Below are 135884 nucleotides of genomic sequence, written 5' to 3'. Positions count from 1 at the left end.
CTTCTCTGATGTAATCAGAGTTAGATTTGATTCAGTGATTTTATAAAAAACAGCTAGGAAGCACAATTTAGCAGTGGGTTGCAGAGAAAAAAAATATGCTGGCAGAAAAATCCAATTGAGTGATTAAACAGCTCTTCATTTTCTGGAATTTATTTTTATGCTAACAAATTTGTTCTCTGAAAAGTGTCCACAAAGCCAAGTCTCTGATTAACACCTTTGTAAGGATGGTTTTTCACCTATTACTAAATTAAACTTGCTTCATTGGAAAGGCAGCAAGATGCATCCTCATTTCAATGTCTACTGAAATAATACAGGTTGACACCAGGAAACATTAACGCCACTGCATCTTTGCTGCTTTCTCACATGGAAGTCTGTTTAATGTGAAAACAAGGTGATATCTAATTAGCACACAGGTAAGGAATTACGAAAATCTTTATTTAAGGGTGAAGATGTTTCTCACAAAATTGTTGCCCCAATGCATCATTGAAATTCAAGCTGGAAAGATGATTTTAATATATCACTTGTACATTTTGTATTGCTCTTCTGGTGACAATGTAGTTTTTTTGTCAATTACCATTTTAATAACAGGGTAAAGAAAATTAAGTGGATTTTTGAAAGAAAACTATACTGTCAATATACTATTAAAACAAATTAAAATGGTAAAAGTTATTGTACTTTAAGTAAAAATAAAAGAGCAAAAATATCAATCCCAGTTTTGATTACTTAAATTAACAAAAAAAATGCATATAGCAAAGGATAGTTTCAATCTGCCTACCTCTGGGTTATGGGTCCAGCATGCTTCCATTGCAGTACTCTGCTGCCCATGTAAGTGCAAGAGATCCTGAAGCACTCACTCATCATGGGAAAGTACCAATGTGTTTATTCGTTGGTTGATGGAAGAAACATCTTACAAAAACTCTCCAGATTATTGATTTTTTAATGTTTTTCTAGGAAACGTTCTAGATGTATGCTTATTAGCCTTTGTCAGTATGTACTTTTTGCAAAGTGTCTCTGTGGCGCAATCGGTTAGTGTGTTTGGCTGTTAACCAAAAGGTTGGTGGTTCAATCCCACCCAGGGATGTAATTAACCTTGTGATCAGATTTTGGTGATATTTAAGTAGACAAGTCAAAATTTCAAACCTCCTCTTATGGTGTAGGGTACATGGCCTTCTCTGATGTAATCAGAGTTAGATTTGATTCAGTGATTTTATAAAAAACAGCTAGGAAGCACAATTTAGCAGTGGGTTGCAGAGAAAAAAAATTTGCTGGCAGAAAAATCCAATCGAGTGATTAAACAGCTCTTCATTTTCTGGCTTTATTTTTATGCTAACAAATTTGTTCTCTGAAAAGTGTCCACAAAGCCAAGTCTCTGATTAACACCTTTGTAAGGATGGTTTTTCGCCTATTACTAAATTAAACTTGCTTCATTGGAAAGGCAGCAAGATGCATCCTCATTTCAATGTCTACTGAAATAATACAAGTTGACACCAGGAAACATTAACTCCACTGCATCCTTGCTACTTTCTCATGTGGAAGTCTGTTTAATGTGAAAACAAGGTGATATCTAATTAGCACACAGGTAAGGAATTAAGAAAATCTTTATTTAAGGGTGAAGATGTTTCTCACAAAATTGTTGACCCAATGCATCATTGAAATTCAAGCTGGAAAGATGATTTTAATATATCACTTGTACATTTTGTATTGCTCTTCTGGTGACAATGTAGTTTGTTTTTGTCAATTACCATTTTAATAATAGGGTAAAGAAAATGAAGTGGATTTTTGAAAGAAAACAATACTGTCAATATACTATTAAAACAAATTAAAATGGTAAAAGTTATTGTACTTTAAGTAAAAATAAAAGAGACAAAATATCAATCCGAGTTTTGGATTACTTTAATTAACAAAAAAAAATGCATATAGCAGAGGATAGTTTCAATCTGCCTACCTCTGGGTTATGGGCCCAGCATGCTTCCATTGCAGTACTCTGCTGCACATGTAAGTGCAAGAGATCCTGAAGCACTCACTCATCATGGGAAAGTACCAATGTGTTTCTTCGTTGGTTGATGGAAGAAACATCTTACAAAAACTCTCCAGATAATTGACATTTTAAAGTTTTTCTAGGAAACGTTTTAGATGAATGCTTATTAGCCTTTGTCAGTATGAACTTTTGCAAAGTGTCTCTGTGGCGCAATCAGTTAGTATGTACGGCTATTAACCAAAAGGTTGGTGGTTCAATCCCACCAATTGACCTTGTTATCAGATTTTGGTGATATTTAAGTAGACAAGTCAAATTTCATACCCCCTGTTATGGTGTAGGGTACCTGGCCTTCTCTGATGTAATCAGAGTTAGATTTGATTCAGTGATTTTATAAAAACATCTAGGAAGCACAATTTAGCAGTGGGTTGCAGAGAAAAAGAAATATGCTGGCAAAAAAATCAAATTGCGTGATTAAACAGCTCTTCATTTTCTGGCTTTATTTTTATGCTAACAAATTTGTTCTCTGAAAAGTGTCCACAAAGCCAAGTCTCTGATTAACACCTTTGTAGGGATGGTTTTTCACCTATTACTAAATTAAACTTGCTTCATTGGAAAGGCAGCAAGATGCATCCTCATTTCAATGTCTACTGAAATAATACAAGTTGACACCAGGAAACATTAACGCCACTGCATCCTTGCTGCTTTCTCATGTGGAAGTCTGTTTAATGTGAAAACAAGGTGATATCTAATTAGCACACAGGTAAGAAATTCCGAAAATCTTTATTTAAGGGTGAAGATGTTTCTCACAAAATTGTTGCCCCAATGCATCTTTGAAATTCAAGCTGGAAAGATGATTTTAATATATCACTTGTACATTTTGTATTGCTCTTCTGGTGACAATGTAGTTTTTTTTGTCAATTACCATTTTAATAATAGGGTAAAGAAAATTAAGCGGATTTTTGAAAGAAAACTATACTGTCAATATACTATTAAAACAAATTAAAATGGTAAAAGTTATTGTACTTTAAGTAAAAATAAAAGAGCAAAAATATCAATCCCAGTTTTGATTACTTAAATTAACAAAAAAAAATGCATATAACAAAGGATAGTTTCAATCTGCCTACCTCTGGGTTATGGGTCCAGCATGCTTCCATTGCAGTACTCTGCTGCACATGTAAGTGCAAGAGATCCTGAAGCACTCACTCATCATGGGAAAGTACCAATGTGTTTATTCATTGGTTGATGGAAGAAACATCTTACAAAAACTCTCCAGATTATTGATTTTTTAATGTTTTTCTAGGAAACGTTCTAGATGTATGCTTATTAGCCTTTGTCAGTATGTACTGTTTGCAAAGTGTCTCTGTGGCGCAATCGGTTAGTGTGTTCGGCTATTAACCAAAAGGTTGGTGGTTCAATCCCACCCGGGGACGTAATTAACCTTGTGATCAGATTTTGGTGATATTTAAGTAGACAAGTCAAAATTTCAAACCTCCTCTTATGGTGTAGGGTACATGGCCTTCTCTGATGTAATCAGAGTTAGATTTGATTCAGTGATTTTATAAAAAACAGCTAGGAAGCACAATTTAGCAGTGGGTTGCAGAGAAAAAAAATATGCTGGCAGAAAAATCCAATCGAGTGATTAAACAGCTCTTCATTTTCTGGCTTTATTTTTATGCTAACAAATTTGTTCTCTGAAAAGTGTCCACAAAGCCAAGTCTCTGATTAACACCTTTGTAAGGATGGTTTTTCACCTATTACTAAATTAAACTTGCTTCATTGGAAAGGCAGCAAGATGCATCCTCATTTCAATGTCTACTGAAATAATACAAGTTGACACCAGGAAACATTAACGCCACTGCATCCTTGCTGCTTTCTCATGTGGAAGTCTGTTTAATGTGAAAACAAGGTGATATCTAATTAGCACACAGGTAAGGAATTAAGAAAATCTTTATTTAAGGGTGAAGATGTTTCTCACAAAATTGTTGACCCAATGCATCATTGAAATTCAAGCTGGAAAGATGATTTTAATATATCACTTGTACATTTTGTATTGCTCTTCTGGTGACAATGTAGTTTGTTTTTGTCAATTACCATTTTAATAATAGGGTAAAGAAAATTAAGTGGATTTTTGAAAGAAAACAATACTGTCAATATACTATTAAAACAAATTAAAATGGTAAAAGTTATTGTACTTTAAGTAAAAATAAAAGAGACAAAATATCAATCCCAGTTTTGGATTACTTTAATTAACAAAAAAAAAATGCATATAGCAGAGGATAGTTTCAATCTGCCTACCTCTGGGTTATGGGCCCAGCATGCTTCCATTGCAGTACTCTGCTGCACATGTAAGTTCAAGAGATCCTGAAGCACTCACTCATCATGGGAAAGTACCAATGTGTTTCTTCGTTGGTTGATGGAAGAAACATCTTACAAAAACTCTCCAGATTATTGACTTTTTAAAGTTTTTCTAGGAAACGTTTTAGATGAATGCTTATTAGCCTTTGTCAGTATGGACTTTTGCAAAGTGTCTCTGTGGCGCAATCAGTTAGTGTGTACGGCTATTAACCAAAAGGTTGGTGGTTCAATTCCACCCAGGGACCTAATTGACCTTGTTATCAGATTTTGGTTATCTTTAAGTAGACAAGTCAAATTTCATACCCCCTGTTATGGTGTGGGGTACCTGGCCTTCTCTGATGTAATCAGAGTTAGATTTGATTCAGTGATTTTATAAAAACATCTAGGAAGCACAATTTAGCAGTGGGTTGCAGAGAAAAAGAAATATGCTGGCAAAAAAATCAAATTGCGTGATTAAACAGCTCTTCATTTTCTGGCTTTATTTTTATGCTAACAAATTTGTTCTCTGAAAAGTGTCCACAAAGCCAAGTCTCTGATTAACACCTTTGTAGGGATGGTTTTTCACCTATTACTAAATTAAACTTGCTTCATTGGAAAGGCAGCAAGATGCATCCTCATTTCAATGTCTACTGAAATAATACAGGTTGACACCAGGAAACATTAACGCCACTGCATCCTTGCTGCTTTCTCATGTGGAAGTCTGTTTAATGTGAAAACAAGGTGATATCTAATTAGCACACAGGTAATGAATTAAGAAAATCTTTATTTAAGGGTGAAGATGTTTCTCACAAAATCGTTGCCCCAATGCATCATTGAAATTCAAGCTGGAAAGATGATTTTAATATATCACTTGTACATTTTGTATTGCTCTTCTGGTGACAATGTAGTTTGTTTTTGTCAATTACCATTTTAATAATAGGGTAAAGAAAATGAAGTGGATTTTTGAAAGAAAACAATACTGTCAATATACTATTAAAACAAATTAAAATGGTAAAAGTTATTGTACTTTAAGTAAAAATAAAAGAGCCAAAATATCAATCCCAGTTTTGGATTACTTTAATTAACAAAAAAAAAAGCATACAGCAGAGGATAGTTTCAATCTGCCTACCTCTGGGTTATGGGTCCAGCATGCTTCCATTGCAGTACTCTGCTGCACATGTAAGTGCAAGAGATCCTGAAGCACTCACTCATCATGGGAAAGTACCAATGTGTTTCTTCGTTGGTTGATGGAAGAAACATCTTACAAAAACTCTCCAGATTATTGACTTTTTAAAGTTTTGCTAGGAAACGTTTTAGATGAATGCTTATTAGCCTTTGTCAGTATGGAAATTTGCAAAGTGTCTCTGTGGCGCAATCAGTTAGTATGTACGGCTTTTAACCAAAAGGTTGGTGGTTTAATCCCACCTAGGGACCTAATTGACCTTGTTATCAGATTTTGGTGATCTTTAAGTAGACAAGTCAAAATTTCAAACCCCCTGTTATGGTGTAGGGTACTTGGCCTTCTCTGATGTAATCAGAGTTAGATTTGATTCAGTGATTTTATAAAAACAGCTAGGAAGCACAATTTAGCAGTGGGTTGCAGAGAAAAAAAATATGCTGGCAGAAAAATCCAATTGAGTGATTAAACAGCTCTTTATTTTCTGGCTTTATTTTTATGCTAACAAATTTGTTCTCTGAAAAGTGTCCACAAAGCCAAGTCTCTGATTAACACCTTTGTAGGGATGGTTTTTCACCTATTACTAAATTAAACTTGCTTCATTGGAAAGGCAGCAAGATGCATCCTCATTTCAATGTCTACTGAAATAATACAGGTTGACACCAGGAAACATTAACGCCACTGCATCCTTGCTGCTTTCTCATGTAAAAGTCTGTTTAATATGAAAACAAGGTGATATCTAATTAGCACACAGGTAAGGAATTAAGAAAATCTTTATTTAAGGGTGAAGATGTTTCTCACAAAATCGTTGCACCAATGCATCATTGAAATTCAAGCTGGAAAGATGATTTTAATATATCACTTGTACATTTTGTATTGCTCTTCTGGTGACAATGTAGTTTGTTTTTGTCAATTACCATTTTAATAATAGGGTAAAGAAAATGAAGTGGATTTTTGAAAGAAAACAATACTGTCAATATACTATTAAAACAAATTAAAATGGTAAAAGTTATTGTACTTTAAGTAAAAATAAAAGAGCCAAAATATCAATCCCAGTTTTGGATTACTTTAATTAACAAAAAAAAATGCATATAGCAGAGGATAGTTTCAATCTGCCTACCTCTGGGTTATGGGCCCAGCATGCTTCCATTGCAGTACTCTGCTGCACATGTAAGTGCAAGAGATCCTGAAGCACTCACTCATCATGGGAAAGTACCAATGTGTTTCTTCGTTGGTTGATGGAAGAAACATCTTACAAAAACTCTCCAGATTATTGACTTTTTAAAGTTTTTCTAGGAAACGTTTTAGATGAATGCTTATTAGCCTTTGTCAGTATGAACTTTTGCAAAGTGTCTCTGTGGCGCAATCAGTTAGTATGTACGGCTATTAACCAAAAGGTTGGTGGTTCAATCCCACCCAGGGACCTAATTGACCTTGTTATCAGATTTTGGTGATCTTTAAGTAGACAAGTCAAATTTCATACCCCCTGTTATGGTGTAGGGTACCTGGCCTTCTCTGATGTAATCAGAGTTAGATTTGATTCAGTGATTTTATAAAAACATCTAGGAAGCACAATTTAGCAGTGGGTTGCAGAGAAAAAGAAATATGCTGGCAAAAAAATCAAATTGCGTGATTAAACAGCTCTTCATTTTCTGGCTTTATTTTTATGCTAACAAATTTGTTCTCTGAAAAGTGTCCACAAAGCCAAGTCTCTGATTAACACCTTTGTAGGGATGGTTTTTCACCTATTACTAAATTAAACTTGCTTCATTGGAAAGGCAGCAAGATGCATCCTCATTTCAATGTCTACTGAAATAATACAGGTTGACACCAGGAAACATTAACGCCACTGCATCCTTGCTGCTTTCTCATGTGGAAGTCTGTTTAATGTGAAAACAAGGTGATATCTAATTAGCACACAGGTAAGAAATTACGAAAATCTTTATTTAAGGGTGAATATGTTTCTCACAAAATTGTTGCCCCAATGCATCATTGAAATTCAAGCTGGAAAGATGATTTTAATATATCACTTGTACATTTTGTATTGCTCTTCTGGTGACAATGTAGTTTTTTTTGTCAATTACCATTTTAATAATAGGGTAAAGAAAATTAAGTGGATTTTTGAAAGAAAACTATACTGTCAATATACTATTAAAACAAATTAAAATGGTAAAAGTTATTGTACTTTAAGTAAAAATAAAAGAGCAAAAATATCAATCCCAGTTTTGATTACTTAAATTAACAAAAAAAAATGCATATAGCAAAGGATAGTTTCAATCTGCCTACCTCTGGGTTATGGGTCCAGCATGCTTCCATTGCAGTACTCTGCTGCACATGTAAGTGCAAGAGATCCTGAAGCACTCCCTCATCATGGGAAAGTACCAATGTGTTTATTCATTGGTTGATGGAAGAAACATCTTACAAAAACTCTCCAGATTATTGATTTTTTAATATTTTTCTAGGAAACGTTCTAGATGTATGCTTATTAGCCTTTGTTAGTATGTACTGTTTGCAAAGTGTCTTGGTGGCGCAATCGGTTAGTGTGTTCGGCTATTAACCAAAAGGTCGGTGGTTCAATCCCACCCAGGGACGTAATTGACCTTGTGATCAGATTTTGGTGATATTTAAGTAGACAAGTCAAAATTTCAAACCCCCTCTTATTGTGTAGGGTACCTGGCCTTCTCTGATGTAATCAGAGTTAGATTTGATTCAGTGATTTTATAAAAAACAGCTAGGAAGCACAATTTAGCAGTGGGTTGCAGAGAAAAAAAATATGCTGGCAGAAAAATCCAATTGAGTGATTAAACAGCTCTTCATTTTCTGGAATTTATTTTTATGCTAACAAATTTGTTCTCTGAAAAGTGTCCACAAAGCCAAGTCTCTGATTAACACCTTTGTAAGGATGGTTTTTCACCTATTACTAAATTAAACTTGCTTCATTGGAAAGGCAGCAAGATGCATCCTCATTTCAATGTCTACTGAAATAATACAGGTTGACACCAGGAAACATTAACGCCACTGCATCTTTGCTGCTTTCTCACATGGAGGTCTGTTTAATGTGAAAACAAGGTGATATCTAATTAGCACACAGGTAAGGAATTACGAAAATCTTTATTTAAGGGTGAAGATGTTTCTCACAAAATTGTTGCCCCAATGCATCATTGAAATTCAAGCTGGAAAGATGATTTTAATATATCACTTGTACATTTTGTATTGCTCTTCTGGTGACAATGTAGTTTTTTTGTCAATTACCATTTTAATAACAGGGTAAAGAAAATTAAGTGGATTTTTGAAAGAAAACTATACTGTCAATATACTATTAAAACAAATTAAAATGGTAAAAGTTATTGTACTTTAAGTAAAAATAAAAGAGCAAAAATTTCAATCCCAGTTTTGATTACTTAAATTAACAAAAAAAATGCATATAGCAAAGGATAGTTTCAATCTGCCTACCTCTGGGTTATGGGTCCAGCATGCTTCCATTGCAGTACTCTGCTGCCCATGTAAGTGCAAGAGATCCTGAAGCACTCACTCATCATGGGAAAGTACCAATGTGTTTATTCGTTGGTTGATGGAAGAAACATCTTACAAAAACTCTCCAGATTATTGATTTTTTAATGTTTTTCTAGGAAACGTTCTAGATGTATGCTTATTAGCCTTTGTCAGTATGTACTTTTTGCAAAGTGTCTCTGTGGCGCAATCGGTTAGTGTGTTTGGCTGTTAACCAAAAGGTTGGTGGTTCAATCCCACCCAGGGACGTAATTAACCTTGTGATCAGATTTTGGTGATATTTAAGTAGACAAGTCAAAATTTCAAACCTCCTCTTATGGTGTAGGGTATATGGCCTTCTCTGATGTAATCAGAGTTAGATTTGATTCAGTGATTTTATAAAAAACAGCTAGGAAGCACAATTTAGCAGTGGGTTGCAGAGAAAAAAAATATGCTGGCAGAAAAATCCAATCGAGTGATTAAACAGCTCTTCATTTTCTGGCTTTATTTTTATGCTAACAAATTTGTTCTCTGAAAAGTGTCCACAAAGCCAAGTCTCTGATTAACACCTTTGTAAGGATGGTTTTTCACCTATTACTAAATTAAACTTGCTTCATTGGAAAGGCAGCAAGATGCATCCTCATTTCAATGTCTACTGAAATAATACAAGTTGACACCAGGAAACATTAACGCCACTGCATCCTTGCTGCTTTCTCATGTGGAAGTCTGTTTAATGTGAAAACAAGGTGATATCTAATTAGCACACAGGTAAGGAATTAAGAAAATCTTTATTTAAGGGTGAAGATGTTTCTCACAAAATTGTTGACCCAATGCATCATTGAAATTCAAGCTGGAAAGATGATTTTAATATATCACTTGTACATTTTGTATTGCTCTTCTGGTGACAATGTAGTTTGTTTTTGTCAATTACCATTTTAATAATAGGGTAAAGAAAATGAAGTGGATTTTTGAAAGAAAACAATACTGTCAATATACTATTAAAACAAATTAAAATGGTAAAAGTTATTGTACTTTAAGTAAAAATAAAAGAGACAAAATATCAATCCCAGTTTTGGATTACTTTAATTAACAAAAAAAAATGCATATAGCAGAGGATAGTTTCAATCTGCCTACCTCTGGGTTATGGGCCCAGCATGCTTCCATTGCAGTACTCTGCTGCACATGTAAGTGCAAGAGATCCTGAAGCACTCACTCATCATGGGAAAGTACCAATGTGTTTCTTCGTTGGTTGATGGAAGAAACATCTTACAAAAACTCTCCAGATTATTGACATTTTAAAGTTTTTCTAGGAAACGTTTTAGATGAATGCTTATTAGCCTTTGTCAGTATGGAAATTTGCAAAGTGTCTCTGTGGCGCAATCAGTTAGTATGTACGGCTTTTAACCAAAAGGTTGGTGGTTTAATCCCACCCAGGGACCTAATTGACCTTGTTATCAGATTTTGGTGATCTTTAAGTAGACAAGTCAAAATTTCAAACCCCCTGTTATGGTGTAGGGTACTTGGCCTTCTCTGATGTAATCAGAGTTAGATTTGATTCAGTGATTTTATAAAAACAGCTAGGAAGCACAATTTAGCAGTGGGTTGCAGAGAAAAAAAATATGCTGGCAGAAAAATCCAATTGAGTGATTAAACAGCTCTTTATTTTCTGGCTTTATTTTTATGCTAACAAATTTGTTCTCTGAAAAGTGTCCACAAAGCCAAGTCTCTGATTAACACCTTTGTAAGGATGGTTTTTCACCTATTACTAAATTAAACTTGCTTCATTGGAAAGGCAGCAAGATGCATCCTCATTTCAATGTCTACTGAAATAATACAGGTTGACACCAGGAAACATTAACGCCACTGCATCCTTGCTGCTTTCTCATGTAAAAGTCTGTTTAATATGAAAACAAGGTGATATCTAATTAGCACACAGGTAAGGAATTAAGAAAATCTTTATTTAAGGGTGAAGATGTTTCTCACAAAATCGTTGCCCCAATGCATCATTGAAATTCAAGCTGGAAAGATGATTTTAATATATCACTTGTACATTTTGTATTGCTCTTCTGGTGACAATGTAGTTTTTTTTGTCAATTACCATTTTAATAATCGGGTAAAGAAAATTAAGTGGATTTTTGAAAGAAAACTATACTGTCAATATACTATTAAAACAAATTAAAATGGTAAAAGTTATTGTACTTTAAGTAAAAATAAAAGAGCAAAAATATCAATCCCAGTTTTGATTACTTAAATTAACAAAAAAAATGCATATAGCAAAGGATAGTTTCAATCTGCCTACCTCTGGGTTATGGGTCCAGCATGCTTCCATTGCAGTACTCTGCTGCACATGTAAGTGCAAGAGATCCTGAAGCACTCACTCATCATGGGAAAGTACCAATGTGTTTATTCATTGGTTGATGGAAGAAACATCTTACAAAAACTCTCCAGATTATTGATTTTTTAATATTTTTCTAGGAAACGTTCTAGATGTATGCTTATTAGCCTTTGTCAGTATGTACTGTTTACAAAGTGTCTCGGTGGCGCAATCGGTTAGTGTGTTCGGCTATTAACCAAAAGGTTGGTGGTTCAATCCCACCCAGGGACGTAATTGACCTTGTGATCAGATTTTGGTGATATTTAAGTAGACAAGTCAAAATTTCAAACCCCCTCTTATTGTGTAGGGTACCTGGCCTTCTCTGATGTAATCAGAGTTAGATTTGATTCAGTGATTTTATAAAAAACAGCTAGGAAGCACAATTTAGCAGTGGGTTGCAGAGAAAAAAAATATGCTGGCAGAAAAATCCAATCGAGTGATTAAACAGCTCTTCATTTTCTGGCTTTATTTTTATGCTAACAAATTTGTTCTCTGAAAAGTGTCCACAAAGCCAAGTCTCTGATTAACACCTTTGTAAGGATGGTTTTTCACCTATTACTAAATTAAACTTGCTTCATTGGAAAGGCAGCAAGATGCATCCTCATTTCAATGTCTACTGAAATAATACAAGTTGACACCAGGAAACATTAACGCCACTGCATCCTTGCTGCTTTCTCATGTGGAAGTCTGTTTAATGTGAAAACAAGGTGATATCTAATTAGCACACAGGTAAGGAATTAAGAAAATCTTTATTTAAGGGTGAAGATGTTTCTCACAAAATTGTTGACCCAATGCAACATTGAAATTCAAGCTGGAAAGATGATTTTAATATATCACTTGTACATTTTGTATTGCTCTTCTGGTGACAATGTAGTTTGTTTTTGTCAATTACCATTTTAATAATAGGGTAAAGAAAATGAAGTGGATTTTTGAAAGAAAACAATACTGTCAATATACTATTAAAACAAATTAAAATGGTAAAAGTTATTGTACTTTAAGTAAAAATAAAAGAGACAAAATATCAATCCCAGTTTTGGATTACTTTAATTAACAAAAAAAAAATGCATATAGCAGAGGATAGTTTCAATCTGCCTACCTCTGGGTTATGGGCCCAGCATGCTTCCATTGCAGTACTCTGCTGCACATGTAAGTTCAAGAGATCCTGAAGCACTCACTCATCATGGGAAAGTACCAATGTGTTTCTTCGTTGGTTGATGGAAGAAACATCTTACAAAAACTCTCCAGATTATTGACTTTTTAAAGTTTTTCTAGGAAACGTTTTAGATGAATGCTTATTAGCCTTTGTCAGTATGGACTTTTGCAAAGTGTCTCTGTGGCGCAATCAGTTAGTATGTACGGCTATTAACCAAACGGTTGGTGGTTCAATCCCACCCAGGGACCTAATTGACCTTGTTATCAGATTTTGGTGATCTTTAAGTAGACAAGTCAAAATTTCAAACCCCCTGTTATGGTGTAGGGTACCTGGCCTTCTCTGATGTAATCAGAGTTAGATTTGATTCAGTGATTTTATAAAAACAGCTAGGAAGCACAATTTAGCAGTGGGTTGCAGAGAAAAAAAATATGCTGGCAGAAAAATCCAATTGAGTGATTAAAGAGCTCTTTATTTTCTGGCTTTATTTTTATGCTAACAAATTTGTTCTCTGAAAAGTGTCCACAAAGCCAAGTCTCTGATTAACACCTTTGTAGGGATGGTTTTTCACCTATTACTAAATTAAACTTGCTTCATTGGAAAGGCAGCAAGATGTATCCTCATTTCAATGTCTACTGAAATAATACAGGTTGACACCAGGAAACATTAACGCCACTGCATCCTTGCTGCTTTCTCATGTGGAAGTCTGTTTAATGTGAAAACAAGGTGGTATCTAATTAGCACACAGGTAAGGAATTACGAAAATCTTTATTTAAGGGTGAAGATGTTTCTCACAAAATTGTTGCCCCAATGCATCATTGAAATTCAAGCTGGAAAGATGATTTTAATATATCACTTGTACATTTTGTATTGCTCTTCTGGTGACAATGTAGTTTTTTTGTCAATTACCATTTTAATAACAGGGTAAAGAAAATTAAGTGGATTTTTGATAGAAAACTATACTGTCAATATACTATTAAAACAAATTAAAATGGTAAAAGTTATTGTACTTTAAGTAAAAATAAAAGAGCCAAAATATCAATCCCAGTTTTGGATTACTTTAATTAACAAACAAAAAAATGCATATAGCAGAGGATAGTTTCAATCTGCCTACCTCTGGGTTATGGGCCCAGCATGCTTCCATTGCAGTACTCTGCTGCACATGTAAGTGCAAGAGATCCTGAAGCACTCACTCATCATGGGAAAGTACCAATGTGTTTCTTCGTTGGTTGATGGAAGAAACATCTTACAAAAACTCTCCAGATTATTGACTTTTTAAAGTTTTTCTAGGAAACGTTTTAGATGAATGCTTATTAGCCTTTGTCAGTATGGACTTTTGCAAAGTGTCTCTGTGGTGCAATCGGTTAGTGTGTTTGGCTATTAACCAAAAGGTTGGTGGTTCAATCCCACCCAGGGACATAATTAACCTTGTGATCAGATTTTGGTGATATTTAAGTAGACAAGTCAAAATTTCAAACCTCATCTTATGGTGTAGGGTACATGGCCTTCTCTGATGTAATCAGAGTTAGATTTGATTCAGTGATTTTATAAAAAACAGCTAGGAAGCACAATTTAGCAGTGGGTTGCAGAGAAAAAAAATATGCTGGCAGAAAAATCCAATCGAGTGATTAAACAGCTCTTCATTTTCTGGCTTTATTTTTATGCTAACAAATTTGTTCTCTGAAAAGTGTCCACAAAGCCAAGTCTCTGATTAACACCTTTGTAAGGATGGTTTTTCACCTATTACTAAATTAAACTTGCTTCATTGGAAAGGCAGCAAGATGCATCCTCATTTCAATGTCTACTGAAATAATACAAGTTGACACCAGGAAACATTAACGCCACTGCATCCTTGCTGCTTTCTCATGTGGAAGTCTGTTTAATGTGAAAACAAGGTGATATCTAATTAGCACACAGGTAAGGAATTAAGAAAATCTTTATTTAAGGGTGAAGATGTTTCTCACAAAATTGTTGACCCAATGCAACATTGAAATTCAAGCTGGAAAGATGATTTTAATATATCACTTGTACATTTTGTATTGCTCTTCTGGTGACAATGTAGTTTGTTTTTGTCAATTACCATTTTAATAATAGGGTAAAGAAAATGAAGTGGATTTTTGAAAGAAAACAATACTGTCAATATACTATTAAAACAAATTAAAATGGTAAAAGTTATTGTACTTTAAGTAAAAATAAAAGAGACAAAATATCAATCCCAGTTTTGGATTACTTTAATTAACAAAAAAAAAAATGCATATAGCAGAGGATAGTTTCAATCTGCCTACCTCTGGGTTATGGGCCCAGCATGCTTCCATTGCAGTACTCTGCTGCACATGTAAGTTCAAGAGATCCTGAAGCACTCACTCATCATGGGAAAGTACCAATGTGTTTCTTCGTTGGTTGATGGAAGAAACATCTTACAAAAACTCTCCAGATTATTGACTTTTTAAAGTTTTTCTAGGAAACGTTTTAGATGAATGCTTATTAGCCTTTGTCAGTATGGACTTTTGCAAAGTGTCTCTGTGGCGCAATCAGTTAGTATGTACAGCTATTAACCAAAAGGTTGGTGGTTCAATCCCACCCAGGGACCTAATTGACCTTGTTATCAGATTTTGGTGATCTTTAAGTAGACAAGTCAAAATTTCAAACCCCCTGTTTTGGTGTAGGGTACCTGGCCTTCTCTGATGTAATCAGAGTTAGATTTGATTCAGTGATTTTATAAAAACAGCTAGGAAGCACAATTTAGCAGTGGGTTGCAGAGAAAAAAAATATGCTGGCAGAAAAATCCAATTGAGTGATTAAACAGCTCTTTATTTTCTGGCTTTATTTTTATGCTAACAAATTTGTTCTCTGAAAAGTGTCCACAAAGCCAAGTCTCTGATTAACACCTTTGTAGGGATGGTTTTTCACCTATTACTAAATTAAACTTGCTTCATTGGAAAGGCAGCAAGATGTATCCTCATTTCAATGTCTACTGAAATAATACAGGTTGACACCAGGAAACATTAACGCCACTGCATCCTTGCTGCTTTCTCATGTGGAAGTCTGTTTAATGTGAAAACAAGGTGATATCTAATTAGCACACAGGTAAGGAATTAAGAAAATCTTTATTTAAGGGTGAAGATGTTTCTCACAAAATTGTTGACCCAATGCATCATTGAAATTCAAGCTGGAAAGATGATTTTAATATATCACTTGTACATTTTGTATTGCTCTTCTGGTGACAATGTAGTTTGTTTTTGTCAATTACCATTTTAATAATAGGGTAAAGAAAATGAAGTGGATTTTTGAAAGAAAACAATACTGTCAATATACTATTAAAACAAATTAAAATGGTAAAAGTTATTGTACTTTAAGTAAAAATAAAAGAGACAAAATATCAATCCCAGTTTTTGATTACTTTAATTAACAAAAAAAAAATGCATATAGCAGAGGATAGTTTCAATCTGCCTACCTCTGGGTTATGGGCCCAGCATGCTTCCATTGCAGTACTCTGCTGCACATGTAAGTTCAAGAGATCCTGAAGCACTCACTCATCATGGGAAAGTACCAATGTGTTTCTTCGTTGGTTGATGGAAGAAACATCTTACAAAAACTCTCCAGATTAATCAGGCAGAGGCGCTCACTGGGCAGAGATGCTGATCGCATCTCTGGCATGTGCCGGTGCACTGCGGCACCAGCACACACGCACTTCAGACCTGATCTCCTGTTGTGTGAATATGCACAGCAGGGATCAGGTCTGAATTAGGCCCTATATACAGCTGTCAGTAAGGCAGGGATGTGCTGCTGCCAGTGAGGCAGGGATGTGCTGCTGGTAGTGAAGCAGTGATGTGCTGCTGTCAGCGAAGCAGTGCTGTGCTGCTGTCAGCGAGACAGGGATGTGCTGCTGTCAGCGAGGCAGGGATGTGCTGCTGTCAGCGAAGCAGGGATGTGCTGCTGTCAGCGAAGCAGGGATGTGCTGCTGTCAGTGAAGCAGGGATGTGCTGCTGTCAGCGAGGCAGGGATGTGCTGCTGTCAGCGAGGCAGGGATGTGCTGCTGTCAGCGAGGCAGGGATGTGCTGCTATAAGTGAGGTAGGGATGTGCTGCTGTCATTGAAGCAGGAATGTGCTGCTGCAGTGAGGCAGAGATATGCAGCCCACTATCTCCCTATCACCCCTGCCTGAGTCACACACTTTCCCTGTCACCCCTGCCTCAGTTACCCACTATCTCCCAGTCACCGCTGCCTCAGTCAACCACTATATCTGCGATCCCTGCCTCAGTCACCCACTATACCAGTCACCCCTGCTTTAGTCACCCACTGTCACCCTATCACCCCTGCTTCAGTCACCCACTATCCCTGTCAACCCTGCCTCAGTCACCCACTATCTCCCAGTCACCCCTGCCTCAGTCAGCCACTATCCCTGTCACCCATGCCTCAGTCTCTTACTGTCCCTGTCACCCCTGCCACAGTCATCCACTATCTCCCTATCACCCCTGCCTTAGTCATTTATTATACCTGTCACCCACTTTCTTCCCATACTTACCCAACCCCTTCCTATCACCCCTCCCTCAGTAACCCACTATCTCCCTGTCACCCACTATCTCCCAGTCACCCCGGCCTCAGTCACCCACTATCTCCCACTCATACATGCTTCAGTCACCCACTATCTCCAAGTCATCCCTGCCTCAGTCACCTACTGACACCAGTGCAGACATTTCTGCTGCGGCCTCTCCACTCTCCAGCGTGAACGTCCTGACGACTGAGGAAATCCGCTTCCTAGTTGAGGACTCCGGGAATGAACACTGCCGATATTGCTGTCAGATGACTTTCTACCCAACGGAGGATTTTTGATACTTCCAGCTTTGCCATGCAGTTTCGAGTGCCGCCTTGATGATTTGTGTACACTACCATGGTGGCGTTGTCAGATTGTACTTGAACAGGCCTGTTTTGTACTAGAGGCAGGGCCAGTGTCAATTAATTGAACACTGCCTGCAATTCCAGAATGTATATCAGGAGGAGAGATTCCTCCCTGGTCCACCGACCCTGGAGAAAGTGTTGCTCCAACACCATGGCCCAGCCCAAAAGACTGGCATCCATTGTCAGGAGGACACAGTTGGAGATCCAGAAGGGATGGCCCCTGCTCAACTGTTGGTCCTGTAGCCACCAGCTCAGTGTCAGACGAACCTCCGGAGTCAAGGAGATCATTTGAGACATCATCCGATGAGGCAGGCCGTCCCACTTGGAGAGGATTAACCTCTGCAGAGGGCGGTAATGAAATTGAGCGTACTCTACCATATCGAAAGCCGACACCATGAGGTCTAGTACTTGCATCGCTGTGTGTATCAACACTCTTGGGCGAGAGAGGACGATACTGTCCTGAATTTTCAGGACTTTCTCTGGAGACAGAAACAATTGTTGGCTGTGTGTGTCCAGCAGTGCCCCTAGGTGCACAATGTTCCGAGCAGGGACCAGCGAGGACTTTTTTCAGTTGATGAGCCACCCGTGGACTTTTAGGAATTGGACCGCCAGTTCCAGATAACTGTGGAGAACCTCTTGGGAGTTCACCAGGATCAGCAAGTCGTCCAGATTTGGCAGGATCCTGATTCTCTGATGGTGAAGGGTCGTCATCACGGCCATGACCTTGGTGAATATCCGAGGTGCCGTGGCCAAACCAGAAGGCAGGACTTGAAATCCAAAAACAAACCTGATCCAAAAATCCAAAAACAAACAAATCTGACTATCAGGAACTGGACTGCGGGTGCTCCTTCCAGCACTTGCAGGGGGCGTGCAAATGGTGGAAGGCGCATGCTCTTCACGTCCAGTGTTGGGAAGGTCAGGCATCGCAACCGACACAATTGGACTCTCCTTGTGGATTTGGGATTTCAAAGAACGCACAGTTCTTTGCTGTGCTTTTGCCAGCTTGAGTCTTTTCATTTTTCTAGCGAGAGGCTGAGTGCTTCCATCCTCATGTGAAGCTGAACCACTAGCCATGAACATAGGCCAGGGCCTCAGCCGTTCCTTGCCACTCCGTGTGGTAAATGGCATATTGGCAAGTTTACGCTTCTCCTCCGACAATTTTATTTTAGATTTTTGAGTCCTTTTTTTACTGATATTTGGTGTTTTGGATTTTACATGCTCTGTACTATGACATTGGGCATCGGCCTTGGCAGACAACGTTGCTGGCATTTCATCGTCTCGGCCATGACTAGTGGCAGCAGCTTCAGCACGAGGTGGAAGTCGATCTTGATCTTTCCCTATTTTTGGAACCTCAACATTTTTGTTCTCCATATTTTAATAGGCACAACTAAAAGGCACCTCAGGTAAACAATGGAGATGGATGGATACTAGTATACTTATGGATGACGAGCGACTGCCGACACAGAGGTAGCTACAGCCGTGGACTACCGTACTGTGTCTGCTGCTAATATAGACTGGATGATAATGAGATAAAATTAAAATATATATATATATATCACACTAGTACTGCAGCCGGACAGGTATATATTATGTAATGACGGACCTTCTGGACACTGTCTGTCAGCACTGCAGACTCCTAAAGTAAGCTACTAGTATCAAGAAGATAGAAAAAAAAAAACCACGGGTAGGTGGTATACAATTATGGATGGACGAGCGACTGCCGACACAGAGGTAACTACAGCCGTGGACTACCGTACTGTGTCTGCTGCTAATATAGACTGGATGATAATGAGATAAAATTAAAATATATATATATATATATATCACACTAGTACTGCAGCCGGACAGGTATATATTATGTAATGACGGACCTGCTGGACACTGTCTGTCAGCACTGCAGACTCCTAAAGTAAGCTACTAGTATCAAGAAGATAGAAAAAAAAAAAACACGGGTAGGTGGTATACAATTATGGATGGACGAGCGACTGCCGACACAGAGGTAGCTACAGCCGTGGACTACCGTACTGTGTCTGCTGCTAATATAGACTGGATGATAATGAGATAAAATTAAAATATATATATATATCACACTAGTACTGCAGCCGGACAGGTATATATTATGTAATGACGGACCTGCTGGACACTGTCTGTCAGCACTGCAGACTCCTAAAGTAAGCTACTAGTATCAAGAAGATAGAAAAAAAAAAAAACACGGGTAGGTGGTATACAATTATGGATGGACGAGCGACTGCCGACACAGAGGTAGCTACTACAGCCGTGGACTACCGTACTGTGTCTGCTGCTAATATAGACTGGATGATAATGAGATAAAATTAAAATATATATATATATATATATATCACACTAGTACTGGCGCCGGACAGGTATATATTATGTAATGACGGACCTGCTGGACACTGTCTGTCAGCACTGCAGACTCCTAAAGTAAGCTACTAGTATCAAGAAGATAGAAGAAAAGAAAAAACACGGGTAGGTGGTATACAATTATGGATGGACGAGCGACTGCCGACACAGAGGTAGCTACAGCCGTGGACTACCGTACTGTGTCTGCTGCTAATATAGACTGGATGATAATGAGATAAAATTAAAATATATATATATTATATATCACACTAGTACTGCAGCCGGACAGGTATATATTATGTAATGACGGACCTGCTGGACACTGTCTGTCAGACTCAGCACTGCAGACTCCTAAAGTAAGCTACTAGTATCAAGAAGATAGAAAAAAAAAACCACGGGTAGGTGGTATACAATTATGGATGGACGAGCGACTGCCGACACAGAGGTAGCTACAGCCGTGGACTACCGTACTGTGTCTGCTGCTAATATAGACTGGATGATAGTGAGATAAAATTAAAATATATATATATATCACACTAGTACTGCAGCCGGACAGGTATATATTATGTAATGACGGACCTGCTGGACACTGTCTGCAGAATGCGTTTATAAAAACACCACACGACGAGTGTTTAACTTTTTCAGGCAGACAATCACAATATACTGGTGGTCAGCAGACAATCACAATACTGGTGGTCAGTGGTCACTGGTCAGTCACACTGGCAGTGGCACTCTGGCAGCAAAAGTGTGCACTGTACTTAAAATATGTACTCCTGCTATAACTGCTCCCCAGTCTCCCCCACAATTAAGCTGTGTGAGCAGTGAGCACTCAGCACAGTCAGATAATGATATACAGTATTACATATAATGCAGCACACTGGGCTGAGCACAGATATGGTATGTGACTGTGTCACACTGTGTATCGTTTTTTTTCAGGCAGAGAACGGATTAATTAAACTGGTGGTCACTGGTCACACTATCAGCAGCAAGTAGTACTCCTCCTAATAATATGCTCCCCAAAATTTGTGTCTCTCTCTAGTACTCTAGTCTAAACGGAGAGGACGCCAGCCACGTCCTCTCCCTATCAATCTCAATGCACGTGTGAAAATGGCGGCGACGCGCGGCTCCTTATATAGAATCCGAGTCTCGCGATAGAATACGAGCCTCGCGAGAATCCGACAGCGGGATGATGACGTTCGGGCGCGCTCGGGTTAACCGAGCAAGGCGGGAAGATCCGAGTCGCTCGGCCCCGTGTAAAAAAACCTGAAGTTCGGGCGGGTTCGGATTCCGAGGAACCGAACCCGCTCATCTCTACCCTCTATACAGTACACTGACCTCTATATACCTGCTAGTACATCCCTGATGCCTATATTTCCTAAGCTAAATCCCTGACGCCTCTATTCCCTACGCTACATCCCTGACGCCTCTATTCCCTATGCTACATCCCTGACGCCTCTATACCCTACGCTACATCCCTGATGCCTCTATTCCCTACGCTACATTCCTGATGCCTCTATAACCTACGCTACATCCCTGACGCCTCTATACCCTACGCTACATCCCTGACGCCTCTATACAGTACAATGCATTACTGATCCCTCTAGACCATACATCCTCATTACATCAGAGAGATAGTGAAACACTGGAAAAAATAAGGATAAAGTGGACTACAGAAACTGATGCTCTAAACAAAGGAGAGAGAGAGAGAGAGAAAAGCACAAGGGAAAGTGGGCAATCGGAACACCATAGAGAGAGGAGAGATAGAAATGCCTGAAAAAGTAAAGGGGGTTGGGTATGGCATCCGGCGCTCGGGATTCCAGCAGTCATATGATACCTAATCCTAACCCTCTGGGGGGGTGGCGGATAGGGCTAACCCTCAGGGGGTGGCAGCTAGGACTAACCCCCCCCCCCTAGTGCCTTCCCTAACACCCCCTCCCCCGGTCCTAACCCTCCCTCCAATACTCGCCTTCGGGATGTTGGCTGTCAGCAAGATGCATCCTCATTTCAATGTCTACTGAAATAATTCAGGTTGACACCAGGAAACATTAACGCCACTGCATCCTTGCTGCTTTCTCATGTGGAAGTCTGTTTAATGTGAAAACAAGGTGATATCTAATTATCTAATTAGCACACAGGTAAGGAATTAAGAAAATCTTTATTTAAGGGTGAAGATGTTTCTCACAAAATCGTTGCCCCAATGCATCATTGAAATTCAAGCTGGAAAGATGATTTTAATATATCACTTGTACATTTTGTATTGCTCTTCTGGTGACAATGTAGTTTGTTTTTGTCAATTACCATTTTAATAATAGGGTAAATAAAATTAAGTGGATTTTTGAAAGAAAACAATACTGTCAATATACTATTAAAACAAATTAAAATGGTAAAAGTTATTGTACTTTAAGTAAAAATAAAAGAGCCAAAATATCAATCCCAGTTTTGGATTACTTTAATTAACAAAAAAAAAAGCATACAGCAGAGGATAGTTTCAATCTGCCTACCTCTGGGTTATGGGTCCAGCATGCTTCCATTGCAGTACTCTGCTGCACATGTAAGTGCAAGAGATCCTGAAGCACTCACTCATCATGGGAAAGTACCAATGTGTTTCTTCGTTGGTTGATGGAAGAAACATCTTACAAAAACTCTCCAGATTATTGACTTTTTAAAGTTTTGCTAGGAAACGTTTTAGATGAATGCTTATTAGCCTTTGTCAGTATGGACTTTTGCAAAGTGTCTCTGTGGCGCAATCAGTTAGTATGTACGGCTATTAACCAAAAGGTTGGTGGTTCAATCCCACCCAGGGACCTAATTGACCTTGTTATCAGATTTTGGTGATCTTTAAGTAGACTAGTCAAAATTTCAAACCCCCTGTTATGGTGTAGGGTACTTGGCCTTCTCTGATGTAATCAGAGTTAGATTTGATTCAGTGATTTTATAAAAACAGCTAGGAAGCACAATTTAGCAGTGGGTTGCAGAGAAAAAAAATATGCTGGCAGAAAAATCCAATTGAGTGATTAAACAGTTTTTTATTTTCTGGCTTTATTTTTATGCTAACAAATTTGTTCTCTGAAAAGTGTCCACAAAGCCAAGTCTCTGATTAACACCTTTGTAAGGATGGTTTTTCACCTATTACTAAATTAAACTTGCTTCATTGGAAAGGCAGCAAGATGCATCCTCATTTCAATGTCTACTGAAATAATACAGGTTGACACCAGGAAACATTAACGCCACTGCATCCTTGCTGCTTTCTCATGTGGAAGTCTGTTTAATGTGAAAACAAGGTGATATCTAATTAGCACACAGGTAAGGAATTAAGAAAATCTTTATTTAAGGGTGAAGATGTTTCTCACAAAATCGTTGCCCCAATGCATCATTGAAATTATAGCTGGAAAGATGATTTTAATATATCACTTGTACATTTTGTATTGCTCTTCTGGTGACAATGTAGTTTGTTTTTGTCAATTACCATTTTAATAATAGGGTAAAGAAAATGAAGTGGATTTTTGAAAGAAAACAATACTGTCAATATACTATTAAAACAAATTAAAATGGTAAAAGTTATTGTACTTTAAGTAAAAATAAAAGAGACAAAATATCAATCCCAGTTTTGGATTACTTTAATTAACAAACAAAAAAATGCATATAGCAGAGGATAGTTTCAATCTGCCTACCTCTGGGTTATGGGCCCAGCATGCTTCCATTGCAGTACTCTGCTGCACATGTAAGTGCAAGAGATCCTGAAGCACTCACTCATCATGGGAAAGTACCAATGTGTTTCTTCGTTGGTTGATGGAAGAAACATCTTACAAAAACTCTCCTGATTATTGACTTTTTAAAGTTTTTCTAGGAAACGTTTTAGATGAATGCTTATTAGCCTTTGTCAGTATGAACTTTTGCAAAGTGTCTCTGTGGCGCAATCAGTTAGTATGTACGGCTATTAACCAAAAGGTTGGTGGTTCAATCCCACCCAGGGACCTAATTGACCTTGTTATCAGATTTTGGTGATCTTTAAGTAGACAAGTCAAATTTCATACCCCCTGTTATGGTGTAGGGTACCTGGCCTTCTCTGATGTAATCAGAGTTAGATTTGATTCAGTGATTTTATAAAAACATCTAGGAAGCACAATTTAGCAGTGGGTTGCAGAGAAAAAGAAATATGCTGGCAAAAAAATCAAATTGCGTGATTAAACAGCTCTTCATTTTCTGGCTTTATTTTTATGCTAACAAATTTGTTCTCTGAAAAGTGTCCACAAAGCCAAGTCTCTGATTAACACCTTTGTAAGGATGGTTTTTCACCTATTACTAAATTAAACTTGCTTCATTGGAAAGGCAGCAAGATGCATCCTCATTTCAATGTCTACTGAAATAATACAGGTTGACACCAGGAAACATTAACGCCACTGCATCCTTGCTGCTTTCTCATGTGGAAGTCTGTTTAATGTGAAAACAAGGTGATATCTAATTAGCACACAGGTAAGAAATTACGAAAATCTTTATTTAAGGGTGAAGATGTTTCTCACAAAATTGTTGCCCCAATGCATCATTGAAATTCAAGCTGGAAAGATGATTTTAATATATCACTTGTACATTTTGTATTGCTCTTCTGGTGACAATGTAGTTTTTTTTGTCAATTACCATTTTAATAATAGGGTAAAGAAAATGAAGTGGATTTTTGAAAGAAAACAATACTGTCAATATACTATTAAAACAAATTAAAATGGTAAAAGTTATTGTACTTTAAGTAAAAATAAAAGAGACAAAATATCAATCCCAGTTTTGGATTACTTTAATTAACAAAAAAAAAAAGCATACAGCAGAGGATAGTTTCAATCTGCCTACCTCTGGGTTATGGGTCCAGCATGCTTCCATTGCAGTACTCTGCTGCACATGTAAGTGCAAGAGATCCTGAAGCACTCACTCATCATGGGAAAGTACCAATGTGTTTCTTCGTTGGTTGATGGAAGAAACATCTTACAAAAACTCTCCAGATTATTGACTTTTTAAAGTTTTGCTAGGAAACGTTTTAGATGAATGCTTATTAGCCTTTGTCAGTATGGACTTTTGCAAAGTGTCTCTGTGGCGCAATCAGTTAGTATGTACGGCTATTAACCAAAAGGTTGGTGGTTCAATCCCACCCAGGGACCTAATTGACCTTGTTATCAGATTTTGGTGATCTTTAAGTAGACAAGTCAAAATTTCAAACCCCCTGTTATGGTGTAGGGTACTTGGCCTTCTCTGATGTAATCAGAGTTAGATTTGATTCAGTGATTTTATAAAAACAGCTTGGAAGCACAATTTAGCAGTGGGTTGCAGAGAAAAAAAATATGCTGGCAGAAAAATCCAATTGAGTGATTAAACAGTTTTTTATTTTCTGGCTTTATTTTTATGCTAACAAATTTGTTCTCTGAAAAGTGTCCACAAAGCCAAGTCTCTGATTAACACCTTTGTAAGGATGGTTTTTCACCTATTACTAAATTAAACTTGCTTCATTGGAAAGGCAGCAAGATGCATCCTCATTTCAATGTCTACTGAAATAATACAGGTTGACACCAGGAAACATTAACGCCACTGCATCCTTGCTGCTTTCTCATGTGGAAGTCTGTTTAATGTGAAAACAAGGTGATATCTAATTAGCACACAGGTAAGGAATTAAGAAAATCTTTATTTAAGGGTGAAGATGTTTCTCACAAAATCGTTGCCCCAATGCATCATTGAAATTATAGCTGGAAAGATGATTTTAATATATCACTTGTACATTTTGTATTGCTCTTCTGGTGACAATGTAGTTTGTTTTTGTCAATTACCATTTTAATAATAGGGTAAAGAAAATGAAGTGGATTTTTGAAAGAAAACAATACTGTCAATATACTATTAAAACAAATTAAAATGGTAAAAGTTATTGTACTTTAAGTAAAAATAAAAGAGACAAAATATCAATCCCAGTTTTGGATTACTTTAATTAACAAACAAAAAAATGCATATAGCAGAGGATAGTTTCAATCTGCCTACCTCTGGGTTATGGGCCCAGCATGCTTCCATTGCAGTACTCTGCTGCACATGTAAGTGCAAGAGATCCTGAAGCACTCACTCATCATGGGAAAGTACCAATGTGTTTCTTCGTTGGTTGATGGAAGAAACATCTTACAAAAACTCTCCAGATTATTGACTTTTTAAAGTTTTTCTAGGAAACGTTTTAGATGAATGCTTATTAGCCTTTGTCAGTATGAACTTTTGCAAAGTGTCTCTGTGGCGCAATCAGTTAGTATGTACGGCTATTAACCAAAAGGTTGTTGGTTCAATCCCACCCAGGGACCTAATTGACCTTGTTATCAGATTTTGGTGATCTTTAAGTAGACAAGTCAAATTTCATACCCCCTGTTATGGTGTAGGGTACCTGGCCTTCTCTGATGTAATCAGAGTTAGATTTGATTCAGTGATTTTATAAAAACATCTAGGAAGCACAATTTAGCAGTGGGTTGCAGAGAAAAAGAAATATGCTGGCAAAAAAATCAAATTGCGTGATTAAACAGCTCTTCATTTTCTGGCTTTATTTTTATGCTAACAAATTTGTTCTCTGAAAAGTGTCCACAAAGCCAAGTCTCTGATTAACACCTTTGTAGGGATGGTTTTTCACCTATTACTAAATTAAACTTGCTTCATTGGAAAGGCAGCAAGATGCATCCTCATTTCAATGTCTACTGAAATAATACAGGTTGACACCAGGAAACATTAACGCCACTGCATCCTTGCTGCTTTCTCATGTGGAAGTCTGTTTAATGTGAAAACAAGGTGATATCTAATTAGCACACAGGTAAGAAATTACGAAAATCTTTATTTAAGGGTGAAGATGTTTCTCACAAAATTGTTGCCCCAATGCATCATTGAAATTCAAGCTGGAAAGATGATTTTAATATATCACTTGTACATTTTGTATTGCTCTTCTGGTGACAATGTAGTTTTTTTTGTCAATTACCATTTTAATAATAGGGTAAAGAAAATTAAGTGGATTTTTGAAAGAAAACTATACTGTCAATATACTATTAAAACAAATTAAAATGGTAAAAGTTATTGTACTTTAAGTAAAAATAAAAGAGCAAAAATATCAATCCCAGTTTTGATTACTTAAATTAACCAAAAAAAATGCATATAGCAAAGGATAGTTTCAATCTGCCTACCTCTGGGTTATGGGTCCAGCATGCTTCCATTGCAGTACTCTGCTGCACATGTAAGTGCAAGAGATCCTGAAGCACTCCCTCATCATGGGAAAGTACCAATGTGTTTATTCATTGGTTGATGGAAGAAACATCTTACAAAAACTCTCCAGATTATTGATTTTTTAATATTTTTCTAGGAAACGTTCTAGATGTATGCTTATTAGCCTTTGTCAGTATGTACTGTTTGCAAAGTGTCTCGGTGGCGCAATCGGTTAGTGTGTTCGGCTATTAACCAAAAGGTTGGTGGTTCAATCCCACCCAGGGACGTAATTGACCTTGTGATCAGATTTTGGTGATATTTAAGTAGACAAGTCAAAATTTCAAACCCCCTCTTATTGTGTAGGGTACCTGGCCTTCTCTGATGTAATCAGAGTTAGATTTGATTCAGTGATTTTATAAAAAACAGCTAGGAAGCACAATTTAGCAGTGGGTTGCAGAGAAAAAAAATATGCTGGCAGAAAAATCCAATTGAGTGATTAAACAGCTCTTCATTTTCTGGAATTTATTTTTATGCTAACAAATTTGTTCTCTGAAAAGTGTCCACAAAGCCAAGTCTCTGATTAACACCTTTGTAAGGATGGTTTTTCACCTATTACTAAATTAAACTTGCTTCATTGGAAAGGCAGCAAGATGCATCCTCATTTCAATGTCTACTGAAATAATACAGGTTGACACCAGGAAACATTAACGCCACTGCATCTTTGCTGCTTTCTCACATGGAAGTCTGTTTAATGTGAAAACAAGGTGATATCTAATTAGCACACAGGTAAGGAATTACGAAAATCTTTATTTAAGGGTGAAGATGTTTCTCACAAAATTGTTGCCCCAATGCATCATTGAAATTCAAGCTGGAAAGATGATTTTAATATATCACTTGTACATTTTGTATTGCTCTTCTGGTGACAATGTAGTTTTTTTGTCAATTACCATTTTAATAACAGGGTAAAGAAAATTAAGTGGATTTTTGAAAGAAAACTATACTGTCAATATACTATTAAAACAAATTAAAATGGTAAAAGTTATTGTACTTTAAGTAAAAATAAAAGAGCAAAAATATCAATCCCAGTTTTGATTACTTAAATTAACAAAAAAAATGCATATAGCAAAGGATAGTTTCAATCTGCCTACCTCTGGGTTATGGGTCCAGCATGCTTCCATTGCAGTACTCTGCTGCCCATGTAAGTGCAAGAGATCCTGAACCACTCACTCATCATGGGAAAGTACCAATGTGTTTATTCGTTGGTTGATGGAAGAAACATCTTACAAAAACTCTCCAGATTATTGATTTTTTAATGTTTTTCTAGGAAACGTTCTAGATGTATGCTTATTAGCCTTTGTCAGTATGTACTTTTTGCAAAGTGTCTCTGTGGCGCAATCGGTTAGTGTGTTTGGCTGTTAACCAAAAGGTTGGTGGTTCAATCCCACCCAGGGATGTAATTAACCTTGTGATCAGATTTTGGTGATATTTAAGTAGACAAGTCAAAATTTCAAACCTCCTCTTATGGTGTAGGGTACATGGCCTTCTCTGATGTAATCAGAGTTAGATTTGATTCAGTGATTTTATAAAAAACAGCTAGGAAGCACAATTTAGCAGTGGGTTGCAGAGAAAAAAAATTTGCTGGCAGAAAAATCCAATCGAGTGATTAAACAGCTCTTCATTTTCTGGCTTTATTTTTATGCTAACAAATTTGTTCTCTGAAAAGTGTCCACAAAGCCAAGTCTCTGATTAACACCTTTGTAAGGATGGTTTTTCACCTATTACTAAATTAAACTTGCTTCATTGGAAAGGCAGCAAGATGCATCCTCATTTCAATGTCTACTGAAATAATACAAGTTGACACCAGGAAACATTAACGCCACTGCATCCTTGCTGCTTTCTCATGTGGAAGTCTGTTTAATGTGAAAACAAGGTGATATCTAATTAGCACACAGGTAAGGAATTAAGAAAATCTTTATTTAAGGGTGAAGATGTTTCTCACAAAATTGTTGACCCAATGCATCATTGAAATTCAAGCTGGAAAGATGATTTTAATATATCACTTGTACATTTTGTATTGCTCTTCTGGTGACAATGTAGTTTGTTTTTGTCAATTACCATTTTAATAATAGGGTAAAGAAAATGAAGTGGATTTTTGAAAGAAAACAATACTGTCAATATACTATTAAAACAAATTAAAATGGTAAAAGTTATTGTACTTTAAGTAAAAATAAAAGAGACAAAATATCAATCCGAGTTTTGGATTACTTTAATTAACAAAAAAAAATGCATATAGCAGAGGATAGTTTCAATCTGCCTACCTCTGGGTTATGGGCCCAGCATGCTTCCATTGCAGTACTCTGCTGCACATGTAAGTGCAAGAGATCCTGAAGCACTCACTCATCATGGGAAAGTACCAATGTGTTTCTTCGTTGGTTGATGGAAGAAACATCTTACAAAAACTCTCCAGATAATTGACATTTTAAAGTTTTTCTAGGAAACGTTTTAGATGAATGCTTATTAGCCTTTGTCAGTATGAACTTTTGCAAAGTGTCTCTGTGGCGCAATCAGTTAGTATGTACGGCTATTAACCAAAAGGTTGGTGGTTCAATCCCACCAATTGACCTTGTTATCAGATTTTGGTGATATTTAAGTAGACAAGTCAAATTTCATACCCCCTGTTATGGTGTAGGGTACCTGGCCTTCTCTGATGTAATCAGAGTTAGATTTGATTCAGTGATTTTATAAAAACATCTAGGAAGCACAATTTAGCAGTGGGTTGCAGAGAAAAAGAAATATGCTGGCAAAAAAATCAAATTGCGTGATTAAACAGCTCTTCATTTTCTGGCTTTATTTTTATGCTAACAAATTTGTTCTCTGAAAAGTGTCCACAAAGCCAAGTCTCTGATTAACACCTTTGTAGGGATGGTTTTTCACCTATTACTAAATTAAACTTGCTTCATTGGAAAGGCAGCAAGATGCATCCTCATTTCAATGTCTACTGAAATAATACAAGTTGACACCAGGAAACATTAACGCCACTGCATCCTTGCTGCTTTCTCATGTGGAAGTCTGTTTAATGTGAAAACAAGGTGATATCTAATTAGCACACAGGTAAGAAATTCCGAAAATCTTTATTTAAGGGTGAAGATGTTTCTCACAAAATTGTTGCCCCAATGCATCTTTGAAATTCAAGCTGGAAAGATGATTTTAATATATCACTTGTACATTTTGTATTGCTCTTCTGGTGACAATGTAGTTTTTTTTGTCAATTACCATTTTAATAATAGGGTAAAGAAAATTAAGCGGATTTTTGAAAGAAAACTATACTGTCAATATACTATTAAAACAAATTAAAATGGTAAAAGTTATTGTACTTTAAGTAAAAATAAAAGAGCAAAAATATCAATCCCAGTTTTGATTACTTAAATTAACAAAAAAAAATGCATATAACAAAGGATAGTTTCAATCTGCCTACCTCTGGGTTATGGGTCCAGCATGCTTCCATTGCAGTTCTCTGCTGCACATGTAAGTGCAAGAGATCCTGAAGCACTCACTCATCATGGGAAAGTACCAATGTGTTTATTCATTGGTTGATGGAAGAAACATCTTACAAAAACTCTCCAGATTATTGATTTTTTAATGTTTTTCTAGGAAACGTTCTAGATGTATGCTTATTAGCCTTTGTCAGTATGTACTGTTTGCAAAGTGTCTCTGTGGCGCAATCGGTTAGTGTGTTCGGCTATTAACCAAAAGGTTGGTGGTTCAATCCCACCCAGGGACGTAATTAACCTTGTGATCAGATTTTGGTGATATTTAAGTAGACAAGTCAAAATTTCAAACCTCCTCTTATGGTGTAGGGTACATGGCCTTCTCTGATGTAATCAGAGTTAGATTTGATTCAGTGATTTTATAAAAAACAGCTAGGAAGCACAATTTAGCAGTGGGTTGCAGAGAAAAAAAATATGCTGGCAGAAAAATCCAATCGAGTGATTAAACAGCTCTTCATTTTCTGGCTTTATTTTTATGCTAACAAATTTGTTCTCTGAAAAGTGTCCACAAAGCCAAGTCTCTGATTAACACCTTTGTAAGGATGGTTTTTCACCTATTACTAAATTAAACTTGCTTCATTGGAAAGGCAGCAAGATGCATCCTCATTTCAATGTCTACTGAAATAATACAAGTTGACACCAGGAAACATTAACGCCACTGCATCCTTGCTGCTTTCTCATGTGGAAGTCTGTTTAATGTGAAAACAAGGTGATATCTAATTAGCACACAGGTAAGGAATTAAGAAAATCTTTATTTAAGGGTGAAGATGTTTCTCACAAAATTGTTGACCCAATGCATCATTGAAATTCAAGCTGGAAAGATGATTTTAATATATCACTTGTACATTTTGTATTGCTCTTCTGGTGACAATGTAGTTTGTTTTTGTCAATTACCATTTTAATAATAGGGTAAAGAAAATTAAGTGGATTTTTGAAAGAAAACAATACTGTCAATATACTATTAAAACAAATTAAAATGGTAAAAGTTATTGTACTTTAAGTAAAAATAAAAGAGACAAAATATCAATCCCAGTTTTGGATTACTTTAATTAACAAAAAAAAATGCATATAGCAGAGGATAGTTTCAATCTGCCTACCTCTGGGTTATGGGCCCAGCATGCTTCCATTGCAGTACTCTGCTGCACATGTAAGTTCAAGAGATCCTGAAGCACTCACTCATCATGGGAAAGTACCAATGTGTTTCTTCGTTGGTTGATGGAAGAAACATCTTACAAAAACTCTCCAGATTATTGACTTTTTAAAGTTTTGCTAGGAAACGTTTTAGATGAATGCTTATTAGCCTTTGTCAGTATGGAAATTTGCAAAGTGTCTCTGTGGCGCAATCAGTTAGTATGTACGGCTTTTAACCAAAAGGTTGGTGGTTTAATCCCACCTAGGGACCTAATTGACCTTGTTATCAGATTTTGGTGATCTTTAAGTAGACAAGTCAAAATTTCAAACCCCCTGTTAAGGTGTAGGGTACTTGGCCTTCTCTGATGTAATCAGAGTTAGATTTGATTCAGTGATTTTATAAAAACAGCTAGGAAGCACAATTTAGCAGTGGGTTGCAGAGAAAAAAAATATGCTGGCAGAAAAATCCAATTGAGTGATTAAACAGCTCTTTATTTTCTGGCTTTATTTTTATGCTAACAAATTTGTTCTCTGAAAAGTGTCCACAAAGCCAAGTCTCTGATTAACACCTTTGTAAGGATGGTTTTTCACCTATTACTAAATTAAACTTGCTTCATTGGAAAGGCAGCAAGATGCATCCTCATTTCAATGTCTACTGAAATAATACAGGTTGACACCAGGAAACATTAACGCCACTGCATCCTTGCTGCTTTCTCATGTAAAAGTCTGTTTAATATGAAAACAAGGTGATATCTAATTAGCACACAGGTAAGGAATTAAGAAAATCTTTATTTAAGGGTGAAGATGTTTCTCACAAAATCGTTGCCCCAATGCATCATTGAAATTCAAGCTGGAAAGATGATTTTAATATATCACTTGTACATTTTGTATTGCTCTTCTGGTGACAATGTAGTTTGTTTTTGTCAATTACCATTTTAATAATAGGGTAAAGAAAATGAAGTGGATTTTTGAAAGAAAACAATACTGTCAATATACTATTAAAACAAATTAAAATGGTAAAAGTTATTGTACTTTAAGTAAAAATAAAAGAGCCAAAATATCAATCCCAGTTTTGGATTACTTTAATTAACAAAAAAAAATGCATATAGCAGAGGATAGTTTCAATCTGCCTACCTCTGGGTTATGGGCCCAGCATGCTTCCATTGCAGTACTCTGCTGCACATGTAAGTGCAAGAGATCCTGAAGCACTCACTCATCATGGGAAAGTACCAATGTGTTTCTTCGTTGGTTGATGGAAGAAACATCTTACAAAAACTCTCCAGATTATTGACTTTTTAAAGTTTTTCTAGGAAACGTTTTAGATGAATGCTTATTAGCCTTTGTCAGTATGAACTTTTGCAAAGTGTCTCTGTGGCGCAATCAGTTAGTATGTACGGCTATTAACCAAAAGGTTGGTGGTTCAATCCCACCCAGGGACCTAATTGACCTTGTTATCAGATTTTGGTGATCTTTAAGTAGACAAGTCAAATTTCATACCCCCTGTTATGGTGTAGGGTACCTGGCCTTCTCTGATGTAATCAGAGTTAGATTTGATTCAGTGATTTTATAAAAACATCTAGGAAGCACAATTTAGCAGTGGGTTGCAGAGAAAAAGAAATATGCTGGCAAAAAAATCTAATTGCGTGATTAAACAGCTCTTCATTTTCTGGCTTTATTTTTATGCTAACAAATTTGTTCTCTGAAAAGTGTCCACAAAGCCAAGTCTCTGATTAACACCTTTGTAGGGATGGTTTTTCACCTATTACTAAATTAAACTTGCTTCATTGGAAAGGCAGCAAGATGCATCCTCATTTCAATGTCTACTGAAATAATACAGGTTGACACCAGGAAACATTAACGCCACTGCATCCTTGCTGCTTTCTCATGTGGAAGTCTGTTTAATGTGAAAACAAGGTGATATCTAATTAGCACACAGGTAAGAAATTACGAAAATCTTTATTTAAGGGTGAATATGTTTCTCACAAAATTGTTGCCCCAATGCATCATTGAAATTCAAGCTGGAAAGATGATTTTAATATATCACTTGTACATTTTGTATTGCTCTTCTGGTGACAATGTAGTTTTTTTTGTCAATTACCATTTTAATAATAGGGTAAAGAAAATTAAGTGGATTTTTGAAAGAAAACTATACTGTCAATATACTATTAAAACAAATTAAAATGGTAAAAGTTATTGTACTTTAAGTAAAAATAAAAGAGCAAAAATATCAATCCCAGTTTTGATTACTTAAATTAACAAAAAAAAATGCATATAGCAAAGGATAGTTTCAATCTGCCTACCTCTGGGTTATGGGTCCAGCATGCTTCCATTGCAGTACTCTGCTGCACATGTAAGTGCAAGAGATCCTGAAGCACTCCCTCATCATGGGAAAGTACCAATGTGTTTATTCATTGGTTGATGGAAGAAACATCTTACAAAAACTCTCCAGATTATTGATTTTTTAATATTTTTCTAGGAAACGTTCTAGATGTATGCTTATTAGCCTTTGTTAGTATGTACTGTTTGCAAAGTGTCTTGGTGGCGCAATCGGTTAGTGTGTTCGGCTATTAACCAAAAGGTCGGTGGTTCAATCCCACCCAGGGACGTAATTGACCTTGTGATCAGATTTTGGTGATATTTAAGTAGACAAGTCAAAATTTCAAACCCCCTCTTATTGTGTAGGGTACCTGGCCTTCTCTGATGTAATCAGAGTTAGATTTGATTCAGTGATTTTATAAAAAACAGCTAGGAAGCACAATTTAGCAGTGGGTTGCAGAGAAAAAAAATATGCTGGCAGAAAAATCCAATTGAGTGATTAAACAGCTCTTCATTTTCTGGAATTTATTTTTATGCTAACAAATTTGTTCTCTGAAAAGTGTCCACAAAGCCAAGTCTCTGATTAACACCTTTGTAAGGATGGTTTTTCACCTATTACTAAATTAAACTTGCTTCATTGGAAAGGCAGCAAGATGCATCCTCATTTCAATGTCTACTGAAATAATACAGGTTGACACCAGGAAACATTAACGCCACTGCATCTTTGCTGCTTTCTCACATGGAAGTCTGTTTAATGTGAAAACAAGGTGATATCTAATTAGCACACAGGTAAGGAATTACGAAAATCTTTATTTAAGGGTGAAGATGTTTCTCACAAAATTGTTGCCCCAATGCATCATTGAAATTCAAGCTGGAAAGATGATTTTAATATATCACTTGTACATTTTGTATTGCTCTTCTGGTGACAATGTAGTTTTTTTGTCAATTACCATTTTAATAACAGGGTAAAGAAAATTAAGTGGATTTTTGAAAGAAAACTATACTGTCAATATACTATTAAAACAAATTAAAATGGTAAAAGTTATTGTACTTTAAGTAAAAATAAAAGAGCAAAAATATCAATCCCAGTTTTGATTACTTAAATTAACAAAAAAAATGCATATAGCAAAGGATAGTTTCAATCTGCCTACCTCTGGGTTATGGGTCCAGCATGCTTCCATTGCAGTACTCTGCTGCCCATGTAAGTGCAAGAGATCCTGAAGCACTCACTCATCATGGGAAAGTACCAATGTGTTTATTCGTTGGTTGATGGAAGAAACATCTTACAAAAACTCTCCAGATTATTGATTTTTTAATGTTTTTCTAGGAAACGTTCTAGATGTATGCTTATTAGCCTTTGTCAGTATGTACTTTTTGCAAAGTGTCTCTGTGGCGCAATCGGTTAGTGTGTTTGGCTGTTAACCAAAAGGTTGGTGGTTCAATCCCACCCAGGGACGTAATTAACCTTGTGATCAGATTTTGGTGATATTTAAGTAGACAAGTCAAAATTTCAAACCTCCTCTTATGGTGTAGGGTACATGGCCTTCTCTGATGTAATCAGAGTTAGATTTGATTCAGTGATTTTATAAAAAACAGCTAGGAAGCACAATTTAGCAGTGGGTTGCAGAGAAAAAAAATATGCTGGCAGAAAAATCCAATCGAGTGATTAAACAGCTCTTCATTTTCTGGCTTTATTTTTATGCTAACAAATTTGTTCTCTGAAAAGTGTCCACAAAGCCAAGTCTCTGATTAACACCTTTGTAAGGATGGTTTTTCACCTATTACTAAATTAAACTTGCTTCATTGGAAAGGCAGCAAGATGCATCCTCATTTCAATGTCTACTGAAATAATACAAGTTGACACCAGGAAACATTAACGCCACTGCATCCTTGCTGCTTTCTCATGTGGAAGTCTGTTTAATGTGAAAACAAGGTGATATCTAATTAGCACACAGGTAAGGAATTAAGAAAATCTTTATTTAAGGGTGAAGATGTTTCTCACAAAATTGTTGACCCAATGCATCATTGAAATTCAAGCTGGAAAGATGATTTTAATATATCACTTGTACATTTTGTATTGCTCTTCTGGTGACAATGTAGTTTGTTTTTGTCAATTACCATTTTAATAATAGGGTAAAGAAAATGAAGTGGATTTTTGAAAGAAAACAATACTGTCAATATACTATTAAAACAAATTAAAATGGTAAAAGTTATTGTACTTTAAGTAAAAATAAAAGAGACAAAATATCAATCCCAGTTTTGGATTACTTTAATTAACAAAAAAAAATGCATATAGCAGAGGATAGTTTCAATCTGCCTACCTCTGGGTTATGGGCCCAGCATGCTTCCATTGCAGTACTCTGCTGCACATGTAAGTGCAAGAGATCCTGAAGCACTCACTCATCATGGGAAAGTACCAATGTGTTTCTTCGTTGGTTGATGGAAGAAACATCTTACAAAAACTCTCCAGATTATTGACTTTTTAAAGTTTTTCTAGGAAACGTTTTAGATGAATGCTTATTAGCCTTTGTCAGTATGAACTTTTGCAAAGTGTCTCTGTGGCGCAATCAGTTAGTATGTACGGCTATTAACCAAAAGGTTGTTGGTTCAATCCCACCCAGGGACCTAATTGACCTTGTTATCAGATTTTGGTGATCTTTAAGTAGACAAGTCAAATTTCATACCCCCTGTTATGGTGTAGGGTACCTGGCCTTCTCTGATGTAATCAGAGTTAGATTTGATTCAGTGATTTTATAAAAACATCTAGGAAGCACAATTTAGCAGTGGGTTGCAGAGAAAAAGAAATATGCTGGCAAAAAAATCAAATTGCGTGATTAAACAGCTCTTCATTTTCTGGCTTTATTTTTATGCTAACAAATTTGTTCTCTGAAAAGTGTCCACAAAGCCAAGTCTCTGATTAACACCTTTGTAGGGATGGTTTTTCACCTATTACTAAATTAAACTTGCTTCATTGGAAAGGCAGCAAGATGCATCCTCATTTCAATGTCTACTGAAATAATACAGGTTGACACCAGGAAACATTAACGCCACTGCATCCTTGCTGCTTTCTCATGTGGAAGTCTGTTTAATGTGAAAACAAGGTGATATCTAATTAGCACACAGGTAAGAAATTACGAAAATCTTTATTTAAGGGTGAAGATGTTTCTCACAAAATTGTTGCCCCAATGCATCATTGAAATTCAAGCTGGAAAGATGATTTTAATATATCACTTGTACATTTTGTATTGCTCTTCTGGTGACAATGTAGTTTTTTTTGTCAATTACCATTTTAATAATAGGGTAAAGAAAATTAAGTGGATTTTTGAAAGAAAACTATACTGTCAATATACTATTAAAACAAATTAAAATGGTAAAAGTTATTGTACTTTAAGTAAAAATAAAAGAGCAAAAATATCAATCCCAGTTTTGATTACTTAAATTAACCAAAAAAAATGCATATAGCAAAGGATAGTTTCAATCTGCCTACCTCTGGGTTATGGGTCCAGCATGCTTCCATTGCAGTACTCTGCTGCACATGTAAGTGCAAGAGATCCTGAAGCACTCCCTCATCATGGGAAAGTACCAATGTGTTTATTCATTGGTTGATGGAAGAAACATCTTACAAAAACTCTCCAGATTATTGATTTTTTAATATTTTTCTAGGAAACGTTCTAGATGTATGCTTATTAGCCTTTGTCAGTATGTACTGTTTGCAAAGTGTCTCGGTGGCGCAATCGGTTAGTGTGTTCGGCTATTAACCAAAAGGTTGGTGGTTCAATCCCACCCAGGGACGTAATTGACCTTGTGATCAGATTTTGGTGATATTTAAGTAGACAAGTCAAAATTTCAAACCCCCTCTTATTGTGTAGGGTACCTGGCCTTCTCTGATGTAATCAGAGTTAGATTTGATTCAGTGATTTTATAAAAAACAGCTAGGAAGCACAATTTAGCAGTGGGTTGCAGAGAAAAAAAATATGCTGGCAGAAAAATCCAATTGAGTGATTAAACAGCTCTTCATTTTCTGGAATTTATTTTTATGCTAACAAATTTGTTCTCTGAAAAGTGTCCACAAAGCCAAGTCTCTGATTAACACCTTTGTAAGGATGGTTTTTCACCTATTACTAAATTAAACTTGCTTCATTGGAAAGGCAGCAAGATGCATCCTCATTTCAATGTCTACTGAAATAATACAGGTTGACACCAGGAAACATTAACGCCACTGCATCTTTGCTGCTTTCTCACATGGAAGTCTGTTTAATGTGAAAACAAGGTGATATCTAATTAGCACACAGGTAAGGAATTACGAAAATCTTTATTTAAGGGTGAAGATGTTTCTCACAAAATTGTTGCCCCAATGCATCATTGAAATTCAAGCTGGAAAGATGATTTTAATATATCACTTGTACATTTTGTATTGCTCTTCTGGTGACAATGTAGTTTTTTTGTCAATTACCATTTTAATAACAGGGTAAAGAAAATTAAGTGGATTTTTGAAAGAAAACTATACTGTCAATATACTATTAAAACAAATTAAAATGGTAAAAGTTATTGTACTTTAAGTAAAAATAAAAGAGCAAAAATATCAATCCCAGTTTTGATTACTTAAATTAACAAAAAAAATGCATATAGCAAAGGATAGTTTCAATCTGCCTACCTCTGGGTTATGGGTCCAGCATGCTTCCATTGCAGTACTCTGCTGCCCATGTAAGTGCAAGAGATCCTGAAGCACTCACTCATCATGGGAAAGTACCAATGTGTTTATTCGTTGGTTGATGGAAGAAACATCTTACAAAAACTCTCCAGATTATTGATTTTTTAATGTTTTTCTAGGAAACGTTCTAGATGTATGCTTATTAGCCTTTGTCAGTATGTACTTTTTGCAAAGTGTCTCTGTGGCGCAATCGGTTAGTGTGTTTGGCTGTTAACCAAAAGGTTGGTGGTTCAATCCCACCCAGGGATGTAATTAACCTTGTGATCAGATTTTGGTGATATTTAAGTAGACAAGTCAAAATTTCAAACCTCCTCTTATGGTGTAGGGTACATGGCCTTCTCTGATGTAATCAGAGTTAGATTTGATTCAGTGATTTTATAAAAAACAGCTAGGAAGCACAATTTAGCAGTGGGTTGCAGAGAAAAAAAATTTGCTGGCAGAAAAATCCAATCGAGTGATTAAACAGCTCTTCATTTTCTGGCTTTATTTTTATGCTAACAAATTTGTTCTCTGAAAAGTGTCCACAAAGCCAAGTCTCTGATTAACACCTTTGTAAGGATGGTTTTTCACCTATTACTAAATTAAACTTGCTTCATTGGAAAGGCAGCAAGATGCATCCTCATTTCAATGTCTACTGAAATAATACAAGTTGACACCAGGAAACATTAACGCCACTGCATCCTTGCTGCTTTCTCATGTGGAAGTCTGTTTAATGTGAAAACAAGGTGATATCTAATTAGCACACAGGTAAGGAATTAAGAAAATCTTTATTTAAGGGTGAAGATGTTTCTCACAAAATTGTTGACCCAATGCATCATTGAAATTCAAGCTGGAAAGATGATTTTAATATATCACTTGTACATTTTGTATTGCTCTTCTGGTGACAATGTAGTTTGTTTTTGTCAATTACCATTTTAATAATAGGGTAAAGAAAATGAAGTGGATTTTTGAAAGAAAACAATACTGTCAATATACTATTAAAACAAATTAAAATGGTAAAAGTTATTGTACTTTAAGTAAAAATAAAAGAGACAAAATATCAATCCGAGTTTTGGATTACTTTAATTAACAAAAAAAAATGCATATAGCAGAGGATAGTTTCAATCTGCCTACCTCTGGGTTATGGGCCCAGCATGCTTCCATTGCAGTACTCTGCTGCACATGTAAGTGCAAGAGATCCTGAAGCACTCACTCATCATGGGAAAGTACCAATGTGTTTCTTCGTTGGTTGATGGAAGAAACATCTTACAAAAACTCTCCAGATAATTGACATTTTAAAGTTTTTCTAGGAAACGTTTTAGATGAATGCTTATTAGCCTTTGTCAGTATGAACTTTTGCAAAGTGTCTCTGTGGCGCAATCAGTTAGTATGTACGGCTATTAACCAAAAGGTTGGTGGTTCAATCCCACCAATTGTCCTTGTTATCAGATTTTGGTGATATTTAAGTAGACAAGTCAAATTTCATACCCCCTGTTATGGTGTAGGGTACCTGGCCTTCTCTGATGTAATCAGAGTTAGATTTGATTCAGTGATTTTATAAAAACATCTAGGAAGCACAATTTAGCAGTGGGTTGCAGAGAAAAAGAAATATGCTGGCAAAAAAATCAAATTGCGTGATTAAACAGCTCTTCATTTTCTGGCTTTATTTTTATGCTAACAAATTTGTTCTCTGAAAAGTGTCCACAAAGCCAAGTCTCTGATTAACACCTTTGTAGGGATGGTTTTTCACCTATTACTAAATTAAACTTGCTTCATTGGAAAGGCAGCAAGATGCATCCTCATTTCAATGTCTACTGAAATAATACAAGTTGACACCAGGAAACATTAACGCCACTGCATCCTTGCTGCTTTCTCATGTGGAAGTCTGTTTAATGTGAAAACAAGGTGATATCTAATTAGCACACAGGTAAGAAATTCCGAAAATCTTTATTTAAGGGTGAAGATGTTTCTCACAAAATTGTTGCCCCAATGCATCTTTGAAATTCAAGCTGGAAAGATGATTTTAATATATCACTTGTACATTTTGTATTGCTCTTCTGGTGACAATGTAGTTTTTTTTGTCAATTACCATTTTAATAATAGGGTAAAGAAAATTAAGCGGATTTTTGAAAGAAAACTATACTGTCAATATACTATTAAAACAAATTAAAATGGTAAAAGTTATTGTACTTTAAGTAAAAATAAAAGAGCAAAAATATCAATCCCAGTTTTGATTACTTAAATTAACAAAAAAAAATGCATATAACAAAGGATAGTTTCAATCTGCCTACCTCTGGGTTATGGGTCCAGCATGCTTCCATTGCAGTACTCTGCTGCACATGTAAGTGCAAGAGATCCTGAAGCACTCACTCATCATGGGAAAGTACCAATGTGTTTATTCATTGGTTGATGGAAGAAACATCTTACAAAAACTCTCCAGATTATTGATTTTTTAATGTTTTTCTAGGAAACGTTCTAGATGTATGCTTATTAGCCTTTGTCAGTATGTACTGTTTGCAAAGTGTCTCTGTGGCGCAATCGGTTAGTGTGTTCGGCTATTAACCAAAAGGTTGGTGGTTCAATCCCACCCAGGGACGTAATTAACCTTGTGATCAGATTTTGGTGATATTTAAGTAGACAAGTCAAAATTTCAAACCTCCTCTTATGGTGTAGGGTACATGGCCTTCTCTGATGTAATCAGAGTTAGATTTGATTCAGTGATTTTATAAAAAACAGCTAGGAAGCACAATTTAGCAGTGGGTTGCAGAGAAAAAAAATATGCTGGCAGAAAAATCCAATCGAGTGATTAAACAGCTCTTCATTTTCTGGCTTTATTTTTATGCTAACAAATTTGTTCTCTGAAAAGTGTCCACAAAGCCAAGTCTCTGATTAACACCTTTGTAAGGATGGTTTTTCACCTATTACTAAATTAAACTTGCTTCATTGGAAAGGCAGCAAGATGCATCCTCATTTCAATGTCTACTGAAATAATACAAGTTGACACCAGGAAACATTAACGCCACTGCATCCTTGCTGCTTTCTCATGTGGAAGTCTGTTTAATGTGAAAACAAGGTGATATCTAATTAGCACACAGGTAAGGAATTAAGAAAATCTTTATTTAAGGGTGAAGATGTTTCTCACAAAATTGTTGACCCAATGCATCATTGAAATTCAAGCTGGAAAGATGATTTTAATATATCACTTGTACATTTTGTATTGCTCTTCTGGTGACAATGTAGTTTGTTTTTGTCAATTACCATTTTAATAATAGGGTAAAGAAAATTAAGTGGATTTTTGAAAGAAAACAATACTGTCAATATACTATTAAAACAAATTAAAATGGTAAAAGTTATTGTACTTTAAGTAAAAATAAAAGAGACAAAATATCAATCCCAGTTTTGGATTACTTTAATTAACAAAAAAAAAATGCATATAGCAGAGGATAGTTTCAATCTGCCTACCTCTGGGTTATGGGCCCAGCATGCTTCCATTGCAGTACTCTGCTGCACATGTAAGTTCAAGAGATCCTGAAGCACTCACTCATCATGGGAAAGTACCAATGTGTTTCTTCGTTGGTTGATGGAAGAAACATCTTACAAAAACTCTCCAGATTATTGACTTTTTAAAGTTTTGCTAGGAAACGTTTTAGATGAATGCTTATTAGCCTTTGTCAGTATGGAAATTTGCAAAGTGTCTCTGTGGCGCAATCAGTTAGTATGTACGGCTTTTAACCAAAAGGTTGGTGGTTTAATCCCACCTAGGGACCTAATTGACCTTGTTATCAGATTTTGGTGATCTTTAAGTAGACAAGTCAAAATTTCAAACCCCCTGTTAAGGTGTAGGGTACTTGGCCTTCTCTGATGTAATCAGAGTTAGATTTGATTCAGTGATTTTATAAAAACAGCTAGGAAGCACAATTTAGCAGTGGGTTGCAGAGAAAAAAAATATGCTGGCAGAAAAATCCAATTGAGTGATTAAACAGCTCTTTATTTTCTGGCTTTATTTTTATGCTAACAAATTTGTTCTCTGAAAAGTGTCCACAAAGCCAAGTCTCTGATTAACACCTTTGTAAGGATGGTTTTTCACCTATTACTAAATTAAACTTGCTTCATTGGAAAGGCAGCAAGATGCATCCTCATTTCAATGTCTACTGAAATAATACAGGTTGACACCAGGAAACATTAACGCCACTGCATCCTTGCTGCTTTCTCATGTAAAAGTCTGTTTAATATGAAAACAAGGTGATATCTAATTAGCACACAGGTAAGGAATTAAGAAAATCTTTATTTAAGGGTGAAGATGTTTCTCACAAAATCGTTGCCCCAATGCATCATTGAAATTCAAGCTGGAAAGATGATTTTAATATATCACTTGTACATTTTGTATTGCTCTTCTGGTGACAATGTAGTTTGTTTTTGTCAATTACCATTTTAATAATAGGGTAAAGAAAATGAAGTGGATTTTTGAAAGAAAACAATACTGTCAATATACTATTAAAACAAATTAAAATGGTAAAAGTTATTGTACTTTAAGTAAAAATAAAAGAGCCAAAATATCAATCCCAGTTTTGGATTACTTTAATTAACAAAAAAAAATGCATATAGCAGAGGATAGTTTCAATCTGCCTACCTCTGGGTTATGGGCCCAGCATGCTTCCATTGCAGTACTCTGCTGCACATGTAAGTGCAAGAGATCCTGAAGCACTCACTCATCATGGGAAAGTACCAATGTGTTTCTTCGTTGGTTGATGGAAGAAACATCTTACAAAAACTCTCCAGATTATTGACTTTTTAAAGTTTTTCTAGGAAACGTTTTAGATGAATGCTTATTAGCCTTTGTCAGTATGAACTTTTGCAAAGTGTCTCTGTGGCGCAATCAGTTAGTATGTACGGCTATTAACCAAAGGGTTGGTGGTTCAATCCCACCCAGGGACCTAATTGACCTTGTTATCAGATTTTGGTGATCTTTAAGTAGACAAGTCAAATTTCATACCCCCTGTTATGGTGTAGGGTACCTGGCCTTCTCTGATGTAATCAGAGTTAGATTTGATTCAGTGATTTTATAAAAACATCTAGGAAGCACAATTTAGCAGTGGGTTGCAGAGAAAAAGAAATATGCTGGCAAAAAAATCTAATTGCGTGATTAAACAGCTCTTCATTTTCTGGCTTTATTTTTATGCTAACAAATTTGTTCTCTGAAAAGTGTCCACAAAGCCAAGTCTCTGATTAACACCTTTGTAGGGATGGTTTTTCACCTATTACTAAATTAAACTTGCTTCATTGGAAAGGCAGCAAGATGCATCCTCATTTCAATGTCTACTGAAATAATACAGGTTGACACCAGGAAACATTAACGCCACTGCATCCTTGCTGCTTTCTCATGTGGAAGTCTGTTTAATGTGAAAACAAGGTGATATCTAATTAGCACACAGGTAAGAAATTACGAAAATCTTTATTTAAGGGTGAATATGTTTCTCACAAAATTGTTGCCCCAATGCATCATTGAAATTCAAGCTGGAAAGATGATTTTAATATATCACTTGTACATTTTGTATTGCTCTTCTGGTGACAATGTAGTTTTTTTTGTCAATTACCATTTTAATAATAGGGTAAAGAAAATTAAGTGGATTTTTGAAAGAAAACTATACTGTCAATATACTATTAAAACAAATTAAAATGGTAAAAGTTATTGTACTTTAAGTAAAAATAAAAGAGCAAAAATATCAATCCCAGTTTTGATTACTTAAATTAACAAAAAAAAATGCATATAGCAAAGGATAGTTTCAATCTGCCTACCTCTGGGTTATGGGTCCAGCATGCTTCCATTGCAGTACTCTGCTGCACATGTAAGTGCAAGAGATCCTGAAGCACTCCCTCATCATGGGAAAGTACCAATGTGTTTATTCATTGGTTGATGGAAGAAACATCTTACAAAAACTCTCCAGATTATTGATTTTTTAATATTTTTCTAGGAAACGTTCTAGATGTATGCTTATTAGCCTTTGTTAGTATGTACTGTTTGCAAAGTGTCTTGGTGGCGCAATCGGTTAGTGTGTTCGGCTATTAACCAAAAGGTCGGTGGTTCAATCCCACCCAGGGACGTAATTGACCTTGTGATCAGATTTTGGTGATATTTAAGTAGACAAGTCAAAATTTCAAACCCCCTCTTATTGTGTAGGGTACCTGGCCTTCTCTGATGTAATCAGAGTTAGATTTGATTCAGTGATTTTATAAAAAACAGCTAGGAAGCACAATTTAGCAGTGGGTTGCAGAGAAAAAAAATATGCTGGCAGAAAAATCCAATTGAGTGATTAAACAGCTCTTCATTTTCTGGAATTTATTTTTATGCTAGCAAATTTGTTCTCTGAAAAGTGTCCACAAAGCCAAGTCTCTGATTAACACCTTTGTAAGGATGGTTTTTCACCTATTACTAAATTAAACTTGCTTCATTGGAAAGGCAGCAAGATGCATCCTCATTTCAATGTCTACTGAAATAATACAGGTTGACACCAGGAAACATTAACGCCACTGCATCTTTGCTGCTTTCTCACATGGAAGTCTGTTTAATGTGAAAACAAGGTGATATCTAATTAGCACACAGGTAAGGAATTACGAAAATCTTTATTTAAGGGTGAAGATGTTTCTCACAAAATTGTTGCCCCAATGCATCATTGAAATTCAAGCTGGAAAGATGATTTTAATATATCACTTGTACATTTTGTATTGCTCTTCTGGTGACAATGTAGTTTTTTTGTCAATTACCATTTTAATAACAGGGTAAAGAAAATTAAGTGGATTTTTGAAAGAAAACTATACTGTCAATATACTATTAAAACAAATTAAAATGGTAAAAGTTATTGTACTTTAAGTAAAAATAAAAGAGCAAAAATATCAATCCCAGTTTTGATTACTTAAATTAACAAAAAAAATGCATATAGCAAAGGATAGTTTCAATCTGCCTACCTCTGGGTTATGGGTCCAGCATGCTTCCATTGCAGTACTCTGCTGCCCATGTAAGTGCAAGAGATCCTGAAGCACTCACTCATCATGGGAAAGTACCAATGTGTTTATTCGTTGGTTGATGGAAGAAACATCTTACAAAAACTCTCCAGATTATTGATTTTTTAATGTTTTTCTAGGAAACGTTCTAGATGTATGCTTATTAGCCTTTGTCAGTATGTACTTTTTGCAAAGTGTCTCTGTGGCGCAATCGGTTAGTGTGTTTGGCTGTTAACCAAAAGGTTGGTGGTTCAATCCCACCCAGGGACGTAATTAACCTTGTGATCAGATTTTGGTGATATTTAAGTAGACAAGTCAAAATTTCAAACCTCCTCTTATGGTGTAGGGTACATGGCCTTCTCTGATGTAATCAGAGTTAGATTTGATTCAGTGATTTTATAAAAAACAGCTAGGAAGCACAATTTAGCAGTGGGTTGCAGAGAAAAAAAATATGCTGGCAGAAAAATCCAATCGAGTGATTAAACAGCTCTTCATTTTCTGGCTTTATTTTTATGCTAACAAATTTGTTCTCTGAAAAGTGTCCACAAAGCCAAGTCTCTGATTAACACCTTTGTAAGGATGGTTTTTCACCTATTACTAAATTAAACTTGCTTCATTGGAAAGGCAGCAAGATGCATCCTCATTTCAATGTCTACTGAAATAATACAAGTTGACACCAGGAAACATTAACGCCACTGCATCCTTGCTGCTTTCTCATGTGGAAGTCTGTTTAATGTGAAAACAAGGTGATATCTAATTAGCACACAGGTAAGGAATTAAGAAAATCTTTATTTAAGGGTGAAGATGTTTCTCACAAAATTGTTGACCCAATGCATCATTGAAATTCAAGCTGGAAAGATGATTTTAATATATCACTTGTACATTTTGTATTGCTCTTCTGGTGACAATGTAGTTTGTTTTTGTCAATTACCATTTTAATAATAGGGTAAAGAAAATGAAGTGGATTTTTGAAAGAAAACAATACTGTCAATATACTATTAAAACAAATTAAAATGGTAAAAGTTATTGTACTTTAAGTAAAAATAAAAGAGACAAAATATCAATCCCAGTTTTGGATTACTTTAATTAACAAAAAAAAATGCATATAGCAGAGGATAGTTTCAATCTGCCTACCTCTGGGTTATGGGCCCAGCATGCTTCCATTGCAGTACTCTGCTGCACATGTAAGTGCAAGAGATCCTGAAGCACTCACTCATCATGGGAAAGTACCAATGTGTTTCTTCGTTGGTTGATGGAAGAAACATCTTACAAAAACTCTCCAGATTATTGACATTTTAAAGTTTTTCTAGGAAACGTTTTAGATGAATGCTTATTAGCCTTTGTCAGTATGGAAATTTGCAAAGTGTCTCTGTGGCGCAATCAGTTAGTATGTATGGCTTTTAACCAAAAGGTTGGTGGTTTAATCCCACCCAGGGACCTAATTGACCTTGTTATCAGATTTTGGTGATCTTTAAGTAGACAAGTCAAAATTTCAAACCCCCTGTTATGGTGTAGGGTACTTGGCCTTCTCTGATGTAATCAGAGTTAGATTTGATTCAGTGATTTTATAAAAACAGCTAGGAAGCACAATTTAGCAGTGGGTTGCAGAGAAAATAAATATGCTGGCAGAAAAATCCAATTGAGTGATTAAACAGCTCTTTATTTTCTTGCTTTATTTTTATGCTAACAAATTTGTTCTCTGAAAAGTGTCCACAAAGCCAAGTCTCTGATTAACACCTTTGTAAGGATGGTTTTTCACCTATTACTAAATTAAACTTGCTTCATTGGAAAGGCAGCAAGATGCATCCTCATTTCAATGTCTACTGAAATAATACAGGTTGACACCAGGAAACATTAACGCCACTGCATCCTTGCTGCTTTCTCATGTAAAAGTCTGTTTAATATGAAAACAAGGTGATATCTAATTAGCACACAGGTAAGGAATTAAGAAAATCTTTATTTAAGGGTGAAGATGTTTCTCACAAAATCGTTGCCCCAATGCATCATTGAAATTCAAGCTGGAAAGATGATTTTAATATATCACTTGTACATTTTGTATTGCTCTTCTGGTGACAATGTAGTTTTTTTTGTCAATTACCATTTTAATAATAGGGTAAAGAAAATTAAGTGGATTTTTGAAAGAAAACTATACTGTCAATATACTATTAAAACAAATTAAAATGGTAAAAGTTATTGTACTTTAAGTAAAAATAAAAGAGCAAAAATATCAATCCCAGTTTTGATTACTTAAATTAACAAAAAAAATGCATATAGCAAAGGATAGTTTCAATCTGCCTACCTCTGGGTTATGGGTCCAGCATGCTTCCATTGCAGTACTCTGCTGCACATGTAAGTGCAAGAGATCCTGAAGCACTCACTCATCATGGGAAAGTACCAATGTGTTTATTCATTGGTTGATGGAAGAAACATCTTACAAAAACTCTCCAGATTATTGATTTTTTAATATTTTTCTAGGAAACGTTCTAGATGTATGCTTATTAGCCTTTGTCAGTATGTACTGTTTACAAAGTGTCTCGGTGGCGCAATCGGTTAGTGTGTTCGGCTATAAACCAAAAGGTTGGTGGTTCAATCCCACCCAGGGACGTAATTGACCTTGTGATCAGATTTTGGTGATATTTAAGTAGACAAGTCAAAATTTCAAACCCCCTCTTATTGTGTAGGGTACCTGGCCTTCTCTGATGTAATCAGAGTTAGATTTGATTCAGTGATTTTATAAAAAACAGCTAGGAAGCACAATTTAGCAGTGGGTTGCAGAGAAAAAAAATATGCTGGCAGAAAAATCCAATCGAGTGATTAAACAGCTCTTCATTTTCTGGCTTTATTTTTATGCTAACAAATTTGTTCTCTGAAAAGTGTCCACAAAGCCAAGTCTCTGATTAACACCTTTGTAAGGATGGTTTTTCACCTATTACTAAATTAAACTTGCTTCATTGGAAAGGCAGCAAGATGCATCCTCATTTCAATGTCTACTGAAATAATACAAGTTGACACCAGGAAACATTAACGCCACTGCATCCTTGCTGCTTTCTCATGTGGAAGTCTGTTTAATGTGAAAACAAGGTGATATCTAATTAGCACACAGGTAAGGAATTAAGAAAATCTTTATTTAAGGGTGAAGATGTTTCTCACAAAATTGTTGACCCAATGCAACATTGAAATTCAAGCTGGAAAGATGATTTTAATATATCACTTGTACATTTTGTATTGCTCTTCTGGTGACAATGTAGTTTGTTTTTGTCAATTACCATTTTAATAATAGGGTAAAGAAAATGAAGTGGATTTTTGAAAGAAAACAATACTGTCAATATACTATTAAAACAAATTAAAATGGTAAAAGTTATTGTACTTTAAGTAAAAATAAAAGAGACAAAATATCAATCCCAGTTTTGGATTACTTTAATTAACAAAAAAAAAATGCATATAGCAGAGGATAGTTTCAATCTGCCTACCTCTGGGTTATGGGCCCAGCATGCTTCCATTGCAGTACTCTGCTGCACATGTAAGTTCAAGAGATCCTGAAGCACTCACTCATCATGGGAAAGTACCAATGTGTTTCTTCGTTGGTTGATGGAAGAAACATCTTACAAAAACTCTCCAGATTATTGACTTTTTAAAGTTTTTCTAGGAAACGTTTTAGATGAATGCTTATTAGCCTTTGTCAGTATGGACTTTTGCAAAGTGTCTCTGTGGCGCAATCAGTTAGTATGTACGGCTATTAACCAAAAGGTTGGTGGTTCAATCCCACCCAGGGACCTAATTGACCTTGTTATCAGATTTTGGTGATCTTTAAGTAGACAAGTCAAAATTTCAAACCCCCTGTTATGGTGTAGGGTACCTGGCCTTCTCTGATGTAATCAGAGTTAGATTTGATTCAGTGATTTTATAAAAACAGCTAGGAAGCACAATTTAGCAGTGGGTTGCAGAGAAAAAAAATATGCTGGCAGAAAAATCCAATTGAGTGATTAAACAGCTCTTTATTTTCTGGCTTTATTTTTATGCTAACAAATTTGTTCTCTGAAAAGTGTCCACAAAGCCAAGTCTCTGATTAACACCTTTGTAGGGATGGTTTTTCACCTATTACTAAATTAAACTTGCTTCATTGGAAAGGCAGCAAGATGTATCCTCATTTCAATGTCTACTGAAATAATACAGGTTGACACCAGGAAACATTAACGCCACTGCATCCTTGCTGCTTTCTCATGTGGAAGTCTGTTTAATGTGAAAACAAGGTGGTATCTAATTAGCACACAGGTAAGGAATTACGAAAATCTTTATTTAAGGGTGAAGATGTTTCTCACAAAATTGTTGCCCCAATGCATCATTGAAATTCAAGCTGGAAAGATGATTTTAATATATCACTTGTACATTTTGTATTGCTCTTCTGGTGACAATGTAGTTTTTTTGTCAATTACCATTTTAATAACAGGGTAAAGAAAATTAAGTGGATTTTTGATAGAAAACTATACTGTCAATATACTATTAAAACAAATTAAAATGGTAAAAGTTATTGTACTTTAAGTAAAAATAAAAGAGCCAAAATATCAATCCCAGTTTTGGATTACTTTAATTAACAAACAAAAAAATGCATATAGCAGAGGATAGTTTCAATCTGCCTACCTCTGGGTTATGGGCCCAGCATACTTCCATTGCAGTACTCTGCTGCACATGTAAGTGCAAGAGATCCTGAAGCACTCACTCATCATGGGAAAGTACCAATGTGTTTCTTCGTTGGTTGATGGAAGAAACATCTTACAAAAACTCTCCAGATTATTGACTTTTTAAAGTTTTTCTAGGAAACGTTTTAGATGAATGCTTATTAGCCTTTGTCAGTATGGACTTTTGCAAAGTGTCTCTGTGGTGCAATCGGTTAGTGTGTTTGGCTATTAACCAAAAGGTTGGTGGTTCAATCCCACCCAGGGACATAATTAACCTTGTGATCAGATTTTGGTGATATTTAAGTAGACAAGTCAAAATTTCAAACCTCATCTTATGGTGTAGGGTACATGGCCTTCTCTGATGTAATCAGAGTTAGATTTGATTCAGTGATTTTATAAAAAACAGCTAGGAAGCACAATTTAGCAGTGGGTTGCAGAGAAAAAAAATATGCTGGCAGAAAAATCCAATCGAGTGATTAAACAGCTCTTCATTTTCTGGCTTTATTTTTATGCTAACAAATTTGTTCTCTGAAAAGTGTCCACAAAGCCAAGTCTCTGATTAACACCTTTGTAAGGATGGTTTTTCACCTATTACTAAATTAAACTTGCTTCATTGGAAAGGCAGCAAGATGCATCCTCATTTCAATGTCTACTGAAATAATACAAGTTGACACCAGGAAACATTAACGCCACTGCATCCTTGCTGCTTTCTCATGTGGAAGTCTGTTTAATGTGAAAACAAGGTGATATCTAATTAGCACACAGGTAAGGAATTAAGAAAATCTTTATTTAAGGGTGAAGATGTTTCTCACAAAATTGTTGCCCCAATGCATCATTGAAATTCAAGCTGGAAAGATGATTTTAATATATCACTTGTACATTTTGTATTGCTCTTCTGGTGACAATGTAGTTTGTTTTTGTCAATTACCATTTTAATAATAGGGTAAAGAAAATTAAGTGGATTTTTGAAAGAAAACAATACTGTCAATATACTATTAAAACAAATTAAAATGGTAAAAGTTATTGTACTTTAAGTAAAAATAAAAGAGACAAAATATCAATCCCAGTTTTGGATTACTTTAATTAACAAAAAAAAAATGCATATAGCAGAGGATAGTTTCAATCTGCCTACCTCTGGGTTATGGGCCCAGCATGCTTCCATTGCAGTACTCTGCTGCACATGTAAGTTCAAGAGATCCTGAAGCACTCACTCATCATGGGAAAGTACCAATGTGTTTCTTCGTTGGTTGATGGAAGAAACATCTTACAAAAACTCTCCAGATTATTGACTTTTTAAAGTTTTGCTAGGAAACGTTTTAGATGAATGCTTATTAGCCTTTGTCAGTATGGAAATTTGCAAAGTGTCTCTGTGGCGCAATCAGTTAGTATGTACGGCTTTTAACCAAAAGGTTGGTGGTTTAATCCCACCTAGGGACCTAATTGACCTTGTTATCAGATTTTGGTGATCTTTAAGTAGACAAGTCAAAATTTCAAACCCCCTGTTAAGGTGTAGGGTACTTGGCCTTCTCTGATGTAATCAGAGTTAGATTTGATTCAGTGATTTTATAAAAACAGCTAGGAAGCACAATTTAGCAGTGGGTTGCAGAGAAAAAAAATATGCTGGCAGAAAAATCCAATTGAGTGATTAAACAGCTCTTTATTTTCTGGCTTTATTTTTATGCTAACAAATTTGTTCTCTGAAAAGTGTCCACAAAGCCAAGTCTCTGATTAACACCTTTGTAAGGATGGTTTTTCACCTATTACTAAATTAAACTTGCTTCATTGGAAAGGCAGCAAGATGCATCCTCATTTCAATGTCTACTGAAATAATACAGGTTGACACCAGGAAACATTAACGCCACTGCATCCTTGCTGCTTTCTCATGTAAAAGTCTGTTTAATATGAAAACAAGGTGATATCTAATTAGCACACAGGTAAGGAATTAAGAAAATCTTTATTTAAGGGTGAAGATGTTTCTCACAAAATCGTTGCCCCAATGCATCATTGAAATTCAAGCTGGAAAGATGATTTTAATATATCACTTGTACATTTTGTATTGCTCTTCTGGTGACAATGTAGTTTGTTTTTGTCAATTACCATTTTAATAATAGGGTAAAGAAAATGAAGTGGATTTTTGAAAGAAAACAATACTGTCAATATACTATTAAAACAAATTAAAATGGTAAAAGTTATTGTACTTTAAGTAAAAATAAAAGAGCCAAAATATCAATCCCAGTTTTGGATTACTTTAATTAACAAAAAAAAATGCATATAGCAGAGGATAGTTTCAATCTGCCTACCTCTGGGTTATGGGCCCAGCATGCTTCCATTGCAGTACTCTGCTGCACATGTAAGTGCAAGAGATCCTGAAGCACTCACTCATCATGGGAAAGTACCAATGTGTTTCTTCGTTGGTTGATGGAAGAAACATCTTACAAAAACTCTCCAGATTATTGACTTTTTAAAGTTTTTCTAGGAAACGTTTTAGATGAATGCTTATTAGCCTTTGTCAGTATGAACTTTTGCAAAGTGTCTCTGTGGCGCAATCAGTTAGTATGTACGGCTATTAACCAAAGGGTTGGTGGTTCAATCCCACCCAGGGACCTAATTGACCTTGTTATCAGATTTTGGTGATCTTTAAGTAGACAAGTCAAATTTCATACCCCCTGTTATGGTGTAGGGTACCTGGCCTTCTCTGATGTAATCAGAGTTAGATTTGATTCAGTGATTTTATAAAAACATCTAGGAAGCACAATTTAGCAGTGGGTTGCAGAGAAAAAGAAATATGCTGGCAAAAAAATCTAATTGCGTGATTAAACAGCTCTTCATTTTCTGGCTTTATTTTTATGCTAACAAATTTGTTCTCTGAAAAGTGTCCACAAAGCCAAGTCTCTGATTAACACCTTTGTAGGGATGGTTTTTCACCTATTACTAAATTAAACTTGCTTCATTGGAAAGGCAGCAAGATGCATCCTCATTTCAATGTCTACTGAAATAATACAGGTTGACACCAGGAAACATTAACGCCACTGCATCCTTGCTGCTTTCTCATGTGGAAGTCTGTTTAATGTGAAAACAAGGTGATATCTAATTAGCACACAGGTAAGAAATTACGAAAATCTTTATTTAAGGGTGAATATGTTTCTCACAAAATTGTTGCCCCAATGCATCATTGAAATTCAAGCTGGAAAGATGATTTTAATATATCACTTGTACATTTTGTATTGCTCTTCTGGTGACAATGTAGTTTTTTTTGTCAATTACCATTTTAATAATAGGGTAAAGAAAATTAAGTGGATTTTTGAAAGAAAACTATACTGTCAATATACTATTAAAACAAATTAAAATGGTAAAAGTTATTGTACTTTAAGTAAAAATAAAAGAGCAAAAATATCAATCCCAGTTTTGATTACTTAAATTAACAAAAAAAAATGCATATAGCAAAGGATAGTTTCAATCTGCCTACCTCTGGGTTATGGGTCCAGCATGCTTCCATTGCAGTACTCTGCTGCACATGTAAGTGCAAGAGATCCTGAAGCACTCCCTCATCATGGGAAAGTACCAATGTGTTTATTCATTGGTTGATGGAAGAAACATCTTACAAAAACTCTCCAGATTATTGATTTTTTAATATTTTTCTAGGAAACGTTCTAGATGTATGCTTATTAGCCTTTGTTAGTATGTACTGTTTGCAAAGTGTCTTGGTGGCGCAATCGGTTAGTGTGTTCGGCTATTAACCAAAAGGTCGGTGGTTCAATCCCACCCAGGGACGTAATTGACCTTGTGATCAGATTTTGGTGATATTTAAGTAGACAAGTCAAAATTTCAAACCCCCTCTTATTGTGTAGGGTACCTGGCCTTCTCTGATGTAATCAGAGTTAGATTTGATTCAGTGATTTTATAAAAAACAGCTAGGAAGCACAATTTAGCAGTGGGTTGCAGAGAAAAAAAATATGCTGGCAGAAAAATCCAATTGAGTGATTAAACAGCTCTTCATTTTCTGGAATTTATTTTTATGCTAGCAAATTTGTTCTCTGAAAAGTGTCCACAAAGCCAAGTCTCTGATTAACACCTTTGTAAGGATGGTTTTTCACCTATTACTAAATTAAACTTGCTTCATTGGAAAGGCAGCAAGATGCATCCTCATTTCAATGTCTACTGAAATAATACAGGTTGACACCAGGAAACATTAACGCCACTGCATCTTTGCTGCTTTCTCACATGGAAGTCTGTTTAATGTGAAAACAAGGTGATATCTAATTAGCACACAGGTAAGGAATTACGAAAATCTTTATTTAAGGGTGAAGATGTTTCTCACAAAATTGTTGCCCCAATGCATCATTGAAATTCAAGCTGGAAAGATGATTTTAATATATCACTTGTACATTTTGTATTGCTCTTCTGGTGACAATGTAGTTTTTTTGTCAATTACCATTTTAATAACAGGGTAAAGAAAATTAAGTGGATTTTTGAAAGAAAACTATACTGTCAATATACTATTAAAACAAATTAAAATGGTAAAAGTTATTGTACTTTAAGTAAAAATAAAAGAGCAAAAATATCAATCCCAGTTTTGATTACTTAAATTAACAAAAAAAATGCATATAGCAAAGGATAGTTTCAATCTGCCTACCTCTGGGTTATGGGTCCAGCATGCTTCCATTGCAGTACTCTGCTGCCCATGTAAGTGCAAGAGATCCTGAAGCACTCACTCATCATGGGAAAGTACCAATGTGTTTATTCGTTGGTTGATGGAAGAAACATCTTACAAAAACTCTCCAGATTATTGATTTTTTAATGTTTTTCTAGGAAACGTTCTAGATGTATGCTTATTAGCCTTTGTCAGTATGTACTTTTTGCAAAGTGTCTCTGTGGCGCAATCGGTTAGTGTGTTTGGCTGTTAACCAAAAGGTTGGTGGTTCAATCCCACCCAGGGACGTAATTAACCTTGTGATCAGATTTTGGTGATATTTAAGTAGACAAGTCAAAATTTCAAACCTCCTCTTATGGTGTAGGGTACATGGCCTTCTCTGATGTAATCAGAGTTAGATTTGATTCAGTGATTTTATAAAAAACAGCTAGGAAGCACAATTTAGCAGTGGGTTGCAGAGAAAAAAAATATGCTGGCAGAAAAATCCAATCGAGTGATTAAACAGCTCTTCATTTTCTGGCTTTATTTTTATGCTAACAAATTTGTTCTCTGAAAAGTGTCCACAAAGCCAAGTCTCTGATTAACACCTTTGTAAGGATGGTTTTTCACCTATTACTAAATTAAACTTGCTTCATTGGAAAGGCAGCAAGATGCATCCTCATTTCAATGTCTACTGAAATAATACAAGTTGACACCAGGAAACATTAACGCCACTGCATCCTTGCTGCTTTCTCATGTGGAAGTCTGTTTAATGTGAAAACAAGGTGATATCTAATTAGCACACAGGTAAGGAATTAAGAAAATCTTTATTTAAGGGTGAAGATGTTTCTCACAAAATTGTTGACCCAATGCATCATTGAAATTCAAGCTGGAAAGATGATTTTAATATATCACTTGTACATTTTGTATTGCTCTTCTGGTGACAATGTAGTTTGTTTTTGTCAATTACCATTTTAATAATAGGGTAAAGAAAATGAAGTGGATTTTTGAAAGAAAACAATACTGTCAATATACTATTAAAACAAATTAAAATGGTAAAAGTTATTGTACTTTAAGTAAAAATAAAAGAGACAAAATATCAATCCCAGTTTTGGATTACTTTAATTAACAAAAAAAAATGCATATAGCAGAGGATAGTTTCAATCTGCCTACCTCTGGGTTATGGGCCCAGCATGCTTCCATTGCAGTACTCTGCTGCACATGTAAGTGCAAGAGATCCTGAAGCACTCACTCATCATGGGAAAGTACCAATGTGTTTCTTCGTTGGTTGATGGAAGAAACATCTTACAAAAACTCCCCAGATTATTGACATTTTAAAGTTTTTCTAGGAAACGTTTTAGATGAATGCTTATTAGCCTTTGTCAGTATGGAAATTTGCAAAGTGTCTCTGTGGCGCAATCAGTTAGTATGTATGGCTTTTAACCAAAAGGTTGGTGGTTTAATCCCACCCAGGGACCTAATTGACCTTGTTATCAGATTTTGGTGATCTTTAAGTAGACAAGTCAAAATTTCAAACCCCCTGTTATGGTGTAGGGTACTTGGCCTTCTCTGATGTAATCAGAGTTAGATTTGATTCAGTGATTTTATAAAAACAGCTAGGAAGCACAATTTAGCAGTGGGTTGCAGAGAAAAAAAATATGCTGGCAGAAAAATCCAATTGAGTGATTAAACAGCTCTTTATTTTCTTGCTTTATTTTTATGCTAACAAATTTGTTCTCTGAAAAGTGTCCACAAAGCCAAGTCTCTGATTAACACCTTTGTAAGGATGGTTTTTCACCTATTACTAAATTAAACTTGCTTCATTGGAAAGGCAGCAAGATGCATCCTCATTTCAATGTCTACTGAAATAATACAGGTTGACACCAGGAAACATTAACGCCACTGCATCCTTGCTGCTTTCTCATGTAAAAGTCTGTTTAATATGAAAACAAGGTGATATCTAATTAGCACACAGGTAAGGAATTAAGAAAATCTTTATTTAAGGGTGAAGATGTTTCTCACAAAATCGTTGCCCCAATGCATCATTGAAATTCAAGCTGGAAAGATGATTTTAATATATCACTTGTACATTTTGTATTGCTCTTCTGGTGACAATGTAGTTTTTTTTGTCAATTACCATTTTAATAATAGGGTAAAGAAAATTAAGTGGATTTTTGAAAGAAAACTATACTGTCAATATACTATTAAAACAAATTAAAATGGTAAAAGTTATTGTACTTTAAGTAAAAATAAAAGAGCAAAAATATCAATCCCAGTTTTGATTACTTAAATTAACAAAAAAAATGCATATAGCAAAGGATAGTTTCAATCTGCCTACCTCTGGGTTATGGGTCCAGCATGCTTCCATTGCAGTACTCTGCTGCACATGTAAGTGCAAGAGATCCTGAAGCACTCACTCATCATGGGAAAGTACCAATGTGTTTATTCATTGGTTGATGGAAGAAACATCTTACAAAAACTCTCCAGATTATTGATTTTTTAATATTTTTCTAGGAAACGTTCTAGATGTATGCTTATTAGCCTTTGTCAGTATGTACTGTTTACAAAGTGTCTCGGTGGCGCAATCGGTTAGTGTGTTCGGCTATAAACCAAAAGGTTGGTGGTTCAATCCCACCCAGGGACGTAATTGACCTTGTGATCAGATTTTGGTGATATTTAAGTAGACAAGTCAAAATTTCAAACCCCCTCTTATTGTGTAGGGTACCTGGCCTTCTCTGATGTAATCAGAGTTAGATTTGATTCAGTGATTTTATAAAAAACAGCTAGGAAGCACAATTTAGCAGTGGGTTGCAGAGAAAAAAAATATGCTGGCAGAAAAATCCAATCGAGTGATTAAACAGCTCTTCATTTTCTGGCTTTATTTTTATGCTAACAAATTTGTTCTCTGAAAAGTGTCCACAAAGCCAAGTCTCTGATTAACACCTTTGTAAGGATGGTTTTTCACCTATTACTAAATTAAACTTGCTTCATTGGAAAGGCAGCAAGATGCATCCTCATTTCAATGTCTACTGAAATAATACAAGTTGACACCAGGAAACATTAACGCCACTGCATCCTTGCTGCTTTCTCATGTGGAAGTCTGTTTAATGTGAAAACAAGGTGATATCTAATTAGCACACAGGTAAGGAATTAAGAAAATCTTTATTTAAGGGTGAAGATGTTTCTCACAAAATTGTTGACCCAATGCAACATTGAAATTCAAGCTGGAAAGATGATTTTAATATATCACTTGTACATTTTGTATTGCTCTTCTGGTGACAATGTAGTTTGTTTTTGTCAATTACCATTTTAATAATAGGGTAAAGAAAATGAAGTGGATTTTTGAAAGAAAACAATACTGTCAATATACTATTAAAACAAATTAAAATGGTAAAAGTTATTGTACTTTAAGTAAAAATAAAAGAGACAAAATATCAATCCCAGTTTTGGATTACTTTAATTAACAAAAAAAAAATGCATATAGCAGAGGATAGTTTCAATCTGCCTACCTCTGGGTTATGGGCCCAGCATGCTTCCATTGCAGTACTCTGCTGCACATGTAAGTTCAAGAGATCCTGAAGCACTCACTCATCATGGGAAAGTACCAATGTGTTTCTTCGTTGGTTGATGGAAGAAACATCTTACAAAAACTCTCCAGATTATTGACTTTTTAAAGTTTTTCTAGGAAACGTTTTAGATGAATGCTTATTAGCCTTTGTCAGTATGGACTTTTGCAAAGTGTCTCTGTGGCGCAATCAGTTAGTATGTACGGCTATTAACCAAAAGGTTGGTGGTTCAATCCCACCCAGGGACCTAATTGACTTTGTTATCAGATTTTGGTGATCTTTAAGTAGACAAGTCAAAATTTCAAACCCCCTGTTATGGTGTAGGGTACCTGGCCTTCTCTGATGTAATCAGAGTTAGATTTGATTCAGTGATTTTATAAAAACAGCTAGGAAGCACAATTTAGCAGTGGGTTGCAGAGAAAAAAAATATGCTGGCAGAAAAATCCAATTGAGTGATTAAACAGCTCTTTATTTTCTGGCTTTATTTTTATGCTAACAAATTTGTTCTCTGAAAAGTGTCCACAAAGCCAAGTCTCTGATTAACACCTTTGTAGGGATGGTTTTTCACCTATTACTAAATTAAACTTGCTTCATTGGAAAGGCAGCAAGATGTATCCTCATTTCAATGTCTACTGAAATAATACAGGTTGACACCAGGAAACATTAACGCCACTGCATCCTTGCTGCTTTCTCATGTGGAAGTCTGTTTAATGTGAAAACAAGGTGGTATCTAATTAGCACACAGGTAAGGAATTACGAAAATCTTTATTTAAGGGTGAAGATGTTTCTCACAAAATTGTTGCCCCAATGCATCATTGAAATTCAAGCTGGAAAGATGATTTTAATATATCACTTGTACATTTTGTATTGCTCTTCTGGTGACAATGTAGTTTTTTTGTCAATTACCATTTTAATAACAGGGTAAAGAAAATTAAGTGGATTTTTGATAGAAAACTATACTGTCAATATACTATTAAAACAAATTAAAATGGTAAAAGTTATTGTACTTTAAGTAAAAATAAAAGAGCCAAAATATCAATCCCAGTTTTGGATTACTTTAATTAACAAACAAAAAAATGCATATAGCAGAGGATAGTTTCAATCTGCCTACCTCTGGGTTATGGGCCCAGCATACTTCCATTGCAGTACTCTGCTGCACATGTAAGTGCAAGAGATCCTGAAGCACTCACTCATCATGGGAAAGTACCAATGTGTTTCTTCGTTGGTTGATGGAAGAAACATCTTACAAAAACTCTCCAGATTATTGACTTTTTAAAGTTTTTCTAGGAAACGTTTTAGATGAATGCTTATTAGCCTTTGTCAGTATGGACTTTTGCAAAGTGTCTCTGTGGTGCAATCGGTTAGTGTGTTTGGCTATTAACCAAAAGGTTGGTGGTTCAATCCCACCCAGGTACATAATTAACCTTGTGATCAGATTTTGGTGATATTTAAGTAGACAAGTCAAAATTTCAAACCTCATCTTATGGTGTAGGGTACATGGCCTTCTCTGATGTAATCAGAGTTAGATTTGATTCAGTGATTTTATAAAAAACAGCTAGGAAGCACAATTTAGCAGTGGGTTGCAGAGAAAAAAAATATGCTGGCAGAAAAATCCAATCGAGTGATTAAACAGCTCTTCATTTTCTGGCTTTATTTTTATGCTAACAAATTTGTTCTCTGAAAAGTGTCCACAAAGCCAAGTCTCTGATTAACACCTTTGTAAGGATGGTTTTTCACCTATTACTAAATTAAACTTGCTTCATTGGAAAGGCAGCAAGATGCATCCTCATTTCAATGTCTACTGAAATAATACAAGTTGACACCAGGAAACATTAACGCCACTGCATCCTTGCTGCTTTCTCATGTGGAAGTCTGTTTAATGTGAAAACAAGGTGATATCTAATTAGCACACAGGTAAGGAATTAAGAAAATCTTTATTTAAGGGTGAAGATGTTTCTCACAAAATTGTTGCCCCAATGCATCATTGAAATTCAAGCTGGAAAGATGATTTTAATATATCACTTGTACATTTTGTATTGCTCTTCTGGTGACAATGTAGTTTTTTTGTCAATTACCATTTTAATAACAGGGTAAAGAAAATTAAGTGGATTTTTGATAGAAAACTATACTGTCAATATACTATTAAAACAAATTAAAATGGTAAAAGTTATTGTACTTTAAGTAAAAATAAAAGAGCCAAAATATCAATCCCAGTTTTGGATTACTTTAATTAACAAACAAAAAAATGCATATAGCAGAGGATAGTTTCAATCTGCCTACCTCTGGGTTATGGGCCCAGCATACTTCCATTGCAGTACTCTGCTGCACATGTAAGTGCAAGAGATCCTGAAGCACTCACTCATCATGGGAAAGTACCAATGTGTTTCTTCGTTGGTTGATGGAAGAAACATCTTACAAAAACTCTCCAGATTATTGACTTTTTAAAGTTTTTCTAGGAAACGTTTTAGATGAATGCTTATTAGCCTTTGTCAGTATGGACTTTTGCAAAGTGTCTCTGTGGTGCAATCGGTTAGTGTGTTTGGCTATTAACCAAAAGGTTGGTGGTTCAATCCCACCCAGGGACATAATTAACCTTGTGATCAGATTTTGGTGATATTTAAGTAGACAAGTCAAAATTTCAAACCTCATCTTATGGTGTAGGGTACATGGCCTTCTCTGATGTAATCAGAGTTAGATTTGATTCAGTGATTTTATAAAAAACAGCTAGGAAGCACAATTTAGCAGTGGGTTGCAGAGAAAAAAAATATGCTGGCAGAAAAATCCAATCGAGTGATTAAACAGCTCTTCATTTTCTGGCTTTATTTTTATGCTAACAAATTTGTTCTCTGAAAAGTGTCCACAAAGCCAAGTCTCTGATTAACACCTTTGTAAGGATGGTTTTTCACCTATTACTAAATTAAACTTGCTTCATTGGAAAGGCAGCAAGATGCATCCTCATTTCAATGTCTACTGAAATAATACAAGTTGACACCAGGAAACATTAACGCCACTGCATCCTTGCTGCTTTCTCATGTGGAAGTCTGTTTAATGTGAAAACAAGGTGATATCTAATTAGCACACAGGTAAGGAATTAAGAAAATCTTTATTTAAGGGTGAAGATGTTTCTCACAAAATTGTTGACCCAATGCAACATTGAAATTCAAGCTGGAAAGATGATTTTAATATATCACTTGTACATTTTGTATTGCTCTTCTGGTGACAATGTAGTTTGTTTTTGTCAATTACCATTTTAATAATAGGGTAAAGAAAATGAAGTGGATTTTTGAAAGAAAACAATACTGTCAATATACTATTAAAACAAATTAAAATGGTAAAAGTTATTGTACTTTAAGTAAAAATAAAAGAGACAAAATATCAATCCCAGTTTTGGATTACTTTAATTAACAAAAAAAAAAATGCATATAGCAGAGGATAGTTTCAATCTGCCTACCTCTGGGTTATGGGCCCAGCATGCTTCCATTGCAGTACTCTGCTGCACATGTAAGTTCAAGAGATCCTGAAGCACTCACTCATCATGGGAAAGTACCAATGTGTTTCTTCGTTGGTTGATGGAAGAAACATCTTACAAAAACTCTCCAGATTATTGACTTTTTAAAGTTTTTCTAGGAAACGTTTTAGATGAATGCTTATTAGCCTTTGTCAGTATGGACTTTTGCAAAGTGTCTCTGTGGCGCAATCAGTTAGTATGTACAGCTATTAACCAAAAGGTTGGTGGTTCAATCCCACCCAGGGACCTAATTGACCTTGTTATCAGATTTTGGTGATCTTTAAGTAGACAAGTCAAATTTCATATCCCCCTGTTATGGTGTAGGGTACCTGGCCTTCTCTGATGTAATCAGAGTTAGATTTGATTCAGTGATTTTATAAAAACATCTAGGAAGCACAATTTAGCAGTGGGTTGCAGAGAAAAAGAAATATGCTGGCAAAAAAATCAAATTGCGTGATTAAACAGCTCTTCATTTTCTGGCTTTATTTTTATGCTAACAAATTTGTTCTCTGAAAAGTGTCCACAAAGCCAAGTCTCTGATTAACACCTTTGTAGGGATGGTTTTTCACCTATTACTAAATTAAACTTGCTTCATTGGAAAGGCAGCAAGATGCATCCTCATTTCAATGTCTACTGAAATAATACAGGTTGACACCAGGAAACATTAACGCCACTGCATCCTTGCTGCTTTCTCATGTGGAAGTCTGTTTAATGTGAAAACAAGGTGATATCTAATTAGCACACAGGTAAGAAATTACGAAAATCTTTATTTAAGGGTGAAGATGTTTCTCACAAAATTGTTGCCCCAATGCATCATTGAAATTCAAGCTGGAAAGATGATTTTAATATATCACTTGTACATTTTGTATTGCTCTTCTGGTGACAATGTAGTTTTTTTTGTCAATTACCATTTTAATAATAGGGTAAAGAAAATTAAGTGGATTTTTGAAAGAAAACTATACTGTCAATATACTATTAAAACAAATTAAAATGGTAAAAGTTATTGTACTTTAAGTAAAAATAAAAGAGCAAAAATATCAATCCCAGTTTTGATTACTTAAATTAACAAAAAAAAATGCATATAGCAAAGGATAGTTTCAATCTGCCTACCTCTGGGTTATGGGTCCAGCATGCTTCCATTGCAGTACTCTGCTGCACATGTAAGTGCAAGAGATCCTGAAGCACTCACTCATCATGGGAAAGTACCAATGTGTTTATTCATTGGTTGATGGAAGAAACATCTTACAAAAACTCTCCAGATTATTGATTTTTTAATATTTTTCTAGGAAACGTTCTAGATATATGCTTATTAGCCTTTGTCAGTATGTACTGTTTGCAAAGTGTCTCGGTGGCGCAATCGGTTAGTGTGTTTGGCTATTAACCAAAAGGTTGGTGGTTCAATCCCACCCAGGGACGTAATTGACCTTGTGATCAGATTTTTGTGATATTTAAGTAGACAAGTCAAAATTTCAAACCCCCTCTTATTGTGTAGGGTACCTGGCCTTCTCTGATGTAATCAGAGTTAGATTTGATTCAGTGATTTTATAAAAAAACAGCTAGGAAGCACAATTTAGCAGTGGGTTGCAGAGAAAAAAAATATGCTGGCAGAAAAATCCAATTGAGTGATTAAACAGCTCTTCATTTTCTGGAATTTATTTTTATGCTAACAAATTTGTTCTCTGAAAAGTGTCCACAAAGCCAAGTCTCTGATTAACACCTTTGTAAGGATGGTTTTTCACCTATTACTAAATTAAACTTGCTTCATTGGAAAGGCAGCAAGATGCATCCTCATTTCAATGTCTACTGAAATAATACAGGTTGACACCAGGAAACATTAAAGCCACTGCATCCTTGCTGCTTTCTCATGTGGAAGTCTGTTTAATGTGAAAACAAGGTGATATCTAATTAGCACACAGGTAAGAAATTACGAAAATCTTTATTTAAGGGTGAAGATGTTTCTCACAAAATTGTTGCCCCAATGCATCATTGAAATTCAAGCTGGAAAGATGACTTGTACATTTTGTATTGCTCTTCTGGTGACAATGTAGTTTTTTTTGTCAATTACCATTTTAATAATAGGGTAAAGAAAATTAAGTGGATTTTTGAATGAAAACTATACTGTCAATATACTATTAAAACAAATTAAAATGGTAAAAGTTATTGTACTTTAAGTAAAAATAAAAGAGCAAAAATATCAATCCCAGTTTTGATTACTTAAATTAACAAAAAAAAATGCATATAGCAAAGGATAGTTTCAATCTGCCTACCTCTGGGTTATGGGTCCAGCATGCTTCCATTGCAGTACTCTGCTGCACATGTAAGTGCAAGAGATCCTGAAGCACTCACTCATCATGGGAAAGTACCAATGTGTTTATTCATTGGTTGATGGAAGAAACATCTTACAAAAACTCTCCAGATTATTGATTTTTTAATATTTTTCTAGGAAACGTTCTAGATGTATGCTTATTAGCCTTTGTCAGTATGTACTTTTTGCAAAGTGTCTCGGTGGCGCAATCGGTTAGTGTGTTTGGCTATTAACCAAAAGGTTGGTGGTTCAATCCCACCCAGGGACGTAATTGACCTTGTGATCAGATTTTGGTGATATTTAAGTAGACAAGTCAAAATTTCAAACCCCCTCTTATTGTGTAGGGTACCTGGCCTTCTCTGATGTAATCAGAGTTAGATTTGATTCAGTGATTTTATAAAAAAACAGCTAGGAAGCACAATTTAGCAGTGGGTTGCAGAGAAAAAAAATATGCTGGCAGAAAAATCCAATTGAGTGATTAAACAGCTCTTCATTTTCTGGAATTTATTTTTATGCTAACAAATTTGTTCTCTGAAAAGTGTCCACAAAGCCAAGTCTCTGATTAACACCTTTGTAAGGATGGTTTTTCACCTATTACTAAATTAAACTTGCTTCATTGGAAAGGCAGCAAGATGCATCCTCATTTCAATGTCTACTGAAATAATACAGGTTGACACCAGGAAACATTAAAGCCACTGCATCCTTGCTGCTTTCTCATGTGGAAGTCTGTTTAATGTGAAAACAAGGTGATATCTAATTAGCACACAGGTAAGGAATTACGAAAATCTTTATTTAAGGGTGAAGATGTTTCTCACAAAATTGTTGCCCCAATGCATCATTGAAATTCAAGCTGGAAAGATGATTTTAATATATCACTTGTACATTTTGTATTGCTCTTCTGGTGACAATGTAGTTTTTTTGTCAATTACCATTTTAATAACAGGGTAAAGAAAATTAAGTGGATTTTTGAAAGAAAACTATACTGTCAATATACTATTAAAACAAATTAAAATGGTAAAAGTTATTGTACTTTAAGTAAAAATAAAAGAGCCAAAATATCAATCCCAGTTTTGGATTACTTTAATTAACAAACAAAAAAATGCATATAGCAGAGGATAGTTTCAATCTGTCTACCTCTGGGTTATGGGCCCAGCATGCTTCCATTGCAGTACTCTGCTGCACATGTAAGTGCAAGAGATCCTGAAGCACTCACTTATCATGGGAAAGTACCAATGTGTTTCTTCGTTGGTTGATGGAAGAAACATCTTACAAAAACTCTCCAGATTATTGACTTTTTAAAGTTTTTCTAGGAAACGTTTTAGATGAATGCTTATTAGCCTTTGTCAGTATGGACTTTTGCAAAGTGTCTCTGTGGCGCAATCAGTTAGTGTGTTTGGCTATTAACCAAAAGGTTGGTGGTTCAATCCCACCCAGGGACGTAGTTAACCTTGTGATCAGATTTTGGTGATATTTAAGTAGACAAGTCAAAATTTCAAACCTCCTCTTATGGTGTAGGGTACATGGCCTTCTCTGATGTAATCAGAGTTAGATTTGATTCAGTGATTTTATAAAAAACAGCTAGGAAGCACAATTTAGCAGTGGGTTGCAGAGAAAAAAAATATGCTGGCAGAAAAATCCAATCGAGTGATTAAACAGCTCTTCATTTTCTGGCTTTATTTTTATGCTAACAAATTTGTTCTCTGAAAAGTGTCCACAAAGCCAAGTCTCTGATTAACACCTTTGTAAGGATGGTTTTTCACCTATTACTAAATTAAACTTGCTTCATTGGAAAGGCAGCAAGATGCATCCTCATTTCAATGTCTACTGAAATAATACAAGTTGACACCAGGAAACATTAACGCCACTGCATCCTTGCTGCTTTCTCATGTGGAAGTCTGTTTAATGTGAAAACAAGGTGATATCTAATTAGCACACAGGTAAGGAATTAAGAAAATCTTTATTTAAGGGTGAAGATGTTTCTCACAAAATTGTTGACCCAATGCAACATTGAAATTCAAGCTGGAAAGATGATTTTAATATATCACTTGTACATTTTGTATTGCTCTTCTGGTGACAATGTAGTTTGTTTTTGTCAATTACCATTTTAATAATAGGGTAAAGAAAATGAAGTGGATTTTTGAAAGAAAGCAATACTGTCAATATACTATTAAAACAAATTAAAATGGTAAAAGTTATTGTACTTTAAGTAAAAATAAAAGAGACAAAATATCAATCCCAGTTTTGGATTACTTTAATTAACAAAAAAAAAAATGCATATAGCAGAGGATAGTTTCAATCTGCCTACCTCTGGGTTATGGGCCCAGCATGCTTCCATTGCAGTACTCTGCTGCACATGTAAGTTCAAGAGATCCTGAAGCACTCACTCATCATGGGAAAGTACCAATGTGTTTCTTCGTTGGTTGATGGAAGAAACATCTTACAAAAACTCTCCAGATTATTGACTTTTGAAAGTTTTTCTAGGAAACGTTTTAGATGAATGCTTATTAGCCTTTGTCAGTATGGACTTTTGCAAAGTGTCTCTGTGGCGCAATCAGTTAGTATGTACGGCTATTAACCATAAGGTTGGTGGTTCAATCCCACCCAGGGACCTAATTGACCTTGTTATCAGATTTTTGTGATCTTTAAGTAGACAAGTCAAAATTTCAAACCCCCTGTTATGGTGTAGGGTACCTGGCCTTCTCTGATGTAATCAGAGTTAGATTTGATTCAGTGATTTTATAAAAACAGCTAGGAAGCACAATTTAGCAGTGGGTTGCAGAGAAAAAAAATATGCTGGCAGAAAAATCCAATTGAGTGATTAAACAGCTCTTTATTTTCTGGCTTTATTTTTATGCTAACAAATTTGTTCTCTGAAAAGTGTCCACAAAGCCAAGTCTCTGATTAACACCTTTGTAAGGATGGTTTTTCACCTATTACTAAATTAAACTTGCTTCATTGGAAAGGCAGCAAGATGCATCCTCATTTCAATGTCTACTGAATTAATACAGGTTGACACCAGGAAACATTAACGCCACTGCATCCTTGCTGCTTTCTCTTGTGGAAGTCTGTTTAATGTGAAAACAAGGTGATATCTAATTAGCACACAGGTAAGGAATTAAGAAAATCTTTATTTAAGGGTGAAGATGTTTCTCACAAAATCGTTGCCCCAATGCATCATTGAAATTCAAGCTGGAAAGATGATTTTAATATATCACTTGTACATTTTGTATTGCTCTTCTGGTGACAATGTAGTTTGTTTTTGTCAATTACCATTTTAATAATAGGGTAAAGAAAATTAAGTGGATTTTTGAAAGAAAACAATACTGTCAATATACTATTAAAACAAATTAAAATGGTAAAAGTTATTGTACTTTAAGTAAAAATAAAAGAGCCAAAATATCAATCCCAGTTTTGGATTACTTTAATTAACAAACAAAAAAATGCATATAGCAGAGGATAGTTTCAATCTGCCTACCTCTGGGTTATGGGCCCAGCATGCTTCCATTGCTGTACTCTGCTGCACATGTAAGTGCAAGAGATCCTGAAGCACTCACTCATCATGGGAAAGTACCAATGTGTTTCTTCGTTGGTTGATGGAAGAAACATCTTACAAAAACTCTCCAGATTATTAACTTTTGAAAGTTTTTCTAGGAAACGTTTTAGATGAATGCTTATTAGCCTTTGTCAGTATGTGCTTTTGAAAAAGTGTCTCTGTGGCGCAATCAGTTAGTGTGTACGGCTATTAACCAAAAGGTTGGTGGTTCAATCCCACCCAGGGACCTAATTGACCTTGTTATCAGATTTTGGTGATCTTTAAGTAGACAAGTCAAATTTCATACCCCCTGTTATGGTGTAGGGTACCTGGCCTTCTCTGATGTAATCAGAGTTAGATTTGATTCAGTGATTTTATAAAAACAGCTAGGAAGCACAATTTAGCAGTGGGTTGCAGAGAAAAAAAATATGCTGGCAGAAAAATCCAATTGAGTGATTAAACAGCTCTTCATTTTCTGGCTTTATTTTTATGCTAACAAATTTGTTCTCTGAAAAGTGTCCACAAAGCCAAGTCTCTGATTAACACCTTTGTAAGGATGGTTTTTCACCTATTACTAAATTAAACTTGCTTCATTGGAAAGGCAGCAAGATGCATCCTCATTTCAATGTCTACTAAAATAATACAAGTTGACACCAGGAAACATTAACGCCACTGCATCCTTGCTGCTTTCTCATGTGGAAGTCTGTTTAATATGAAAACAAGGTGATATCTAATTAGCACACAGGTAAGGAATTAAGAAAATCTTTATTTAAGGGTGAAGATGTTTCTCACAAAATCGTTGCCCCAATGCATCATTGAAATTCAAGCTGGAAATGTGATTTTAATATATCACTTGTACATTTTGTATTGCTCTTCTGGTGACAATGTAGTTTGTTTTTGTCAATTACCATTTTAATAATAGGGTAAAGAAAATGAAGTGGATTTTTGAAAGAAAACAATACTGTCAATATACTATTAAAACAAATTAAAATGGTAAAAGTTATTGTACTTTAAGTAAAAATAAAAGAGACAAAATATCAATCCCAGTTTTGGATTACTTTAATTAACAAAAAAAAAATGCATATAGCAGAGGATAGTTTCAATCTGCCTACCTCTGGGTTATGGGCCCAGCATGCTTCCATTGCAGTACTCTGCTGCACATGTAAGTTCAAGAGATCCTGAAGCACTCACTCATCATGGGAAAGTACCAATGTGTTTCTTCGTTGGTTGATGGAAGAAACATCTTACAAAAACTCTCCAGATTATTGACTTTTTAAAGTTTTTCTAGGAAACGTTTTAGATGAATGCTTATTAGCCTTTGTCAGTATGGACTTTTGCAAAGTGTTTCTGTGGCGCAATCAGTTAGTATGTACGGCTATTAACCAAAAGGTTGGTGGTTCAATCCCACCCAGGGACCTAATTGACCTTGTTATCAGATTTTGGTGATCTTTAAGTAGACAAGTCAAAATTTCAAACCCCCTGTTATGGTGTAGGGTACCTGGCCTTCTCTGATGTAATCAGAGTTAGATTTGATTCAGTGATTTTATAAAAACAGCTAGGAAGCACAATTTAGCAGTGGGTTGCAGAGAAAAAAAATATGCTGGCAGAAAAATCCAATTGAGTGATTAAACAGCTCTTTATTTTCTGGCTTTATTTTTATGCTAACAAATTTGTTCTCTGAAAAGTGTCCACAAAGCCAAGTCTCTGATTAACACCTTTGTAAGGATGGTTTTTCACCTATTACTAAATAAAACTTGCTTCATTGGAAAGGCAGCAAGATGCATCCTCATTTCAATGTCTACTGAAATAATACAGGTTGACACCAGGAAACATTAACGCCACTGCATCCTTGCTGCTTTCTCATGTGGAAGTCTGTTTAATGTGAAAACAAGGTGATATCTAATTAGCACACAGGTAAGGAATTAAGAAAATCTTTATTTAAGGGTGAAGATGTTTCTCACAAAATCGTTGCCCCCATGCATCATTGAAATTCAAGCTGGAAAGATGATTTTAATATATCACTTGTACATTTTGTATTGCTCTTCTGGTGACAATGTAGTTTGTTTTTGTCAATTACCATTTTATTATAGGGTAAAGAAAATTAAGTGGATTTTTGAAAGAAAACAATACTGTCAATATACTATTAAAACAAATTAAAATGGTAAAAGTTATTGTACTTTAAGTAAAAATAAAAGAGCCAAAATATCAATCCCAGTTTTGGATTACTTTAATTAACAAACAAAAAAATGCATATAGCAGAGGATAGTTTCAATCTGCCTACCTCTGGGTTATGGGCCCAGCATGCTTCCATTGCAGTACTCTGCTGCACATGTAAGTGCAAGAGATCCTGAAGCACTCACTTATCATGGGAAAGTACCAATGTGTTTCTTCGTTGGTTGATGGAAGAAACATCTTACAAAAACTCTCCAGATTATTGACTTTTTAAAGTTTTTCTAGGAAACGTTTTAGATGAATGCTTATTAGCCTTTGTCAGTATGGACTTTTGCAAAGTGTCTCTGTGGCGCAATCGGTTAGTGTGTTTGGCTATTAACCAAAAGGTTGGTGGTTCAATCCCACCCAGGGACGTAATTAACCTTGTGATCAGATTTTGGTGATATTTAAGTAGACAAGTCAAAATTTCAAACCTCCTCTTATGGTGTAGGGTACATGGCCTTCTCTGATGTAATCAGAGTTAGATTTGATTCAGTGATTTTATAAAAAACAGCTAGGAAGCACAATTTAGCAGTGGGTTGCAGAGAAAAAAAATATGCTGGCAGAAAAATCCAATCGAGTGATTAAACAGCTCTTCATTTTCTGGCTTTATTTTTATGCTAACAAATTTGTTCTCTGAAAAGTGTCCACAAAGCCAAGTCTCTGATTAACACCTTTGTAAGGATGGTTTTTCACCTATTACTAAATTAAACTTGCTTCATTGGAAAGGCAGCAAGATGCATCCTCATTTCAATGTCTACTGAAATAATACAAGTTGACACCAGGAAACATTAATGCCACTGCATCCTTGCTGCTTTCTCATGTGGAAGTCTGTTTAATGTGAAAACAAGGTGATATCTAATTAGCACACAGGTAAGGAATTAAGAAAATCTTTATTTAAGGGTGAAGATGTTTCTCACAAAATTGTTGACCCAATGCAACATTGAAATTCAAGCTGGAAAGATGATTTTAATATATCACTTGTACATTTTGTATTGCTCTTCTGGTGACAATGTAGTTTGTAATAATAGGGTAAAGAAAATGAAGTGGATTTTTGAAAGAAAGCAATACTGTCAATATACTATTAAAACAAATTAAAATGGTAAAAGTTATTGTACTTTAAGTAAAAATAAAAGAGACAAAATATCAATCCCAGTTTTGGATTACTTTAACAAAAAAAAAATGCATATAGCAGAGGATAGTTTCAATCTGCCTACCTCTGGGTTATGGGCCCAGCATGCTTCCATTGCAGTACTCTGCTGCACATGTAAGTTCAAGAGATCCTGAAGCACTCACTCATCATGGGAAAGTACCAATGTGTTTCTTCGTTGGTTGATGGAAGAAACATCTTACAAAAACTCTCCAGATTATTGACTTTTGAAAATTTTTCTAGGAAACGTTTTAGATGAATGCTTATTAGCCTTTGTCAGTATGAACTTTTGCAAAGTGTCTCTGTGGCGCAATCAGTTAGTATGTACGGCTATTAACCATAAGGTTGGTGGTTCAATCCCACCCAGGGACCTAATTGACCTTGTTATCAGATTTTTGTGATCTTTAAGTAGACAAGTCAAAATTTCAAACCCCCTGTTATGGTGTAGGGTACCTGGCCTTCTCTGATGTAATCAGAGTTAGATTTGATTCAGTGATTTTATAAAAACAGCTAGGAAGCACAATTTAGCAGTGGGTTGCAGAGAAAAAAAATATGCTGGCAGAAAAATCCAATTGAGTGATTAAACAGCTCTTTATTTTCTGGCTTTATTTTTATGCTAACAAATTTGTTCTCTGAAAAGTGTCCACAAAGCCAAGTCTCTGATTAACACCTTTGTAAGGATGGTTTTTCACCTATTACTAAATTAAACTTGCTTCATTGGAAAGGCAGCAAGATGCATCCTCATTTCAATGTCTACTGAATTAATACAGGTTGACACCAGGAAACATTAACGCCACTGCATCCTTGCTGCTTTCTCTTGTGTAAGTCTGTTTAATGTGAAAACAAGGTGATATCTAATTAGCACACAGGTAAGGAATTAAGAAAATCTTTATTTAAGGGTGAAGATGTTTCTCACAAAATCGTTGCCCCAATGCATCATTGAAATTCAAGCTGGAAAGATGATTTTAATATATCACTTGTACATTTTGTATTGCTCTTCTGGTGACAATGTAGTTTGTTTTTGTCAATTACCATTTTAATAATAGGGTAAAGAAAATTAAGTGGATTTTTGAAAGAAAACAATACTGTCAATATACTATTAAAACAAATTAAAATGGTAAAAGTTATTGTACTTTAAGTAAAAATAAAAGAGCCAAAATATCAATCCCAGTTTTGGATTACTTTAATTAACAAACAAAAAAATGCATATAGCAGAGGATAGTTTCAATCTGCCTACCTCTGGGTTATGGGCCCAGCATGCTTCCATTGCTGTACTCTGCTGCACATGTAAGTGCAAGAGATCCTGAAGCACTCACTCATCATGGGAAAGTACCAATGTGTTTCTTCGTTGGTTGATAGAAGAAACATCTTACAAAAACTCTCCAGATTATTGACTTTTTTAAGTTTTTCTAGGAAACGTTTTAGATGAATGCTTATTAGCATTTGTCAGTATGTACTTTTGCAAAGTGTCTCTGTGGCGCAATCAGTTAGTGTGTACGGCTATTAACCAAAAGGTTGGTGGTTCAATCCCACCCAGGGACGTAATTGACCTTGTTATCAGATTTTGGTGATCTTTAAGTAGACAAGTCAAATTTCATACCCCCTGTTATGGTGTAGGGTACCTGGCCTTCTCTGATGTAATCAGAGTTAGATTTGATTCAGTGATTTTATAAAAACATCTAGGAAGCACAATTTAGCAGTGGGTTGCAGAGAAAAAGAAATATGCTGGCAAAAAAATCAAATTGCGTGATTAAACAGCTCTTCATTTTCTGGCTTTATTTTTATGCTAACAAATTTGTTCTCTGAAAAGTGTCCACAAAGCCAAGTCTCTGATTAACACCTTTGTAGGGATGGTTTTTCACCTATTACTAAATTAAACTTGCTTCATTGGAAAGGCAGCAAGATGTATCCTCATTTCAATGTCTACTGAAATAATACAGGTTGACACCAGGAAACATTAACGCCACTGCATCCTTGCTGCTTTCTCATGTGGAAGTCTGTTTAATGTGAAAACAAGGTGATATCTAATTAGCACACAGGTAAGGAATTAAGAAAATCTTTATTTAAGGGTGAAGATGTTTCTCACAAAATTGTTGACCCAATGCATCATTGAAATTCAAGCTGGAAAGATGATTTTAATATATCACTTGTACATTTTGTATTGCTCTTCTGGTGACAATGTAGTTTGTTTTTGTCAATTACCATTTTAATAATAGGGTAAAGAAAATGAAGTGGATTTTTGAAAGAAAACAATACTGTCAATATACTATTAAAACAAATTAAAATGGTAAAAGTTATTGTACTTTAAGTAAAAATAAAACAGACAAAATATCAATCCCAGTTTTGGATTACTTTAATTAACAAACAAAAAAATGCATATAGCAGAGGATAGTTTCAATCTGCCTACCTCTGGGTTATGGGCCCAGCATGCTTCCATTGCAGTACTCTGCTGCACATGTAAGTTCAAGAGATCCTGAAGCACTCACTCATCATGGGAAAGTACCAATGTGTTTCTTCGTTGGTTGATGGAAGAAACATCTTACAAAAACTTTCCAGATTATTGACTTTTTAAAGTTTTTCTAGGAAACGTTTTAGATGAATGCTTATTAGCCTTTGTCAGGATGGACTTTTGCAAAGTGTCTCTGTGGCGCAATCAGTTAGTATGTACGTCTATTAACCAAAAGGTTGGTGGTTCAATCCCACCCAGGGACCTAATTGACCTTGTTATCAGATTTTGGTGATCTTTAAGTAGACAGTCAAAATTTCATACCCCCTTTTATGGTGTAGGGTACCTGGCCTTCTCTGATGTAATCAGAGTTAGATTTGATTCAGTGATTTTATAAAAACAGCTAGGAAGCACAATTTAGCAGTGGGTTGCAGAGAAAAAAAATATGCTGGCAGAAAAATCCAATTGAGTGATTAAACAGCTCTTTATTTTCTGGCTTTATTTTTATGCTAACAAATTTGTTCTCTGAAAAGTGTCCACAAAGCCAAGTCTCTGATTAACACCTTTGTAAGGATGGTTTTTCACCTATTACTAAATTAAACTTGCTTCATTGGAAAGGCAGCAAGATGCATCCTCATTTCAATGTCTACTGAAATAATACAGGTTGACACCAGGAAACATTAACGCCACTGCATCCTTGCTGCTTTCTCATGTGGAAGTCTGTTTAATGTGAAAACAAGGTGATATCTAATTAGCACACAGGTAAGGAATTAAGAAAATCTTTATTTAAGGGTGAAGATGTTTCTCACAAAATCGTTGCCCCAATGCATCATTGAAATTCAAGCTGGAAAGATGATTTTAATATATCACTTGTACATTTTGTATTGCTCTTCTGGTGACAATGTAGTTTGTTTTTGTCAATTACCATTTTAATAATAGGGTAAAGAAAATGAAGTGGATTTTTGAAAGAAAACAATACTGTCAATATACTATTAAAACAAATTAAAATGGTAAAAGTTATTGTACTTTAAGTAAAAATAAAAGAGACAAAATATCAATCCCAGTTTTGGATTACTTTAATTAACACAAAAAAAATGCATATAGCAGAGGATAGTTTCAATCTGCCTACCTCTGGGTTATGGGCCCAGCATCACTGTATGCAAATCCGTCTTCTGCAGACCTTCCCCCAGGAATGCTTGTACTAGTTGTTGCATTTGGTTTGTTGTTTGGGGGTGCTTCAGTATTAGGCAGCCTTCTGCCCTCCCATGTTCATTTGAAAATATGTGTTCTCCCTGCAGTTGTTGTCCCCAGATGAGAGTTCCCTTGTGCTGCCTCAGTTGAATCGCCTTTACTTGACAGAGATGTGCCTGAGCAGCGGCCCTCCCCAGCCCTATCCCAAATCATACTTATTTTGCATAGGAGATATCATGGTCATGAAGATTGTTCTCCCAGGGTGAGGTTCATTCATTGCATTCTGGGTATGATGACCCCTGTGATTTCCCCAAATATGGGAAACTCGACTGCATTATTTGTGGTAGTGGGGGACTGTGTTTGTGCTTTCCTCTGGTCAGCTCTGGTAAAAGTCAGATTTCTTTGTCTCAGATCTTCCTCTAGCCTTGTTCTTCTTTCGAGAGTTCCCTTGTGCTGCCTCAGTTGGATCTCCTTCACTTGACAGGGGGGTGCCCGAGCAGCGACCCTCCCCAGCTCTAGCCCAACTCCTACTTACCTGCCAGGTGAGATACTATGATCAGGAAGGTGCTTCTCCCAGGGCAAGGCTCACCCATTGCACTCTGGGTGTGCTGCCCCTTTGATTTCCCCAAATGTGGGACACTTGACTGCATAATTTGTGTTTCCCCTGGTCGGCTCTCATATAATTCAGATCTCTTTGTCTCAGGTCTCTCTTCAGCCTAGTTTGCTGTCTGTTTCCACTTCTCTTTTCTTGAGCCGCTCCCTTCTATGCCCTTGCACACTAGCCTGACTTCTCCCATCTGCTTACTTTGTGCCTTCCAACGCACAATGCGAACTACAGGTAGTGCTGCAGGGCCCACACCCTTTTACTTGCCTTACAGAGCAGCTCTGGAGCTGTTACAGTGCCCAGCTGCTGCAAGAAATCAGCTTGAATGCTTCAGGGGCTGGGGCATAGCCAACATGAGCCCCACACCGAAGGAGGGTGGAGGTGTTTAATGCGAACTAGGGGTCATCCAAGCGCCGCAAAAGGCCGCCATGCCCTGCATGCCCCTTTTCTCTTTTCATATGCAGACGAGGGTTGAAGCCAACTTTGACCCACTGCTTGGATGACATCACCATATGCAAATCCATCTGCTGCAGGCCTTCCCCCAGGAATGCTTGCACTAGTTGTTGCATTTGGTTTGTTGTTTGGGGGTGCTTCAGTATTAGGCAGCCTTCTGCCCTCCCATGTTCATCTGAAAATATGTGTTCTCCCTGCAGTTGTTGTCCCCAGATGAGAGTTCCCTTGTGCTGCCTCAGTTGAATCTCCTTTACTTGACAGAGATGTGCCTGAGCAGCGGCCCTCCCCAGCCCTATCCCAAATCATACTTATTTTGCATAGGAGATACCATGGTCATGAAGATTGTTCTCCCAGGGTGAGGTTCATTCATTGCATTCTGGGTATGCTGACCCCTGTGATTTCCCCAAATGTGGGAAACTCGACTGCATTATTTGTGGTAGTGGGGGACTGTGTTTGTGCTTTCCTCTGGTCAGCTCTGGTAAAAGTCAGATTTCTTTGTCTCAGATCTTCCTCTAGCCTTGTTCTTCTTTCGAGAGTTCCCTTGTGCTGCCTCAGTTGGATCTCCTTCACTTGACAGGGGGGTGCCCGAGCAGCGACCCTCCCCAGCTCTAGCCCAACTCCTACTTACCTGCCAGGTGAGATACTATGATCATGAAGGTGCTTCTCCCAGGGCAAGGCTCATCCATTGCACTCTGGGTGTGCTGCTCCTGTGATTTCCCCAAATGTGGGAAACTTGACTGCATAATTTGTGTTTCCACTGGTCGGCTTTCATATAATTCAGATCTCTTTGTCTCAGGTCTCTCTCCAGCCTAGTTTGCTGTCTGTTTCCACTTCTTTTTTTTTGAGCCCCTCCCTTCTATACCCTTGTGCACTATCCTGACTTCTACTCCTGTCTGCTTACTTTGTGCCTTCCAATGCACAATGCAAACTACAGGTAGTGCTGCAGGGCCCACAACCTTTTACTTGCCTTACAGAGCAGCTCTGGAGCTGTTACAGTGCCAAGCTGCTGCAAGAAATCAGCTTGAATGCTGGGGCATTGCCAATATGAGCCCCACACCGAAGGATGGTGGGGGTGTTTAATGCGAACTAAGGGTCATCCAAGCGCCGCAAAAGGCCGCCATGCCCTGCATACCCCTTTTCTCTTTTCATATGCAGATGAGGGTTCCAGCCAACTTTGGCCCACTGCTTGGATGACATCACTGTATGCAAATCCGTCTTCTGCAGACCTTCCCCCAGGAATGCTTGTACTAGTTGTTGCATTTGGTTTGTTGTTTGGGGGTGCTTCAGTATTAGGCAGCCTTCTGCCCTCCCATGTTCATTTGAAAATATGTGTTCTCCCTGCAGTTGTTGTCCCCAGATGAGAGTTCCCTTGTGCTGCCTCAGTTGAATCTCCTTTACTTGACAGAGATATGCCTGAGCAGCGGCCCTCCCCAGCCCTATCCCAAATCATACTTATTTTGCATAGGAGATACCATGGTCATGAAGATTGTTCTCCCAGGGTGAGGTTCATTCATTGCATTCTGGGTATGCTGACCCCTGTGATTTCCCCAAATGTGGGAAACTCGACTGCATTATTTGTGGTAGTGGGGGACTGTGTTTGTGCTTTCCTCTGGTCAGCTCTGGTAAAAGTCAGATTTCTTTGTCTCAGATCTTCCTCTAGCCTTGTTCTTCTTTCGAGAGTTCCCTTGTGCTGCCTCAGTTGGATCTCCTTCACTTGACAGGGGGGTGCCCGAGCAGCGACCCTCCCCAGCTCTAGCCCAACTCCTACTTACCTGCCAGGTGAGATACTATGATCAGGAAGGTGCTTCTCCCAGGGCAAGGCTCACCCATTGCACTCTGGGTGTGCTGCTCCTGCGATTTCCCCAAATGTGGGACACTTGACTGCATAATTTGTGTTTCCTCTGGTCGGCTCTCGTATAATTCAGATCTCTTTGTCTCAGGTCTCTCTCCAGCCTAGTTTGCTGTCTGTTTCCACTTCTCTTTTCTTGAGCCGCTCCCTTCTATGCCCTTGCGCACTATCCTGACTTCTCCCGTCTGCTTACTTTGTGCCTTCCAACGCACAATGCGAACTACAGGTAGTGCTGCAGGGCCCACACCCTTTTAGTTGCCTTACAGAGCAGCTCTGGAGCTGTTACAGTGCCCAGCTGCTGCAAGAAATCAGCTGGAATGCTTCAGGGGCTGGGGCATTGCCAACATGAGCCCCACACCGAAGGAGGGTGGGGGTGTTTAATGCGAACTGAGGGTCATCCAAGCGCCGCAAAAGGCCGCCATGCCCTGCATACCCCTTTTCTCTTTTCATATGCAGATGAGGGTTCCAGCCAACTTTGGCCCACTGCTTGGATGACATCACTGTATGCAAATCCGTCTTCTGCAGACCTTCCCCCAGGAATGCTTGTACTAGTTGTTGCATTTGGTTTGTTGTTTGGGGGTGCTTCAGTATTAGGCAGCCTTCTGCCCTCCCATGTTCATTTGAAAATATGTGTTCTCCCTGCAGTTGTTGTCCCCAGATGAGAGTTCCCTTGTGCTGCCTCAGATGAATCTCCTTTACTTGACAGATATATGCCTGAGCAGCGGCCCTCCCCAGCCCTATCCCAAATCATACTTATTTTGCATAGGAGATACCATGGTCATGAAGATTGTTCTCCCAGGGTGAGGTTCATTCATTGCATTCTGGGTATGCTGACCCCTGTGATTTCCCCAAATGTGGGAAACTCGACTGCATTATTTGTGGTAGTGGGGGACTGTGTTTGTGCTTTCCTCTGCTCAGCTCTGGTAAAAGTCAGATTTCTTTGTCTCAGATCTTCCTCTAGCCTTGTTCTTCTTTCGAGAGTTCCCTTGTGCTGCCTCAGTTGGATCTCCTTCACTTGACAGGGGGGTGCCCTAGCAGCGACCCTCCCCAGCTCTAGCCCAACTCCTACTTACCTGCCTGGTGAGATATTATGATCAGGAAGGTGCTTCTCCCAGGGCAAGGCTCACCCATTGCACTCTGGGTGTGCTGCTCCTGCGATTTCCCCAAATGTGGGGCACTTGACTGCATAATTTGTGTTTCCTCTGGTCGGCTCTCGTATAATTCAGATCTCTTTGTCTCAGGTCTCTCTCCAGCCTAGTTTGCTGTCTGTTTCCACTTCTCTTTTCTTGAGCCGCTCCCTTCTATGCCCTTGCGCACTATCCTGACTTCTCCCGTCTGCTTACTTTGTGCCTTCCAACGCACAATGCGAACTACAGGTAGTGCTGCAGGGCCCACACCCTTTTACTTGCCTTACAGAGCAGCTCTGGAGCTGTTACAGTGCCCAGCTGCTGCAAGAAATCAGCTTGAATGCTTCAGGTGCTGGGGCATAGCCAACATGAGCCCCACACCGAAGGAGGGTGGAGGTGTTTAATGCGAATTAGGGGTCATGCAAGCGCCGCAAAAGGCCGCCATGCCCTGCACATCCCTTTTTTCTTTTCATATGCAGACGAGGGTTGAAGCCAACTTTGACCCACTGCTTGGATGACATCACCATATGCAAATCCATCTGCTGCAGGCCTTCCCCCAGGAATGCTTGCACTAGTTGTTGCATTTGGTTTGTTGTTTTTTGGGTGCTTCAGTATTAGGCAGCCTTCTGCCCTCCCATGTTCATCTGAAAATATGTGTTCTCCCTGCAGTTGTTGTCCCCAGATGAGAGTTCCCTTGTGCTGCCTCAGTTGAATCGCCTTTACTTGACAGAGATGTGCCTGAGCAGCGGCCCTCCCCAGCCCTATACCAAATCATACTTATTTTGCATAGGAGATATCATGGTCATGAAGATTGTTCTCCCAGGGTGAGGTTCATTCATTGCATTCTGGGTATGATGACCCCTGTGATTTCCCCAAATGTGGGAAACTCGACTGCATTATTTGTGGTAGTGGGGGACTGTGTTTGTGCTTTCCTCTGGTCAGCTCTGGTAAAAGTCAGATTTCTTTGTCTCAGATCTTCCTCTAGCCTTGTTCTTCTTTCGAGAGTTCCCTTGTGCTGCCTCAGTTGGATCTCCTTCACTTGACAGGGGGGTGCCCGAGCAGCGACCCTCCCCAGCTCTAGCCCAACTCCTACTTACCTGCCAGGTGAGATACTATGATGATGTCGGTGCTTCTCCCAGGGCAAGGCTCACCCATTGCACTCTGGGTGTGCTGCCCCTTTGATTTCCCCAAATGTGGGAAACTTGACTGCATAATTTGTGTTTCCCCTGGTCGGCTCTCATATAATTCAGATCTCTTTGTCTCAGGTCTCTCTTCAGCCTAGTTTGCTGTCTGTTTCCACTTCTCTTTTCTTGAGCCGCTCCCTTCTATGCCCTTGCGCACTATCCTGACTTCTCCCATCTGCTTACTTTGTGCCTTCCAACGCACAATGCGAACTACAGGTAGTGCTGCAGGGCCCACACCCTTTTACTTGCCTTACAGAGCAGCTCTGGAGCTGTTACAGTGCCCAGCTGCTGCAAGAAATCAGCTTGAATGCTTCAGGGGCTGGGGCATAGCCAACATGAGCCCCACACCGAAGGAGGGTGGAGGTGTTTAATGCGAACTAGGGGTCATACAAGCGCCGCAAAAGGCCGCCATGCCCTGCACGCCCCTTTTCTCTTTTCATATGCAGATGAGGGTTGAAGCCAACTTTGACCCACTGCTTGGATGACATCACCATATGCAAATCCATCTGCTGCAGGCCTTCCCCCAGGAATGCTTGTACTAGTAGTTGCATTTGGTTTGTTGTTTGGGGGTGCTTCAGTATTAGGCAGCCTTCTGCCCTCCCATGTTCATCTGAAAATATGTGTTCTCCCTGCAGTTGTTGTCCCCAGATGAGAGTTCCCTTGTGCTGCCTCAGTTGAATCTCCTTTACTTGACAGAGATGTGCCTGAGCAGCGGCCCTCCCCAGCCCTATCCCAAATCATACTTATTTTGCATAGGAGATACCATGGTCATGAAGATTGTTCTCCCAGGGTGAGGTTCATTCATTGCATTCTGAGTATGCTGACCCCTGTGATTTCCCCAAATGTGGGAAACTCGACTGCATTATTTGTGGTAGAGGGGGACTATGTTTGTGCTTTCCTCTGGTCAGCTCTGTTAAAAGTCAGATTTCTTTGTCTCAGATCTTCCTCTAGCCTTGTTCCTCTTTCGAGAGTTCCCTTGTGCTGCCTCAGTTGGATCTCCTTCACTTGACAGGGGGGTTCCCGAGCAGCGACCCTCCCCAGCTCTAGCCCAACTCCTACTTACCTGCCAGGTGAGATACTATGATCATGAAGGTGCTTCTCCCAGGGCAAGGCTCACCCATTGCACTCTGGGTGTGCTGCTCCTGCAATTTCCCCAAATGTGGGACACTTGACTGCATAATTTGTGATTCCTCTGGTCGGCTCTCGTATAATTCAGATCTCTTTGTCTCAGGTCTCTCTCCAGCCTAGTTTGCTGTCTGTTTCCACTTCTCTTTTCTTGAGCCGCTCCCTTCTATGCCCTTGCGCACTATCCTGACTTCTCCCATCTGCTTACTTTGTGCCTTCCAACGCACAATGCATACTACAGGTAGTGCTGCAGGGCCCACACCCTTTTACATGCTTTACAGAACAGCTCTGGAGCTGTTACAGTGCCCAGCTGCTGCAAGAAATCATCTTGAATGCTTCAGGGGCTGGGGCATAGCCAACATGAGCCCCACACCGAAGGAGGGTGGAGATGTTTAATGCGAATTAAGGGTCATCCAAGCGCCACAAAAGGACGCCATGCCCTGCACATCCCTTTTTTCTTTTCATATGCAGACGAGGGTTGAAGCCAACTTTGACCCACTGCTTGGATGACATCACCATATGCAAATCCATCTGCTGCAGGCCTTCCCCCAGGAATGCTTACACTAGTTGTTGCATTTGGTTTGTTGTTTGGGGGTGCTTCAGTATTAGGCAGCCTTCTGCCCTCCCATGTTCATCTGAAAATATGTGTTCTCCCTGCAGTTGTTGTCCCCAGATGAGAGTTCCCTTGTGCTGCCTCAGTTGAATCTCCTTTACTTGACAGAGATGTGCCTGAGCAGCGGCCCTCCCCAGCCCTATCCCAAATCATACTTATTTTGCATAGGAGATACCATGGTCATGAAGATTGTTCTCCCAGGGTGAGGTTCATTCATTGCATTCTGGGTATGCTGACCCCTGTGATTTCCCCAAATGTGGGAAACTCGACTGCATTATTTGTGGTAGTGGGGGACTGTGTTTGGGCTTTCCTCTGCTCAGCTCTGGTAAAAGTCAGATTTCTTTGTCTCAGATCTTCCTCTAGCCTTGTTCTTCTTTCGAGAGTTCCCTTGTGCTGCCTCAGTTGGATCTCCTTCACTTGACAGGGGGGTGCCCGAGCAGCGACCCACCCCAGCTCTAGCCCAACTCCTACTTACCTGCCAGGTGAGATACTATGATCAGGAAGGTGCTTCTCCCAGGGCAAGGCTCACCCATTGCACTCTGGGTGTGCTGCTCCTGTGATTTCCCCAAATGTGGGAAACTTGACTGCATAATTTGTGTTTCCTCTGGTCGGCTCTCGTATAATTCAGATCTCTTTGTCTCAGGTCTTTCTCCAGCCTAGTTTGCTGTCTGTTTCCACTTCTCTTTTCTTGAGCCGCTCCCTTCTATGCCCTTGCGCACTATCCTGACCTCTCCCGTCTGCTTACTTTGTGCCTTCCAACGCACAATGCATACTACAGGTAGTGCTGCAGGGCCCACACCCTTTTACATGCTTTACAGAACAGCTCTGGAGCTGTTACAGTGCCCAGCTGCTGCAAGAAATCATCTTGAATGCTTCAGGGGCTGGGGCAAAGCCAACATGAGCCCCACACCGAAGGAGGGTGGAGATGTTTAATGCGAATTAAGGGTCATCCAAGCGCCACAAAAGGACGCCATGCCCTGCACATCCCTTTTTTGTTTTCATATGCAGACGAGGGTTGAAGCCAACTTTGACCCACTGCTTGGATGACATCACCATATGCAAATCCATCTGCTGCAGGCCTTCCCCCAGGAATGCTTACACTAGTTGTTGCATTTGGTTTGTTGTTTGGGGGTGCTTCAGTATTAGGCAGCCTTCTGCCCTCCCATGTTCATCTGAAAATATGTGTTCTCCCTGCAGTTGTTGTCCCCAGATGAGAGTTCCCTTGTGCTTCCTCAGTTGAATCTCCTTTACTTGACAGAGCTGTGCCTGAGCAGCGGCCCTCCCCAGCCCTATCCCAAATCATACTTATTTTGCATAGGAGATACCATGGTCATGAAGATTGTTCTCCCAGGGTGAGGTTCATTCATTGCATTCTGGGTATGCTGACCCCTGTGATTTCCCCAAATGTGGGAAACTCGACTGCATTATTTGTGGTAGTGGGGGACTGTGTTTGTGCTTTCTTCTGGTCAACTCTGGTAAAAGTCAGATTTCTTTGTCTCAGATCTTCCTCTAGCCTTGTTCTTCTTTCGAGAGTTCCCTTGTGCTGCCTCAGTTGGATCTCCTTCACTTGACAGGGGGGTGCCCGAGCAGCGACCCTCCCCAGCTCTAGCCCAACTCCTACTTACCTGCCAGGTGAGATACTATGATCAGGAAGGTGCTTCTCCCAGGGCAAGGCTCACCCATTGCACTCTGGGTGTGCTGCTCCTGCGATTTCCCCAAATGTGGGACACTTGACTGCATAATTTGTGTTTCCTCTGGTCGGCTCTCGTATAATTCAGATCTCTTTGTCTCAGGTCTCTCTCCAGCCTAGTTTGCTGTCTGTTTCCACTTCTCTTTTCTTGAGCCGCTCCCTTCTATGCCCTTGCGCACTATCCTGACTTCTCCCGTCTGCTTACTTTGTGCCTTCCAACGCACAATGCGAACTACAGGTAGTGCTGCAGGGCCCACACCCTTTTAGTTGCCTTACAGAGCAGCTCTGGAGCTGTTACAGTGCCCAGCTGCTGCAAGAAATCAGCTTGAATGCTTCAGGTGCTGGGGCATAGCCAACATGAGCCCCACACCTAAGGAGGGTGGAGGTGTTTAATGCGAATTAGGGGTCATGCAAGCGCCGAAAAAGGCCGCCATGCCCTGCACATCCCTTTTTTCTTTTCATATGCAGACGAGGGTTGAAGCCAACTTTGACCCACTGCTTGGATGACATCACCATATGCAAATCCATCTGCTGCAGGCCTTCCCCCAGGAATGCTTGCACTAGTTGTTGCATTTGGTTTGTTGTTTGGGGGTGCTTCAGTATTAGGCAGCCTTCTGCCCTCCCATGTTCATCTGAAAATATGTGTTCTCCCTGCAGTTGTTGTCCCCAGATGAGAGTTCCCTTGTGCTGCCTCAGTTGAATCTCCTTTACTTGACAGAGATGTGCCTGAGCAGCGGCCCTCCCCAGCCCTATCCCAAATCATACTTATTTTGCATAGGAGATACCATGGTCATGAAGATTGTTCTCCCAGGGTGAGGTTCATTCATTGCATTCTGGGTATGATGACCCCTGTGATTTCCCCAAATGTGGGAAACTCGACTGCATTATTTGTGGTAGTGGGGGACTGTGTTTGTGCTTTCTTCTGGTCAACTCTGGTAAAAATCAGATTTCTTTGTCTCAGATCTTCCTCTAGCCTTGTTCCTCTTTCGAGAGTTCCCTTGTGCTGCCTCAGTTGGATCTCCTTCACTTGACAGGGGGGTACCCGAGCAGCGACCCTCCCCAGCTCTAGCCCAACTCCTACTTACCTGCCAGGTGAGATACTATGATCATGTAGGTGCTTCTCCCAGGGCAAGGCTCACCCATTGCACTCTGGGTGTGCTGCCCCTGTGATTTCCCCAAATGTGGGAAACTTGACTGCATAATTTGTGTTTCCCCTGGTCGTCTCTCGTATAATTCAGATCTCTTTGTCTCAGGTCTCTCTCCAGCCTAGTTTGCTGTCTGTTTCCACTTCTCTTTTCTTGAGCCGCTCCCTTCTATGCCCTTGCGCACTATCCTGACTTCTCCCGTCTGCTTACTTTGTGCCTTCCAACACACAATGCAAACTACAGGTAGTGCTGCAGGGCCCACACCCTTTTACTTGCCTCACAGAGCAACTCTGGAGCTGTTACAGTACCCAGCTGCTGCAAGAAATCAGCTTGAATGCTTCAGGGGCTGGGGCATTGCCAACATGAGCCCCACACCGAAGGAGGGTGGAGGTGTTTAATGCGAACTAAGGGTCACCCAAGCGCCGCAAAAGGCCGCCATGCCCTGCACGCCCCTTTTCTCTTTTCATATGCAGACGAGGGTTGAAGCCAACTTTGACCCACTGCTTGGATGGCATTACCATATGCAAATCAATCTGCTGCAGGCCTTCCCCCAGGAATGCTTGCACTAGTTGTTGCATTTGGTTTGTTGTTTGGGGGTGCTTCGGTATTAGGCAGCCTTCTGCCCTCCCATGTTCATCTGAAAATATGTGTTCTCCCTGCAGTTGTTGTCCCCAGATGAGAGTTCCCTTGTGCTGCCTCAGTTGAATCTCCTTTACTTGACAGAGATGTGCCTGAGCAGCGGCCCTCCCCAGCCCTATCCCAAATCATACTTATTTTGCATAGGAGATACCATGGTCATGAAGATTGTTCTCCCAGGGTGAGGTTCATTCATTGCATTCTGGGTATGCTGACCCCTGTGATTTCCCCAAATGTGGGAAACTCGACTGCATTATTTGTGGTAGTGGGGGACTGTGTTTGTGCTTTCCTCTGGTCAGCTCTGGTAAAAGTCAGATTTCTTTGTCTCAGATCTTCCTCTAGCCTTGTTCTTCTTTCGAGAGTTCCCTTGTGCTGCCTCAGTTGGATCTCCTTCACTTGACAGGGGGGTGCCCGAGCAGCGACCCTCCCCAGCTCTAGCCCAACTCCTACTTACCTGCCAGGTGAGATACTATGATCAGGAAGGTGCTTCTCCCAGGGCAAGGCTCACCCATTGCACTCTGGGTGTGCTGCTCCTGCGATTTCCCCAAATGTGGGACACTTGACTGCATAATTTGTGTTTCCTCTGGTCGGCTCTCGTATAATTCAGATCTCTTTGTCTCAGGTCTCTCTCCAGCCTAGTTTGCTGTCTGTTTCCACTTCTCTTTTCTTGAGCCGCTCCCTTCTATGCCCTTGCGCACTATCCTGACTTCTCCCGTCTGCTTACTTTGTGCCTTCCAACGCACAATGCGAACTACAGGTAGTGCTGCAGGGCCCACACCCTTTTAGTTGCCTTACAGAGCAGCTCTGGAGCTGTTACAGTGCCCAGCTGCTGCAAGAAATCAGCTTGAATGCTTCAGGTGCTGGGGCATAGCCAACATGAGCCCCACACCTAAGGAGGGTGGAGGTGTTTAATGCGAATTAGGGGTCATGCAAGCGCCGAAAAAGGCCGCCATGCCCTGCACATCCCTTTTTTCTTTTCATATGCAGACGAGGGTTGAAGCCAACTTTGACCCACTGCTTGGATGACATCACCATATGCAAATCCATCTGCTGCAGGCCTTCCCCCAGGAATGCTTGCACTAGTTGTTGCATTTGGTTTGTTGTTTGGGGGTGCTTCAGTATTAGGCAGCCTTCTGCCCTCCCATGTTCATCTGAAAATATGTGTTCTCCCTGCAGTTGTTGTCCCCAGATGAGAGTTCCCTTGTGCTGCCTCAGTTGAATCTCCTTTACTTGACAGAGATGTGCCTGAGCAGCGGCCCTCCCCAGCCCTATCCCAAATCATACTTATTTTGCATAGGAGATACCATGGTCATGAAGATTGTTCTCCCAGGGTGAGGTTCATTCATTGCATTCTGGGTATGATGACCCCTGTGATTTCCCCAAATGTGGGAAACTCGACTGCATTATTTGTGGTAGTGGGGGACTGTGTTTGTGCTTTCTTCTGGTCAACTCTGGTAAAAATCAGATTTCTTTGTCTCAGATCTTCCTCTAGCCTTGTTCCTCTTTCGAGAGTTCCCTTGTGCTGCCTCAGTTGGATCTCCTTCACTTGACAGGGGGGTACCCGAGCAGCGACCCTCCCCAGCTCTAGCCCAACTCCTACTTACCTGCCAGGTGAGATACTATGATCATGTAGGTGCTTCTCCCAGGGCAAGGCTCACCCATTGCACTCTGGGTGTGCTGCCCCTGTGATTTCCCCAAATGTGGGAAACTTGACTGCATAATTTGTGTTTCCCCTGGTCGTCTCTCGTATAATTCAGATCTCTTTGTCTCAGGTCTCTCTCCAGCCTAGTTTGCTGTCTGTTTCCACTTCTCTTTTCTTGAGCCGCTCCCTTCTATGCCCTTGCGCACTATCCTGACTTCTCCCGTCTGCTTACTTTGTGCCTTCCAACACACAATGCAAACTACAGGTAGTGCTGCAGGGCCCACACCCTTTTACTTGCCTCACAGAGCAACTCTGGAGCTGTTACAGTACCCAGCTGCTGCAAGAAATCAGCTTGAATGCTTCAGGGGCTGGGGCATTGCCAACATGAGCCCCACACCGAAGGAGGGTGGAGGTGTTTAATGCGAACTAAGGGTCACCCAAGCGCCGCAAAAGGCCGCCATGCCCTGCACGCCCCTTTTCTCTTTTCATATGCAGACGAGGGTTGAAGCCAACTTTGACCCACTGCTTGGATGGCATTACCATATGCAAATCAATCTGCTGCAGGCCTTCCCCCAGGAATGCTTGCACTAGTTGTTGCATTTGGTTTGTTGTTTGGGGGTGCTTCGGTATTAGGCAGCCTTCTGCCCTCCCATGTTCATCTGAAAATATGTGTTCTCCCTGCAGTTGTTGTCCCCAGATGAGAGTTCCCTTGTGCTGCCTCAGTTGAATCTCCTTTACTTGACAGAGATGTGCCTGAGCAGCGGCCCTCCCCAGCCCTATCCCAAATCATACTTATTTTGCATAGGAGATACCATGGTCATGAAGATTGTTCTCCCAGGGTGAGGTTCATTCATTGCATTCTGGGTATGCTGACCCCTGTGATTTCCCCAAATGTGGGAAACTCGACTGCATTATTTGTGGTAGTGGGGGACTGTGTTTGTGCTTTCCTCTGCTCAGCTCTGGTAAAAGTCAGATTTCTTTGTCTCAGATCTTCCTCTAGCCTTGTTCTTCTTTCGAGAGTTCCCTTGTGCTGCCTCAGTTGGATCTCCTTCACTTGACAGGGGGGTGCCCGAGCAGCGACCCTCCCCAGCTCTAGCCCAACTCCTACTTACCTGCCAGGTGAGATACTATGATCAGGAAGGTGCTTCTCCCAGGGCAAGGCTCACCCATTGCACTCTGGGTGTGCTGCTACTGCGATTTCCCCAAATGTGGGAAACTTGACTGCATAATTTGTGTTTCCTCTGGTCGGCTCTCGTATAATTCAGATCTCTTTGTCTCAGGTCTTTCTCCAGCCTAGTTTGCTGTCTGTTTCCACTTCTCTTTTCTTGAGCCGCTCCCTTCTATGCCCTTGCGCACTATCCTGACCTCTCCCGTCTGCTTACTTTGTGCCTTCCAACGCACAATGCATACTACAGGTAGTGCTGCAGGGCCCACACCCTTTTACATGCTTTAAAGAACAGCTCTGGAGCTGTTACAGTGCCCAGCTGCTGCAAGAAATCATCTTGAATGCTTCAGGGGCTGGGGCATAGCCAACATGAGCCCCACACCGAAGGAGGGTGGAGATGTTTAATGCGAATTAAGGGTCATCCAAGCGCCACAAAAGGACGCCATGCCCTGCACATCCCTTTTTTCTTTTCATATGCAGACGAGGGTTGAAGCCAACTTTGACCCATTGCTTGGATGACATCACCATATGCAAATCCATCTGCTGCAGGCCTTCCCCCAGGAATGCTTACACTAGTTGTTGCATTTGGTTTGTTGTTTGGGGGTGCTTCAGTATTAGGCAGCCTTCTGCCCTCCCATGTTCATCTGAAAATATGTGTTCTCCCTGCAGTTGTTGTCCCCAGATGAGAGTTCCCTTGTGCTGCCTCAGTTGAATCTCCTTTACTTGACAGAGATGTGCCTGAGCAGCGGCCCTCCCCAGCCCTATCCCAAATCATACTTATTTTGCATAGGAGATACCATGGTCATGAAGATTGTTCTCCCAGGGTGAGGTTCATTCATTGCATTCTGGGTATGCTGACCCCTGTGATTTCCCCAAATGTGGGAAACTCGACTGCATTATTTGTGGTAGTGGGGGACTGTGTTTGTGCTTTCTTCTGGTCAACTCTGGTAAAAGTCAGATTTCTTTGTCTCAGATCTTCCTCTAGCCTTGTTCTTCTTTCGAGAGTTCCCTTGTGCTGCCTCAGTTGGATCTCCTTCACTTGACAGGGGGGTGCCCGAGCAGCGACCCTCCCCAGCTCTAGCCCAACTCCTACTTATCTGCCAGGTGAGATACTATGATCAGGAAGGTGCTTCTCCCAGGGCAAGGCTCACCCATTGCACTCTGGGTGTGCTGCTCCTGCGATTTCCCCAAATGTGGGACACTTGACTGCATAATTTGTGTTTCCTCTGGTCGGCTCTCGTATAATTCAGATCTCTTTGTCTCAGGTCTCTCTCCAGCCTAGTTTGCTGTCTGTTTCCACTTCTCTTTTCTTGAGCCGCTCCCTTCTATGCCCTTGCGCACTATCCTGACTTCTCCTGTCTGCTTACTTTGTGCCTTCCAACGCACAATGCGAACTACAGGTAGTGCTGCAGGGCCCACACCCTTTTAGTTGCCTTACAGAGCAGCTCTGGAGCTGTTACAGTGCCCAGCTGCTGCAAGAAATCAGCTTGAATGCTTCAGGTGCTGGGGCATAGCCAACATGAGCCCCACACCTAAGGAGGGTGGAGGTGTTTAATGCGAATTAGGGGTCATGCAAGCGCCGCAAAAGGCCGCCATGCCCTGCACATCCCTTTTTTCTTTTCATATGCAGACGAGGGTTGAAGCCAACTTTGACCCACTGCTTGGATGACATCACCATATGCAAATCCATCTGCTGCAGGCCTTCCCCCAGGAATGCTTGCACTAGTTGTTGCATTTGGTTTGTTGTTTGGGGGTGCTTCAGTATTAGGCAGCCTTCTGCCCTCCCATGTTCATCTGAAAATATGTGTTCTCCCTGCAGTTGTTGTCCCCAGATGAGAGTTCCCTTGTGCTGCCTCAGTTGAATCGCCTTTACTTGACAGAGATGTGCCTGAGCAGCGGCCCTCCCCAGCCCTATCCCAAATCATACTTATTTTGCATAGGAGATATCATGGTCATGAAGATTGTTCTCCCAGGGTGAGGTTCATTCATTGCATTCTGGGTATGATGACCCCTGTGATTTCCCCAAATGTGGGAAACTCGACTGCATTATTTGTGGTAGAGGGGGACTGTGTTTGTGCTTTCCTCTGGTCAGCTCTGGTAAAAGTCAGATTTCTTTGTCTCAGATCTTCCTCTAGCCTTGTTCTTCTTTCGAGAGTTCCCTTGTGCTGCCTCAGTTGGATCTCCTTCACTTGACAGGGGGGTGCCCGAGCAGCGACCCTCCCCAGCTCTAGCCCAACTCCTACTTACCTGCCAGGTGAGATACTATGATCAGGAAGGTGCTTCTCCCAGGGCAAGGCTCACCCATTGCACTCTGGGTGTGCTGCTCCTGCGATTTCCCCAAATGTGGGACACTTGACTGCATAATTTGTGTTTCCTCTGGTCGGCTCTCGTATAATTCAGATCTCTTTGTCTCAGGTCTCTCTCCAGCCTAGTTTGCTGTCTGTTTCCACTTCTCTTTTCTTGAGCCGCTCCCTTCTATGCCCTTGCGCACTATCCTGACTTCTCCCGTCTGCTTACTTTGTGCCTTCCAACGCACAATGCGAACTACAGGTAGTGCTGCAGGGCCCACACCCTTTTACTTGCCTTACAGAGCAGCTCTGGAGCTGTTACAGTGCCCAGCTGCTGCAAGAAATCAGCTTGAATGCTTCAGGTGCTGGGGCATAGCCAACATGAGCCCCACACCTAAGGAGGGTGGAGGTGTTTAATGCGAATTAGGGGTCATGCAAGCGCCGCAAAAGGCCGCCATGCCCTGCACATCCCTTTTTTCTTTTCATATGCAGACGAGGGTTGAAGCCAACTTTGACCCACTGCTTGGATGACATCACCATATGCAAATCCATCTGCTGCAGGCCTTCCCCCAGGAATGCTTGCACTAGTTGTTGCATTTGGTTTGTTGTTTGGGGGTGCTTCAGTATTAGGCAGCCTTCTGCCCTCCCATGTTCATCTGAAAATATGTGTTCTCCCTGCAGTTGTTGTCCCCAGATGAGAGTTCCCTTGTGCTGCCTCAGTTGAATCTCCTTTACTTGACAGAGATGTGCCTGAGCAGCGGCCCTCCCCAGCCCTATCCCAAATCATACTTATTTTGCATAGGAGATACCATGGTCATGAAGATTGTTCTCCCAGGGTGAGGTTCATTCATTGCATTCTGGGTATGCTGACCCCTGTGATTTCCCCAAATGTGGGAAACTCGACTGCATTATTTGTGGTAGTGGGGGACTGTGTTTGTGCTTTCCTCTGGTCAGCTCTGGTAAAAGCCAGATTTCTGTGTCTCAGATCTTCCTCTAGCCTTGTTCTTCTTTCGAGAGTTCTCTTGTGCTGCCTCAGTTGGATCTCCTTCACTTGACAGGGGGGTGCCCGAGCAGCGACCCTCCTCAGCTCTTGCCCAACTCCTACTTACCTGCCAGGTGAGATACTATGATCATGAAGGTGCTTCTCCCAGGGCAAGGCTCACCCATTGCACTCTGTGTGTGCTGCTCCAGCTATTTCCCCAAATGTGGGAAACTCGACTGCATAATTTGTGTTTCCCCTGGTCGGCTCTCGTATAATTCAGATCTCTTTGTCTCAGGTCTCTCTCCAGCCTAGTTTGCTGTCAGTTTCCACTTCTCTTTTCTTGAGCCGCTCCCTTCTATGCCCTTGCGCACTATCCTGACTTCTCCCGTCTGCTTACTTTGTGCCTTCCAGCGCACAATGCGAACTACAGGTAGTGCTGCAGGGCCCACACCCTTTTAGTTGCCTTACAGAGCAGCTCTGGAGCTGTTACAGAGCCCAGCTGCTGCAAGAAATCAGCATGAATGTTCTTCGTTGATTGATGGAAGAAACATCTTACAAAAACTCTCCAGATTATTGACTTTTTAAAGTTTTTCTAGGAAACGTTCTAGATGAATGCTTATTAGCGTTTGTCAGAATGTAAGTTTGCAAAGTGTCTCTGTGGCGCAATCAGTTAGCGTGTTCGGTTATTATCTAAAAGGTTGGTGGTTCAATCCCACCCAGGGACGTAATTTACCTTGTGATCAGATTTTGGTGATCTTAAAGTAGACAAGTCAAAATTTCAAACCCCCTGTTATGGTGTGGGTACCTGGCCTTCCCTGATGTAATCAGAGTTAGATTTGATTCAGTGATTTTATAAAAACAGCTAGGAAGCACAATTTAGCAGTAGGTTGCAGAGAAAAAAAAAATATGCTGGCAGAAAAATCCAATTGAGTGAATAAACAGCTCTTCATTTTCTGGCTTTATTTTTATGCTAACAAATTTGTTCTCTGAAAAGTGTCCACAAAGCCAAGTCTCTGATTTACACCTTTGTAAGGATGGTTTTTCACCTATTACTAAATTAAACTTGCTTCATTGGAAAGGCAGCAAGATGCATCCTCATTTCAATGTCTACTGAAATAATACAGGTTGACACCAGGAAACATTAACGGCACTGCATCCTTGCTGCTTTCTCATGTGGAAGTCTGTTTAATGTGAAAACAAGGTGATATCTAATTAGCACACAGGTAAGCAATTAAGAAAATCTTTATTTAAGGGTGAAGATGTTTCTCACAAAATCGTTGCCCCAATGCATCATTGAAATTCAACCTGGAAAGATGATTTTAATATATCACTTGTACATTTTGTATTGCTCTTCTGGTGACAATGTAGTTTGTTTTTGTCAATTACCATTTTAATAATAGGGTAAAGAAAATTAAGTGGATTTTTGAAAGAAAACAATACTGTCAATATACTATTAAAACAAATTAAAATGGTAAAAGTTATTGTACTTTAAGTAAAAATAAAAGAGCAAAAATATCCATCCCAGTTTTGGATTACTTTAATTACCAAAAAAATGCATATAGCAAAGGATAGTTTCAATCTGCCTACCTCTGGGTTATGGGCCCAGCATGCTTCCATTGCAGTACTCTGCTGCACATGTAAGTGCAAGAGATCCTGAAGCACTCACTCATCATGGGAAAGTACCAATGTGTTTCTTTGTTGGTTGATGGAAGAAACATCTTACAAAAACTCTCCAGATTATTGACTTTTTAAAGTTTTTCTAGGAAACGTTCTAGATGAATGCTTATTAGCCTTTGTCAGTATGTACTTTTTGCAAAGTGTCTCTGTGGCGCAATTGGTTAGTGTGTACGGCTATTAACCAAAAGGTTGGTGGTTAAATCCTACCCAGGGACGTAATTGACCTTGTGATCAGATTTTGGTAATATTTAAGTAGACAAGTCAAAATTTCAAACCCCCTCTTATTGTGTAGGGTACCTAGCCTTCTCTGATGTAATCAGAGTTAGATTTGATTCAGTGATTTTATAAAAACAGCTAGGAAGCACAATTTAGCAGTGGGTTGCAGAGAAAAAGAAATATGCTGGCAAAAAAATCCAATTGAGTGATTAAACAGCTCTTCATTTCTGGCTTTATTTTTATGCTAACAAATTTGTTCTCTGAAAAGTGTCCACAAAGCCAAGTCTCTGATTAACACCTTTGTAGGGATGGTTTTTCACGTATTACTAAATTAAACTTGCTTCATTGGAAAGGCAGCAAGATGCATCCTCATTTCAATGTCTACTGAAATAATACAAGTTGACACCAGGAAACATTAACGCCACTGCATCCTTGCTGCTTTCTCATGTGGAAGTCTGTTTAATGTGAAAACAAGGTGATATCTAATTAGCACACAGGTAAGGAATTAAGAAAATCTTTATTTAAGGGTGAAGATGTTTCTCACAAAATCGTTGCCCCAATGCATCATTGAAATTCAAGCTGGAAAGATGATTTTAATATATCACTTGTACATTTTGTATTGCTCTTCTGGTGACAATGTAGTTTGTTTTTGTCAATTACCATTTTAATAATAGGGTAAAGAAAATTAAGTGGATTTTTGAAAGAAAACAATACTGTCAATATACTATTAAAACAAATTAAAATGGTAAAAGTTATTGTACTTTAAGTAAAAATAAAAGAGCAAAAATATCAATCCCAGTTTTGGATTACTTTAATTAACAAAAAAAAATGCATATAGCAAAGGATAGTTTCAATCTGCCTACCTCTGGGTTATGGGCCCAGCATGCTTCCATTGCAGTACTCTGCTGCACATGTAAGTGCGAGAGATCCTGAAGCACTCACTCATCATGGGAAAGTACCAATGTGTTTCTTCGTTGGTTGATGGAAGAAACATCTTACAAAAACTCTCCAGATTATTGACTTTTTAAAGTTTTTCTAGGAAACGTTCTAGATGAATGCTTATTAGCCTTTGTCAGTATGTACTTTTGCAAAGTGTCTCTGTGGCGCAATTAGTTAGTGTGTAAGGCTATTAATCAAAAGGTTGGTGGTTCAATCTCACCCAGGAATGTAATTGACCTTGTGATCAGATTTTGGTGATATTTAAGTAGACAAGTCAAAATTTCAAACCCCCTCTTATTGTGTAGGGTACCTGGCCTTCTCTGATGTAATCAGAGTTAGATTTGATTCAGTGATTTTATAAAAAACAGCTAGGAAGCACAATTTAGCAGTGGGTTGCAGATAAAAAAAATATGCTGGCAGAAAAATCCAATTGAGTGATTAAACAGCTCTTCATTTTCTGGCTTTATTTTTATGCTAACAAATTTGTTCTCTGAAAAGTGTCCACAAAGCCATGTCTCTGATTAACACCTTTGTAGGGATGGTTTTTCACCTATTACTAAATTAAACTTGCTTCATTGGAAAGGCAGCAAGATGCATCCTCATTTCAATGTCTACTGAAATAATACAGGTTGACACCAGGAAACATTAACGCCACTGCATCCTTGCTGCTTTCTCATGTGGAAGTTTGTTTAATGTGAAAACAATGTGATATCTAATTAGCACACAGGTAAGGAATTAAGAAAATCTTTATTTAAGGGTGAAGATGTTTCTCACAAAATCGTTGCCCCAATGCATCATTGAAATTCAAGCTGGAAAGATGATTTTAATATATCACTTGTACATTTTGTATTGCTCTTCTGGTGACAATGTAGTTTGTTTTTGTCAATTACCATTTTAATAATAGGGTAAAGAAAATTAAGTGGATTTTTGAAAGAAAACAATACTGTCAATATACTATTAAAACAAATTAAAATGGTAAAAGTTATTGTACTTTAAGTAAAAATAAAAGAGCAAAAATATCAATCCCAGTTTTGGATTACTTTAATTAACAAAAAAAATGCATATAGCAAAGGATAGTTTCAATCTGCCTACCTCTGGGTTATGGGCCCAGCATGCTTCCATTGCAGTACTCTGCTGCACATGTAAGTGCAAGAGATCCTGAAGCACTCACTCATCATGGGAAAGTACCAATGTGTTTCTTCATTGGTTGATGGAAGAAACATCTTACAAAAACTCTCCAGATTATTGACTTTTTAAAGTTTTTCTAGGAAACGTTCTAGATGAATGCTTATTAGCCTTTGTCAGTATGGACTTTTGCAAAGTGTCTCTGTGGCGCAATTGGTTAGTGTGTAAGGCTATTAACCAAAAGGTTGGTGGTTCAATCCCACCCAGGGACGTAATTGACCTTGTGATCAGATTTTGGTGATATTTAAGTAGACAAGTCAAAATTTCAAACCCCATCTTATTGTGTAGGGTACCTGGCCTTCTCTGATGTTATCAGAGTTAGATTTGATTCAGTGGTTTTATAAAAAACAGCTAGGAAGCACAATTTAGCAGTGGGTTGCAGAGAAAAAAAATATGCTGGCAAAAAAATCCAATTGAGTGATTAAACAGCTCTTCATTTTCTGGTTTATTTTTATGCTAACAAATTTGTTCTCTGAAAAGTGTCCACAAAGCCAAGTCTCTGATTAACACCTTTGTAGGGATGGTTTTTCACCTATTACTAAATTAAACTTGCTTCATTGGAAAGGCAGCAAGATGCATCCTCATTTCAATGTCTACTGAAATAATACAGGTTGACACCAGGAAACATTAACGCCACTGCATCCTTGCTGCTTTCTCATGTGGAAGTCTGTTTAATGTGAAAACAAGGTGATATCTAATTAGCACACAGGTAAGGAATTAAGAAAATCTTTATTTAAGGGTGAAGATGTTTCTCACAAAATCGTTGCCCCAATGCATCATTGAAATTCAAGCTGGAAAGATGATTTTAATATATCACTTGTACATTTTGTATTGCTCTTCTGGTGACAATGTAGTTTGTTTTTGTCAATTACCATTTTAATAATAGGGTAAAGAAAATTAAGTGGATTTTTGAAAGAAAACAATACTGTCAATATACTATTAAAACAAATTAAAATGGTAAAAGTTATTGTACTTTAAGTAAAAATAAAAGAGCAAAAATATCAATCCCAGTTTTGGATTACTTTAATTAACAAAAAAAAATGCATATAGCAAAGGATAATTTCAATCTGCCTACCTCTGGGTTATGAGCCCAGCATGCTTCCATTGCAGTACTCTGCTGCACATGTAAGTGCAAGAGATCCTGAAGCACTCACTCATCATGGGAAAGTACCAATGTGTTTCTTCGTTGGTTGATGGAAGAAACATCTTAAAAAACTCTCCAGATTATTGACTTTTTAAAGTTTTTCTAGGAAACGTTCTAGATGAATGCTTATTAGCCTTTGTCAGTATGTACTTTTGCAAAGTGTCTCTGTGGCGCAATTGGTTAGTGTGTAAGGCTATTAACAAAAGGTTGGTGGTTCAATCCCACCCAGGAATGTAATTGACCTTGTGATCAGATTTTGGTGATATTTAAGTAGACAAGTCAAAATTTCAAACCCCCTCTTATTGTGTAGGGTACCTGGCCTTCTCTGATGTAATCAGAGTTAGATTTGATTCAGTGATTTTATAAAAAACAGCTAGGAAGCACAATTTAGCAGTGGGTTGCAGATAAAAAAAATATGCTGGCATAAAAATACAATTGAGTGATTAAACAGCTCTTCATTTTCTGGCTTTATTTTTATGCTAACAAATTTGTTCTCTGAAAAGTGTCCACAAAGCCAAGTCTCTGATTAACACCTTTGTAGGGATGGTTTTTCACCTATTACTAAATTAAACTTGCTTCATTGGAAAGGCAGCAAGATGCATCCTCATTTCAATGTCTACTGATATAATACAGGTTGACACCAGGAAACATTAACGCCACTGCATCCTTGCTGCTTTCTCATGTGGAAGTCTGTTTAATGTGAAAACAAGGTGATATCTAATTAGCACACAGGTAAGGAATTAAGAAAATCTTTATTTAAGGGTGAAGATGTTTCTCACAAAATCGTTGCCCCAATGCATCATTGAAATTCAAGCTGGAAAGATGATTTTAATATATCACTTGTACATTTTGTATTGCTCTTCTGGTGACAATGTAGTTTGTTTTTGTCAATTACCATTTTAATAATAGGGTAAAGAAAATTAAGTGGATTTTTGAAAGAAAACAATACTGTCAATATACTATCAAAACAAATTAAAATGGTAAAAGTTATTGTACTTTAAGTAAAAATAAAAGAGCCAAAATATCAATCCCAGTTTTGGATTACTTTAATTAACAAAAAAAATGCATATAGCAAAGGATAGTTTCAATCTGCCTACCTCTGGGTTATGGGCCCAGCATGCTTCTATTGCAGTACTCTGCTGCACATGTAAGTGCAAGAGATCCTGAAGCACTCACTCATCATGGGAAAGTACCAATGTGTTTCTTCATTGGTTGATGGAAGAAACATCTTACAAAAACTCTCCAGATTATTGACTTTTTAAAGTTTTTCTAGGAAACGTTCTAGATGAATGCTTATTAGCCTTTGTCAGTATGTACTTTTGCAAAGTGTCTCTGTGGCGCAATTGGTTAGTGTGTAAGGCTATTAACCAAAAGGTTGGTGGTTCAATCCCACCCAGGGACGTAATTGACCTTGTGATCAGATTTTGGTGATATTTAAGTAGACAAGTCAAAATTTCAAACCCCATCTTATTGTGTAGGGTACCTGGCCTTCTCTGATGTAATCAGAGTTAGATTTGATTCATTGATTTTATAAAAACAGCTAGGAAGCACAATTTAGCAGTGGTTTGCAGAGAAAAAAAATATGCTGGCAGAAAAATCCAATTGAGTGATTAAACAGATCTTCATTTTCTGGCTTTATTTTTATGCTAACAAATTTGTTCTCTGAAAAGTGTCCACAAAGCCAAGTCTCTGATTAACACCTTTGTAAGGATGGTTTTTCACCTATTACTAAATTAAACTTGCTTCATTGGAAAGGCAGCAAGATGCATCCTCATTTCAATGTCTACTGAAATAATACAGGTTGACACCAGGAAACATTAACGCCACTGCATCCTTGCTGCTTTCTCATGTGGAAGTCTGTTTAATGTGAAAACAAGGTGATATCTAATTAGCACACAGGTAAGGAATTAAGAAAATCTTTATTTAAGGGTGAAGATGTTTCTCACAAAATCGTTGCCCCAATGCATCATTGAAATTCAAGCTGGAAAGATGATTTTAATATATCACTTGTACATTTTGTATTGCTCTTCTGGTGACAATGTAGTTTGTTTTTGTCAATTACCATTTTAATAATAGGGTAAAGAAAATTAAGTGGATTTTTGAAAGAAAACAATACTGTCAATATACTATTACAACAAATTAAAATGGTAAAAGTTATTGTACTTTAAGTAAAAATAAAAGAGCAAAAATATCAATCCCAGTTTTGGATTACTTTAATTAACAAAAAAAATGCATATAGCAAAGGATAATTTCAATCTGCCTACCTCTGGGTTATGAGCCCAGCATGCTTCCATTGCAGTACTCTGCTGCACATGTAAGTGCAAGAGATCCTGAAGCACTCACTCATCATGGGAAAGTACCAATGTGTTTCTTCATTGATTGATGGAAGAAACATCTTACAAAAACTCTCCAGATTATTGACTTTTTAAAGTTTTTCTAGGAAACGTTCTAGATGATTGCTTATTAGCCTTTGTCAGTATGTACTTTTGCAAAGTGTCTCTGTGGCGCAATTGGTTAGTGTGTAAGGCTATTAACCAAAAGGTTGGTGGTTCAATCCCACCCAGGGACGTAATTGACCTTGTGATCAGATTTTGGTGATATTTAAGTAGACAAGTCAAAATTTCAAACCCCATCTTATTGTGTAGGGTACCTGGCCTTCTCTGATGTAATCAGAGTTAGATTTGATTCATTGATTTTATAAAAACAGCTAGGAAGCACAATTTAGCAGTGGTTTGCAGAGAAAAAAAATATGCTGGCAGAAAAATCCAATTGAGTGATTAAACAGCTCTTCATTTTCTGGCTTTATTTTTATGCTAACAAATTTGTTCTCTGAAAAGTGTCCACAAAGCCAAGTCTCTGATTAACACCTTTGTAAGGATGGTTTTTCACCTATTACTAAATTAAACTTGCTTCATTGGAAAGGCAGCAAGATGCATCCTCATTTCAATGTCTACTGAAATAATACAAGTTGACACCAGGAAACATTAACGCCACTGCATCCTTGCTGCTTTCTCATGTGGAAGTCTGTTTAATGCGAAAACAAGGTGATATCTAATTATCACACAGGTAAGGAATTAAGAAAATCTTTATTTAAGGGTGAAGATGTTTCTCACAAAATCGTTGCCCTAATGCATCATTGAAATTCAAGCTGGAAAGATGATTTTAATATATCACTTGTACATTTTGTATTGCTCTTCTGGTGACAATGTAGTTTGTTTTTGTCAATTACCATTTTAATAATAGGGTAAAGAAAATTAAGTGGATTTTTGAAAGAAAACAATACTGTCAATATACTATCAAAACAAATTAAAATGGTAAAAGTTATTGTACTTTAAGTAAAAATAAAAGAGCCAAAATATCAATCCCAGTTTTGGATTACTTTAATTAACAAAAAAAATGCATTAAGCAAAGGATAGTTTCAATCTGCCTACCTCTGGGTTATGGGCCCAGCATGCTTCCATTGCAGTACTCTGCTGCACATGTAAGTGCAAAAGATCCTGAAGCACTCACTCATCATGGGAAAGTACCAATGTGTTTCTTCATTGGTTGATGGAAGAAACATCTTACAAAAACTCTCCAGATTATTGACTTTTTAAAGTTTTTCTAGGAAACGTTCTAGATGAATGCTTATTAGATTTTGTCAGTATGTACTTTTGCAAAGTGTCTCTGTGGTGCAATTGGTTAGTGTGTAAGGCTATTAACCAAAAGGTTGGTGGTTCAATCCCACCCAGGGACGTAATTGACCTTGTGTTCAGATTTTGGTGATCTTTAAGTAGACAAGTCAAAATTTCAAACCCCCTCTTATTGTGTAGGGTACCTGGCCTTCTCTGATGTTATCAGAGTTAGATTTGATTCAGTGATTTTATAAAAAACAGCTAGGAAGCACAATTTAGCAGTGGGTTGCAGAGAAAAAAATATGCTGGCAAAAAAATCCAATTGAGTGATTAAACAGCTCTTCATTTTCTGGTTTATTTTTTTGCTAACAAATTTGTTCTCTGAAAAGTGTCCACAAAGCCAAGTCTCTGATTAACACCTTTGTAGGGATGGTTTTTCACCTATTACTAAATTAAACTTGCTTCATTGGAAAGGCAGCAAGATGCATCCTCATTTCAATGTCTACTGAAATAATACAGGTTGACACCAGGAAACATTAACGCCACTGCATCCTTACTGCTTTCTCATGTGGAAGTCTGTTTAATGCGAAAACAAGGTGATATCTAATTAGCACACAGGTAAGGAATTAAGAAAATCTTTATTTAAGGGTGAAGATGTTTCTCACAAAATCGTTGCCCCAATGCATCATTGAAATTCAAGCTGGAAAGATGATTTTAATATATCACTTGTACATTTTGTATTGCTCTTCTGGTGACAATGTAGTTTGTTTTTGTCAATTACCATTTTAATAATAGGGTAAAGAAAATTAAGTGGATTTTTGAAAGAAAACAATACTGTCAATATACTATTAAAACAAATTAAAATGGTAAAAGTTATTGTACTTTAAGTAAAAATAAAAGAGCCAAAATATCAATCCCAGTTTTGGATTACTTAAATTAAAAAAAAAAAGCATACAGCAGAGGATAGTTTCAATCTGCCTACCTCTGGGTTATGAGCCCAGCATGCTTCCATTGCTGTACTCTGCTGCACATGTAAGTGCAAGAGATCCTGAAGCACTCACTCATCATGGGAAAGTACCAATGTGTTTCTTCGTTGGTTGATGGAAGAAACATCTTACAAAAACTCTCCAGATTATTGACTTTTTAAAGTTTTTCTAGGAAACGTTTTAGATGAATGTTTATTAGCCTTTGTCAGTATGCACTTTCGCAAAGTGTCTCTGTGGCGCAATCAGTTAGTGTGTACGGCTATTAACTAAAAGGTTGGTGGTTCAATCCCACCCAGAGATGTAATTGATCTTGTTATCAGATTTTGGTGATCTTTCAGTAGACAAGTCAAAATTTCAAACCCCCTCTTATGGTGTAGGGTACCTGGCCTTCTCTGATGTAATCAGAGTTAGATTTGATTCATTGATTTTATAAAAACAGCTAGGAAGCACAATTTAGCAGTGGGTTGCAGAGAAAAAGAAATATGCTGGCAAAAAAATCAAATTGCGTGATTAAACAGCTCTTCATTTTCTGGCTTTATTTTTATGCTAACAAATTTGTTCTCTGAAAAGTGTCCACAAAGCCAAGTCTCTGATTAACACCTTTGTATGGATGGTTTTTCACCTATTACTAAATTAAACTTGCTTCATTGGAAAGGCAGCAAGATGCATCCTCATTTCAATGTCTACTGAAATAATACAGGTTGAAACCAGGAAACATTAACGCCACTGCATCCTTGCTGCTTTCTCATGTGGAAGTCTGTTTAATGTGAAAACAAGGTGATATCTAATTAGCACACAGGTAAGGAATTACGAAAATCTTTATTTAAGGGTGAAGATGTTTCTCACAAAATTGTTGCCCCAATGCATCATTGAAATTCAAGCTGGAAAGATGATTTTAATATATCACTTGTACATTTTGTATTGCTCTTCTGGTGACAATGTAGTTTTTTTTGTCAATTACCATTTTAATAATAGGGTAAAGAAAATGAAGTGGATTTTTGAAAGAAAACAATACTGTCAATATACTATTAAAACAAATTAAAATGGTAAAAGTTATTGTACTTTAAGTAAAAATAAAAGAGCAAAAATATCAATCCCAGTTTTGATTACTTAAATTAACAAAAAAAAATGCATATAGCAAAGAATAGTTTCAATCTGCCTACCTCTGGGTTATGGGTCCAGCATGCTTCCATTGCAGTACTCTGCTGCACATGTAAGTGCAAGAGATCCTGAAGCACTCACTCATCATGGGAAAGTACCAATGTGTTTATTTGTTGGTTGATGGAAGAAACATCTTACAAAAACTCTCCAGATTATTGATTTTTTAATGTTTTTCTAGGAAACGTTCTAGATGTATGCTTATTAGCCTTTGTCAGTATGTACTTTTCGCAAAGTGTCTCTGTGGCGCAATCGGTTAGTGTGTTCGGCTATTAACCAAAAGGTTGGTGGTTCAATCCCACCCAGGGACGTAATTGACCTTGTGGTCAGATTTTGGTGATATTTAAGTAGACAAGTCAAATTTCAAACCCCCTCTTATTGTGTAGGGTACCTGGCCTTCTCTGATGTAATCAGAGTTAGATTTGATTCAGTGATTTTATAAAAAACAGCTAGGAAGCACAATTTAGCAGTGGGTTGCAGAGAAAAAAAATATGCTGGCAGAAAAATCCAATTGAGTGATTAAACAGCTCTTCATTTTCTGGCTTTATTTTTATGCTAACAAATTTGTTCTCTGAAAAGTGTGCACAAAGCCAAGTCTCTGATTAACACCTTTGTAAGGATGGTTTTTCACCTATTACTAAATTAAACTTGCTTCATTGGAAAGGCAGCAAGATGCATCCTCATTTCAATGTCTACTGAAATAATACAAGTTGACACCAGGAAACATTAACGCCACTGCATCCTTGCTGCTTTCTCATGTGGAAGTCTGTTTAATGTGAAAACAAGGTGATATCTAATTAGCACACGGGTAAGGAATTAAGAAAATCTTTATTTAAGGGTGAAGATGTTTCTCACAAAATTGTTGACCCAATGCATCATTGAAATTCATGCTGGAAAGATGAATTTAATATATCACTTGTACATTTTGTATTGCTCTTCTGGTGACAATGTAGTTTGTTTTTGTCAATTACCATTTTAATAATAGGGTAAAGAAAATGAAGTGGATTTTTGAAAGAAAACAATACTGTCAATATACTATTAAAACAAATTAAAATGGTAAAAGTTATTGTACTTTAAGTAAAAATAAAAGAGCCAAAATATCAATCCCAGTTTTGGATTACTTTAATTAACAAAAAAAAATGCATATAGCAGAGGATAGTTTCAATCTGCCTACCTCTGGGTTATGGGCCCAGCATGCTTCCATTGCTGTACTCTGCTGCACATGTAAGTGCAAGAGATCCTGAAGCACTCACTCATCATGGGAAAGTACCAATGTGTTTCTTCGTTGGTTGATAGAAGAAACATCTTACAAAAACTCTCCAGATTATTGACTTTTTTAAGTTTTTCTAGGAAACGTTTTAGATGAATGCTTATTAGCATTTGTCAGTATGTACTTTTGCAAAGTGTATCTGTGGCGCAATCAGTTAGTGTGTACGGCTATTAACCAAAAGGTTGGTGGTTCAATCCCACCCAGGGACGTAATTGACCTTGTTATCAGATTTTGGTGATCTTTAAGTAGACAAGTCAAATTTCATACCCCCTGTTATTGTGTAGGGTACCTGGCCTTCTCAGATGTAATCAGAGTTAGATTTAATTCAGTGATTTTATAAAAACATCTAGGAAGCACAATTTAGCAGTGGGTTGCAGAGAAAAAGAAATATGCTGGCAAAAAAATCAAATTGCGTGATTAAACAGCTCTTCATTTTCTGGCTTTATTTTTATGCTAACAAATTTGTTCTCTGAAAAATGTCCACAAAGCCAAGTCTCTGATTAACACCTTTGTAGGGATGGTTTTTCACCTATTACTAAATTAAACTTGCTTCATTGGAAAGGCAGCAAGATGCATCCTCATTTCAATGTCTACTGAAATAATACAGGTTGAAACCAGGAAACATTAACGCCACTGCATCCTTGCTGCTTTCTCATGTGGAAGTCTGTTTAATGTGAAAACAAGGTGATATCTAATTAGCACACAGGTAAGGAATTACGAAAATCTTTATTTAAGGGTGAAGATGTTTCTCACAAAATTGTTGCCCCAATGCATCATTGAAATTCAAGCTGGAAAGATGATTTTAATATATCACTTGTACATTTTGTATTGCTCTTCTGGTGACAATGTAGTTTTTTTTGTCAATTACCATTTTAATAATAGGGTAAAGAAAATTAAGTGGATTTTTGAAAGAAAACTATACTGTCAATATACTATTAAAACAAATTAAAATGGTAAAAGTTATTGTACTTTAAGTAAAAATAAAAGAGCAAAAATATCAATCCCAGTTTTGATTACTTAAATTAACAAAAAAAAATGCATATAGCAAAGAATAGTTTCAATCTGCCTACCTCTGGGTTATGGGTCCAGCATGCTTCCATTGCAGTACTCTGCTGCACATGTAAGTGCAAGAGATCCTGAAGCACTCACTCATCATGGGAAAGTACCAATGTGTTTATTTGTTGGTTGATGGAAGAAACATCTTACAAAAACTCTCCAGATTATTGATTTTTTAATGTTTTTCTAGGAAACGTTCTAGATGTATGCTTATTAGCCTTTGTCAGTATGAACTTTTCACAAAGTGTCTCTGTGGCGCAATCGGTTAGTGTGTTCGGCTATTAACCAAAAGGTTGGTGGTTCAATCCCACCCAGGGACGTAATTGACCTTGTGGTCAGATTTTGGTGATATTTAAGTAGACAAGTCAAAATTTCAAACCCCCTCTTATTGTGTAGGGTACCTGGCCTTCTCTGATGTAATCAGAGTTTGATTTGATTCAGTGATTTTATAAAAACAGCTAGGAAGCACAATTTAGCAGTGGGTTGCAGAGAAAAAAAATATGCTGGCAGAAAAATCCAATTGAGTGATTAAACAGCTCTTCATTTTCTGGCTTTATTTTTATGCTAACAAATTTGTTCTCTGAAAAGTGTCCACAAAGCCAAGTCTCTGATTAACACCTTTGTAAGGATGGTTTTTCACCTATTACTAAATTAAACTTGCTTCATTGGAAAGGCAGCAAGATGCATCCTCATTTCAATGTCTACTGAAATAATACAAGTTGACACCAGGAAACATTAACGCCACTGCATCCTTGCTGCTTTCTCATGTGGAAGTCTGTTTAATGTGAAAACAAGGTGATATCTAATTAGCACACAGGTAAGGAATTAAGAAAATCTTTATTTAAGGGTGAAGATGTTTCTCACAAAATTGTTGACCCAATGCATCATTGAAATTCATGCTGGAAAGATGAATTTAATATATCACTTGTACATTTTGTATTGCTCTTCTGGTGACAATGTAGTTTGTTTTTGTCAATTACCATTTTAATAATAGGGTAAAGAAAATGAAGTGGATTTTTGAAAGAAAACAATACTGTCAATATACTATTAAAACAAATTAAAATGGTAAAAGTTATTGTACTTTAAGTAAAAATAAAAGAGACAAAATATCAATCCCAGTTTTGGATTACTTTAATTAACAAAAAAAAATGCATATAGCAGAGGATAGTTTCAATCTGCCTATCTCTGGGTTATGGGCCCAGCATGCTTCCATTGCAGTACTCTGCTGCACATGTAAGTGCAAGAGATCCTGAAGCACTCACTTATCATGGGAAAGTACCAATGTGTTTCTTTGTTGGTTGATGGAAGAAACATCTTACAAAAACTCTCCAGATTATTGACTTTTTAAAGTTTTTCTAGGAAACGTTCTTGATGAATGCTTATTAGCCTTTGTCAGTATGTACTTCTTGCAATGTGTCTCTGTGGTGCAATTGGTTAGTGTGTAAGGCTAATAACCAAAAGGTTGGTGGTTCAATCCCACCCAGGAACGTAATTGACCTTGTGATCAGATTTTGGTGATATTTAAGTAGACAAGTCAAAATTTCAAACCCCCTCTTATTGTGTAGGGTACCTGGCCTTCTTTGATGTAATCAGAGTTAGATTTGATTCAGTGATTTTATAAAAAACAGCTAGGAAGCACAATTTAGCAGTGGGTTGCAGAGAAAAAAAATATGCTGGCAAAACAAATCCAATTGAGTGATTAAACAGCTCTTCATTTTCTGGCTTTATTTTTATGCTAACAAATTTGTTCTCTGAAAAGTGTCCACAAAGCCAAGTCTCTGATTAACACCTTTGTAGGGATGGTTTTTCACCTATTACTAAATTAAACTTGCTTCATTGGAAAGGCAGCAAGATGCATCCTCATTTCAATGTCTACTGAAATAATACAAGTTGACACCAGGAAACATTAACGCCACTGCATCCTTGCTGCTTTCTCATGTGGAAGTCTGTTTAATGCGAAAACAAGGTGATATCTAATTAGCACACAGGTAAGGAATTAAGAAAATCTTTATTTAAGGGTGAAGATGTTTCTCACAAAATCGTTGCCCCAATGCATCATTGAAATTCAAGCTGGAAAGATGATTTTAATATATCACTTGTACATTTTGTATTGCTCTTCTGGTGACAATGTAGTTTGTTTTTGTCAATTACCATTTTAATAATAGGGTAAAGAAAATTAAGTGTATTTTTGAAAGAAAACAATACTGTCAATATACTATTAAAACAAATTAAAATGGTAAAAGTTATTGTACTTTAAGTAAAAATAAAAGAGCCAAAATATCAATCCCAGTTTTGGATTACTTTAATTAAAAAAAAAAGCATACAGCAGAGGATAGTTTCAATCTGCCTACCTCTGGGTTATGAGCCCAGCATGCTTCCATTGCTGTACTCTGCTGCACATGTAAGTGCAAGAGATCCTGAAGCACTCACTCATCATGGGAAAGTACCAATGTGTTTCTTCGTTGGTTGATGGAAGAAACATCTTACAAAAACTCTCCAGATTATTGACTTTTTAAAGTTTTTCTAGGAAACGTTTTAGATGAATGCTTATTAGCCTTTGTCAGTATGCACTTTCGCAAAGTGTCTCTGTGGCACAATCAGTTAGTGTGTACGGCTATTAACTAAAAGGTTGGTGGTTAAATCCCACCCAGGGATGTAATTGATCTTGTTATCAGATTTTGGTGATCTTTAAATTGACAAGTCAAAATTTCAAACCCCCTCTTATGGTGTAGGGTACCTGGCCTTCTCTGATGTAATCAGAGTTAGATTTGATTCATTGATTTTATAAAAACAGCTAGGAAGCACAATTTAGCAGTGGTTTGCAGAGAAAAAAAATATGCTGGCAGAAAAATTCAATTGAGTGATTAAACAGCTCTTCATTTTCTGGCTTTATTTTTATGCTAACAAATTTGTTCTCTGAAAAGTGTCCACAAAGCCAAGTCTCTGATTAACACCTTTGTAAGGATGGTTTTTCACCTATTACTAAATTAAACTTGCTTCATTGGAAAGGCAGCAAGATGCATCCTCATTTCAATGTCTACTGAAATAATACAAGTTGACACCAGGAAACATTAACGCCACTGCATCCTTGCTGCTTTCTCATGTGGAAGTCTGTTTAATGCGAAAACAAGGTGATATCTAATTATCACACAGGTAAGGAATTAAGAAATCTTTATTTAAGGGTGAAGATGTTTCTCACAAAATCGTTTCCCCAATGCATCATTGAAATTCAAGCTGGAAAGATGATTTTAATATATCACTTGTACATTTTGTATTGCTCTTCTGGTGACAATGTAGTTTGTTTTTGTCAATTACCATTTTAATAATAGGGTAAAGAAAATTAAGTGGATTTTTGAAAGAAAACAATACTGTCAATATGCTATTAAAACAAATTAAAATGGTAAAAGTTATTGTACTTTAAGTAAAAATAAAAGAGCCAAAATATCAATCCCAGTTTTGGATTACTTTAATTAACAAAAAAAATGCATATAGCAGAGGATAGTTTCAATCTGCCTACCTCTGGGTTATGGGCCCAGCATGCTTCCATTGCTGTACTCTGCTGCACATGTAAGTGCAAGAGATCCTGAAGCACTCACTCATCATGGGAAAGTACCAATGTGTTTCTTCGTTGGTTGATAGAAGAAACATCTTACAAAAACTCTCCAGATTATTGATTTTTTAATGTTTTTCTAGGAAACGTTCTAGATGTATGCTTATTAGCCTTTGTCAGTATGCACTTTTTGCAAAGTGTCTCTGTGGCGCAATCGGTTAGTGTGTTTGGCTATTAACCGAAAGGTTGGTGGTTCAATCCCACCTAGGGACGTAATTAAACTTGTGATCAGATTTTGGTGATATTTAAGTAGACAAGTCAAAATTTCAAACCCCCTCTTATGGTGTAGGGTACATGGCCTTCTCTGATGTAATCAGAGTTAGATTTTATTCAGTGATTTTATAAAAAAACAGCTAGGAAGCACAATTTAGCAGTGGGTTGCAGAGAAAAAAAATATGCTGGCAGAAAAATCCAATCCAGTGATTAAACAGCTCTTCATTTTCTGGCTTTATTTTTATGCTAACAAATTTGTTCTCTGAAAAGTGTCCACAAAGCCAAGTCTCTGATTAACACCTTTGTAAGGATGGTTTTTCACCTATTACTAAATTAAACTTGCTTCATTGGAAAGGCAGCAAGATGCATCCTCATTTCAATGTCTACTGAAATAATACAAGTTGATACCAGGAAACATTAACGCCACTGCTTCCTTGCTGCTTTCTCATGTGGAAGTCTGTTTAATGTGAAAACAAGGTGATATCTAATTAGCACACAGGTAAGGAATTAAGAAAATCTTTATTTAAGGGTGAAGATGTTTCTCACAAATTTGTTGACCCAATGCATCATTGAAATTCAAGCTGGAAAGATGATTTTAATATATCACTTGTACATTTTGTATTGCTCTTCTGGTGACAATGTAGTTTGTTTTTGTCAATTACCATTTTAATAATAGGGTAAAGAAAATGAAGTGGATTTTTGAAAGAAAACAATACTGTCAATATACTATTAAAACAAATTAAAATGGTAAAAGTTATTGTACTTTAAGTAAAAATAAAAGAGCCAAAATATCAATCCCAGTTTTGGATTACTTTAATTAACAAAAAAAAAATGCATATAGCAGAGGATAGTTTCAATCTGCCTACCTCTGGGTTATGGGCCCAGCATGCTTCCATTGCTGTACTCTGCTGCACATGTAAGTGCAAGAGATCCTGAATCACTCATTCATCATGGGAAAGTACCAATGTGTTTCTTCGTTGGTTGATAGAAGAAACATCTTACAAAAACGCTCCAGATTATTGACTTTTTTAAGTTTTTCTAGGAAACGTTTTAGATGAATGCTTATTAGCATTTGTCAGTATGTACTTTTGAAAAGTGTCTCTGTGGCGCAATCAGTTAGTGTGTACGGCTATTAACCAAAAGGTTGGTGGTTCAATCCCACCCAGGGACGTAATTGACCTTGTTATCAGATTTTGGTGATCTTTAAGTAGACAAGTCAAATTTCATACCCCCTGTTATGGTGTAGGGTACCTGGCCTTCTCTGATGTAATCAGAGTTAGATTTGATTCAGTGATTTTATAAAAACAGCTAGGAAGCACAATTTAGCAGTGGGTTGCAGAGAAAAAGAAATATGCTGGCAAAAAAATCAAATTGCGTGATTCAACAGCTCTTCATTTTCTGGCTTTATTTTTATGCTAACAAATTTGTTCTCTGAAAAGTGTCCACAAAGCCAAGTCTCTGATTAACACCTTTGTAGGGATGGTTTTTCACCTATTACTAAATTAAACTTGCTTCATTGGAAAGGCAGCAAGATGTATCCTCATTTCAATGTCTACTGAAATAATACAGGTTGACACCAGGAAACATTAACGCCACTGCATCCTTGCTGCTTTCTCATGTGGAAGTCTGTTTAATGTGAAAACAAGGTGATATCTAATTAGCACACAGGTAAGGAATTAAGAAAATCTTTATTTAAGGGTGAAGATGTTTTCTCACAAAATCGTTGCCCCAATGCATCATTGAAATTCAAGCTGGAAAGATGATTTTAAAATATCACTTGTACATTTTGTATTGCTCTTCTGGTGACAATGTAGTTTGTTTTTGTCAATTACCATTTTAATAATAGGGTAAAGAAAATGAAGTGGATTTTTGAAAGAAAACAATACTGTCAATATACTATTAAAACAAATTAAAATGGTAAAAGTTATTGTACTTTAAGTAAAAATAAAAGACAAAATATCAGTCCCAGTTTTGGATTACTTTAATTAACAAAAAAAATGCATATAGCAGAGGATAGTTTCAATCTGCCTACCTCTGGGTTATGGGCCCAGCATGCTTCCATTGCAGTACTCTGCTGCACATGTAAGTGCAAGAGATCCTGAAGCACTCACTCATCATGGGAAAGTACCAATGTGTTTCTTCATTGGTTGATGGAAGAAACATCTTACAAAAACTCTCCAGATTATTGACTTTTTAAAGTTTTTCTAGGAAACGTTTTAGATGAATGCTTATTAGCCTTTGTCAGTAAGGACTTTTGCAAAGTGTCTCTGTGGCGCAATCAGTTAGTATGTACGGCTATTTACCATAAGGTTGGTGGTTCAATCCCACCCAGGGACCTAATTTCCCTTGTTATCAGATTTTGGTGATCTTTAAGTAGACAAGTCAAAATTTCAAACCCCCTGTTACGGTGTAGGGTACCTGGCCTTCTCTGATGTAATCAGAGTTAGATTTGATTCAGTGATTTTATAAAAACAGCTAGGAAGCACAATTTAGCAGTGGGTTGCAGAGAAAAAAAATATGCTGGCAGAAAAATCCAATTGAGTGATTAAACAGCTCTTCATTTTCTGGCTTTATTTTTATGCTAACAAATTTGTTCTCTGAAAAGTGTCCACAAAGCCAAGTCTCTGATTAACACCTTTGTAAGGATGGTTTTTCACCTATTACTAAATTAAACTTGCTTCATTGGAAAGGCAGCAAGATGCATCCTCATTTCAATGTCTACTGAAATAATACAAGTTGACACCAGGAAACATTAACGCCACTGCATCCTTGCTGCTTTCTCATGTGGAAGTCTGTTTAATATGAAAACAAGGTGATATCTAATTAGCACACGGGTAAGGAATTAAGAAAATCTTTATTTAAGGGTGAAGATGTTTCTCACAAAATCGTTGCCCCAATGCATCATTGAAATTCAAGCTGGAAATATGATTTTAATATATCACTTGTACATTTTGTATTGCTCTTCTGGTGACAATGTAGTTTGTTTTTGTCAATTACCATTTTAATAATAGGGTAAAGAAAATGAAGTGGATTTTTGAAAGAAAACAATACTGTCAATATACTATTAAAATAAATTAAAATGGTAAAAGTTGTTGTACTTTAAGTAAAAATAAAAGAGCCAAAATATCAATCCCAGTTTTGGATTACTTTAATTAACAAACAAAAAAATGCATATAGCAGAGGATAGTTTCAATCTGCCTACCTCTGGGTTATGGGCCCAGCATGCTTCCATTGCTGTACTCTGCTGCACATGTAAGTGCAAGAGATCCTGAAGCACTCACTCATCATGGGAAAGTACCAATGTGTTTCTTCGTTGGTTGATGGAAGAAACATCTTACAAAAACTCTCCAGATTATTGACTTTTTAAAGTTTTTCTAGGAAACGTTTTAGATGAATGCTTATTAGCCTTTGTCAGTATATACTTTTGCAAAGTGTCTCTGTGGCGCAATCAGTTAGTATGTACGGCTATTAACCAAAAGGTTGGTGGTTCAATCCCACCCAGGGACCTAATTGACCTTGTTATCAGATTTTGGTGATCTTTAAGTAGACAAGTCAAAATTTCAAACCCCCTGTTATGGTGTAGGGTACCTGGCCTTCTCTGATGTAATCAGAGTTAGATTTGATTCAGTGATTTTATAAAAACAGCTAGGAAGCACAATTTAGCAGTGGTTTGCAGAGAAAAAAAATATGCTGGCAGAAAAATCCAATTGAGTGATTAAACAGCTCTTTATTTTCTGGCTTTATTTTTATGCTAACAAATTTGTTCTCTGAAAAGTGTCCACAAAGCCAAGTCTCTGATTAACACCTTTGTAAGGATGGTTTTTCACCTATTACTAAATTAAACTTGCTTCATTGGAAAGGCAGCAAGATGCATCCTCATTTCAATGTCTACTGAAATAATACAGGTTGACACCAGGAAACATTAACGCCACTGCATCCTTGCTGCTTTCTCATGTGGAAGTCTGTTTAATGTGAAAACAAGGTGATATCTAATTAGCACACAGGTAAGGAATTAAGAAAATCTTTATTTAAGGGTGAAGATGTTTCTCACAAAATCGTTGCCCCAATGCATCATTGAAATTCAAGCTGGAAAGATGATTTTAATATATCACTTGTACATTTTGTATTGCTCTTCTGGTGACAATGTAGTTTGTTTTTGTCAATTACCATTTTAATAATAGGGTAAAGAAAATGAAGTGGATTTTTGAAAGAAAACAATACTGTCAATATACTATTAAAACAAATTAAAATGGTAAAAGTTATTGTACTTTAAGTAAAAATAAAAGAGCCAAAATATCAATCCCAGTTTTGGATTACTTTAATTAACAAAAAAAATGCATATAGCAGAGGATAGTTTCAATCTGCCTACCTCTGGGTTATGGGCCCAGCATGCTTCCATTGCTGTACTCTGCTGCACATGTAAGTGCAAGAGATCCTGAAGCACTCACTCATCATGGGAAAGTACCAATGTGTTTCTTCGTTGGTTGATAGAAGAAACATCTTACAAAAACTCTCCAGATTATTGATTTTTTAATGTTTTTCTAGGAAACGTTCTAGATGTATGCTTATTAGCCTTTGTCAGTATGCACTTTTTGCAAAGTGTCTCTGTGGCGCAATCGGTTAGTGTGTTTGGCTATTAACCGAAAGGTTGGTGGTTCAATCCCACCTAGGGACGTAATTAAACTTGTGATCAGATTTTGGTGATATTTAAGTAGACAAGTCAAAATTTCAAACCCCCTCTTATGGTGTAGGGTACATGGCCTTCTCTGATGTAATCAGAGTTAGATTTTATTCAGTGATTTTATAAAAAAACAGCTAGGAAGCACAATTTAGCAGTGGGTTGCAGAGAAAAAAAATATGCTGGCAGAAAAATCCAATCCAGTGATTAAACAGCTCTTCATTTTCTGGCTTTATTTTTATGCTAACAAATTTGTTCTCTGAAAAGTGTCCACAAAGCCAAGTCTCTGATTAACACCTTTGTAAGGATGGTTTTTCACCTATTACTAAATTAAACTTGCTTCATTGGAAAGGCAGCAAGATGCATCCTCATTTCAATGTCTACTGAAATAATACAAGTTGATACCAGGAAACATTAACGCCACTGCTTCCTTGCTGCTTTCTCATGTGGAAGTCTGTTTAATGTGAAAACAAGGTGATATCTAATTAGCACACAGGTAAGGAATTAAGAAAATCTTTATTTAAGGGTGAAGATGTTTCTCACAAATTTGTTGACCCAATGCATCATTGAAATTCAAGCTGGAAAGATGATTTTAATATATCACTTGTACATTTTGTATTGCTCTTCTGGTGACAATGTAGTTTGTTTTTGTCAATTACCATTTTAATAATAGGGTAAAGAAAATGAAGTGGATTTTTGAAAGAAAACAATACTGTCAATATACTATTAAAACAAATTAAAATGGTAAAAGTTATTGTACTTTAAGTAAAAATAAAAGAGCCAAAATATCAATCCCAGTTTTGGATTACTTTAATTAACAAAAAAAAAATGCATATAGCAGAGGATAGTTTCAATCTGCCTACCTCTGGGTTATGGGCCCAGCATGCTTCCATTGCTGTACTCTGCTGCACATGTAAGTGCAAGAGATCCTGAATCACTCATTCATCATGGGAAAGTACCAATGTGTTTCTTCGTTGGTTGATAGAAGAAACATCTTACAAAAACGCTCCAGATTATTGACTTTTTTAAGTTTTTCTAGGAAACGTTTTAGATGAATGCTTATTAGCATTTGTCAGTATGTACTTTTGAAAAGTGTCTCTGTGGCGCAATCAGTTAGTGTGTACGGCTATTAACCAAAAGGTTGGTGGTTCAATCCCACCCAGGGACGTAATTGACCTTGTTATCAGATTTTGGTGATCTTTAAGTAGACAAGTCAAATTTCATACCCCCTGTTATGGTGTAGGGTACCTGGCCTTCTCTGATGTAATCAGAGTTAGATTTGATTCAGTGATTTTATAAAAACAGCTAGGAAGCACAATTTAGCAGTGGGTTGCAGAGAAAAAGAAATATGCTGGCAAAAAAATCAAATTGCGTGATTCAACAGCTCTTCATTTTCTGGCTTTATTTTTATGCTAACAAATTTGTTCTCTGAAAAGTGTCCACAAAGCCAAGTCTCTGATTAACACCTTTGTAGGGATGGTTTTTCACCTATTACTAAATTAAACTTGCTTCATTGGAAAGGCAGCAAGATGTATCCTCATTTCAATGTCTACTGAAATAATACAGGTTGACACCAGGAAACATTAACGCCACTGCATCCTTGCTGCTTTCTCATGTGGAAGTCTGTTTAATGTGAAAACAAGGTGATATCTAATTAGCACACAGGTAAGGAATTAAGAAAATCTTTATTTAAGGGTGAAGATGTTTTCTCACAAAATCGTTGCCCCAATGCATCATTGAAATTCAAGCTGGAAAGATGATTTTAAAATATCACTTGTACATTTTGTATTGCTCTTCTGGTGACAATGTAGTTTGTTTTTGTCAATTACCATTTTAATAATAGGGTAAAGAAAATGAAGTGGATTTTTGAAAGAAAACAATACTGTCAATATACTATTAAAACAAATTAAAATGGTAAAAGTTATTGTACTTTAAGTAAAAATAAAAGACAAAATATCAGTCCCAGTTTTGGATTACTTTAATTAACAAAAAAAAATGCATATAGCAGAGGATAGTTTCAATCTGCCTACCTCTGGGTTATGGGCCCAGCATGCTTCCATTGCAGTACTCTGCTGCACATGTAAGTGCAAGAGATCCTGAAGCACTCACTCATCATGGGAAAGTACCAATGTGTTTCTTCATTGGTTGATGGAAGAAACATCTTACAAAAACTCTCCAGATTATTGACTTTTTAAAGTTTTTCTAGGAAACGTTTTAGATGAATGCTTATTAGCCTTTGTCAGTAAGGACTTTTGCAAAGTGTCTCTGTGGCGCAATCAGTTAGTATGTACGGCTATTTACCATAAGGTTGGTGGTTCAATCCCACCCAGGGACCTAATTTCCCTTGTTATCAGATTTTGGTGATCTTTAAGTAGACAAGTCAAAATTTCAAACCCCCTGTTACGGTGTAGGGTACCTGGCCTTCTCTGATGTAATCAGAGTTAGATTTGATTCAGTGATTTTATAAAAACAGCTAGGAAGCACAATTTAGCAGTGGGTTGCAGAGAAAAAAAATATGCTGGCAGAAAAATCCAATTGAGTGATTAAACAGCTCTTCATTTTCTGGCTTTATTTTTATGCTAACAAATTTGTTCTCTGAAAAGTGTCCACAAAGCCAAGTCTCTGATTAACACCTTTGTAAGGATGGTTTTTCACCTATTACTAAATTAAACTTGCTTCATTGGAAAGGCAGCAAGATGCATCCTCATTTCAATGTCTACTGAAATAATACAAGTTGACACCAGGAAACATTAACGCCACTGCATCCTTGCTGCTTTCTCATGTGGAAGTCTGTTTAATATGAAAACAAGGTGATATCTAATTAGCACACGGGTAAGGAATTAAGAAAATCTTTATTTAAGGGTGAAGATGTTTCTCACAAAATCGTTGCCCCAATGCATCATTGAAATTCAAGCTGGAAATATGATTTTAATATATCACTTGTACATTTTGTATTGCTCTTCTGGTGACAATGTAGTTTGTTTTTGTCAATTACCATTTTAATAATAGGGTAAAGAAAATGAAGTGGATTTTTGAAAGAAAACAATACTGTCAATATACTATTAAAATAAATTAAAATGGTAAAAGTTGTTGTACTTTAAGTAAAAATAAAAGAGCCAAAATATCAATCCCAGTTTTGGATTACTTTAATTAACAAACAAAAAAATGCATATAGCAGAGGATAGTTTCAATCTGCCTACCTCTGGGTTATGGGCCCAGCATGCTTCCATTGCTGTACTCTGCTGCACATGTAAGTGCAAGAGATCCTGAAGCACTCACTCATCATGGGAAAGTACCAATGTGTTTCTTCGTTGGTTGATGGAAGAAACATCTTACAAAAACTCTCCAGATTATTGACTTTTTAAAGTTTTTCTAGGAAACGTTTTAGATGAATGCTTATTAGCTTTTGTCAGTATGTACTTTTGCAAAGTGTCTCTGTGGCGCAATCAGTTAGTATGTACGGCTATTAACCAAAAGGTTGGTGGTTCAATCCCACCCAGGGACCTAATTGACCTTGTTATCAGATTTTGGTGATCTTTAAGTAGACAAGTCAAAATTTTAAACCCCCTGTTATGGTGTAGGGTACCTGGCCTTCTCTGATGTAATCAGAGTTAGATTTGATTCAGTGATTTTATAAAAACAGCTAGGAAGCACAATTTAGCAGTGGTTTGCAGAGAAAAAAAATATGCTGGCAGAAAAATCCAATTGAGTGATTAAACAGCTCTTTATTTTCTGGCTTTATTTTTATGCTAACAAATTTGTTCTCTGAAAAGTGTCCACAAAGCCAAGTCTCTGATTAACACCTTTGTAAGGATGGTTTTTCACCTATTACTAAATTAAACTTGCTTCATTGGAAAGGCAGCAAGATGCATCCTCATTTCAATGTCTACTGAAATAATACAGGTTGACACCAGGAAACATTAACGCCACTGCATCCTTGCTGCTTTCTCATGTGGAAGTCTGTTTAATGTGAAAACAAGGTGATATCTAATTAGCACACAGGTAAGGAATTAAGAAAATCTTTATTTAAGGGTGAAGATGTTTCTCACAAAATCGTTGCCCCAATGCATCATTGAAATTCAAGCTGGAAAGATGATTTTAATATATCACTTGTACATTTTGTATTGCTCTTCTGGTGACAATGTAGTTTGTTTTTGTCAATTACCATTTTAATAATAGGGTAAAGAAAATGAAGTGGATTTTTGAAAGAAAACAATACTGTCAATATACTATTAAAACAAATTAAAATGGTAAAAGTTATTGTACTTTAAGTAAAAATAAAAGAGCCAAAATATCAATCCCAGTTTTGGATTACTTTAATTAACAAAAAAAAATGCAAATAGCAGAGGATAGTTTCAATCTGCCTACCTCTGGGTTATGGGCCCAGCATGCTTCCATTGCAGTACTCTGCTGCACATGTAAGTGCAAGAGATCCTGAAGCACTCACTCATCATGGGAAAGTACCAATGTGTTTCTTCGTTGGTTGATGGAAGAAACATCTTACAAAAACTCTCCAGATTATTGACTTTTTAAAGTTTTTCTAGGAAACGTTTTAGATGAATGCTTATTAGCCTTTGTCAGTATGGTCTTTCGCAAAGTGTCTCTGTGGCGCAATCAGTTAGTATGTACGGCTATTAACCATAAGGTTGGTGGTTCAATCCCACCCAGGGACCTAATTGACCTTGTTATCAGATTTTGGTGATCTTTAAGTAGACAAGTCAAAATTTCAAACCCCCTGTTATGGTGTAGGGTACCTGGCCTTCTCTGATGTAATCAGAGTTAGATTTGATTCAGTGATTTTATAAAAACAGCTAGGAAGCACAATTTAGCAGTGGGTTGCAGAGAAAAAAAATATGCTGGCAGAAAAATCCAATTGAGTGATTAAACAGCTCTTCATTTTCTGGCTTTATTTTTATGCTAACAAATTTGTTCTCTGAAAAGTGTCCACAAAGCCAAGTCTCTGATTAACACCTTTGTAAGGATGGTTTTTCACCTATTACTAAATTAAACTTGCTTCATTGGAAAGGCAGCAAGATGCATCCTCATTTCAATGGTAAGTCAACCTTCTTGCCCTATGTTCCCTGTCAACGGATGAAGACGCATCATTATCTACCGCAGTCATTTTGGCCCAATAGATATGCAAGAAGTTTAGATTCCCCTTTCTTTGCAGGTAGAGGAAGGAAAAGGAAGAGGTCTGTAGCCTCTTCAAGATCGCAGGACCAGAGATTGTCCTCTGCTTCTGCCAAATCCACTGCATGACACTGGGGCTTTCTTGCAGGAGCCCACACCAGTGGGGGCACGTCTAAAACTCTTCAGTCAGTTCTGGATTCATTCGGACCTGGACTCGTGGGTTTTACAAATAGTGTCCCAAGGGTACAAACTGGGGTTTCAAGACGTTCCCCCTCACCGATTGTTCAAATTGGCCTTAGTCAGCAGGGAGAAGGTTTTTATTCAAGCCTCTTCGTGGTCCCGAAGCCGGACGGCTCAGTCAGACCAATCTTAAATCTGAAATCCCTCAATTTCTTCCTAAAGAAATTAAATTTCAAGATGGAATTTCTCAGGGCAGCGATCTCCAGTCCGGAGGACGGAGATTTCATGGTTTTGGTAGACATAAAGGATGCCTACTTACATGTTCCCATTTAGCCACTGCCTCAAGCTACCTAAGGTTTGCAATTCAGGATTGTCATTACCAATTTCAGACATTGCCGTTTGGTCTGTCCACGGCTCCGAGGATTTTCACCAGGGTGATGGCGGAAATTATGGTTCTCCTTCGCAAGCAAGGAGTCACAATTATCCCGTACTTGGATGATTTCCTGATAAAGGTGAGATCCAGGGACCAGTTGGTGCAAAACATTGCACTCTCCCTGACAGTTCTTCAACAACATGGTTGGCTCCTAAACTTGCCAAAATCGCAGTTGGTCCCAATGACGCGGTTGTTGTTTTTGGGAGTCATACTGTTAGGCGCCGGGGTCCGCTTGATGGTCTGCGCGGCCCGGCGCCTAGCAACTAGAGACGCCGTGCACGTACAGCCGCCGGCTCCCTAGCAACGCTAGACGCCGGGCGCGCTGAGCCGCACGGACCCTAGCAACGGGGACGCCACTGGCGGACCGCGTTCCCCGTTGCTAGGCTTTAGGAAATTAAGATATTCACCTGCTCTCTGGCCGTGCAGCAAGGCAGCTGCACGGCATTTATTCTAATCAGCCTTTAGCAGCTGATTGGAGGACTCCTTGTTAAATACACTCCCAGGGCTTCTCACAGACGCCGGTAATAGCTTCCTGCATGCTGCCTTTGTTTGCTGAGAGTCTGTTTCCAGTCCTGCTGTATCCGGTCATTCCAGTCCGCAGAAGTCCGGTATTCGGGAGTTGTCATCTCATCCCAAGAGGTCGTTTGGTTCCCTGGAGTCCTGACTGATCACCGTTTTATATCCAGTGGTGTTCGTGAGTTGCGGCTCTGCCGTGTGTTGCGGCTCAGCCGCTTTACCTTTTATATTTTGTGTTTGGAGCATTTGCGGATGGTTCCGCTTCCACAAGTCCTCTCTGGTACTTGGCGGTGCCGGGTAGGAGAATTGGACAAGTGGATATTTTGGTTGTCCTGTTTCCTGGCGGTTTCTCCGCACATATTATAGTTTTGAGTTTGCTTAGCCCCTGGCCTGGTTGTTTAGTTAGAGGGCCTCTTGTTATCACCCTGTCTCAGGTTTCCCTTTGTCTCTCATTAAGACCGGGGGGGCATCGAAGTTGGGCAGACATAATCCGCCCTTCAAACGCGGCTGCCAAGGGCTCAAGAAACCATAGTCTTGCAGGGGATTTCTGACAACACGGGTGAGACAACAGAGTTAGGGCGCCAGGGGCTATTTTCCTGTCCTGCTCCCTTCCCCAGCATTCCGTTCCAGTGCTCCAGTCCTTGCCATAAGATCTTCTCTGACCAGAGTGCTGGAATCATAACATTATTACCGGCCATACCAAAACTTAAAATTAAACGGGGTTTAATTTTTTCTCATTCAGTTTTGTGAGAGTTTATCGGCCTCATGAATCCAACAGGTTTAGGGCCAAATCCTGGTCAGCTCTTAGTCAGCCAGATTCAAGAACTTACTCAGATGGTTCAGGATCTTTCTCTTCGGGTGAAGTCGCAGGAAGATCTTTTGCGAGCTTCCCCAAGGGTAGTCCCTGAACCAAAGATGCATTTGCCTGACCGTTTTTCTGGTGATAGAAAAGAGTTTTTTAATTTTAAAGAATCCTGTAAACTTTATTTTCGTTTAAGACCGACTTCCTCGGGTACTGAATCTCAGCGGGTCGGGTTTATTATTTCTTTGCTCCAGGGGGATCCTCAGACCTGGGCATTTGGTTTAAGAGCAGAGGATCCGGCATTGTTGTCAATTGACGCTTTTTTTGAGTCTTTAGGGCTCTTGTATGATGACCCTGATAGAGAGGCGTCCGCTGAAAGTCAGTTGCGCCCTCTCAGACAGGGTAGAAATCCTGCAGAGGTTTATTGTACGGAGTTTCGCCGTTGGTCGAACGACTGTGGCTGGAATGACCCAGCCCTGCGCAGTCAGTTTCGCCTCGGCTTATCAGAGTCTATAAAAGACAGTCTCCTTCAGTACCCTGCTCCTGAGACTCTCGATAAACTCATGGAGCTTTCTATTAAGATTGATCGTCGTCTCAGAGAGCGGAGGGCTGAAAAAGGAGCACCTGTAAGGACAAGTCCGTGTGTATATTCCATTCCTGAAGACGTAGAGGAGACCATGCAGATGGGTCTCTCCCGGCTGTCTCCTGAAGAAAGAGCCAGAAGGCAAAATTCTGGTCTTTGTCTGTACTGTGGGGGTAAGGGACATTTTGCTCGTAATTGTCCGAACAAGTCGGGAAACGCTTTGACCAGGTGAATTGTGAGGGGGTTCACCTAGGTCTGCAGCTTATCTCCTCGAATAACTCCCTTTTAGTCCCAGTTAAAGTTTCCTTTGGCAGCCTCAGTTCTTTGGTGTCGGCTTTTGTTGACAGTGGAGCTGCAGGAAACTTTATGGATTTAACTTGGGCTAAGGCCTTAGGCATTCCTCAGTTACCTTTGGGTAGGTGTGTCACCATGCATGGCTTAGATGGGAGTCCGCTGTCTAATGGGATTATTTCTCTCCGTACACCCCCTGTACTACTTACAGTAGGAGCTCTACATTCCGAGAAAATCGAGTTCTTTCTTACACATTGCCCAGCAGTTCCAGTTGTTCTGGGTCACCCTTGGCTGGCCTTTCATAATCCCACCATTGATTGGCGGTCGGGGAAGATTTCACATTGGGGTACTTTTTGTGATAAGGAATGTATCACGTTTCCAGTCAGAGTAGCAGCTATCATTCCAGAACTCATTCCGGTGGAATACCAGGAGTTTGCTGATGTTTTCTCCAAAGGCAATGCGGACATTCTGCCTCCCCATCGGCCTTATGATTGTGCTATTGAGTTAATTCCTGGTGCCGCATTGCCAAAGGGAAGATTATATGCATTATCCGGGCCAGAAACTGCGGCTATGAATGATTATGTAAAGGAGAGCCTTGAGAAAGGATTTATTAGACCATCAAAATCTCCTTTAAGTGCAGGCTTCTTCTTTGTGGAGAAAAAGGATGGCTCGCTTAGACCTTGCATTGATTTTAGAGCCCTGAATAAGATCTCAGTTAAAAACACCTATCCTTTGCCGTTGATTTCTGTACTCTTTGATCAGTTACGTTCTGCTGTGATTTTTTCTAAAATTGACCTTAGAGGAGCGTACAACCTCATCCGAATTAAATCTGGAGATGAGTGGAAAACGGCCTTCAGTTCTCAGTCGGGTCACTACGAATACCTGGTGATGCCGTTCGGCCTGTCCAATGCTCCGGCAGTTTTTCAAGACCTCATTAACGATGTGCTCCGTGACTTCCTAGGGAAATTCGTGGTCGTTTACTTAGACGACATCCTGATTTTTTCTAAATCAATGGAACAACATGTTACCCAGGTGCGTCTGGTTCTTCAAAAGTTATGTGAGAATCATTTATATGCCAAGCTGGAGAAGTGTGAGTTTCATGTCACGGAAGTATCTTTTTTAGGGTACATAATTTTCCATGGAACCAAAGAAACTCCAGGCCATCCTTAGTTGGGCGCAACCCACCAATTTAAAAGCAATTAAGCGTTTTTTAGGGTTTGCGAATTATTATAGGAGGTTCATTCATTCTTTTTCTGACCTGGTTGCTCCCATTGTAGCTCTGACAAAGAAAGGAGCGGATCCTACCAACTGGTCGCGTGAAGCTGAGTTGTCCTTCCGGGCCTTGAAACAAGCCTTTGTCTCGGCTCCAGTCCTCTGACATCCTAATCCGGAATTGCCCTTTGTGGTGGAGGTTGATGCCTCGGAGGTTGGAGTGGGGGCTATCCTTTCTCAAAAGGATCCGGAGTCTCTGGAGTTACATCCTTGTGCCTTTATGTCCAGGAAATTCTCCTCCGCTGAATCCAACTATGACGTTGGTAATCGGGAGTTACTGGCGGTAAAATGGGCTTTCGAGGAGTGGAGGCATTGGCTGGAGGGAGCAAAACATACTATTTCGGTATTGACTGACCATAAGAACCTGCAATAGATTGAATCGGCTAAGCGGCTTAATGCCCGGCATCTCTTATATGCCCCAGGGTCAATAAAATAGTATCCTTATCTAGGGTATCCATCCCCTCAGATAAGGTATCCGTCCATGCCGCTACAGCACTACACACCCAGGCCGACGCAATTGCCGGTCTGAGTAAGGTACCTGAATGTGTATAAATGGACTTCAGGGTAATCTCCTGTTTGCGGTCAGCAGACTCTTTGAGGGTAGCCGTATACTGGGACGGGAGGGCTACCTTCTTGGATAAGCGTGTTAATGCTTTGTCCACCCTAGGGTAGGATTCCCATCGTAACCTATCCATTGATGGGAAAGGATACGCCATAAGAATCCTTTTGGAAATCTGCAGTCTTTTATCTGGAGATTCCCAAGCTTTTTCACATAACTCGTTCAGCTCATGTGACCCCCTCAAAGGTTACCTCAGGCTTTTTCACCTTGTAGGGTAGGTGTGTCACCATGCATGGCTTAGATGGGAGTCCGCTGTCTAATGGGATTATTTCTCTCCGTACACCCCCTGTACTACTTACAGTAGGAGCTCTACATTCCGAGAAAATCGAGTTCTTTCTTACACATTGCCCAGCAGTTCCAGTTGTTCTGGGTCACCCTTGGCTGGCCTTTCATAATCCCACCATTGATTGGCGGTCGGGGAAGATTTCACATTGGGGTACTTTTTGTGATAAGGAATGTATCACGTTTCCAGTCAGAGTAGCAGCTATCATTCCAGAACTCATTCCGGTGGAATACCAGGAGTTTGCTGATGTTTTCTCCAAAGGCAATGCGGACATTCTGCCTCCCCATCGGCCTTATGATTGTGCTATTGAGTTAATTCCTGGTGCCGCATTGCCAAAGGGAAGATTATATGCATTATCCGGGCCAGAAACTGCGGCTATGAATGATTATGTAAAGGAGAGCCTTGAGAAAGGATTTATTAGACCATCAAAATCTCCTTTAAGTGCAGGCTTCTTCTTTGTGGAGAAAAAGGATGGCTCGCTTAGACCTTGCATTGATTTTAGAGCCCTGAATAAGATCTCAGTTAAAAACACCTATCCTTTGCCGTTGATTTCTGTACTCTTTGATCAGTTACGTTCTGCTGTGATTTTTTCTAAAATTGACCTTAGAGGAGCGTACAACCTCATCCGAATTAAATCTGGAGATGAGTGGAAAACGGCCTTCAGTACTCAGTCGGGTCACTACGAATACCTGGTGATGCCGTTCGGCCTGTCCAATGCTCCGGCAGTTTTTCAAGACCTCATTAACGATGTGCTCCGTGACTTCCTAGGGAAATTCGTGGTCGTTTACTTAGACGACATCCTGATTTTTTCTAAATCAATGGAACAACATGTTACCCAGGTGCGTCTGGTTCTTCAAAAGTTATGTGAGAATCATTTATATGCCAAGCTGGAGAAGTGTGAGTTTCATGTCACGGAAGTATCTTTTTTAGGGTACATAATTTTCCATGGAACCAAAGAAACTCCAGGCCATCCTTAGTTGGGCGCAACCCACCAATTTAAAAGCAATTAAGCGTTTTTTAGGGTTTGCGAATTATTATAGGAGGTTCATTCATTCTTTTTCTGACCTGGTTGCTCCCATTGTAGCTCTGACAAAGAAAGGAGCGGATCCTACCAACTGGTCGCGTGAAGCTGAGTTGTCCTTCCGGGCCTTGAAACAAGCCTTTGTCTCGGCTCCAGTCCTCTGACATCCTAATCCGGAATTGCCCTTTGTGGTGGAGGTTGATGCCTCGGAGGTTGGAGTGGGGGCTATCCTTTCTCAAAAGGATCCGGAGTCTCTGGAGTTACATCCTTGTGCCTTTATGTCCAGGAAATTCTCCTCCGCTGAATCCAACTATGACATTGGTAATCGGGAGTTACTGGCGGTAAAATGGGCTTTCGAGGAGTGGAGGCATTGGCTGGAGGGAGCAAAACATACTATTTCGGTATTGACTGACCATAAGAACCTGCAATAGATTGAATCGGCTAAGCGGCTTAATGCCCGGCAGGCACGTTGGGCATTATTTTTTACGCGTTTCAAATTTATAATCACTTTCAGGCCTGGTTCCAAGAATACTAAGGCTGATGCCCTGTCACATAGCTTTCTTCCGGTTCACAATAACAATCCTGTTACCCCCATACTTCCATCTTCGGTCATCTGGGCGGGCCTCACACAAGATTTATTTACCCAGTTAAAACAGCTTCAACACCAAGCTCCTAGAATTACTCCTGCTGGTCGTCTTTACGTCCCTGAGTTTTTGAGAGTTACTGTTTTAACGGAATTCCATGATAACAAAGTTTCAGGGCATCCAGGAGTCTCTAAGACATTGGAGTTAGTCTCTCGCTCAGTATGGTGGCCTGGTCTTTCTAAAGACGTCAAGGAATTTGTTTATTCAAGTCAGGTTTGTGCACAGCATAAGGTTCCCCGTTCCTTGCCCATCGGGCAACTTATGCCCGTAAATGTTCCTCTCCGGCCGTGGTCTCATATTTCCATGGATTTTGTGGTTGACCTTCCCCTTTCAGCCGGATTCCGAGTCATATGGGTGGTAGTGGACCGTTTTAGTAAAATGGCTCATTTTATTGCTCTTCCCCGATTGCCTTCTGCCCAAGGGTTGGCAGTTTTGTTTCTCCGCCATGTATTCAGGCTTCATGGGTTGCCTACTGATATTTTTTCTGATCGGGGTCCACAATTCATCGCACAATTCTGGAAATGTTTTTGTGCCTCATTGAAGATGAAATTGTCGTTAACATCCGGTTACCACCCACAATCCAACGGGCAAACCGAACGAGTTAACCAATCATTGAAACAATATTTGCGCTTGTATTCAGCCAAACTCCAGAATGATTGGTCCGAGTTTCTTCCGTTGGCTGAATTTGCTTACAATAATTCTTGTCATTCCTCCACTAAAGAGTCTCCATTCTTTTCAGTTTTTGGTTTTCACCCCAGATCTAATTCTTTTTTTCATCATTCCTCAGTCTCCTCGCTTACCTTAACCTCCCATCTCAGAGCCATTTGGAAAAAGGTGCACCTTGCTCTCAGAAAAGCGGCCTTTCGAGAGAAGAAATTTTCTGACAGGCTCCGACGTCCTTGCACTTTTAAGGTGGGAGATAGGGTGTGGTTGTCGACTCGCAACATCAGGCTTCGACAATCCTCAGCTAGACTGGGACCCAAATTTATTGGGCCATTTCTTATTATTAAAAGAGTCAACCCAGTTGCCTTTCGGTTACGTTTACCAAGATCTCTCAGGATTGGAAATACGTTTCATTGTTCCCTGTTGAAACAATACGTTTCTTCCAGTAGATTTCCTCGGAAGATCTCTCAGGGTAGATCTCCAGTGGATGTACAGGGACAACAGGAGTTCTTGGTAGGGGGTCTGGAGTGAGTGCTGACATCTGGTCCAGACTGAAGGACCTTGCAACGATTACTGACATGTCGTCTACTGTCACTGCATATGATTCTGTCACCTTTGAAAGAATGGTGGAGAAAAAGAGGCAATTTGGAGGCCCTTGCACAAACTGGCTTTATTCTACCTAAGTTGCCCTCCCTCCAGTGTGTACTCCGAAAGAGTGTTTAGTGCGGCCGCTCACCTTGTCAGCAATCGGCGTACGAGGTTACTTCCAGAAAATGTGGAGAAGATGATGATCATCAAAATTAATTATAATCAATTCCTCCGTGGAGACATTCACCAGCAATTGCCTCCAGAAAGTACACAGGGATCTGAGATGGTGGATTCCAGTGGGGACGAATTAATAATCTGTGAGGAGGGGGATGTACACAGTGAAAGGGGTGAGGAATCGGAGGATGATGAGGTGGACATCTTGCCTCTGTAGAGCCAGTTTGTGCAAGGAGAGATTGATTCTTTTTTGGTGGGGGCCCAAACCAACCAGTCATTTCAGTCAGTCGTGTGGCAGACCCTGTCGCTGAAATGATGGGTTCGTCAATGTTTTTCTTTTCAATCTAAACCCCTGCAGTTTTCTGTAAGCATCTGCTTCGCTATGATGATCAACAAGTCACAAGGGAAAACACTCAGGGCTGGAGGCGTAGATCTTAGGACCAGCTGCTACAAGCATGGCAGAGGTGTCACTATCACTGGTGACACCCAGAGAGGCGGCGAGGGAGATTGTAATGCAGTGCGCGCAGATAAGCAGCGCAATGGTAAAAAGGAGGCATGGTCTCATAGGTAGGGGCGTGGCCTGAATCACCATTTTGTTGCTGCGGGTATCCCGGGGGTTGGGGGCTGTACCCGGGGACTAGTGTGTGAGTGGTGCTGGCTCCTGCACAGTGACAGAAACTGGGTGTTGCACGTAATGTCACAGTGAAACACCCATATTCTGTCACTGAAGAAGAGCCGGCACTTTGGTGTCACCCCACTTGGCGGGTGACACTCGGGTGTGTGCCGCAACCCCGTTGTGATGCCACTGACCCATGGGAAGCTTTACGTGGCTTACCCATGTGTTAGTAGCCCCAAGCATCTTTTGTGTTAGTCCCTGAAGAAAAACTTCAAATATTGTTTACAATTTTGTAATCAATGGCCTAATTCAGTAAGGATTGCAAATTCTGCTAAGTAACAGAATTTGCAATCCTTTGGTTCGCATGCTGGGGCCACCCATCACAGGGCATGGCCACCCAGCATGCCGCCTCCCTTCTTGACCACGCTGAAATTGCAGTCCCAGTGCAGTTCAGCGTGATCATAAAAAATGGGTTAGCCTCCTGTTGGTGCAGACTGTACGTGTGCGCAGGAAGCCGCCACCATTTTTGTGATCGCAACGGCTGCATGTGATGTCATGCAGCCGCTCTGACCACGCCTCCTGTTTCTCCGTTGAAGCCCTGCCCCCGCACCGCTCCATCTCCGACTTTGAAATGGAGTGTTGCTGACCCCCCCCCGCACCGATTGACAGTCACAGAAAATGCTGGCGCATGCGTATGCTCTTAGCAATTTTTGCAGTTGAATTGCTTATTGTGATTGCAATCCAACCTGAATCAGGCTCTATTACCTATCACAATGCACTGCAGGTAGTACAAAATGGGGTTAATATAGGAGAAAACCCCCCAGAGCTGTGCTCCTTAACTGTCCCTGGTGGCTAGTGGAGCGGCTGCCCAGTAATCAGTGTCCACGCCAGTGCGCACACGGCCCGCCCCCTACAGCCATGCTGGATCACGGTATAGTGTGGGCACAGAAGCCCCTTACCTCCCTTTCATCAGCGGCCTCGTGATCCCGGAGGGCGGTGTGTGTGTGACTGACCTTAGGAAGAAACCGGAGCCTCCGCTGCAGTGACCCAGCAACCAGGGCACGGGAGTATACTGCGCCGCTGGGAGTGACGGAGCTGCAGTAAAGATGTCTATTAGACCTAGCCTGCTGCAGCCCTTGTACATTCTTATAAAAAAAGTTCTTCTTTTCTTGTCAAAATTAATAGCTAAGTATAGGCTGCCTGAGGCAGCCCCCTGTTAAGTGTCCTGCTACTGAAGGCACCAACTACAAACTGAGCTCCCTGTTCATGGAAGCGAGGTTATAGAGCAGGGGGCGCTGAGCATCTTGGGAACAGTCAAAAGCTTTGAGCCTGTTGGTGCCTCAGATCAAGATCCTACTCTACACCACAATGTGAATCCTTGCGGAGTCCAGTGTACCCCACAGAAGAAATGAATGTGTCACACCCATTGGCAGCAACATTAGAATAGCTGCTGATGGGCACAATTGAGAAAGGAAGGGGGGAAAACATTTGAATCCAGCACATATATGTAATTTGAATATGTAATTTGTACCTTCCTACTTTAAAATGTAATGGATGAACCTCACCCTGTGAGAACTATCTTCATGATCAAGAGATCTCATATGCAAGATAAGTATGTGTTGGCAGAGGCGCTCACTGGGCAGAGATGCTGATCGCATCTCTGGCATGTGCAGGTGCACTGCGGCACCAGCACACACACACACACTTCAGACCTGATCTCCTGTTGTGTGAATATGCACAGCAGAGATCAGGTCTGAATACAGCTGTCAGTAAGGCAGGGATCTGCTGCTGCCAGTGAGGCAGGGATGTGCTGATGTCAGTGAAGCAGTGATCTGCTGCTGCCAGTGAGGCAGGGATCTGCTGCTGCCAGTGAGGCAGGGATGTGCTGCTATAAGTGAGGCAGGTATGTGCTGCTGTCAATGAGGCAGGGATGTGCTGCTGTCAGTGAAGCAGGGATGTGCTGCTGTCAGCGAGGCAGTGATCTGCTGCCCACTATCTCCCTATCACCCCTGCCTGAGTCACACACTTTCCCTGTCACCCCTGCCCCAGTTACCCACTATCTCCCAGTCACCGCTGCCTCAGTTAACCACTATACCTGCGACCCCTGCCTCAGTCACCCACTATACCAGTCACCCCTGCTTTAGTCACCCACTATCTCTGTCACCCCTGCCTCAGTCAACCACTATCTCCATATCACCCCTACCTCAGTCACCCACTATCCCTGTCACCTCTGCCTCAGTCACCCACTGTCACCCTATCACCCCTGCCTCAGTCACCCACTATCCCTGTCACCCCTGCCTCAGTCTCCTACTGTCCCTGTCACCCCTGCCACAGTCATCCACTATATCCCTATCACCCCTGCCTTAGTCACTGACTATCTCCCAGTCACCCCGGCCTCAGTCACCCACTATCTCCCAGTCATACATGCTTCAGTCACCCACTATCTCCCAGTCATCCCTGCCTCAGTCACCTACTGACACCAGTGCAGACATTTCTGCTGCGGCCTCTCCACTCTCCAGCGTGAACGTACTGACGACTGAGGAAATCCGCTTCCCAGTTGAGGACTCCGGGAATGAACACTGCCGATATTGCTGGCAGATGACGTTCTACCCAACTGAGGATTTTTGATACTTCCAGCTTTGCCATGCAATTTCGAGTGCCGCCTTGATGATTTGTGTACACTACCGTGGTGTCGTTGTCCGATTGTACTTGAACAGGCCTGTTCTGTACTAGAGGCAGGGCCAGTGTCAATGAATTGAACACTGCCCGCAATTCCAGAATGTTTATCGGGAGGAGAGATTCCTCCCTGGTCCACCGATGGTGAAGGGTCGTCATCACGGCCATGACCTTGGTGAATTTCCGAGGTGCCATGGCCAAACCAGAAGGCAGGACCTGAAATCCAAAAACTAACCAGGCACAACACTGCTTAGCTTCCAACATCAGATTAGATTGGACATATCCAGTGTGATGCGGCTGTAGATGATTTTTGCTGTTTCTAACTTCTACTTCTAACTACTGGTACATCAATGAATAAGTTTCAAAATATAATGCATCAAGAGAACGGTGTTGGTAGTATAAAACTACCTACAGCACCTGGTATTCCCAGGTGGTCTCACATCCAAGAACAAACCAGGCCTAAAATCAGGTGATATTGGGCATATACAGTGTGGTGTGGCTGTAGATGAGCTTAGTGGTTTCTGTTAGAGTTCTTCTACTTCTAACTACTCGTACATAAATGAGTAAGCAGCCGATTTATTAAACCTGGTGAAATGATAATTTGCATGGTGATAAAGTACCAGCCAATCAGCTCCTAATTGCCATGTCACAGGCTGGGTTTGAAAAATGACAGTTAGGAGCTGACTGGCTGGTACTTTATCACCTTGCACTTTATCAGTTCACCAGGCTTAATAGATCTGCCCCAATGTTTCAAAATGGAATGCATCAAGAGAACGGTGTTAGTATTAGAGATGAGCGGGTTCGGTTTCTCTGAATCCGAACCCGCCAGAACTTCATGGTTTTTTTCACGGGTCCGAGCAGACTCGGATCTTCCCGCCTTGCTCGGTTAACCCGAGCGCGCCCGAACGTCATCATGACGCTGTCGGATTCTCGCGAGGCTCGGATTCTATCGCGAGACTCGGATTCTATATAAGGAGCCGCGCGTCGCCGCCATTTTCACACGTGCATTGAGATTGATAGGGAGAGGACGTGGCTGGCGTCCTCTCCATTTAGATTATAAGAGACTGAGAGAGATTTACTGGAGCTGACTAGGAGGAGTACTGTTACTGTAGAAGTGTAGAGACTGAGTGGAGAGAGTTTACTAGTGAGGACAGTGCAGTTTACTTTATAATCCGTTCTCTGCCTGAAAAAAGCGATACACAGCACACAGTGACTCAGTCACATACCATATCTGTGTGCACTGCTCAGGCTCAGGCCAGTGTGCTGCATCATCTATTATCTATATATAATATTATATATATCTGTCTGACTGCTCAGCTCACACAGCTTATAATTGTGGGGGAGACTGGGGAGCACTACTGCAGTGCCAGTTATAGGTTATAGCAGGAGCCAGGAGTACATAATATATTATATAGTGAGTGACCACCAGACACACAGTGCAGTTTATTTAATATATCCGTTCTCTGCCTGAAAAAAGCGATACACACAGTGACTCAGTCAGTCACATACCATATCTGTGTGCACTGCTCAGGCTCAGGCCAGTGTGCTGCATCATCTATTATCTATATATAATATTATATATATCTGTCTGACTGCTCAGCTCACACAGCTTATAATTGTGGGGGAGACTGGGGAGCACTACTGCAGTGCCAGTTATAGGTTATAGCAGGAGCCAGGAGTACATAATATATTATATAGTGAGTGACCACCAGACACACAGTGCAGTTTATTTAATATATCCGTTCTCTGCCTGAAAAAAGAGATACACACAGTGACTCAGTCAGTCACATACCATATCTGTGTGCACTGCTCAGGCTCAGGCCAGTGTGCTGCATCATCTATTATCTATATATAATATTATATATATCTGTCTGACTGCTCAGCTCACACAGCTTATAATTGTGGGGGAGACTGGGGAGCACTACTGCAGTGCCAGTTATAGGTTATAGCAGGAGCCAGGAGTACATAATATATTATATAGTGAGTGACCACCAGACACACAGTGCAGTTTATTTAATATATCCGTTCTCTGCCTGAAAAAAGCGATACACACAGTGACTCAGTCAGTCACATACCATATCTGTGTGCACTGCTCAGGCTCAGGCCAGTGTGCTGCATCATCTATTATCTATATATAATATTATATATATCTGTCTGACTGCTCAGCTCACACAGCTTATAATTGTGGGGGAGACTGGGGAGCACTACTGCAGTGCCAGTTATAGGTTATAGCAGGAGCCAGGAGTACATAATATATTATATAGTGAGTGACCACCAGACACACAGTGCAGTTTATTTAATATATCCGTTCTCTGCCTGAAAAAAGCGATACACACAGTGACTCAGTCAGTCACATACCATATCTGTGTGCACTGCTCAGGCTCAGGCCAGTGTGCTGCATCATCTATATATATTATATATCTGTCTGACTGCTCAGCTCACACAGCTTATAATTGTGGGGGAGACTGGGGAGCACTACTGCAGTGCCAGTTATAGGTTATAGCAGGAGCCAGGAGTACATATTATATTAAAATTAAACAGTGCACACTTTTGCTGCAGGAGTGCCACTGCCAGTGTGACTGACCAGTGACCTGACCACACTGACCACCAGTATAGTTAGTAGTATACTTATATTGTGATTGCCTGAAAAAGTTAAACACTCGTCGTGTGACTTCACTTGTGTGTTTTTTTTTTTTTATTCTATAAAAATAAAACTCATTCTGCTGACAGACAGTGTCCAGCAGGTCCGTCATTATATAATATATAATATATACCTGTCCGGCTGCAGTAGTGATATATATATATTTTTTATATCATTTATCATCCAGTCGCAGCAGACACAGTACGGTAGTTCACGGCTGTGGCTACCTCTGTGTCTCTGCACTCGGCAGGCAGTCCGTCCATAATTGTAATACCACCTAACCGTGGATTTTTTCCATTCTTCTTTATACATACATAGTTACATAGACATCTTCTCTTTATCAACCAGTCTATATTAGCTGCAGACACAGTACAGTACGGTAGTTCACGGCTGTGGCTACCTCTGTGTCTGCACTCGGCAGGCAGTCCGTCCATAATTGTATACCACCTAACCGTGGTTTTTTTTCATTCTTCTTTATACATACATAGTTACATAGACATCTTCTCTTTATCAACCAGTCTATATTAGCTGCAGACACAGTACAGTACGGTAGTTCACGGCTGTGGCTACCTCTGTGTCTGCACTCGGCAGGCAGTCCGTCCATAATTGTATACCACCTAACCGTGGATTTTTTTCAGTCTTCTTTATACATACATAGTTACATAGACATCTTCTCTTTATCAACCAGTCTATATTAGCTGCAGACACAGTACAGTACGGTAGTTCACGGCTGTGGCTACCTCTGTGTCTGCAGTCGGCAGGCAGTCCATAATTGTATACTAGTATCCATCTCCATTGTTTACCTGAGGTGCCTTTTAGTTGTGCCTATTAAAATATGGAGAACAAAAATGTTGAGGTTCCAAAATTAGGGAAAGATCAAGATCCACTTCCACCTCGTGCTGAAGCTGCTGCCACTAGTCATGGCCGAGACGATGAAATGCCAGCAACGTCGTCTGCCAAGGCCGATGCCCAATGTCATAGTACAGAGCATGTCAAATCCAAAACACCAAATATCAGAAAAAAAAGGACTCCAAAACCTAAAATAAAATTGTCGGAGGAGAAGCGTAAACTTGCCAATATGCCATTTACCACACGGAGTGGCAAGGAACGGCTGAGGCCCTGGCCTATGTTCATGGCTAGTGGTTCAGCTTCACATGAGGATGGAAGCACTCAGCCTCTCGCTAGAAAAATGAAAAGACTCAAGCTGGCAAAAGCAGCACAGCAAAGAACTGTGCATTCTTCGAAATCCCAAATCCACAAGGAGAGTCCAATTGTGTCGGTTGCGATGCCTGACCTTCCCAACACTGGACGTGAAGAGCATGCGCCTTCCACCATTTGCACGCCCCCTGCAAGTGCTGGAAGGAGCACCCGCAGTCCAGTTCCTGATAGTCAGATTGAAGATGTCAGTGTTGAAGTACACCAGGATGAGGAGGATATGGGTGTTGCTGGCGCTGGGGAGGAAATTGACCAGGAGGATTCTGATGGTGAGGTGGTTTGTTTAAGTCAGGCACCCGGGGAGACACCTGTTGTCCGTGGGAGGAATATGGCCGTTGACATGCCAGGTGAAAATACCAAAAAAATCAGCTCTTCGGTGTGGAGGTATTTCACCAGAAATGCGGACAACAGGTGTCAAGCCGTGTGTTCCCTTTGTCAAGCTGTAATAAGTAGGGGTAAGGACGTTAACCACCTCGGAACATCCTCCCTTATACGTCACCTGCAGCGCATTCATAATAAGTCAGTGACAAGTTCAAAAACTTTGGGTGACAGCGGAAGCAGTCCACTGACCAGTAAATCCCTTCCTCTTGTAACCAAGCTCACGCAAACCACCCCACCAACTCCCTCAGTGTCAATTTCCTCCTTCCCCAGGAATGCCAATAGTCCTGCAGGCCATGTCACTGGCAATTCTGACGAGTCCTCTCCTGCCTGGGATTCCTCCGATGCATCCTTGCGTGTAACGCCTACTGCTGCTGGCGCTGCTGTTGTTGCCGCTGGGAGTCGATGGTCATCCCAGAGGGGAAGTCGTAAGCCCACTTGTACTACTTCCAGTAAGCAATTGACTGTTCAACAGTCCTTTGCGAGGAAGATGAAATATCACAGCAGTCATCCTACTGCAAAGCGGATAACTGAGGCCTTGACAACTATGTTGGTGTTAGACGTGCGTCCGGTATCCGCCGTTAGTTCACAGGGAACTAGACAATTTATTGAGGCAGTGTGCCCCCGTTACCAAATACCATCTAGGTTCCACTTCTCTAGGCAGGCGATACCGAGAATGTACACGGACGTCAGAAAAAGACTCACCAGTGTCCTAAAAAATGCAGTTGTACCCAATGTCCACTTAACCACGGACATGTGGACAAGTGGAGCAGGGCAGGGTCAGGACTATATGACTGTGACAGCCCACTGGGTAGATGTATGGACTCCCGCCGCAAGAACAGCAGCGGCGGCACCAGTAGCAGCATCTCGCAAACGCCAACTCTTTCCTAGGCAGGCTACGCTTTGTATCACCGCTTTCCAGAATACGCACACAGCTGAAAACCTCTTACGGCAACTGAGGAAGATCATCGCGGAATGGCTTACCCCAATTGGACTCTCCTGTGGATTTGTGGCATCGGACAACGCCAGCAATATTGTGTGTGCATTAAATATGGGCAAATTCCAGCACGTCCCATGTTTTGCACATACCTTGAATTTGGTGGTGCAGAATTTTTTAAAAAACGACAGGGGCGTGCAAGAGATGCTGTCGGTGGCCAGAAGAATTGCGGGACACTTTCGGCGTACAGGCACCACGTACAGAAGACTGGAGCACCACCAAAAACTACTGAACCTGCCCTGCCATCATCTGAAGCAAGAAGTGGTAACGAGGTGGAATTCAACCCTCTATATGCTTCAGAGGTTGGAGGAGCAGCAAAAGGCCATTCAAGCCTATACAATTGAGCACGATATAGTAGGTGGAATGCACCTGTCTCAAGCGCAGTGGAGAATGATTTCAACGTTGTGCAAGGTTCTGATGCCCTTTGAACTTGCCACACGTGAAGTCAGTTCAGACACTGCCAGCCTGAGTCAGGTCATTCCCCTCATCAGGCTTTTGCAGAAGAAGCTGGAGACATTGAAGGAGGAGCTAACACGGAGCGATTCCGCTAGGCATGTGGGACTTGTGGATGGAGCCCTTAATTCGCTTAACAAGGATTCACGGGTGGTCAATCTGTTGAAATCAGAGCACTACATTTTGGCCACCGTGCTCGATCCTAGATTTAAAGCCTACCTTGGATCTCTCTTTCCGGCAGACACAAGTCTGCTGGGGTTGAAAGACCTGCTGGTGACAAAATTGTCAAGTCAAGCGGAACGCGACCTGTCAACATCTCCTCCTTCACATTCTCCCGCAACTGGGGGTGCGAGGAAAAGGCTCAGAATTCCGAGCCCACCCGCTGGCGGTGATGCAGGGCAGTCTGGAGCGACTGCTGATGCTGACATCTGGTCCGGACTGAAGGACCTGACAACGATTACGGACATGTCGTCTACTGTCACTGCATATGATTCTCTCAACATTGATAGAATGGTGGAGGATTATATGAGTGACCGCATCCAAGTAGGCACGTCACACAGTCCGTACTTATACTGGCAGGAAAAAGAGGCAATTTGGAGGCCC

At 38.8% G+C, this 135884-nt stretch overlaps 38 non-coding genes and 2 pseudogenes across 38 annotated transcripts; all 40 read left to right on the top strand.

The window, feature by feature from the left end:
* The first annotated feature begins 9174 nt into the window (after positions 1-9174).
* TRNAN-GUU (transfer RNA asparagine (anticodon GUU)) lies at positions 9175-9248 on the top strand. Its single transcript has one exon. It is a non-coding gene; the product is annotated as a tRNA-Asn (tRNA).
* A 4599-nt stretch (positions 9249-13847) lies between these two features.
* On the top strand, positions 13848-13921 carry TRNAN-AUU (transfer RNA asparagine (anticodon AUU)). Its single transcript has one exon. It is a non-coding gene; the product is annotated as a tRNA-Asn (tRNA).
* A 21415-nt stretch (positions 13922-35336) lies between these two features.
* TRNAN-GUU (transfer RNA asparagine (anticodon GUU)) lies at positions 35337-35410 on the top strand. Its single transcript has one exon. It is a non-coding gene; the product is annotated as a tRNA-Asn (tRNA).
* Positions 35411-45838: 10428 nt separating this feature from the next.
* TRNAN-GUU (transfer RNA asparagine (anticodon GUU)) lies at positions 45839-45912 on the top strand. The gene has a single exon. It is a non-coding gene; the product is annotated as a tRNA-Asn (tRNA).
* A 2261-nt stretch (positions 45913-48173) lies between these two features.
* Positions 48174-48247, top strand: TRNAY-AUA (transfer RNA tyrosine (anticodon AUA)). The gene has a single exon. It is a non-coding gene; the product is annotated as a tRNA-Tyr (tRNA).
* A 2264-nt stretch (positions 48248-50511) lies between these two features.
* On the top strand, positions 50512-50585 carry TRNAN-AUU (transfer RNA asparagine (anticodon AUU)). The gene has a single exon. It is a non-coding gene; the product is annotated as a tRNA-Asn (tRNA).
* Positions 50586-55183: 4598 nt separating this feature from the next.
* On the top strand, positions 55184-55257 carry TRNAN-GUU (transfer RNA asparagine (anticodon GUU)). Its single transcript has one exon. It is a non-coding gene; the product is annotated as a tRNA-Asn (tRNA).
* Positions 55258-57518: 2261 nt separating this feature from the next.
* TRNAY-AUA (transfer RNA tyrosine (anticodon AUA)) lies at positions 57519-57592 on the top strand. The gene has a single exon. It is a non-coding gene; the product is annotated as a tRNA-Tyr (tRNA).
* A 3433-nt stretch (positions 57593-61025) lies between these two features.
* On the top strand, positions 61026-61099 carry TRNAN-AUU (transfer RNA asparagine (anticodon AUU)). The gene has a single exon. It is a non-coding gene; the product is annotated as a tRNA-Asn (tRNA).
* A 9272-nt stretch (positions 61100-70371) lies between these two features.
* Positions 70372-70445, top strand: TRNAN-AUU (transfer RNA asparagine (anticodon AUU)). Its single transcript has one exon. It is a non-coding gene; the product is annotated as a tRNA-Asn (tRNA).
* A 4623-nt stretch (positions 70446-75068) lies between these two features.
* LOC134996622 (U1 spliceosomal RNA) lies at positions 75069-75232 on the top strand. Its single transcript, XR_010199274.1, has one exon. It is a non-coding gene; the product is annotated as a U1 spliceosomal RNA (small nuclear RNA).
* A 152-nt stretch (positions 75233-75384) lies between these two features.
* LOC134996637 (U1 spliceosomal RNA) lies at positions 75385-75526 on the top strand (annotated as a pseudogene).
* A 692-nt stretch (positions 75527-76218) lies between these two features.
* LOC134996612 (U1 spliceosomal RNA) lies at positions 76219-76382 on the top strand. The gene has a single exon (XR_010199264.1). It is a non-coding gene; the product is annotated as a U1 spliceosomal RNA (small nuclear RNA).
* Positions 76383-76534: 152 nt separating this feature from the next.
* LOC134996632 (U1 spliceosomal RNA) lies at positions 76535-76697 on the top strand. The gene has a single exon (XR_010199283.1). It is a non-coding gene; the product is annotated as a U1 spliceosomal RNA (small nuclear RNA).
* Positions 76698-77362: 665 nt separating this feature from the next.
* Positions 77363-77526, top strand: LOC134996611 (U1 spliceosomal RNA). The gene has a single exon (XR_010199263.1). It is a non-coding gene; the product is annotated as a U1 spliceosomal RNA (small nuclear RNA).
* Positions 77527-77678: 152 nt separating this feature from the next.
* Positions 77679-77841, top strand: LOC134996628 (U1 spliceosomal RNA). Its single transcript, XR_010199279.1, has one exon. It is a non-coding gene; the product is annotated as a U1 spliceosomal RNA (small nuclear RNA).
* Positions 77842-78512: 671 nt separating this feature from the next.
* On the top strand, positions 78513-78676 carry LOC134996641 (U1 spliceosomal RNA). Its single transcript, XR_010199290.1, has one exon. It is a non-coding gene; the product is annotated as a U1 spliceosomal RNA (small nuclear RNA).
* Positions 78677-78828: 152 nt separating this feature from the next.
* LOC134996634 (U1 spliceosomal RNA) lies at positions 78829-78991 on the top strand. The gene has a single exon (XR_010199285.1). It is a non-coding gene; the product is annotated as a U1 spliceosomal RNA (small nuclear RNA).
* Positions 78992-79663: 672 nt separating this feature from the next.
* LOC134996617 (U1 spliceosomal RNA) lies at positions 79664-79827 on the top strand. The gene has a single exon (XR_010199269.1). It is a non-coding gene; the product is annotated as a U1 spliceosomal RNA (small nuclear RNA).
* Positions 79828-79979: 152 nt separating this feature from the next.
* On the top strand, positions 79980-80121 carry LOC134996639 (U1 spliceosomal RNA; annotated as a pseudogene).
* Positions 80122-80813: 692 nt separating this feature from the next.
* On the top strand, positions 80814-80977 carry LOC134996616 (U1 spliceosomal RNA). The gene has a single exon (XR_010199268.1). It is a non-coding gene; the product is annotated as a U1 spliceosomal RNA (small nuclear RNA).
* A 152-nt stretch (positions 80978-81129) lies between these two features.
* On the top strand, positions 81130-81292 carry LOC134996623 (U1 spliceosomal RNA). The gene has a single exon (XR_010199275.1). It is a non-coding gene; the product is annotated as a U1 spliceosomal RNA (small nuclear RNA).
* A 671-nt stretch (positions 81293-81963) lies between these two features.
* On the top strand, positions 81964-82127 carry LOC134996615 (U1 spliceosomal RNA). The gene has a single exon (XR_010199267.1). It is a non-coding gene; the product is annotated as a U1 spliceosomal RNA (small nuclear RNA).
* A 152-nt stretch (positions 82128-82279) lies between these two features.
* On the top strand, positions 82280-82442 carry LOC134996629 (U1 spliceosomal RNA). Its single transcript, XR_010199280.1, has one exon. It is a non-coding gene; the product is annotated as a U1 spliceosomal RNA (small nuclear RNA).
* Positions 82443-83113: 671 nt separating this feature from the next.
* On the top strand, positions 83114-83277 carry LOC134996614 (U1 spliceosomal RNA). The gene has a single exon (XR_010199266.1). It is a non-coding gene; the product is annotated as a U1 spliceosomal RNA (small nuclear RNA).
* Positions 83278-83429: 152 nt separating this feature from the next.
* Positions 83430-83592, top strand: LOC134996627 (U1 spliceosomal RNA). The gene has a single exon (XR_010199278.1). It is a non-coding gene; the product is annotated as a U1 spliceosomal RNA (small nuclear RNA).
* A 671-nt stretch (positions 83593-84263) lies between these two features.
* On the top strand, positions 84264-84427 carry LOC134996620 (U1 spliceosomal RNA). The gene has a single exon (XR_010199272.1). It is a non-coding gene; the product is annotated as a U1 spliceosomal RNA (small nuclear RNA).
* Positions 84428-84579: 152 nt separating this feature from the next.
* LOC134996636 (U1 spliceosomal RNA) lies at positions 84580-84742 on the top strand. Its single transcript, XR_010199287.1, has one exon. It is a non-coding gene; the product is annotated as a U1 spliceosomal RNA (small nuclear RNA).
* A 671-nt stretch (positions 84743-85413) lies between these two features.
* LOC134996640 (U1 spliceosomal RNA) lies at positions 85414-85577 on the top strand. Its single transcript, XR_010199289.1, has one exon. It is a non-coding gene; the product is annotated as a U1 spliceosomal RNA (small nuclear RNA).
* Positions 85578-85729: 152 nt separating this feature from the next.
* On the top strand, positions 85730-85892 carry LOC134996625 (U1 spliceosomal RNA). The gene has a single exon (XR_010199277.1). It is a non-coding gene; the product is annotated as a U1 spliceosomal RNA (small nuclear RNA).
* Positions 85893-86563: 671 nt separating this feature from the next.
* On the top strand, positions 86564-86727 carry LOC134996619 (U1 spliceosomal RNA). Its single transcript, XR_010199271.1, has one exon. It is a non-coding gene; the product is annotated as a U1 spliceosomal RNA (small nuclear RNA).
* A 152-nt stretch (positions 86728-86879) lies between these two features.
* Positions 86880-87042, top strand: LOC134996635 (U1 spliceosomal RNA). The gene has a single exon (XR_010199286.1). It is a non-coding gene; the product is annotated as a U1 spliceosomal RNA (small nuclear RNA).
* A 671-nt stretch (positions 87043-87713) lies between these two features.
* LOC134996633 (U1 spliceosomal RNA) lies at positions 87714-87877 on the top strand. The gene has a single exon (XR_010199284.1). It is a non-coding gene; the product is annotated as a U1 spliceosomal RNA (small nuclear RNA).
* A 152-nt stretch (positions 87878-88029) lies between these two features.
* Positions 88030-88192, top strand: LOC134996630 (U1 spliceosomal RNA). Its single transcript, XR_010199281.1, has one exon. It is a non-coding gene; the product is annotated as a U1 spliceosomal RNA (small nuclear RNA).
* Positions 88193-88863: 671 nt separating this feature from the next.
* LOC134996613 (U1 spliceosomal RNA) lies at positions 88864-89027 on the top strand. Its single transcript, XR_010199265.1, has one exon. It is a non-coding gene; the product is annotated as a U1 spliceosomal RNA (small nuclear RNA).
* A 152-nt stretch (positions 89028-89179) lies between these two features.
* LOC134996631 (U1 spliceosomal RNA) lies at positions 89180-89342 on the top strand. The gene has a single exon (XR_010199282.1). It is a non-coding gene; the product is annotated as a U1 spliceosomal RNA (small nuclear RNA).
* Positions 89343-90013: 671 nt separating this feature from the next.
* On the top strand, positions 90014-90177 carry LOC134996618 (U1 spliceosomal RNA). The gene has a single exon (XR_010199270.1). It is a non-coding gene; the product is annotated as a U1 spliceosomal RNA (small nuclear RNA).
* A 152-nt stretch (positions 90178-90329) lies between these two features.
* LOC134996624 (U1 spliceosomal RNA) lies at positions 90330-90492 on the top strand. Its single transcript, XR_010199276.1, has one exon. It is a non-coding gene; the product is annotated as a U1 spliceosomal RNA (small nuclear RNA).
* A 671-nt stretch (positions 90493-91163) lies between these two features.
* On the top strand, positions 91164-91327 carry LOC134996621 (U1 spliceosomal RNA). Its single transcript, XR_010199273.1, has one exon. It is a non-coding gene; the product is annotated as a U1 spliceosomal RNA (small nuclear RNA).
* A 152-nt stretch (positions 91328-91479) lies between these two features.
* On the top strand, positions 91480-91642 carry LOC134996638 (U1 spliceosomal RNA). The gene has a single exon (XR_010199288.1). It is a non-coding gene; the product is annotated as a U1 spliceosomal RNA (small nuclear RNA).
* The last annotated feature ends 44242 nt before the right edge of the window (positions 91643-135884 follow it).

This window comes from Pseudophryne corroboree, unplaced genomic scaffold, assembly GCF_028390025.1.
Source record: "Pseudophryne corroboree isolate aPseCor3 unplaced genomic scaffold, aPseCor3.hap2 scaffold_1421, whole genome shotgun sequence".
NCBI lineage: Eukaryota > Metazoa > Chordata > Amphibia > Anura > Myobatrachidae > Pseudophryne > Pseudophryne corroboree.
Note: the sequence above shows the minus strand (reverse complement) of the source record. Positions and strands in the feature narration are given on the sequence as shown.